Consider the following 144179-nt stretch of genomic DNA (forward strand, 5'->3'; position numbering starts at 1 on the left):
AGAAATAAATTACTCAAAAAAAAAAAAAAAAAAGAAAGAAAGAAAGAAAGGAAGGGAGAGATCACTTTAACATGCTCTATACCCAGTGTGGACAGACGTATGTTACCATTCTTAAACTGAGCAAACGTGATTCTAGTACAATTTTCCACTGAAAGCTGAACTCCCTTTCAGAATGTTGTCGACAGTTACCTATCTGGGAAATGAGCCCCAAAACAATTACCTTTAATTTCCCTTGGCTTCAGTAGCATAAACCCGATGTTTACAGGCCTGATATTTGTAAATTATATATATTTCTGCTTTCACATTAAAATAGGAACATAGAGGGGCGCCGGGGTGGCTCAGTGAGTCAAGCATCCAACTCTTGATTTTGGCTCAAGTCGGGATTTCAGGGTAAAGAGATCCAGCACCGCCTCCCGCTCTGCGCTCAACGGGGAGTCTGCTTGAGATCCTCCCTCCCTTTCCCTCTGTCCTTCCTCTCCCCTCAAAAAAATAAATCAATCTTATTTTTTTTTAAAAAGGAATATAGAAGAAAATGTCTACTTTTTCCTACAAATAGCAACAGCCTTGAAATGTGGAGACTGTTCTATTATTTGCTCACATCATTAAAGGTAAGGGTAAAGAGAAGTGTGGGCTAGCTTCTTTTGCATGAAAGAAAAAGACACTTTCAGGTGCCTGGGTGGCTCAGTGGGTTAAGCTTCTGCCTTCGGCTCAGGTCGTGATCTCGGGGTCCTGGGCTCAAGTCCCGCATCTGGCTCTCTGCTCAGCAAGGAGCCCGCTTCCCCCCTCTTCTCTATTCTCTGCCTGCCTTTCTTGTGATCTCTCTGTCAAATAAATAAGTAAAATCTTTAAAAAAAAAAAAAAAGAAAGAAAGAAAAAGACACTTTCTCTTTCATGAAAACACCGAAATTACTGAGAAAAACAGTTTTCCTACAACAGTATTCCAGTTTCTAACTGGCACTCTGGGCCAGTGTTCACGTTCTGTTAATAAGGAGGCAGTATAGACTGGAGAGCTGAATAAAGAAAAATTAGCAAAGGAGGAAAAAAGAAAAATGCAGTCGAAATATGAGTCTAGTGACATAGATTCACAGACTCCTTTCTGAAGTCAGGTCACAATGTCAATGGAATATAAAGCGGGCCGGTCTCTAGAGGCTCTTCATGCTGGAATCTGTCTCTTTCTAGGAGTCTTTGGTCCTAATCTTAGTTGTTAGTCTTCTTTTCGCCCATGCTGACTGTAATTCATCCCGCACTGCTGAAGTTCAGACGGAGAGACAGTGAGAATCTAACCTAAGAGAGAAGATAGCATATGTTTACATACTTATCCTGTTCTAGAACTTTTGTTTTGAGACTCTAAACGCCCCCTTCTATGACTTTTCTAAACACAACCACCAATTAATTGTAATCGAATCGAACAGAGTCATTTTTGTTTGTTTTTAATACTGTTTTAATACTAACAAGTGCCCTCCAGGGCTGCAGTCCGCTTGGTTGCAGGGGATCTTTGAGGCATAACACGTAGAGCTGGGACTGTGAAAGCTGCTTTCCTGGAAAAATAAAGTCTTGTCCATGTCGAAGGATACATTGTCTACATCATATGGCCTGACACACGTGAAGCAATGGGCTGCTCTTTAGCTGACCCAATTACTCTCTCTTGTATAAGAGGCCAGGGACTTCCTCTTCCAGAGTTTCTTAATAGATCCCGAGGTTTATGGAATAACTTCCTGTTTGACAGAATAGGCAGGACAAGCACTCTTCTGACATGAATGACGCTGTTGAGAACTGAGTCTTTGAAGTTTCTTACATGGGTGGCTGCTCACCTTTATAACAGATCTCAAAGGCCCTTTAAGATCAGTTGCCGGCTGTCCACGGCTCTGGAATGCAAAGCCAGCCTTCTGAGCTCATCAAGATTTGTCTCTGGCAACCGCTGTTCCGACCATTAGAGTCTGTGCTGTGTCCAGAGAGACCCTGGGTATCAACCTAGAATGGCCGGAAGGTGTCAGTCCTGACAGCACTCACTGAATGCTTGACTAACAAGGCTAGTCTCCTAATCCTCCCAGCACTGCCAAGCAGATTTTCTTCACAGGTGCAGCTGAAGAAACTGAGGCTGGGACACTCAGGGACCAACCCGGTGCAGAGCGTGCGTGCATTGATCTCAGACCTGACTCCCCTGTAGCACACGGCTGTCCTGGGGCTCCTCGCACAAGGGATGAAGGCGGCTCGTCTGGGAAACACTTGCTTCTCTGCCCCAAGAGGCAGAGTGGCAGAAGGACACAGGTCCTGCCCTGCAAGTTAGACAGTGGACTGCAGCCCCAGTCCTAGAACTACGAAGACAGAACACTTACCCTCCATGAAAATAAAATCACTGGGGATTTGGCTGTTGTTGTAGGGTAACTGGGTTTCCCTTATTTACCTTGTTATTGTGGTTTAAAAAAAAAAAAACACTAACATAAAATTTTCCATCTTCAGTGCTTGTAAGGGAAGAGTTCAGTAGTGTTATCTGTTGTACAACAGATCTCTAGAATCTTTTCTTCTTGCAGGACTGAAACTCCATACCCATTAAACAACAATTCCCCCTTTCCTTTCTGCTCTGACCCCTGGCAACCACTATTCTACTTTCTGTTTTCTAAAAGTTTGACTACTTTAGACAACTCATACAGTGGAATCATGCAGCATTTGTCTTTCTGTAGTTGGCTTACTTCACTTAGCATAATGTCCTCAGGGTCCATCTATACTATAATATGATAGGATTTCCTTCTTTTTAAAGGCTGAATAATATTCCATCGTATTATACCACATTTTAAAAAATTGGGATATAATTGACATATAACATGGTATATCATTGACATATAACAAGGTATACAACATGTTGATTTGATACATTTATACATTGTGGTATGATTTCCACCGTCATGTTAGCTAGTGCCTCTATAATGCACATTTTCTTTATCTAGTCATCTGTCCATGGACACTTAGGCTGCTTCCACCTCTTGGCTATTGTGAATAATGCTACCATGAACATAGGCGTGCAAATATCTCTTCAAGATCCCATTTTCTATTCTTTTGGATACAGACTCAGCAGCAGGATTGCTGGATGATATGGTAATTCTGCTTTTTTTTATTTTCTGAAGAAACTCCATACTGCTTTTTATAGTGGCTCCACCGTTTTGTATTTCTATCAACAGGGTACAAGTTCTCCAATTTCTCCCCATGCTCACCCAAACTTGTTATTTTCTGGTTTTGTTTTGTTTTGTTTTTATAGTAGCAACACTATTCTTTATTATGGATATCCCTGACTCTTCTCCTTCTCTAGCCCTGCCCTAAGGCTTTTTCTATTTTACTCATTTCTATGTTGCTTGAATTTTTATAAATCTATTGCTTTTATAATTTTTAAGACAGTAAATATACTTTTAAAAAAATCTGCTTCAAAAAGTTTGCCCAAAACCAACACTGAAGAGGGTTTGGTAGTTTTAAGTATACAGGATGACGTTGAATTGTGGGTTTTCTGAACAGTCTGGGACTGAGATGAAGAGATGCGACTGTGATTCAGATATCCCTCCTGCTGTCATCGATCTTACCTATGGCCAATCCAGTCAGGCTAGCACTGTCGGGAAACCTACAGTCATCTAAGGCACTCATTAGAATACCAAGTGAAAGTCAGAATGGCTTCCTCTGTTAAATAGACAAATATATTCATTAATTGAAAGTAAATAAAAATAAGTATTGTACCATAAAAAGTGAAATTGTAGAATGTGAGCTGTAACCTACTGGAAAGATAAGAGTTCTCACAGACAGAGGGCCATTCTTGGAGAAGCGAGTGTGGTCAATGTGCTAGTGCTGGTCGTGTGTTCTGGAAACATGTACCTGACCCCCACCCACACCAGCCCCTCACTGATCCCGACACCAGGGTGATTTGGCCATTGGATGAGCCCCAGGTCTGTTGTACAGATTATTTAAAAATAAGAAAGGATAAAAGTTGAGCAATTTATCTTTTAGAATTCTAAAATGGTCCCATGTCAAACCCGCTTATGTCAAATTATTATATGTCCCTCCCACCAGCAAGCTACATGACTTTGACCAAGTCACTTTAACCTCTAGATACTACTTCTTCTTCCAAAAATGGGAAGATTAGAGTAGATAACTGTGGTACCACTCTGCCCTCTCTCACTACCCACTCCTGGTTTCTCACCCTACATCCCAGCACCTCCTCTCCCCATCCTTCCCTACTCCCAGACCTCCCCCCACCCTACACTTGAATCAAATAGAAAGAATAGCTAGATGCAAACTTATCTTGACTCATGAAAATTGACTGACTACCTCGGAACTGAAAGCCATCAGCACTTAACAGTGTTTGTGAAAATTAAGAAAAGGGCTCCATACATCTGAAAATATTTTTACATCATTGTGTTACATTAAAAGTAACTAATACCTTGGAACTGTATTATACTGTGGAATTGCAGAGGCTGTTGTGTGTAGTATCTCACTAAATAGTCCTGATAAGCTTGAGAGGTAGGTTTCATTATATCTCTATTATAGATGAGGAATTCAGCACGGAGAAATAGAGTGATCTGATCAAAAACTCATAATAACTGGCAGATCCAGACCTGCTTAATCAAGACCCTCCAGAGTGGGTATGCAGATTTTTACCTCTAATTTTAATTTCTGAGACAATTCTCGTCAGGCCCATATAAATCCATTTTTTTACTTCTTTTTTTTTTCTTTTTCCTTTCTTTTCCTTCTTTCTTCCCTTCTTTCTTTCTTTTTCTTTTCTTCTTCTTCTTTTTTTTTTTTTTTTTTGGTACAACATTACCCAAAAAATCCCCTCAGAATTTTAAACAGAATGTTGATGTTTAGCTTCCTGGAAATGTCATTGATGTTTTATGGGGCTTTTTCGGTCTGTTTTTTGGTGGTTTTTTTTTTTTTCTTTCTATTCTCTCACAATGTCATCTCCAGAGAAGGTATTCAAAAAAGTCTCTCCCTTGGAGAAGACAGTGGATGGAAAAGGGCTAGATGGATGGATGGTTGGGTGCACTAACCAAACAACAAATGAGTGACTGAATTAATGAATGAACTTAGAACCATTTGTCTTTTCAATTGTTGATGAGAAAATATTATAACCTTGTTAGAACCATTTATCCATTTATTTAATGAGCACTTTTATCCACTTATTTAGTATTTTCTTACTTCAACTGAGCATTGGTAATTAGAAGTATAGAATTGAAAATTACTCTCCTACTTACACTGGCCCGTCCCCACTTGATATGTCAAGAATTTTGGTTACAAATCAATAGAGATCGATTATCTACCTCTTTAATCTACTGAAAAGTATAACATGACAAACTGTTAAGCGTTTGTATCTATCTATCCAGGACTAAAAGAACTAACCATCCCCAAAACTTTTCTTATTTTGACAATGACAGCTGTTGTTAAGTAACAAGGTTAAGTAACTGGTGCCTGTCCTGACATTTTCCCCACACATTAGACAGGTCAAAAAGTAACTTATCCTAAAATTTTTATTTTTTATCCTAGAATTTTTAAAAATAAAAATATAAAGGTAGTCCAAAGTAAGTTTTAATTGGGTAAGTAACAACTTTTGCACAAAGCTGGGTTGAGCAAATAAAAGATTGTGGGGACCTAAGAAAAACAGGCCTAACTAGCTCTTCTTGTACAAAGGAATGGGATCTAAAATGAGTCAAATCTAACACCATAAAGTGATTTCTCAAAGTCCTGATCGCAATTTTACACATGTTAAACCTGATTTTATCTACATTTGGAAATTTTTCTCTATGTGATGGTCAATATAGATGTGATATAATAATTATGCTTGAATAACAACATTCCTGTGGCAAAATTGAGGCTCAGTTTTGGAAGTTCTGAAGAAAGACACATGAAAATGTAACCATGGTTATCTGGTGAGGAAAAGAAATTAAGAAGACAGAAGACATTCTGTGCTATGTTTCTGAAATGTTTTATCTTTTCACAATAATCGCATCTTGCATTTTAAGCAGAAAAAAATCTAAAATTTTGTTTACATTTGGCTTCTGGAGTTTATGTGATAAATTATTCCCAGAAGATTTCTAGTCTATATTATAAAGATGTCTACTCATATTCATATCAATCCTTTCTCATTCATTGTGCGTAAAGACATAACCATCTCAATGAATATAAGACTGCAGAGATCAGAGCACAGACACTAGAAGCTGTGTGTTATCACCATAGTGGAAACATTATTGCCAGCCAAAGTTTTCACAAGGTCACGGTTTCCTTAAACTGGAACTGAAGAAAATAAAGGCCATTATTATCGTGAGTTGGAAAGCAATTCTGCAAACCTAGTTATCTATGTAATACAAATTTTTAAAAGATTTTATTTATTTGACAGAGATTACAGAGAGGTGGGGGGTGGACAGAGTGGACAGAGAGGTGGGGGGGTGGACAGAGGTGGCGAGGGGAAGCAGGCTCCCTGCTGAGCAGAGAGCCTGCTGTGGGGCTCCGATCCCAGGGCCCTGAGACCGTGACCTGAGTCGAAGGCAGAGGCTTAACCCACTGAGTCACTCAGGTGCCCCTATAATAAATTTACTACAGATTACTAAGTATCTGTGTGTCTCTGATCGAAGTCTACAATTACATTCTACACAACACACATACTGCAAATTCACAACCTTCTGTAAAGCAACAGAGCCTTCAAAATAATGGCTTGAATTGGAAACACTTCTGCATTTAAAGCTCTTACCTGTTTAACTAGTTTCAGAAAAGACCTTGGAACCCGTAATAATAACTTGAGTTTATTGCTTAGATAACTGCAGAGAGGAATAAGGTGCACGTTTTTGAAGAGTACAAGAACTAGATTTTATGAATCTACTAGTTATTTTAAAATAGTAACATCGGATCATAACTCATTTATCAAACACTGGAAATTAGATGTGGCACATGAGCAATTTTTCAAATAGCCGAAGTTAGCCATTTCAAATGTCTTTTATTTTTAACAACAATCTATGAAAACTGTGTCATTTTCTCACCTAGCTGAGCAGAATATATGGAGCAGAAATTACCTTTGTGCCGGGGGTCAGGGACATTAGTTATCACACTACATGAGACACTTCACAATTACTAAGGTTTTTAGAGATGGTTTGGCTCCTCTGCGGTCTGTTTTTCCCAGCATGCCTGCAGCCTCCCTTTTCATTTTTTTTCCTAATACGCCACACCCTAGGAACTTAGTAATAAATGAAAGTAACCAGTGAAACCTGATAAGCAAGCTTGCCTAATCTGTACACTTAATTTTACACTCAAGCCTGAGTTGAAAAGACTCTGATAGGAAACTCTGATAAGGACTTCATTCCACTCAAGTGGTTTACCTTTACCCCTCAACTCAGTACGCTGCTCTGTGTCAAGTCCAGGCTGTCCCTTGATCTAGGTGGGTGAGATGGTAGGAAAATCGGTCACCACATAATAAAAACAACCCAGTTTAGGTTATTCGTGTGCCTATGACAGCTGCAGTTGTCGAGAGTGGATCTCGATAAACAGGACCCCTCTCGCCCATTCAGCTATAAACAATTCGAGTAATAAAGGAAAAATGGAATCATTGCCAAGAGGCGTTTGTTGGAAGTGTGAGACCCAACCAGGTCTACTGATGAAACTACAGTATTAGGAAGATTTTCCCACTCGATCCTCAGCAGCCCTGAACCTAAGCAGGCCTGTGGGATAAGGGCTCCCTTCTAAGAAAAGAAGGAAAGAGCTGAGTTGTGCATTCTTGGTGTGTCTTAATTTACCATCCCACTGAGCAGATGTTTACAGCTTTAATTTCATGTATCACCAGGCTTCCATTGCTTCATCTTGTCCTCCTTCTCTCATTACAGGTGCCAAGGGCTAAACTAACCCTACTCCTCCTGAGGCTGAATCTCATCAGTGTCAAGAGTTCATAAAAAGACCCTTTTTGGTTATTTATTTATACACTATCCCTGTTTTCTTTCCTGCCACAGGCAACGACATGAATATAGTTTATATGTTTTCCTGAGTTTGTACGCAACCGCGTGAAAAGTATCGTTGTTGGAGTATATATTTTTAAAACTTTAGATATATGCACATACTCATACTCATGGTCCATTCTGTGACTTACTTTTCTTACTTACCATGTTTTTAAGGCCTGCCTCTGCTATTATATGTACATAAGTTCATTACTTCTAAATGTTACACATTTCTCCAAGATGTGCAATTGTGACACTTCGCTCCTTATTCCCGGAAGTAATGGGCATCCTGATTCCTCCACAACCTCATGCTTGTCCCATTATGGTCCTGACCACATCACTGAGCTGTGGGTACCTAATTTCATCGCGTACTGCCAAATCACTGCCTAGAGTGGCTGAGCCAATCTCCATTCCTTCCAGCAATGCAATAGGGTTCCTATTCCTGAAAATCCCCACCAAATTTTATTTTATCTTTCTTTTTTTTTGCCTTTCTCATGGGTGTAAGCTAGTATCTCATTGATTTAAAATTCACATTTCTGGGGCACCTGGGTGGCTCAGTGGTTTAAGCCTCTGCCTTCAGCTCAGGTCATGGTCTCAGGGTCCTGGGATCGAGCCCCGAATCAAGGTCTCTGCTCAGTGGGGAGCCTGCTTCTCCCTCTCTCTCTGCCTGCCTCTCTGCCTACTTGTGATCTCTCTCTGTCAAATAAATAAATAAAATCTTTTTAAAAAATAAATAAAATAAAATTCACATTTCTGATTACTGACAGTGTGGACAGCTCTTTATATATGTGTTAGGAACCTGGGTTCCTGTAAGTAATATGTCATATCCTTTGCCCGTTTTCTGTATGTTCCCTGGAATTTTCTGAATGATTTGTATATGCAGATGTGTGCCAAATGTTGGTCCCTTGCCTGTTGAAGAGTTGCAAATTATCTTCCTTTAGACTTTCATCTACTTCTAAATTTTGTTCAGTATGTCCTTTGCAAAATAGAAATTCTTCTTTTTTTTTTCAATTAAATTCCTAAATTATTTTGCTTTACGATACTTTTGTTCTGACATCTAAATGAGCCCATACTTCTTCTTATGACAGTTCAGGGTAAACCACTCACAGGTACTGTTTCCCACACAACCAAGTTGGGAAGATACATATAACCTATTTTATCTATATAAAAATAGCACCTTTTTGCTTCCAGTTAAAGTTGTTTTGTTTTAGTATTGGGGTGGTATGGGCAGACAGATTTATTAATGACAGAATATAAATTGAACAAAAACATTCCTCTAATCCTACAGCGACTACAAACCAAATTACTCTGGACAGTAGGTTAACAAATGGGAAGAGAGGAAGTGGGCTGTCAACACCTGTCCAAAAACTCACAAATTAAGCCCCTCCTAAATCAAGCCTAAGTCCTTGGGCACCTGGGTGGCTCAGTCAGTTAAGTGTCTGCCTGCAGCTCAGGTCATGATCCCAAGGTTCTGGGATCGAGTACAACACCAGGCCTTCTGCTCCGTAGGGAGTCTGCCTCTCCCTTTTCCCCCTGGCTCCTCCCCACTGCTCATGCTGTGTGTGTGTGTGTGTGTGTGTGTGTGTGTGTGTGTGTGTGTGAAATAAATAAGTAAAATCTTTAACAACAACAACAACAAAAATCAAGTCTAAACCCAAATCTTGAGGGTGATGGTCCAAAATGATTGTCTATAGATTGACATGGAGTCCCCATGTTCTTTTACTGTGGACCTGCCTTACTGTGGGACTTCTGACACAGAACAAGGTGTATCCTTAACAGGGGTTTTTGTTTTGTTTTGTTTTGTTTAACTTTTTATTTTGAGAGAATTGTGGATTCATACACGGTTATAAGGAATAATACCAAGAGATCTGGTATACTCTTTCCCCAGTATTCTCAATGGTAACAACTTGTACAAACAATTACAGTATACTATCATAATAAGCAAGATATTGACATTGACTCTATGTATGTATGTCAGTGTGTTCTCCACATCTCCAATTTCGTCAAGAATGTTATAGTAATGAAATCATACAGTGTGTGACCTTTTAGGCTTGCATTTTTTCCACCTAATCTGCCACGAATCTGGAGGCTCATCCAAGTTGTCCTGTGTCTATTCCCTTTTCTCACTGAGCAGTATTTCATGGTGTGGAAGTTGCACTATTTGTTAAACCGTTCACTCACTGCAAGACATCTGGGTTGTTTCTAGTTTTTGACTCTTATGAATAAAGCTAGTATCAACTTCTGCGTTTGGGTATTTATGTGGTCATAAGTCTTTCATTTCTGAGGGAAATATGATCAGTAAGTTGTATAGTGGTGGCATATTTAATACATTAAGAAACTTGCAAAAAGGGGTGCCAGGTGGCTCAGTAGGTTAAGCGTCTCCCTTGGGGTCAGATCATGATCCCAGTGTCCTGGGATGGAGCCCCGAGCTGGGCTCTCTGCTCTGTGGGGAGCCTACTTCTCCCTCTGCCTCCCTCTCCCTCTGCCTTCTCCTCTAAGAAGAGAAAAGGAAAAAAGAAAAGAAAAGAAAAGAAAAGAAAAGAAAAGAAAAGAGAAGAAAAGGAAGAAACTTGCAAATGATTTTCCAGACTGGCTGTACCATTTCAAAATCCCACCAGGAATGTATGAGTGATTCAACCTTCCATGTCTTCACCAATATTTGGTGTTGTCACCATTTTTATTTCGCTGTTCTGATAGGTGTATACTGATAATTCATAGTTTAAACTTGCATTTCCCTCATAGCTAATGATGTTGAATATCTTCTCATGTGCTTTTTTATTATCCAAATATTCTCTTTGGTGAATGTTTCTTCATGTCTTTCCCATTTTCTAACTGAAGTATTTGGGTTTTATACTGTTAAATATTACAAGTTCTTTATTCATTCTACATACTAGTCCTGTGTCAGGTATGTGGTTTACTAGAGTTGCTTCTATTCTGTAACATGGCTTTTCATTCTCTTAGCTAGTTTTGTTTTTTACCTCCAGAACAAAAGGTTTTAATTTTAAAGTAGTTCAACTTTATCAATTTTTCCTTTTAGAGATTGTGCTTTTGCTGCTACATGTAAGAACTTTCTATCTAATCCTGGATTCCAAAGGTTTTCTCTTATATTGTTACCAAAGATTTCATAGCTTTTATGTTTGACGTTTAAGACCATGATCCAGGGGCGCCTGGGTGGCTCAGTGGGTTAAGCCTCTGCTTTCGGCTCAGGTCATGATCTCAGGGTCTTGGGATCGAGCCCCGCATTGGGCTCTCTGCTTGGCATGGAGCCTGTTTCCCCCCCCCCCATCTGTCTGCTTCTCTGCTTATTTGTGATCTGTCAAAAAAAAAAAAAAAAAGACCATGATCCATTTTGAGTTACTTTTTGTATACACTGTAAAACTTGGATTGAGGCTCTTTTTATTTTTTTGGCCTGTGGATGTTCAGCTGCCCTGGCCTCTCCCCATTTTTAGATCCTCTTTGATTTCTTTCACCAGTGTTTTGTAGTTTTCAGCATACAAGTCTTATACATGTTTTAAGAGATTTACCCCATGTATTTCATTTTTGAGTGGCTGTAAATGGTAGTGTATTTTTAATTTTAACACCTATATTCACTACTAGTATATGGAAACAATCAATTTTGATGTTTATATTGTATTCTGTAATCTTACTTACGTGTTCTAGAAGTTTTGGTAGATTCCTTGGGACTTTCTTACATAGACAGTCATATCGTCTGTAAACAAGAATAGTTTTTTATCTTCCTTTCTGATCTGTATGCCCTTTATTTTCCTTTTTTTGTGGTATGAAATTGGCTGAAGTTTTCAGCATTTTGTTGAATAAAAACAGAAGAGCAGGGAGAGCAGACATTCTTATTTTGTTCCCAGTGTCAGTGGGAAAGCATCAGGATTTCACATTAACTACAATGTTAGCGGATTTTTTTTGGTAGATGTTCTTTATGAAATTGAGGAACTTTCTATTTCTATTATCCAGAGTAATTTTCATGAGTGACTGCTTAATTTTTTAAATTAATTAATTAATTAATTTTGAGAGAGAGTGAGCCAGACAGAGCAGCGTGGAGGATCAGAGGGAGGGAGAGAATATTTTTTAATTTTTTATTTCTTAGAGAGAGAGTTAGTGAGTGGGGTGGGGGGTTGAGAAGAGCAGGAGGAGAGGGAGAGAGAGAATCTTAAACGGGGCCCATGCCCAATGTGGAGCCCTCTTTGGGCCCTGACCTCCTGACCCTGGGATCATGACATGAGCCAAATCAAGAGTCAGATGCCTAACCAACCTAGCCACCAGGAGCCCCTGCATTTAAAATAAGTTATTTACTTTTTTGATAGAGACTGGGGCAGAGGGAGAGCAAGAATCATTTATTTTTATTTTTTTTAGAGAGAAAGTGAGAGCACTGTGGGGTATGGAGGGGGTCAGAGGGAGAGACTCTTAAGCAGGGTCCCTGCTGAGCGTGAAGCCTGAAGCGGGGCTCGATCTCATGATGCTGGGATCATGACCTGAGCCAAAACCAAGCATCTGACACTTAACCGACTGAGCCACCCAGACGCCCTGTAACTGCTGAATTTTGTCAAGTGTCTCCTCTGCATCATTTAATGAATGGTCTGTAATTCAAAGTCCTACTGTTAATGAGGAAGAGTTGAGTAAGTTCCAGCCTTCAGGATACGCCTCTGGAATAAAGCCAACTGGGTTTACCTTCAAGTAGGGAGAAAACACACCGGCCAGAAAAAGTTGAATTGACGTTGCTGTTTTTCAAGAACTCCCCTGCTATGGACTGAGAAATACGGACAGGGTAGAAAGGGTTGAAACTGTTTAGCTAATATTTTTACCAAAGTCTGCCAAACTTGTATCCTTCAGGATTTGCTTTGGCAAGTTTGCGGAGGCAGCAGAGTGGCTAAGGGTAGGGAGGGGGCAAGGAGGGCCAGACTGACTGGCTCTCCATGGCGGTTTGCTAACAAAGTGGCGAGTATTTTGGATTCCTTTTAACCTGACTCTCAATCTCATTCTATGTTCTCTGTTCAAATAAAAATTCCATTAACTAAGAGAATTGTTGTCTAAATAAAGACTTCAGAATCTAACCCATAAAAGGCTCTCTGTTTACTTAGAAATTTCTGTGCTCAGAAAAGATTACTCAACTTCTTAATTTCAGGATTTTTATCTCTCTTTTTTCCAACCTATGATCATCTCCCTGTGGTCTGGAATCACGATTTTTTCTTAGGTCATATGACATAAACATTCAGATTTTTATAGAAAATGGAAAACATCCTCTTTGAACAAGCAAAGCCTGTCTCTTAAGCTGAAATTCAACCCTTCACCTATTTAACTAAATGAAGACCGTCTCTTGAAACAAAGTTTGTGAAGTTAGAAGATAAAAGGCTTTAGAAAAGAAGAGTGGGTACTAGTTTTTAATAGGAGTAGTCCCATTTCCTACTCATCATCAGGACTTTTTATTTTAAACTTTGCTGAGTTTCTGCATTCAGGATGTTTTTTGGGATACAAATTGGTAAGTTTGTATGGAATTTACAAACTGCTGTGTAAAGACAGGGCTGAAGGGATCTTAGGGAAGGCCAGCTACCTTGGCAAAGGTCTTCTGCTGTAACACTTATCCTGTTGCCTAAGAGAAACACATCTGCTGAAATGGACTGGGGGCTGCAATGGTCTTTGTTTTCTTCCACCTATAAAGTCGAATCACATGGAGGGATGCAAGGGAAGGAAAGAAGATAAACATCAGGACCTAATCTCTTAGCAGAAGTTGAGATAAATGGCTCTGACTTTTGAATGGAGATCCCTCCTTTGTCCCAAGCTTCCTGATTTCCCTCCCGGTCCTCACTGTGAGGTGTTCGTGGATGCTCTACTCTCCCCCCATTCACAGCAGATGCCTGTTCTTTATAACCCTCAGCCCTCGGGTCTAAGTACATGAGAGTCATGTGGGCAGGCCGAAGCATGGGGCCAATTCTCCTTAAAAGCTGTTTTATGTTTTCAGCTTCCAAGAATACTTTCCAGAGATCCCAAGGGATCACCTCCACTTCCCCAACAGCTCACATTAGCATCAAGACAGCATCCTGGATGTCCAAGCAGGAAATATCACAGACTGTCTAGTCTAGCCTGCTCCTTGTAGACGGAGTAAACTAAAGCCAAGGCAGGCGGATGGGGAGTGACTTTTACCAGGTCACTAGACCCAGTTATCCTTGATCCCTGGGCAGGGTCTCCCTCTCATCCCAATATCACAAGGGCATAAAACTTGAGGGAGGGTTGGGCTGTGCTGAGGACTGGTCAGTTCTCTTTTCTCTTCCTCTCAGCTTTCCCAGCTCTGACCAATTGGTTTGGAGCTCTCAGTGGTCAAAGCCTAAACGTCAAAAGGTTAGTTTCAGCCTCAGTATTGGGAGATCCTGCAGCCCGGTACTCTGGGCTCCCTCCGCCTATAACGACACCCTCTGATGCCTGTTGTCCTCTCCTTGTTAATTCTTTGTTCTCCAAGCAATCTCTTCAGCTCTTTCCCCTGGGTTCTAGGCTCAGATGGATGATCCAGGGGGGAAAAGGGAAGGCACTGGAGCATGTTAGCTGAGCCTGAAACTCAGCTGCCAGGTCTGATTTCAACACTCAAGTCAATAATTGTGTCTGTTACAAGTGAGTGGAGGGCCCTCCGCCTTTACCTTGGGGGTTCTGGATAATAGCTATTACAGACATGCATAACTCCAGGAGGATATTCCCAGAGTACAAGGACTCTGGCTGGGCAGAAAGGAGCCTCCAAGTTCCCCTCCCTCCCCTCCTCACTCAGGCAAATGGCCCAAGGTTCTGGGCTGCAGGTGGGAACTGTGATGACAGCAAAGCTTGGAACTCTCCTCTAGTGCCTACACTTGACTGTTCCCTCCATCTCTGTCGCACACCAAGTTAGAGAGCGTGGAAATGAGCAACTGGTCAGCAATGGGCTCTTTTTTTTTTTTTTTTTTTTAAGATATATTTATTTGAGAGAGAGCACGCTAGAGAGATAGAGCATGCACGGGGGCAAGTGTGCACAAGCATGGGTGGGGGGGGGGGGGGGGGCGGAGGGAAGCAGAGGGAAAGGGAGAAACAGACTCCGGAAGGGCATAGAGCCCAGTGCCGGGCTCTGGCTCCATCCCAGGACTCTTCAAATGTGACCTGAGCTGAAGGCAGACAATTAATTGACTTAGTCACTCAGGCTCCCCTCAGTGATGAGTTGATGGGTTCTTTAAAGCCTGGGGGATGAAGCTGACCCACCATACCTCTTCTCTCTGCACTGAATGTGTTTGGAAAAAACAAAATAAAAACTATGCAGTTACCTACCTTGTGCCCCACACCACACACAACATAGAAAACAAAAATGGGATTTCAAGTGTGTTGGGAACCAAGGCTCAAATAAATACATTTCTTTGCTTCACAGCTTAGTGGGCTTTGTAAATCTCCCAGTGGAGTAAACATGTTTCCTGGGGACACTATTAGGAAACAGCTGTCCTAGAGCTGTCTTAAGAACTGATTCAAGGAAGTATGCAAACGTTCTTCAAGGACTACTTTTTTAAAACTATGCACATGTATTGTAGGCAACTAGAACTTGAAAATAAGGTTGCCCCTTGAAAGTTACACTATATCAATAAATAGGGAATTGGAAACAGAATTAGGGAACGTGAACCTGATTAAAACATTAGCATATCTAAAGAATAAATGGAAATTAGAGCAAGGCCAATTTAGGAGGCAAGTGTGACCATAATCACACTTTATGTGGGATTATCGACTAATAATCTCTGCCACTGGAAGAGGGTGTTGCCTGCATAGTCCAGTTGTTTGGTGCTGGTGGCAGAAATACCCACATGGAGGTGACAAAATCTCTCTCCTTGACCCAACCAAAGTCAGGTTTCTCTGAGCTCCTTTTCCAAGGAGGTCTCATCCTCGGGCTCTCTACTGCCTGCTAAGTCAGTTTAGAGAGAACCCTGTACCATATTGGAACACCATTGATATCTGATCAAGTTTCTCATCCTCCACCTTTGATGTACCAGTCTTGACCTGTATTTAGCAGGAATCCTGTTAAGTGAACTTAGCAAGAATCCCCCTATCCTTGATGTCTCCTCTTAACAATTTTCCATCTGTTTGCTGACTGGAAATCCCCAGATATCTTCAGAGTGAAGCCCGATCTCTCTCCCCAGTTGCCATAGTCTTGACCCCTGTTGCAATATAAATAAAGTCTTCCTTACTGTTCGAATAAGTGTCAGAATATTTTTTTTGTTTTGTTTTTACTTAAACAGGGGTGAGGGATGGGAAGGATCCAGTACTCCTACTTGCTGCCTTCAAACATTAGAACTACTAAAAGGATCAGCCTTGTTTTTCTTTCATGCTTGTCTAACTACCTCGGGTGGTCCCTACCTTCCAAAGTTGTTCTCAGGATGAAGAAAATTCCCATCACCATTTTATAGTTCTCGGTATTAATAAGTGGGCATTGATGCTGTTTATATATTTCTGTGATTAAGTTAAGCACTGAGCGGTATCGCCAAGTTCAAGCACATTGACAAAAGTCAAGTTTCTAGGGCTGCAAAAGAGACAACCAGAAGGTGAGATCTGGCCACAGTGAGCTACAGCAAGAATCCATGCTAGAGCTGAGATGACACAGCTACCTAACGAACACCAGCCACCAGAAGTCAACAGGGAGTTAGAGATAGGAAATAATGTGGGTGATACCAACTATTTGGGCTGCTGCACTCAGAATCGAATCCTCCTTCTCTCTCACTGCCTACATCCCAAGACTCCATTATATCTTGTGTTTCTAACCTCTATCTCTCAGATCTACCAATGGCTTTATCCTGACTTGGAAATCTTATTAAAATGCAGATTCTGTTCAGAGGTCCAAGCAGGGGTGGGGATAGGAGTCTGCATTTCTAGCAAGTTCGCAGGTGTTTTGATGCTGCTGGTCCACTGATCCCCCCCCACCACCTTTGAGCACAAGAGGCAGGTGCCATCATCTTTAGTCTTGGAGTATTGCCACAAACTCCTAATTGGTTTTTCTGTCTCTTTCCAATCCATTTCCCACCCCACAGCCAGTGTGGTCTTCCAAAAATCAAATCTGAACAAGTTCCTCCACTTTTCCTTGTTTCCCATTGCCCTGGGCGCCCTCAGATCCTGCTCTTGCCTCCCACTGCACCTTCAGGCTCCCACTCCTATCTCACGCTCACTGTTCCAGCCCTGGTGAATTAGGCTCAGTTCCTGTGAGCACCGTGTGATCTGTGTTTCTGAACTTTCTCAGAAGTTCTTCTCATTTTACAAACATTATTTTCCTTCTAACTCCCATCTTCATCCCTCCCAACACCTCCAGGCTTTTGCAATCCAGTTATATACCCTTCTGTTGTGATTCTATAATACCCTGGACTTTCATCATTGTACTTATGAACCTATATAATTGAAGTTTCTATCATTAGATTATGAATGGAGGAGAGAAAGAAGTACCTGTATTTTTCCATTGTGTCTCCATCCCATTGTTTTGCAGTATAGACATGTTTAAAATATATTTATTAATTTGAATTTATTGAATTGAACTGGAAAAAGGAGAGCATTCAGGAAATAGAAGCCTCCCTGGGTTTCAAACTTATATCCCATTTGGTCTTCTTCATAGTCACATCAAAGTTACTGCATGCTAAGGATAAAATTGATTAGGTTATCAAACTGAACCACAGTCTAAAGCTTTCTAACTACTTTAGAATAAAACCAGTCTTGCAGTTCTGTTTTAAGTTCTGTCTTACCTAAGCAATACAGAGTACATATTTTATATATAAAACAAGGCAGATCTGACCAGCTGTTCTTTACTTTTACAGAAGAGATAGCAAATGTAAACAAAAATGCAGTAAGATAGGCAAAGTAAGGAAAGACTGGATGGCAAGTGGGGAGACAGGTTAAATGTGAGGCTGCTCTGTGAGGGGCCCTTCTAGAGAGGTTTCGCATGATAGCTAAGCAGTTCTTTAATCTTAGTATGTGAGATGCTGTAAATGAGTCTTACCTCATTTAATTATAATTTTTAACAAAATCTCAAAACTTTACATCACGTTCTGAGATCTCATAATGTATCATTTAAAAAATCGTAATGGGGGGTGCCTGGGGGCTCAGTCTTTAAGTGTCTGCCTTCGGCTCAAGTCATGATCCTAGGGTCCTGGAATCGAGCCCCACATCGGGCTCCCTGCTCCACGGGAAGCTTGCTTCTCCCTCTCCCACTCCCCCTGCTTGTGTTCCCTCTCTCACTGTGTCTCTCTCTGTCAAGTAAATAAATAAAATCTTTAAAAAAATTTTTTTAACTAAAAATTCATAATAGAATCTTCTCAAGAGTAAAACAGTGGCTCAGTTGGTTAAGCATCTGCCTTCTGCTTGGGTCATGATCCCAGGGTCATGGGATCAAGCCCCCTGTTGGGCTCCCTGCTCAGCGTGAGTCTGCTTCTCCCTCTTCTCCCTGCTCCCGCTCTCTCTTGCACTATCTCTGCCTCTCTCTCCAATAAATAAATAAAATCTTAAAAAAAGGAGTAAAACAGATGCACATGCTTACCATAAAAGTCTATGTTGTTGGAGTATAGCAATGCAATAGGTTGATTTATATCATTATATACAAAATTATAACTAGCAATCTGTTGTATTTTCATATTTTTTTCACTATGCTTTGCTTTTATTTTTTAAAGGAAGGAATAGCATAATGAAAGCACTAGGATATAGCTTGCCTTCTTGTTTTCTCATTGTTACCAGATCCTAAATCTCGCCTCTGATGTGGCTCGGGACTCTGGTGTAGAATATATTACTTCATTCCCACGAAGGTATTACCTGACATGGAAAAGGTCACCTCTGGGAGCCCACCTGGCTCACTGGATGAATTCCTCACTAGTAAACAATACGCTCATTGTCTTTCCTTGGTCCTTGTTCCAGAGCCATGCCTAATGGAGGCCAGCAGCAGCTGCCCAAACTCACCTTCTTGGAAGGAATGAAAAGAAAGAAGAAACAGAGAAAGCTGGAGTTAGGGAGTAATTCAATGTATCAAAGTATCTTTCATGTTTTCTGTGTGAGAATATTGAACATTTTCACAAGTGTGAATTTACTTTTAACACAAATATGATAAACCTATTTATTGAGTACCTCGGACATGCCGAAACTTTAAATATGTATTTTATTTTGTCTCTGTGACAGGACGATTAGGTATTATACGGCCCAACTAAACTGAGGCCCAGAGAGAATCAGTCGTAGTCAGTGGCCGATCGGGGATTCAGCCTTGGATCAGCCTCATTTCTAAACCTAGCTCTTCCCTCTAAGCTCTGCTGCCTTTGAGAAAGCAAATCACCAAAGACAAACGCATAGTTAAAAAATAAAGACAGAGCTAAAAACGAATATGCAGGCATGACCAGAGTCTATCCGAGTATCCAAAGAGCACGTGAACGCCGGGCACTGGACCCCTGCGGGATTGCTGTCCTCGCGGGGAGAGCTCCTCTCCAAACCAGCTGCTGTAACTGTGGCTGCGTGTTACTTAGGAAAACTGCAGAGCGCCGAGCGGAGGGAGCGCGAGAGAACTGCAACCGGATTTAAGATGTCAGAGTCTGTAAAATATGTATTTAGTTTGTCCAGTTCATTTCCACTGCCACTTCCCCCCTTGTAACTCTCCACTCTTCCAGCTTGCCCTCCCCGCAGCCCTTCTCTACACCCCCAGGAAATCAGATCCTTCGTCCCAATCTTCTGTGGCTGCTCGCTGGTTCAAGGATCAGGTTAAGCATCCTTTACGTGGCGTCTCAGGCCCTCCACGTTCAGGCCCCTGCTCTGCGCACAGGCTTCCACTTCTTGCCATCTAACCACCTGTGTGCTGCGCGCTCCGGACGCCCTGGCCTCTTCCTCCCTCGGCGTCTTCGCACACCGAGGCTGTTCTCCTGTCCCCCGCCTTTAGCTTTCCCAAGTCCCACTCACTCTCCCAGTCTCGGCTTAGAAGCCACTTTTTAAGGAAAGCCTTTCCTGGCTGATTCCTCCCCCGTGGTCTCCTCCCCCGCCATCTAATTAGATCTTCCAGACTGCTCCACCAGTACTTTTCATGTCACCAACCGCAGTACACATTATACACTTGCCTGATTATTTTTAACGTCTGCAAGTGTTACAAGGGCTGCCACACTGCTGGACCTTAGTAACTTGAATGAATGGAGAGACTTGAACTGGGTTTTCATTGTCACCATCATCAACCTATCAGGCAATATTTCGCGTCCCTCACTGCTGCTATCACTGGTATGCCCGCCCCTGTGGGCTTGGCAAAGCCCTGGTGGAGAGCAGCCCCCCTCCCCCACCTCGCGCTCAGGAGCTCGGGGGAGGACCTGGACACAGCGGGGCTCGGGGTAGGTCTCAAGGCCAGGTGTCCTCCTGGCTCCCAGGTTCACATGCATTGGGGGAGGAGCGGCGGAAGAAAAAAGAGAGACTGAATCAGGGAACGCCCCGTACCTAGAGGGGACCGCGGGCGGCGCCTACTGCGCCTCCCGCCTCAAGGCCAGCAGCCGCCGGGGACCTCGACTTCCTCCTTTGGGGGCCGGCGCGCGGGGCTGGGCTGGGCTGGGCGGGGCGGGCGACGCCTCCGTCGGGCTGGGCTCCCGGCCGCCCCAATGGGATTCGGTGCGGGGCCGCGGCTGCGCCCAGTCCCGGCGGCGCGCTCGGCCGCGGAGGAGGCTGCCCGGCCGGGGCAGCGGAGGCGCTGCGCTGCGCTCCGCGAGGGGAGGCCGAGCGTGCCAAGCTGGCGCCCGGCGGGGCCATGGTGGCCGGCTCCCGCGGCCTCCTGGCCCTCCTGTTTGTGGTCTCCGCCCCGCTCCGGCTGCAGGCGGGCGAGCTGGGTGAGTGGAGGGCGGGCGGCGGGGCAGGGCGGGCTGGGTGGGCCTGGAGCGACCCGGCGCGGGAGGAAATGGGTCACCGCCTGATCCCCGCGGGGTCCTGCTCTTTCTGGCGGACGGCGGCTCGAGTATAAAATAAGTTACAAAATTCCAATCGTTCCCCCACCCAACTCCTTCCTTCCCCGCTCGACCAGAGAAGCAACTTGACACCTCCCGCGTCCCCTCTGCTTTCCCCGCAGCCGGGCTGACTCTGCTTCCAGACTTCCTGACTCCGCCGGCCCCGGGAGAAGTGACATGGCCCCGGGGGTCGCGCGCTGACGACCCCGGCCGCCTTAGGGGAGAGTCGTGAGCGGGGACGGTGATCGCAAGCCTCCTTGACAGGGCTCCTCAGCTGGACGCCTGGGCCCTCCCGGTCCGCTGTCCTCCCTGCGCGGCTGCGACCCGAGGGTGTGCGTTTGCCGCTCGTAGGAATGGGGGGCGGGGGGAGGGGAAAGGTTCCCCCGAAGTTGGGGAGGAGGGCCGCCTCACCTGTGTGCTGCTTGCGCCCCAAGTTGTCATGTGGCTCGGCTCTTTCCTGGGTGTTTGAGCGAGTCGATTCCCGACCAGGCTGGTCTTGGACCTGGTCCTTGGTTTCAGGTGGGACGTGATTAGCCCACGACCGACTTTACTTCTGCATAGCCACCTGATTAAAGCAATAAACCGTTTTACCACCCAAGCAAATCCTTGTTAATTAGTTCTTTACTGATAGGGCAGCTTTCTGCAATTTTTCAGCTGTTTTTTTCCTTCCCTGCTTGTGCCTCTATACAACGGAGAGTATTGAATGGCACTATCCAGAATATTTTGACAACTCCCCCCACCCCTACCTTGTGTTTTCTAATGAATCCAAATGCTGGCATTTTCTTCACTGAACCAAGTATCCATTCCCAGTCCGAAACATGAATACTCAAGATGTCAGCAGTGGTTCCCAAGTTTGCTTACATACCAATTTGTTTGTTTGGTTTTTTGTTTGTTTGTTTGTTTGTTTGTTTTAAGCTCAAGTTTAGGCACAATATGTCTTGGCACTAACAGAATGCTACGCATATCGTAAAATTTTAATAAATAATGTATGTTTTTATTAAATGTAGGATTTTGATCATAGGTGTTTTAAACATTTAAAAAATGTTTCTCACCTCACTGTTAGAAGATGGGACCTCTATGAATGTGTCCAACAATGTGCCCCTGTCCTCGTCTTGCCACAACTGTCTTCCATTTTTCCAAACGAAGTTTCAGATGTTGGACCTTCATCTAGGCTGTTGAGTGGGCCCTTTGTGTAGAGAGCAGTTCTCTGGGAGCAAGTGTGATTGCTTAGATCTTACTGAGTTTCAAATCTGAGACTTGGTAGCAGCTGACTGGCAGAAGAAAATGTTGTCATTTGAGTTTCCACAAAACATCCTATGTGTTTAGGATGTTAAAAGAGCCAATGAAGGCATAAGTATTCAATCACACAAAAAAAGCAAATCTTAGATTTGGGACATTTTACTGAAAAAAAAATTCTAGGAACTCTGGTCTGATATCTCTGGAGTGATAATCAGTGATTTTTTTTTTTTTTTTTAGTATTTCTCACATCTGTGGTTTTCTAATCAGCCCTTGGTCACTTGTTTTGCAAGTTTACATAAATTTAAACAGGCACTCCCATTTTAGGTCTTGAGATAGGCTACTGGCTACATAGTCGAAGGGTGGTCAGAAGTGATATCAGCAATCTTGATGCTTAGAAGAGGACAGCTCTAGAATAACTTTGGTGAGAAGTTGACCCCATTTATTATATTTTACCTTCATCATTCTCAGAGTCAGCTTAGTCTGTTCTTGGGTCCCAACCTGCCACATCACCACTATCTCCGGAAGCTTTGTAAAGCCCCAACCCCATGTTATGAATCAGAATTGCAAGTGGGTCAGGCCTGGGAATAGGCACTTAAAAAAAAAATTCTCCCAGGTAATTCTGATTCTACTCAGCCTTGAAATGGTGGAAACATTTTATAATTTTAGGATTATAAAATGCTACCATCAATGTCATAGACAATTTAATATTACACTTTTATTCACTGGATTATGTTTCAGGAAACAAATGTGACAATTTAAGTATTTATAAGCCTAGTCAATGAAATTATTCCATTTTTTTATGTCAGAGTCTGGGGAAGCTATACTGGTTCCTTTGTAGGGCTTCTGTTTACCTGAAGGTGCTTTTGCTCAGTTTATTTTTTAAAAAGTGGCCACCTCTTCTAGTATTTATAGCATGCCGGGCCCCAGGCCCCAGGACTAGATGAACAGAATTTGGTCTGATTTCTGCTCCTTCTTATGCCCTTCCTCTGGACCAACTTAACTAAATTTAGATATGGTTTCACATGGTTTTTGATCTTATGTAACATGTATAAATTGACCTTTAGTATTAATGCAATTAGTATAAATTCATAGGCTTGGACTTAGATCTTCATACCTTGATTCTAAGTTTTGAGAACAAAATATCCTAATTTGTGTGATGAATTTTTGCTAACTAGAAATCCCTGATTCTCTCCTCAGGAAAATATTCGTAGATGTATATTAAAGATTTCCTCCATGTGATTTAAGTTTTAGTGAAGAATAAAAATAAGCATTCAGTCTCTAAGGAAACTTTAAGCATAGACTTGGATACTTTAAAATTGCCTTAAAAATTCTGCCCAACTCTCATTTGTTATTATCAGAAGGTCTGATATATAAGATATATAAGATCTCTCCTACATATTTGGTTAGACATGGGACAGTGGATATCTGATGTTCTGGGTGAGTGACTTCTTAAAAAGTAAGCCCGAGCTTATTCTGGTACCTTCTGTATCAGTGTGTATACTTTCCCCAGCCTTTCCATCATCCCATCACTGGGATTCTGTCTACTCTGTTGGACTGCCAGTTCCTGAGGGAGTGACTGGGATTGTCCTTATCCTAGCGCCTGACAGATGTGCTTAATAAATGTTTCTTGGGTTAAACTGAACAATCTTTTCATGTTTAGGCGATATCTTCAAGTTATTTCCTAATTAGTAGAAACTAAGTAATAGGGGTGCCTGGGTGGCTCAGTCACTTAAGTGTCTGCCTTCAGTTCAGGTCATGATCCTGGGCTCCTGGCATCCAGTCCTGCATCAGGGTCCCTGCTCAGCAGAGTCTGCTTCTACCTCTTCTACCTCTGCCTCTCCACCACTTGTGCTCTCTCGGTCTCTCTCTCAAATGAAAAAATAAAATCTTAAAAAAAAAACAAAAAACAGAAACTAAGTAACAAAGAGTCTATTGAAGGTCTTTATGAAGGTTCCTCTGGTGCTTCCCTTAATTAATTGTGTTTAGCAAGCCTGCTCTGTTGGCATACTTATTTCTACATGTCTATATATATATATCAAATAAAAGGACAGCAAAAAGAAGGGAACGTGCCAGCAGACCAGAACGTACCGTATCTTTTGGCTGTAGTAGATGTAACACTCAGAAACACTGAGTTGTATCATATAGTTCAGGAAAAAAAAAGATGTTAAAATGCTAAAGGCTTCATTAAACAAACGAAAGGATGCATTAGGATTTGAACTCTGAATAGTGTCTGAACTAAAGTTATTAGCTTTTTACTTTGTAAATTGAACTCTTTAACCTTGTGGCATTAAAACAGACATGAACAATCACATAGAGAACATAACTTGGAAATAACTTAGACATCTGACATTTACAAGGAATTATGGCTTTATTTTTAAGATGCATGGAGAGGTGAAATTAATTGCAGCATATAACAAAGGTTTTCATCATGTTAAGGCAGAAAAACAAAACAAAACAAAACTTGTTCAGGGAACTATTTCATGTTGAGTTCTGGGTTACTGCTATGTGTCCTGAAGTGCAGAGTCAGCACTATACATGTTAGAGTAACCAGTTGTTTTGCATTTTTTAAGGAGATAATACACATAACCTATCTGGAATGGCACCTAGCCCGTAGGAAAGCCTCAATAAATGCCAATCATCTTCCTGTTCATTACTGTTTATTACGACTTATTTGACAAGTATGGGGGCCCCTTGGTTCTGCCTTCCCCACTTCCTCCAGGACCTTGTTTTCTACCATGCTTCCCCATACTCCCAGCCATTCTGGCTTTCTTACTCTTTCTCAAAGATATCAGACACTCTTTTCTACCTCCCAGCCTTTGCATGTGTTGTTCCCTCTGCCTGGAATAGGCTTGTCTCAAATATCTACATGACTCCCTCTCCCTTCAATCTTCTCAGGGAAAATGGCCCTAACCGCCTGTAACCCTCCTGCTATCCCCCCAGGACTCCTTATTCCCCTTTACTGCCTTCAGTTTTCTCTGGAGCACTACCATCTTCCACCAGAGTGTATCAGTTACACGTTTATTTTATATGCCTGTCTTCCCCCTACAAGAATGTAAGGTCCAGGAGGAGCTTTGTGCTTTGAACAGTGGCCAGCCCATGGTGGGTGCTCAGTCGGGAATGTGTGCTCAGTGAGGATGCGGGAGAAGGCAGTGGAGACCTAGTTCCTGCCCTGTTGAAGACTCAGAGCTGACTCGAGCTGAGAATCAGAACCAGAACAAGACAAAGTAAGAAAATAGTATGTCTAGTCCGACTGTTATTTATAGACAGAAAGTCTGCAAAGGTGGATTTAAACTAGAGCGATTCGTTCAGATATATTTAAAGTTTGGTTTTGAGGATAAATGCAAAAATATTGCCAGACTCTCAAGTTTTTATTTTTCATTAGACTATGGTGTAATTTTGCCTTTTTGCAACTGGAGAGTCATGTTGGTGTCATTTTCCAGATGTTTGTTCTCTGCTTTGTATATAGTTGTTTGCCTGGAAGGTGGGGGAGTGGGAGAGACTTAACTGATGGGAAAAAACCCACATGGTGATTTCTAGCCCAGTGTAGAAATAAGTTCTCTCTGTGAGCCCTTGCATGCTGAGTGCAGACCAGCTGTCAAACTTGACTTCCGGTGACAGCGAAGAAGAGAGGGTTTTGTTTTGTTTTCATTCTTGTTTTTGTTTTTTTGCGGCGGAAAGGGAGGAAAATGAGCGAGAGTAGAGATGAAATGAAGCCTTTTAGAGTCTCCACCAGCACTTGGTACAGTGCCTGGTAAGAAAGAACTCCAGGTAACTATTTCCTGCATCCGCACATGAATGGTGTGGCTGAGGTTTGAGAGAATGAGGTGAAGGGTAATGTTCACTAAGTTGTTTTTGTTTGTTTGTTTGTTTTTTGTTTGTTTTTTAAAGATTTTATTCATTATTTGACAGACAGAGATCACAAGTAGGCAGAGAGGCAGGCAGAGAGAGAGGAAGGGAAGCAGGCTCCCCACTGAGCAGAGAGCCTGATGCGGGGCTCGATCCTAGGACCCTGGGATCATGACCTGAGCCAAAGGCAGAGGCTTTAACTCAATGAGCCACCCAGGTGCTCCTTTGGATAGATTCTTAATTTATACATACAGGTGTCTACCTTGTCCATGATTAGACTACTTGGAGTTTATGTTTATTGATAACTGCATTTGTTTTATATGGTTTTATAGTCATCATTTTCCAACTCAAATCATTGTAGCCTTTTAATGCAATGTCCAAAATATTTACATTTTACCAGAAGGGAAAAGAACAGTCTCTCTTTCATTACAAAATTAAAATCTTTGGAAATTAGAACTAATCTGGCTCCATTTCATGATTGAGTGTGTTTAGTGGATGCGCCCAAAAGTTGTATATAAATGATTTTTCTTCTTCTTCTTCTTCTTCTTCTTTTTTTTTTTTTTTTTTTTTAGAGAGGGAGGGAGGAGGGGGAGTGGCATAAGGAGAGGGAGAGAGACTCTAGCAGGATTCCCCACCCCCCCGCCCCTCCCTCCTCGCCCAAGCACAGAGTCCAACTCAGGACTCGATCTCACAACCTTGAGATCATGACCAGAGCTGAAATCAGGAGTTGGACGCTCAACTGAATGAGCCACCCAGGTGCTCCCAAATGATTGTTTATAGAACACTGTATTCTTGAAAAAAGGGAAAAAAACTAAAACTTCATTTCACTATTATATCTGACAAAGAACAAGGCCAGTGGGTATTAAAAGTTAAGAAGTCCAGTAAGTTTGAATTACCAGTGCGTAAAACTTCCTACAGGGAATATAGGTAAACATCTCTGTGGGTCTCACTTAATTTTTTAAATGGCTAAGTGGATTTAATTCAGCCTTTTTACAGCTTTTCACAAAAGCAAGTTTACCTCATATTGAAATGTAGTTGATTAAAGTCTAAAGGAGGAAACCTTTGAGACTTGCTATTCCATAGGACCACTGAAACATGAAATCTGCTTATTGAATTGCTCCCACCCTGAAGAGTTTAGAACAGAAGCTCCTTATTCTGAGAATTACATGTACCGTGACTTGCCTTTTTTTCCCCCTCAAAAAGCCCCTGCTTTACCAACAGATTAAAATTGAAGAGAGTCCATAGATAGAGAAATGGGCCTGTACTGGCTGTTTCTGTGAGCTCCAAAGGGCCTAAAAATCTTTGAAATCCTCTTGCCTTGTGGGTAGGAAATTCTTTTTTCATTCTGTTTTTCATCTTCTTTTTTCTTTTCCCTTTTTATCCTTTTTGCTACAGTTGCTGTGCTATGTGACCAAGAACTTTTTATTTATTTATGTATTTACTTTATTATGTTATATTAGTCATCATACAGTACATCATTAGTTTTTGATGTAGTGTTCCATGATTCATTGTTTGCATGTAACACCCAGTGCTCCATGTAGTACATACCCTCCTTAATGCCCATCACCTAGCTAACCCATCCCCCCACCCCCTCCCTTCTAAAACCCTCAGATTGTTTCCCAGAGTCCATAGTCTCTCATGGTTTGTATCCCCCTCTGATTTCCTCCCCTTCATTTTTCCCTTCCTTCTCCTAATGTCCTCCATGCTATTCCTTATGTTCCATAAATAAGTGAAACCATATGATAATTGACTTTCTCTGCTTAACTTATTTCTCTAAGTGTAATCTCCTGCAGTCCCATCCATGTTGATACAAAACCTGGGTATTCATCCTTTCTGTTGGCTGAGTAATATTCCATTGTATATATGGCCCACATCTTCTTCATCCATTAGACCAAGATCTTCACAGAAACACTGTTTCCCCCCTGAGGTATTTAAAAATCTATTAAAGACTTAATGGCATTTCTCTCCTAAATATTTCATTTTTGTCTCTAAATATTCTCTTGCATTACCATGCCATGAGCATACCTGAAAATATTACTAGAACCATCTTAATATCATCTAATACTCAAGTCACATTCAAATTTCCCCAGTTGATCTAAACATATCTTTTTACTGCTGCTTTGTACAAAGAAAGATCCAAACAAGGGCCACATATTACAGTTTGTTATTCTGTCTCTTAAGTCACCTGTAATGTACCATTAAGCCCTGCCCACATGGTTTTTATTTTCCTGGGAGGACATTAGTTGTAGTGTGACACAGCTCACCCTTAAATTTGACTAACTGGCCTCTCCATTTCTTATCTTTTCCTTGGGGCACTATCCACTGTATTTCTCTATAAACTTGAACTTAGACCTAAGGACTTGATTAGATTCAGGCTGATTTTTTTTTTTTTTTTTAAGTACCACAAAGGAGTCATATGCTGCTAACCGTATCTCAAGATGCATATATTATTGTTGCTATTTTTGGCCCACTTTTCACCACACTGAAAATGCTCAGTGAATTCAAGAAGTAACAACTCTACCTCTTCATTTTGAAGTTGCCTTTTTCCCTTATGACCTGAAAATAACCTATGAAATAGTAGCCACTTACTCAGTAAAGCTACTCTTCCTCATCAAGTTTTCATTCAGTGGTTTAAGGATCCATGGAGTGTTACTTGTCCACCCAGGTTTTTTTAATGTAAATAAAAATGGAAAACCCTACCTCTCATATGTATTTTGATTTAGCAAGTGTTTTTGCATCTAATTCAATCCCAAGAGTTCTGAGCGCTCTGAAGAGAACTGAGATTCAGAAAGATTGAATCATTTACCCAGGCGCACTCACCTTGAGTGTCCAGAGTCGGATACAAGTGCATGCATGTCTTAGAATCCTAGATGCTGTCTAGGATGGTCTCCTGCCCTTCATCTTAGACAGGTGCTTGTATCCAGGGGAGATCAAGTTAAAGAAAAAGAAGCTTTGGAGAAACATAATTTCAGGAGGTTATTTATGCAGTAAATTTTTAAATTAATAGTCTTTGATTTCTCATAGAGGTCTTCTTATAAGACTTTTTCAAATCCCGATTAGTAGCTAACCATGTGCTTTTGTTGCACTGTGATAAACTCAGTGATGCCCGATGGGCCATGTGCAAAGGCAGTGTAACTTTGGGGACTATGCTGTGTGATAGGAGTTTTATAAGGTTTATTTCTTCCTCCAGCAGCTCTTCTGTTTCATCCTTCAGTAGAAGCATGTTAAGATGCCATCTCTTTCTTGAGATTTGCTTTTTTTCTGGTCAGTAAACATTGATTGCTTTTTCTTTGCATATGGGACATATAGGTATGCTCCCAGAAACTTTCTCCTCCTATTTCTTCATATATTTTCCACCATATGCTCAAATAATTCCTAAATTGATACTTTTTTCCAAAGTTCAGAAATGTCACTCTGGCTTAAATGTAGGTCCTAAAATTTATTATTGCCTGTCTTAGACTTATAAACGAACTGTAGATGAAAATCAGTGCCAAAGAATTGAGAATATAGACTTGTTCTAGTTTTAGGAATAGATATTAAAATAAAACCATATAAAAGTGGTATCCCAAAGGTTTGTCTTTTTTTTAATTTTTAAAAATTATTTATTTAAGTTCAATTTAGTTAACATGTGATATATTGTTAGTTACCAGGGTAGAACTTAGTGATTCATCAGTTGTATCTAACGCCCAGCGCTCATTACATCAATTGCCCTCCTTAATGCCCATCACCCATCTAGCTCATTGCCCTTTCCTCTCTCCTCTCTCGCAACCCTCAGTGTGTTGCCTAGAGTTCAGCATCTCTTATGGTTTATCTCCCTCTCTATTTTCATCTTATTTTATTTTCCTTTCCTTCCCCTATGTTCATCTGTTTTGTTTCTTAAATTCTACATATGAGTGAAATCATATGGTATTTGTCTTTCTCTGACTGACTTTGTTCAGCATAATGCCCTCTAGTTCCATCCACATCATTGCAAATGGCAAGATTTCATTCTTTTTGATGGCTGAGTAATATTCCATATATAGCTGTGTGTGTGTGTGTGTTTGTGCGTGTGCGCACGCACACCACACCTTCTTTACCCATTCATCTGTCAGTGGATATCTGGGCTCTTTCTATATTTTGGCTATTGTGGATGTGCTGTTATAAACATTGGGGTGCATGTACCCCCTCGAATCACTATGTTTATATCCTTTTTGATAAATACCTAGAGTGTAATTCCTGGGTCCTAGGGTAGCTCTATTTTTAACTTTTTGAAGAACTTCCATACTGTTTTCCAGAGTGGCTGCACCAGCTTGCATTCCCACCAACAGTGTAAGAGAGTTCCCCTTTCTCTACATCTTCAACATCTGTTGTTTCCTGAGTTTTTAATTTTAGCCATTCTGACTGGTGTAAGGTGGTATCTCCTTGTGGTTTGATTCAAATTTCTCTGATGGCAAGTGATGTTGAGCATTCTTCAGAATTTTAAAAAAGGATCTAATATTATCTGCTGAATATGATCATCTTAAGAAGATTAAATAAGATAATATAAAATCCCTTAGAATACACCTTTTACAATAAATGCTTAGTAAATGCTATGTATTAGCATTTTCACATTTTCATTTTTTTTTTTTAACATTTTGGTTCTTACTGAGTTTTTGAAAAATGTATCTGGGAAAGTGAAAAGGTGTGTGTATGTCAATGAGAGGGAGAGAGAGAGAGAGAGTGAGGAGAGAGAAATGTTTTAATTTCTGAAACTCAGGTTAACTTTGTGTATACTTGGTGCTACTGGATTTTTTCTTAATCCAGAGGGAAAAGTCAACATCCAGTTACACTTTATCTGAATATTGGCAATATGTTTATTTACTATGGAGCCGAGGTTAGACAGCATAGCACATTGTAAAGACAGGAAAGATTTCTTGCGTTTGTCTTCACCTCCAGCAATGGCAGCCTGGACATTACATCAACATCCTGACATTATTAGTAAAGGTCAATGGCTGCTTTTCTCTGACTTCCTTATCCTGAGCATCTATTTGACAGAGATAAAATTGTCATTTTAGACGAGTTTTGCTGCACAAACGCGTTTTCCCCCCTTTCATCTGTGAAATTAAGAAACTTCTTTGAAACAATGCATCCTATTTGTTGCCAGTTCCCCCAAAGCACTTGTAACCTAACAACAGTGGGAAGAGCCTTCCTTCTGAATATCAGATTCTCATAGTATAATTTCAGTTTTGTTCTTAGAACTCTCAAGGCCAATATCCACTTCTCTGCATCTGAGCCTTAGTCCCAGAAGCCCCATCATGGGATCTCCCTAGCCCGGGAGTTGGCTGGCCCAGAACCCTATACCCAGGAGACACCCACTGAGGAAGGGGTTCCCTAGGAATATGTGTCTCCTGTGAGAGCTTCTCTGTGCACTGCAAGGGCTTCGAGATGTCCAACAGTAAAGAAGAAGGTGAGATTCTGTGAGCTTATTTATCTTGCAAATCTTTTTTTGGAGATGAGGGCTTGACTTCCTTTTAAGTCTCCCCAACACTCAAAAGCACACAGTGCCCGCTTTGGGAGATGCTGACTCAGCTGTTAGTGGGCCCTAGATGCGTACTGGGGGCCGGGGACATGCTAGTTAGAGTTTCTGGCAGTTTAGACTTTCCAGTGCTTAACACAGCCTCATTCGTCTTTACCACGTCCAGTTGTAGTTGAGATTTTTAAAGATGAGGAAAACTGATACACACAAAATGGTAATTTCTTATGATCATAGAGCCAATGAGTGGGGGAATTTGGACAAGGTCAGCAAATCCAAAACAATATTCTTGGTGCTTTAATATATATAATAGTTTTAAGTAAAAATATGGCAGCTAAAATATTTTTAATTCTTATTAGATACTAGTCTCTATGCTTAATACTTTCCTAGCATTCTCTCAGTGCTCATGATAACACTGTGAGTTGGGCACTACCATTGTCTCTACATTACAGATGATGAATCGTAGCTCAGAGAGGTAAAGGGACTCACTCAAGGCTACACAGCCAGTTCTGGGCAGGAACTCAGTGTCATAACCAGTGTGCTCTGTCACCTCCCAAGTATGTGGAAATAATTTATGAAATTAGAAAAGCAGTAGGTGTGCAAAGCCTCTTCCCCCAGCCTCATACCCCTGTCAGTGATCTTTAACTTTTCCTTAGGAGTCACAGGACTGGAGAGTGACCAAGAACCAAGAACCATGGTTTTATCTACAGCAGATTAAAGGGTAGTATTAAATTAGGCTTCAGGATTTTTTTTTTCTCTTAGGTGTAAATGATGCTTCTTATGTGGACATTAGAATTTTTTATGTCTTTTTTAAGATTTATGTTTATTTGAGAGAGAGAGAGAATGAGAGTGAGAGAGCACAAGCAAGGGAGGAGGGGCAGAGGGAGAGGGAGAAGCAGACTCCCTATTGAGCAGGGAGCCCAACACAGGGCTCGATCCCAGGGTCTGAGCCAAAGGTAGGTGCTTGACCAACTGAGCTATTCAGGCAGCTGATTTTTGACATCTTTAAACCCTTATGGAAACAGTCTCACATTATCTAAAGAGTCTTGGATAGGACCTCTTGAAATGACTTGTTTCGTTTTCATGCATTCAAATGGATTTATTTTAAGTGAATCTTTTAGCTGATAGGAAACATTGTGTTGAGAGTTTACATGGAGAGACTTTTGACAATAAGTACCTTGTGTTTCCTTTTATTTTACTGCCAAATATCTTTCATCGGCTGTGCCAAAGGTATCATCTCCATTAGGTCGTTAGTAATGTCATTAGCATCTATTTTATGCGTAGTGACAGGGTTTAAAGAGATTCTATGACAGTTTTGCCAAAAAATTGGTCCATGTGCTTTGAGTTTATCACTGTAATTTCTCTCAGCATAATATTATCCGTTTTCCTTTTGAGAATACTAAAGATTTTGAATAATTGGAGTTTTATCATTGTAACTTCCGTTTTACTGGTTTTATTCTCACGTAACCACATAGACCCTGCTGTCCTGGTTCTTCCATTCCTTTTCAGGCAACATACAGCATAAAAAAAGTTAAGCACAATGGGAGAAAAGCAAAGTTTATGGGAGAGTATGACAGACAGTGAAATTAGTAATACCTTGAGAAATCTGTTCACATGGCCATCAGACAAAGAAGTCTGTAATAATTGCAGGCTCTTCTTTGTGGCTGAAAAGATTGTAGTCATCAAGAGCTCACTTGATCTTAGACATGGGAAGAAATCTTCCCATGATCTTAGACATGGGAAGAAATTTTCTCACACCCACACGTGGATGATTGTATATGCGTTGAGACCTGTTGTAACTTGAATATTAGAAGAGCAAGGATCCAACTGTAATGAAATCATTCTTCAAGAAATGGTTTTCACTCATGAGACATTTCAGAGCACTGTTTCTCAAATTGCAGGTTGTGACCCATCAGTAGGCAGTAAAATCAATTCAGATGACAAAGCCAGCATGCTTTCAATTAAAAAGAAAAATGCAGTAGAATAGAAAATATCATAGCACATTACATACGATAGAAAGAATTGTAACATTAGACTTTTTTTTTTTCTGTTTCTGCATGTGTATGCACATGTGCTTACTTAGACTGCAATGAAAAACCTATGTTCTAACTATGGGTAATAATTTTTAAAAAAGTTTTCCATCTGTTGTTTTATTGTATGGATTAGTTAATAACTGAAGGAATTTTTGCATTATTTATTTCATGTCATCCAAACAATTTTCCACAAGTGCAATTCAGTTGGAAGTGTTCTTTGGAAGCCTCAATCATGCTTTGTAGTGTTACAGAACCTATTTCCTCCCAGGTATATCTTAATTTCACTTTTCTATTAGTGGAACATGATTTCTTATCAAAAGGGAAATAGTCTTTTAAGGAAGTTATTGTTTTCCTTTCATAGTGGGTGGAATTAGAGTAGACTAAATAAACGGTCGATGTGTGTAAAAAGCATCTAGGATTTGTTTTAAGTTTATTTAGAAAATTCTGTGGATATCCATACTTCCGGAACAGCTGACATTAAAAGCATGAAGACATATCATTTCAGGCATTTGGAGAACAGATACTGATCCCATACTCTGTTTTGGACCTGTCACTTTAGTCTCAAGAATTCCTTGTTAACATACCCCTCTCCTCTTCCCTGTGAGCTTCTTTAAGTGGGAACTACACTGTACTAAGTTTCCAGCTGTTTGTTGAGTGAGTTTTTAATGACAGTTTGTGTTTACTGGCCCAAAGGTACTTTTTCCAGTCTATACCTTAAGGCTAATACTGAAAGTAAACTATGTTACCAAAACTATTAGGTAAATATGGTATTTTTAATTATATTGTTTTTCTGATTTATACATAATGTTTTCATATTGTAGAGAATTTAGAAAATAAATGTATAAATAAAATGAAAATTCCTTGTAATCCTGCATCATAGCACTTCAGACACTTTCCCTTTATATCTGTATGTGTACATGATACTCTGTTTTTAAATTAAATAGAACTCTAAAACATGACTTTAACTTTTCCTTAATAGCACATTGCTTAGAGATACTGTAGTTGGACCAGCCTTTTCTAATGTGGAGTGTTGGCAGATGTTCAGAGTTAAAATACTTAAATTTGAGTAGAGATCACTTCAGGTAAAGTACCAAGTACCAAGTACCTACAGCTTTTTCCAAAATGTAACCTTCATCCAGTTTTCTTTGTGCAAGTTCTTTTGAGAAGGGGTTTGATTAACCTCACAAACCAGTTGGGGTTCCAAGAAGAGACCAGGATTTACGCCCATCATGGAGTGACCACCCTTCACATACTCTGCAGAGGAGAGGAGCTTTCAGCCTAAGGAGAGAGGAAATGACGCATAGTTTAGTCATCATGTGCTTTGACGCTTTGGCAAATTACTGTTCAAAGGAAGAAAAAGATAAACATTGCACTGTGCCACTTTTGAGGAGTAGACAGGTTCCTTGTGGCAAAGCTTCCTCCTTCCCCCTTATATCCACGACCTCTGTAGGTAGGTGGCCGTTGAAACTTGCTGTCTCACGCAAACATTGCGCTGTAGCCACTTTTGAGGAGTAGACAGGTTCCTTGTGGCAAAGCTTCCTCCTTCCCCCTTATATCCACGACCTCCGTAGGTAGGTGGCCGTTGAAACTCACTATCTCACGCCACGCCACTGTATCACTGTGGCTCACTGCCCATCAGGGCTCCCAACACCATGTGGAGCTTAATCCTCCAAACCAAGGTTGTATTGTTTGCCCTAAAAAGACTGACCTTCGTTTCTTTTCATTTTGGTTTAAAAAACAAAAACAAAAACAAAAACAAAAACCTGTATGCTCTCGGGGCACTCAGGTGGCTCAATGGGTTAAGCGTCTCCCTTTGGCTCAGGTCCCCATCCCAGAGTCCTGGAATGGAGCCCCTCCTAGGACTTCCTTGTCAGCTGGGAGTCTGCTTCTTTGTCTCCCTCTACTGCTCCCTCTGCTTGTGCTCTCTCTCTCCCTCTCTTCCTCTGTCAGTAAATAAATAAAATCTTTAAAAAATATATAAATAAAATAAAAATTTAAAAATGTGTACACCCTCTTCAATCATAGTTTCAGTAACCATCAACCTCTCCCTGTCTCTTTTTTCTTGTCTTGCTTCCCTCCTCTCATATCTTAAGGCAAATCCCAGACCTCATGTCATGTCATTTCAACCCAAATATGTCATTAGGCCTCCCTAAAAAAAGACATTTCTTACATAACCTTAATACCATTATCATACCTAATAAGATGAATTAATACTTTCCTGATAGCAATAGCTCACTCACCTTCTTTAAATGGTTTTGTAAGGTTGGTTTTTCAAATCAGGATCCAAACAAAATTCACTTGGTTGCTGTTTATTTAACTTTCCTTTAATCTGACATAAATACTTTCTTTTATGCCTCTATACAGTTCATTGTTGAAGAAACTCGGTCAGTTGCACCTAGAATGTCCCAGCCTAGATGTGGCTAATGGCTTCCTTGTGGTGTCAGTAAACTTGTGCATTTCCTATAGCTTGGAAGTTAGATCTAAAGGCTTGATGAGATTTGGAGTTAATTATTGATTCACAATCTGCTCTTTGGCAAGAGCGTTCATGGATGTTGGTGCCTGGAGCACATTTTATCCTACCAGGAGACACATAGTATCTGACTACCTTACTCTTCATCATGCTAGGATCCATCAGTGAGTTTACCTGGTAACATACCTGTTTCTTCGACTTTGAAGTTCTTCCTCAACCTTCTACCCAGTGGTTTTCCATCTGTTTATGACCATTTCAGGAGTCACTTACCTTTCATCAGGGAACTGTTCATTTTAATAGGAGAATGTCATGAAGGTATCCAAAGGAATGTCTGATAGGGCAGCAGTTCTGATGTTTTTTGTTTTTTGTTTTTTTAAGATTAAATACAAATATTTGTCACAAAATCGAATAAAGAGAGACAAAAATGTTTTTAAAATCCTAGAGCCATTTCTAAATCCCCACCATCAGTAAAGTAACCTAAAGGAAAGCCGATATAAATTGTATTTTCTTATCTGTAAACTGGACCATGTATGAGAGCCCCCCCCAAGACATGATACCCCATGCTCCTCAGACACATATGAGAAATGTGGATAACAAATTTGGTACAGAGAGATTTTTAGAATAAAAGTGGCCTCCTTTATTGATTGTCATTCAATATATACCTTTTCAATGCAAATGTGGATAATGTTTTATTTAAGCATACTTTAAATAGTTTATACAGAATAACAAAATCCAGATAGTATAGAAAAGTATAAAACAGAAAATGAAAGCCTCTTCATTTTCACCCCCTGTCAGCCAAACTTAACCAGACTAACACATTTTTTTAATTAAACTTTTTTCTGAGACAACTGTAGAATATATACAGTTGCAAGAAATAATAGAGAAGAAAGTTGTGTACCCTTTACTTGGTTATCCTCAATGATAACATCTTGCCAGTCAGAACCAGGAAATTGACATTGATACTCAAGAAATGGAACAGGAAGTGATAGATTTTTAAGCAACTTCTGTTGCCTTCCTTGTCAGTGATTCTACACTAGAGCTAGGTGATGAGAGTAAGCTACCTAAGTGTTAAGATAAGGTCTTGGGAATATTGCTTCCCTACTGTTAATCATTTGCATGCATCTGCCTTATACAGTCCATGGTATGGTGGGCATTTTCTCTCCCTCCCAGTTCTCCATTTTCCCCTTTGGCATATTTCTAGTCCTTTTTTTCCTCCAGCTTTATTGAGGTATAACTGACATATGATGTGTTAGTTCGTCTACAGTGTGTTGATCTGATACACTTACATATTGTGAAATTATTACCTCCGTGATGTTAGCTAACCGCCCCATCACCTCCTGTAATCCCCGTTTCTTTTTTGTGGTGAGAACATTTGAGATCTACTCTCTTAGCAACTTTCAGGTATCTATTACAGTATTATTAGTATATCTAGTTTTTTGAATTCATCAAGACCATGGAAGGACAATAGGATGAAAATTCCTAATGTTAATACCATGAAATAAATATATTATATTAGTGCTTGCCACAGAAAACTTCCTAAATAGTCTCCTTGCACAGACAGGGGTGAAATTACAAACTTCTGATGACCGCTTGCTTTTTAATAAATTAGGACTCAGCAGTTCCTTTCAGGTTTTTTTGAAGAACAAAGACTCCTAGAGTATCATTCTGATAGTTAATGGAAAAGAGAAAATTTTCCAAGGAGGCACTGATCACCCAGGCAAAGTAATGATGGGAGAGTTGAAGCCAGACCTGCTTCCCTTCTGCTGGTATCACTGGGTGAAATTAGTTTCCTCTAGGGCTTTAGAGTAAAAGTGATTGGAAAGAAGTATAATTACAGGATTGAATAAATGTGATACCCATATTCCTTTGTCATGACATGTCACTTACGTAAAATCAAGAATATAGTGATCAAATGGAAGTTGATTCGCATATAATTATGCCTCATTTAATACTTAGCTGTGCTTTCCAGAAAGAGTTCACTTTTTCTTCTCTTATTAAAGGAGAGATTTCCCCATAAGAAGAAAGGTGTTTAAATGTTTGACCAGGTGATATCTTGGTGGGTTAGAGAGGGTAATGTGTGTATTAACACTCATGATTGTTTGTACGCTAGTTACCGTAGCGTTGCCCTGTCTGGATGCTCAAAATCATGGCCTCCCAAGGTGGGGCACGTCCTAGAAGAGAGAGGACGGGGTGGGGACCTAGGGCACTTTTCTCCTTTAAAGGTGCAGTGTCACTAGCTGGGTGAGAACACCTGCTGCCATTGTTTCCACATCTTCCAGTCTTCAAGAGAAACTATAAATTGGACTTTCTAATGAAAGACTTTATAAGCAGGCAAATAATTGAGATTTTAAATCAAAGCCTTGTGCACTATGTGCTTCTGCACCATATGCTTTCCTCTGGTATAATTTTCATTTAACTTTCAACAATTTTGTACTTACTGCCAGAGATGTCACGAAAGATAGCTGTCACCTCAGCCTTAACCAGACTTAACAACCTTTGCCCCCAAACCTGCTCTCTCTCTGGGCTTCTAATTCGTCTATATTAGCCTTAGTGTTACAGTCATTTCTGGACTCAGAATCTCAGTGGGGTTTCGATTTTTTTTTTCTTCTCTCGTCTTCCCCATTAAACCAAAACCCAAGTCTGTTTTTTTGTTTTGTTTTGTTTTGTTTTGTTTTAGATTTTCTTTAAATTCGAGTTAGTTAACATACAGTATATTATTAGTCTCAGGGGGTAGAATTTAGTGATTCTTCAGTTGCATACACCACCCAGTGTTCATTACATCAAGTATCCTCCTTAATGCCCATCACCCAGTTATCCCATCCCCCCACCTGCCTCCCCTCCAAGCAACCCTCAGTTTGTTTCCTAGAGCTGGGTCTCTTATGGTTTGCCCACCTTTCTGTTTTTACCTTACTTTATTTTTCCTTCCCTTCCCCTATGTTCATCTGTTTTGTTTCTTAAACTCCACATATGAATGAAATGATATGGTATTTGTCTTTGACTGACTTATTTTGCTTAGCATAATACCCTCTAGTTCCATCCATGTCATTGAAAATGGCAAGGTTTCATTCTTTTTGATGGCTGAGTAATATTCCATTGTATATACATCCTTATCCATTTGTTAGTCGATGGACATCTGGGCTCTTTCCCTATTTTGGCTGTGGTAGTAGTCACTTCTGCTATAAACATTGGGGTCCGTGTACCCCTTTGAATCACTGTTTGTATCCTTCAGATAAATACCTAGTAGTGCAATTGTTAGGTCATAGGATAGTTTCTGGGTGTTTTTCTTTGTTTGTTTTTTGTTTAAGGGTTATTTGTTTATTAAAGAGAGAAGGAAGTAGAGAGTGAGAGTGCAAGCTGGGAGATGGGCAGAGGGAGAGAGAGAATCCCAAGCAAGTGCCACGCCCATTGTGGAGCCCAACTTGGGGCTCAGTCCCAGGACACCATGATTATGACCCCTGCAGAAATGAAGAGAAGAGTCAGATGCTTAACTGACTGAGCCACCCAAGCACCCTAGGGTAGCTCTATTTTTAACTTTTTGAGAAACTTCCATACCGTTTTCCAGAGTGGCTGCACCAGCTTGCATTCCCACCAATAGTATAAGAGGGTTCCCCTTCTCCGCATCCTCACCAACACCTCTTGTTTCCTGAGCCTTTGATTTTTTTTTTTCTTGTGAATTTCCCTGTTTTTCTTTCCTTTCCCTTTCTAGCTGCCCCATTCCTAGCCCTTGTATGGCTCTTCTGATCCAGATTCCCCCCACATTCTAGGTCCTGCAGCATTGCCCTACCAGGTTGATCATCCTTTTTTAAACATTTCTTTCATTATCTCCCTTCTCAAAAACGTCTGTGGGTCTCTATAGTCTTCCATGTAAATTCCAAAGCTTCTCCCAGATGTGCAGGTGTCCAGTGGTTTTATCTTAATATCATCTACATTTCTGCTCGTGTTCTTGGTAAGTTAACTCTTATCCCCCATCCATCCATCTGGCCGGAAGGGTTGGGAATCTTGTGGCAGTTTCTGGGTTATGGGTAGATTCTTCTTCTTAGACTTGTCTGCTGAGATGGGGTATTTCTGGAGTTCTATGCACCCCCCTGCCCCCCCCCCCAGGTTTTTGTTGTTGTTGTTTTTTGTTTTTTAAGCCTCCATTATCATTTGGGCTATAAGCCTCAGGGCCAGATAAGAGTGGGATAAAGGAAAGCCCCAGGCCAATCCTTCTCCAGCTCAGGAAGAGGTTGGAGGAGGAAGAAGGCTGCCTTGGGCTTTAGATTCCCACTATGCCCAAATTGGGGCTTCTTTGTGGGAGACTTTGGGATGCAGAGGCCTTGTTTTATTACTCAGAGAATTCCTTCTCCAACCAATTTCTGCTTTGTCTCCCTCCAGTTAAGGACAGAAATTTTTGCTTTTATGTGAAGCCATACTGGCCACAAGAATTTTGCCATTTGAACGCAGTGCATGCTCATTTACCTTGCAGCCCACCCAGCTGTGCGTGCCATTAGCTATTTGAGTGAGTGACTCAGTCACTTTAATCTACTAGAACAATGTGTCGGTCCATTGATGAACTTCCCTATTCAGAAAAGTCTTAAGGAAATGTCTTATTTTAGTGAAGTAGTGATAATTCACTGAAATAGTTCCTTTCCTGCCTTCCTCGGTGCTTTAAGCTCCTGGTATGACACACAGCACCCAGTATTAGAGTTAGCTGAGCATATAACTGTCTCCCATTTCACTCTGAGTTCTGCGAAGCTGCCATTGCTGCTTTTTTGTGTATCCATCTGTACCAGTTCTGGTATGCACCAAGCACTCCATGCACTAGACCCTCCACATTCCCTAATGACACATCCTGGGTCTATCAGGATCCTTCCAGTCTGTGACTGTCATTAACTGCCACATGAATGTCGAACAGTTGGAAATCTCCAGCTGTAACAGGCTCTTACTCTCCTCTCAGCCTACATCTCAAATTCTACCAGCAGCACGCGGCCCACGCTGTCTTGTTTAACTATATGGTGACCCTCTGGAAGTTAGACGATTCTTTTCTCCACCACAGATTATTGCACGGCGTTGCCTTCCTAATAGATGAAACCACAAATGGCAAATCTGTGAATGCGAAGGGCCTACTCTGCAAGTTTCCATGGTAGATAAATAGATGACTAGAAAAAGTGGTATGATCAAATGAGGTCTTTGCTGAGGGCTTTCCATTCTAATATGTGAAACACTTTGGTCCAAAATAGTCAGAAGATTAAACTGGGACACAAGATGAAATAACCTGAAATAATACAAAGTTTAACCTCCTCATTCTGCTGCTCCTTCCCCTCCTCTTCCTCCTTCTTCTTCCTCTTCTTCCTTCTTTCCTTTCCTCCTTCCTCTTCCTCCCCCTGCTCCTCCTCCCCCTCCTGCTCCTTCCCCTCCTCTTCCTCCTTCTCCTCCTCCTCCTCCTCCTTCTTCTTCACTTTTCCCTCTAGGAAGAAGGAATAACATACATGACTTGGAGACTGTACTAGACTCTCTCAATCCTCAGTAAGAATTGATGTCACTCCTCTCATTCTCTTTTTCTTTACCAGGTGATGGCTGTGGGCACATAGTGACCTATCAGGACAGTGGCACCATGACGTCTAAGAATTACCCAGGGACTTACCCAAATCACACGGTTTGTGAAAAGACCATCAGAGTACCAAAAGGGAAGAAACTGATCCTGAGGCTCGGAGATTTGGATATTGAATCCCAGACCTGTGCTTCTGACTACCTTCTCTTCACCACCAATTCTGATCAGTATGGTAAGAAAAGAGGTCTAGGTTTCTCTGAGCATGAAGTAATTTGAAGCTTGGGAGGGAGGGCAAGTCGTGTGTTGATGAGTGTTATAGCCTGGGAAGATTCGAAGAGAAGCTTGCCTTTTGTCAACTCCTAGGGTAGCTCACATGGATACACTTGCTTCCTAAGCTGTGGTAAAGACATCTGAGAGGATTCAGCATTGGCCTCGTGTGTGCCCCAGGAGCACTGTTTGAGTGTGTATCTTGCTGGGAAGAGAATTGGAGATGTATGGCACTTGACTAAAACATCTACAAGTCATTCATTCGTGTGACAGATATTTATTGAACGGCAAGCGTGTATTCAGGAACTCTGTGGGATACAGCAGTGAAAAGAACTAAGTTCCTCCTTCATGGAGCTTGCATTGGTGGGGAGGGGAGATGGAAAATCAAATGTATCTATCATAGGAGAGGCGATGAAAAAGAAGGATAAGAATAAGAAAAATAGGGCATCCGAAGGTTGTATAGAGCCTGTTTTTGAGTGGGTTTCTACTGCTTCAACTGGGATGGTCAGGAAGACTTCTCCAGTATGGGAGCATTTGAGCAAAAGACCCGAATGACTCGAGGGAATGGACTGTGTACATATGTCTGACGTCGGAATTTTCTGGATAAGGGAATAGCAGATGCAGAGGACAGTTTCCAAAATAATCTTTTGAAGTCAAGCTTTTTTGTGCTTTGGGATGTGCAGTTAGCACCCTGGAGTCTGAAATCACTGCAACAGTGACCCTGTGATCCTGGGTCCAGGGAAAGAACTTAGGTTTAGACAATCCAAAAATAAAGACAAAATCTTATATACAGGTTCTTTTGAGGTTAGAGGTTTATGGAAATACTCTATACATACAGCTCCAAAAATGATACAGGTTTTATCTGCCTACTAGCTCTGCAGGCAATTTCTCAAACACACATACCTTCCAATGTTGTCTTTAGCTTTGCATGCAGACATGTTTCCTCTCTCCTGGTGCCTCCCAGCATGGAGCCCCAGACTAGCCCGCAGACCATTCAGAGGTCTGTGCTTATTCAGCCCCCATGGGAAAAAAAGAAAATCTAGAATTTTGTATCCCTGGGATTTTATGTCGTTTTAATGATGGCTGTATTACTCTGACAGACTAAAGACAGTTTATTTCATATAATTGGTTGCAACTTTTAAACTTGATTCAGATGGGAAAAATGAGCGGCGCCTGGGTGGCTCAGTTGATCAAGCGTCTCAGTTTGGTTCAGATCGTGATCTTGGGGTCCTGGGATCAGCCCTGAGTGGGGCTCTGTGCTCAGTGGGGAGCCTGCTTCTCCCCTCTCCCTCAGCCCCTCCTCCCACTCATGCTCTCTCTTTCTCAAATAAATAAAATCATTATAAAAAGAAAAACAAACGAATGAGAAACATGAGAATTCGAGGGATGCTGGAAGCCCTGGGAACGCTTACTGGTGATCACATGTGTATTAATTTGTGGAAGTACTCTTCAGGGAATCCCTCATCAGCCAGGAAATGTCATTCACATTCAGAGAGGAGGACTGTGGATCAGAGAGAGCCCTCCTGTAAGATGTGAGGCAAAACACTGAGGGGCCAGAAATAGCTTTCCCACACTGGTGTCTCCCAGGGACCGTCACCTCTCCTGGAAGGAGAGCAGTTAATTCCGTCTGCTGACAGAGAAGCTGAGTAGTCGGCTCTGTTGCCTTCAGCCTCTCTCAAATCAGAGGTGAGGTGAGAAGAACAAGAAGGGGGAGCAAATCATCCCAAAGCAGGATTGGAGAATGGATGTTGCTTTCCCACACTGTGAATTTACTTCATCGTCTCCCATGTATATTCACAAATGTACAGAAAAGAGGAAACACATAGGATTAATGACATGGTAGGAGCTAGGTTCTGAGGTGATTGTCGTTGGCTTCAGGGCACTGACCCCTGTATGTCTAGATTTCTCGAATTTTCAAGGCTTAGAACCTTCACTGGGAAATGGGTAATGAATTACAATTCTCCTGTAGAAGTAAAGCCAAGTAAATTAATTTTTCTCTTTATAATTTTTCCATATACCAAGTTAGGTTTATCTTTTAAAAACAGGATTTGTGCTCATTGTAGAAATAAACATGTTCAGTGTCTGTTTTTATGCCAGGCACATGGCTGACCCTTACATAGATTTTCTGGAATCCTTATATCCACCTTGAAGGTAAATGTTATTAATTCCTTTCTACAAGCAGGGAAACTAAAGCATAATCGTTTTTTTTTTTTTGTTTTTGAGTAACATGCCAAAGATCACACAACTAGTTAAGATATGAAAGGAGAATTTGTATCCATATCTTTGTTGCTCAGATACCTGTTTCCAGATGTCTACTCCTCTGTCCCAGTCCCACAACTCAAAGAAAACCACAACACATTCTTAGCCCAGTACTATATTATACAGCAATTTTGTCTAAAATGTAGGCAGAACTAATAATACTTTTGGCTAGGGATGTTCTTAAGATAAAATATTTAATGATGCTCAGAATTTTTCTTTTGTGGCTACTTTAAAGATTTCCATGCCTAGACAAACCCAGCAGACAAGTGTAAGAGAAATAGCAATAAAGGAAATATCTGGAAAGAAAATTAGGGTATTTTAGTCCCATAAGAATATTTTTAAAAAGTTAAATGCTTATTTTTAAAAAAATTAATTAAATAGTTTTTTAAATTAAAAATTAATTAAAATTAAAAAGATTAAATTAAATTAAATTAATTTTTAAAAATTAAATGCTTAAATATTTTTAAAAAATTAAATTTTTTTTTAATTAAATTAAAAATTAAATGCAAGATATAGAAAGCGTACACTGTATATGTTGTATGTGTTGTATATATATGTTTGTGTCTTTTGTCATTTTGAAGAGCATTCTGAGAGGACCCACTTACTCATATACATCTACTTACAGTATTTAATCCAGTGGGGTTTTTTTGTTTTTTTTTAAAGATTTTATTTATTTATCTGACAGAGAGAGAGAGATCACAAGTAGGCAGAGAGGCAGGGGGAAGCAGGCTCCCCGCTGAGCAGAGAGCCCGATGCGGGGCTCGATGCGGGGCTCGATGCGGGGCTCGATCCCAGGACCCTGAGATCACGACCTGAGCCAAAGGCAGTGGCCCAACCCACCGAGCCATCCAGGTGCCCCTGATCCAGTGTTTTGAATGTCGTAGATCTACTCAATGAATAAATGATTTTTTTAATAAAGTGAATCAACAAGTTCAGTGATGAACCAGTTAACTAAAACATGTTACAATTACTTGACATATGAAACACGTATTAGTTTAAAAGATTATTAAGATGGGAAGCTGCTTATGATACAGTGTTAGGTAAAATATGAATATACGCTAATGTTCTGACAATAGGAAAAAATCTTCCAATAAAATAAGACAATGTAACTTCAGCAGAATCTTATAGTGAGACTTTAGAAGTTTTAACTACTGGTATTGTTATGTCTTCTCTCTATTTTCTATTTTTTCCCTCACAAACATAAGTTGATATGTTGTTAATACAGGATGCCTGGGTGGCTCAGTCAGTTAAGCAATCTGCCTAAGGCTGGGGTCATGATCCCCAGGGTCCTGGGATCCAGTCCCACATCAGGCTCCCTGCTCAGCGGGGAGTCTGATTCTCCCCCTGCTCCTATGCCTGCTCATGCTCGCTCTCTCGCTCTCTCTCCCTCTCTTGCAAAAACAAAGAAATAATAATTTTTTTAAAAACTAGAAAAAAGAAATGTTAATGCAGAATAGATTTCCTTTGTTAACTTAGTTAAAATAGTCCCCTGGTCAATTTGAACTTCCCTAAGGAGCATGGCCTCCAAAGGAAGAGGGAGAGGTAGGAGTGTTTTGCCATCCTGTGCCGCAGCTCAGGGTGGGCGTTGCTGTGGGGCTGTTGCCCAGTTCCTGGGACAGTGGGAGGCCATTCTGCAGCCAGTGTAGCCACAGGACCTGGTGTGTCTGCAGAGGGGGAGGCCTAGTGTTCGTCCGGGGTCCTAGGGATCCACAACACTAGTCTGGGCTGGCGGGGGTGGCGGAAAGTGCCCACAGCGGTGGGGAAAGAATGTTGTGGAATACCTCTCTGAAATTCCCATCTATGATGGTTCTAATGATTACATGTGTGGCTGAAATAGTCAAATAGTTTTAGTTTATCCAACTCAATTTTTTTATTAACCACTTAATTATTAAAACCCATGCCAAGAGATTTTAAGACTCAATGCTATCACAATTTTGAATATGGAGTTAATGTTTTGAAAAAGAGTAATGTTTTTTGGCATTAGTGTTTGTAAGCTCTGCCAAGAATGGGAGTACTTGGAATGTGATTGCATTAACAATTGTGAATATGCTGGAGTTGTACGCTTTTAATCATCGTGCAGTTCGTGTGTAATGGTTCATCCCGCCTGCCAGTTTTCTTTTAAATGTTTGGTTCGTATACTTTTGGGCGCTATTCTGATCCACACTCAGGGTAATAAAATGCACTGTAAACAAGTGTAAGCCATACCAGCTTTCCCAGTAATCAGGTAAAATATACACTTGATCTCATTGCTTTTAAAAGGCCTGATACAGACAAGGTGGGATTATTATTCTGTTTGTCAGGTATTATAATTATAGTTGATATTTCAGATTCAACATCAGGTAGAAGGATTACATATATATTTATTACTGAGTGAAGACATTGACTCTTCCTTTCAAAATACCCTTGAAACAGCCAGGAAGCAGCAAAGTTGACAAAGTAAACAATATCAACCTTACTTTGGAAAATGTGGGTTTTTTTTTTTTTTTAAAGAACAAAATGAGTTTTGGGGGCACCTGGGTGGCTCAGTCAGTTAAGCGTCTGCCTTCAGCTGGGATCTTGATCTCAGGGTCTTGGGATCGAGCCTGGCATTGGGCTCCCTGCTCAAAAGGGAGGCTGCTTCTCTCTCTCCCCCTGTCCCCTGCCACCACTGCTTATGTTCTCTCTCACTCGTTCTCTCTCAAATAAATAAATAAATAATACCTTTAAAAAAAAAAAAAGAACAAAATAAATTTTTAAAGATATTCTTAAACACAAATTTTACTTTTAACAAAACATTTTGAATCTAAAACACAGGTACCAACATGTGTGCTTATATCCTGGCTAAAAAAAAAGTCTGTAAGAAGTATCATAGTTTGCTTAGTAGAGGTTGTTTTTACTATAACTGAGGGAATTCTGGGCTTTTGTTTGTTTAGGAGACCAAAGAAGCTGAGACTACCTTCAAAGAAACATTCATGTCTCTTTTATGTTCTAGGATTCAAGCTAGGGTCACCAGCATTTTGCTGTCATAACTCCTCATTCTGCTTTAACCTGGGAGAGTTCTTCATCTTACTTTGTTTTGAGGAGTTTCAACTGTTTATTTTGTAGGATGCCTGTTGCTTTGGATTAGTTCAGTGTTTCCTCATGATTAAATTCAGATTATGTGTTTTTGGAAAATAGAACATGATCCCTTTTTAAAGTGATCTTTGAAAGGCTTGTTTGCAAAAATGTCCGGCATTAAAAATTGTGAGGTCCCATGTCTCCTGAGGAATGCGAAGTAAGTCTGCATTGTTTTCTTTGGTTCCCTTTTCACGGCTTTCCTCAGGTGGACTTTTTTTGACTTTCGAAATTACATTCATTTAAGTTACGTCAGGTGTCTTCCCCAAACAGTTCTGCCTTGTTCAAAGAGGTCGGTGTAATATGAGACTGTGAAAAAATGTAAATTTAAGGTGCTACCTTCTTTACAGAGTTCACCTTATATTTGGACGCATGAGGCCAAAGAGACTTGACTGAGGATAGCCAACGCTATCCTAGGATTGAACAGATTCATTTTAAGCCTGAATTTGAAGATTAAAACAAAGAATCTATTTATATAATATATCTTAAGATTTAAAATTGTTGTATAATATAGTTCAGATTGCTGCTTTGGTACTGATTCTTGGTTTCTGGCCTTTTATAGTCATGATGTAAAATAATAACGGGTTAATTATATAAACATTAAAATAACATTAAAATATCTTAGGGGCGCCTGGGTGGCTCAGTGGGTTAAGCCTCTGCCTTCGGCTCAGGTCATGATCTCAGGGACCTGGGATCGAGCTCCGCATCAGGCTCTCTGCTCAGTGGAGAACCTGCTTCCCCCTCTCTCTCTGCCTTCCTCTCTGCCTCCTTGTGATCTCTGTCTGTCAAATAAATAAATAAAATCTTTTAAAAATAAATAAAATAAAATAAAATAAAATATCTTAAACTTGGGGGAAAAGCAGATGCTAATTTAGACACTGTGTCGTACCAAAATATTTACATTTCAAGTATAAAATATCTAACTTTTATTTATGACACTGAAGAGGGAGTGCTGTGAATTCATACTGAAGGTCATTATTCTCAACTCTGAAACTCTTTATGACTCATCTTACGGTTAAGTTTCATTTCCAGTCATGCTAACCAAAAAGGGCCTGCTCTCAGGGACCCCCAGAGGAATTGTCATTTCTGTTTTCCTGATATTTCAAGAAGATTGACTGGATTCCAGTTTCCCCTGAAAGTTGGCCTTCTCTTGATGTGTGGAGTTCAGGGTTGTCCCTGGACCCCCTGAAGGACTTGCTGGAAGAATGTGGGTGGAATCAAATACTGGCTTCTCAGACTCCCCAACCTGGGTCACTGAGGATCGGTGAAAACAGGCTGGCCTTCAGCATGCGTTGAGATTGGCACTGTCATTTCTGCCGGGATTCTTCACTTGTGCTGAAGAGTGCAGACCCTGGAATTAGACTGCTTGCCTTCAGATTGCTGCTGTATGCTCAATTATTAATTGCTTAACCGTGAGCAAATCATGTTATCTTTCCATATCTCCATTCCCCTATCTTTAAAATGGGCAAAATGGGGTGCTTGGTGTCTCAGTCGGCTACGCGTGTGCCTTCAGCTTCGGTCATGGTCCCAGAGTCCTGGGATCAAATCCTGCATTGGGCTCCCTGCTCAGCAGGCAGCCTGCTGCTCCCTCTCCCCTTGCTCCTCCCCCCTGCTCATGCTCTCTCTCTCTATCTCTCTGTGTGTCAAATAAATAAATAAATAATCTTTAAAAAATAATAAAATGGGCAAACTAGTACTATCTACCATCTTTGGGTGATGGAGGCACATATGTGTAACTTAAAAGAATGATGCCAGGCACAAAATAAACACTCAGCAAATGTTGGCCATCATCACCCTCCCTCCTCTCCACCTCTCCTTCCTACCGCTTTCCTCCCCCCTTCCACCCTCCCCGCCCCGCTCCTCAGTGGCCTTGCACACAGCTTATTCTTTGTCTAAGAGGTCTAAGAGTGTAGAAACACATTGGTCCCCTCAGTACCCTGAACACTTCCCTGCCACCGAGTAGAGGCTGAGCTGCAGCAGCACACCCTGCCCTCCCCATGCATTCCTGGTCACCTGAGTTTGCCTGAATCATTCCAAGCACATGGCAGGGGTTCCCTGAGCTGGAAATAACTCCCTGTACAGATCTTCTCCATCCAGCCTCGTGAGATGAGCAGAAAACACATACTCTCCAAGTCCACAGATCGTTTTGCTCAGTTTGGCTTTTTTATTTCACTGCCAGCCTATGTCTTTGTATCTCTTTCTTATGGAAAGAGCCTCCTGATGTTTCCCTCTCTCTTTTCGCCAGTCTCTGGTCCTGCCAGGCTAGCCAAGGTTATCTCGTTGAATATAATTATAATTTCTTTCTTTCCTTATTTCAAAAATTATTAATTGTACCCTCCTATCTGCAGAAACTTGTCAGCGTGGCATTCAAGGCTCCCTGACTCTTCTCCCCATCCCCATTTCCAGCCTCATTGCTGAGTCTCCCAGTATCTGTGCCTTTTCCTGGACATATCATACATACAGCTTCCTGCAATGGTATTTTTATTGACAGTGTTCCTCCCATAGGTCTCTTTTCCTTCCCCTGTATTTCCTGCCCCTTCTAACACAGACACACATACATACACACAAACCAGATCCATTGCTACTTACCCCGGAGCTCCAGAGCCTTCTTGGATGTCCGGCATGATCAGTTACTCCCTCTCTGGCACGTGTGTTGATTCTCTAAGCCTTTGCTACTGGAGACCAATCTCAGTTTGAGATATTATGTTAGCTTCTCTACCAGATATAGGGTTCCTGAGCAAGGAATTGCATTTTATTCATTTTTTCACTATCTGGAGTATGCTTAGCACACTCTTGCATTTGTACATGCTCACTGAATTAATTAATTCATTAATTCATATGATTCATTAATGAATCTGATTGCGTGTAGCTTGATTTTGGCAAACATATTTTTAAAATTCTGCATTTTGGGGGCGTGAGGGTGTCTCAGTTAAGTGTCTGACTCTTGATTTTGCTCAGGTCATGATCTCAGGGTCATGAGATGGAGCCTCATTTGGGGCTCCCTGCTGGGCATGGAGCCTGCTTAAGATTCTCTCTCCCCCTCTCCCTCTGCCCACCCTACCCCCACACCTGCATACGCATTCTCTCTCTCTCTCTCTTAAAAAAAAAATCTGGATTTTCACAAAAGATAAAGTATCTTTATTCACACTGTATTCCTTGATCTGTAAATATCTCCTCTGATTTAAAAAAAAGACGTGATTTACATAAAATTTTAGGATTCTACCTGTTCTATAGAAAAGACCTTGAAGATCTGTCGAAGGCTCTTACACTTGAGCATTCAATATATGCTCCACACTGGGCTTACTTCTTGAGACTAACTAACCCATTTGACTGTCCTGATAGCCCTGAGGTTGGGCCTGTTATTAACATCCACAGCTAAGAACACCAAAGCTCAAATAGGTCAAGTAACTTGCTTATCACTTTCCTAGACCTGGGATGTGAGTGTGGGCATTTGATTCCAGCGATTCCACTCTTAAACCCAGTAATGTCCCTGAAACCATCTGACCCAGCAGCTTGTGTATAAGAAGACCTTAGCCATAGTTTTGTCTGTCATTTGCGGGAAGAGATGGCAACTTCTCCAGGCCTCCCCACCGGGGTATCCTAAGAATAAGATGGAGTTCTGAGAAATCACTTACATGTCAAGTACTAGTGTAAATATAAGCTTTCAAAGAAATGCTTTGTAGCCAAAAGGCTTCAAGAGGCATTGTGGTCAGGGATAGGAAGAAACCGGCTTGCCACGGGAACCGAATGGTGAATTAGTTGAATTGGTTGAATGGATCTGCCGCGTGATTTGAGACGTAGAAAAACCAGGAAGTTCAAGAATTGTTCTCTTCCACTTCCTGTACTTCCACTTCCACTCCCAGTATTTTTTTAACCATTGTCAGTGATCTAGAAGTACAGCAGTGTGAAGCCAGCCATTACATGACATTATACTGGGAACAAGAGAAATGGGGAAATGAGGCTAAGTGTTTTGATTACAACAAGTTTTCTGTGATAATTTTTGGAATGATACATATCGGGCACACTGCATTAAGATCTAATCATTATGCCTTGTCTGTTGATTTTTAGAAAAATCCTAAATAGGGAAAAAAACACAAGATTGGTAGTGTCTATTTTCTAAGTGGTTTATGTCTCCCAGACATATTATGAAGAATGCAAAATGTTCACAACTTTTAAAAATAATACTAAAAAACAGCCTTTAAAGAAATTCCTAGCTTGTGCAAAGTTGTTTTGGGCCTCAGAAGTACATTCATTCTCCTCCAATTGGGTCTACTTGAGAAGGACTGCTTTTCGTTTATTTGTTTTTGTTTTGTTTTGTCTTTTATGCCATGATAGAAGTCAGAAAGCATCCTAAATTTCTATCAGCCAGACCCTTCCACACAAGGTATCTCATTGACATAACCATAAGCCTCAAGGAGAAAAAGCTATTGGCCTCCTCCTCCTTTCTGCCAGACCCTTCCCTGAAGACACTGTCATTTAGTGTCAGTTGCCATCTTTTGTTGGGAGAGGAGTAACGGTATAGGTGGGTTCTGAGCGCTAGCTTTTTTTTTTTTTTTAATATTTATTTATTTATTTGACAGAGATCACAAGTAGGCAGAGAAGCAGGCAGAGAGAGAGAGAGAGGAGAAAACAGGCTCCCCGCATAGCAGAGAGCCCGATGTGGGACTAGATCCCAGGACCCTGGGATCATGACCTGAGCCGAAGGCAGAGGCTTTAACCCACTGAGCCACCCAGGAGCCCCTCTGAGCTCTAGCTTTAAGGCGTTTCTTGACCTGAGCCCCAGAGCCTCAAGGAAAGCCACACCTTTGTCTTGGAATCTGCCTGATTCATTTATCACCTGTCACTGATTTTTGTCTGGGAACCAGAGACCAGAACTCTCCAGGGATGCCACTTACATTCTTACGTGACTATGGTTTTAATAGCACCATCCAGGAATACCCTTTTTTTATGCTAATTCCCCTCCTTTTCAAAGAAAATGGCCCTGAAAATTCTGTAATTTTGTACGATGACCCTATTTCAGTCTGCGAGCAAGGACAAACCGTGCCGTTTGACTGCAATGAAAAAAGCAAGTGGGAAACGGATACCAGTATAAAGGCGTTTGCAGCTTCAGCATTTCTAGAGATTGCCTCATCAGCACGCCTCCCAGCACAAACGTGGGCCGCGCCAGCGGCCACTTTCCTGGCTGCCAGTTATGTGCCATGTGGCTGGGACACTCGTGGGACGGGTCACTTAGGCTCATCAGCAGGCTCTTATCTCTCGTGAGAAATTACATGTGTGCTGCAGAGGGTGTTCATAAGGTTGATGAAAGTTTTTAGGACATTGTCTTGTTGTTGTTTAATTTGATTTATGACAGATCTCTCAAGAGTCATGTCTCTTGTTTCTCACCACTGAGAGTATGCATCGGGATGGGGAGACGGTCCCTGGGTTTGTGTTTATTTTTGCTTCTTAATGGCATGTACCCCAGTTTTTAAACACATCCTCGCAAACGAAACAATAACTTAGTGTCATCCGTTTCAAGATGAAAATCACACAGCCTCCTGACATGGCTTGGAGCAGTCATTAACCAAACTGTTATTGCCTTGTAATGTGGCGTCTGCGACAGTCCACAGAGAATGTCATCGTGGCATAAATCGCAGTACGGAATGGACTGTCAAGACTGCCAGAAGAACAAGAGAATTTGGGCTTGGCCAGGGCAGACAGTTCATTCTTCCTTGTAGGACAGTTTTCTTTTATTCACACATGGAAAGATGAAAGGTTTCCCCCACAGCTGCTCATGGAACAGTAGCTCCAAACAAGGGATGTGTTGAGAGGAACTGGCCTACTGTGCTCAGTGAAGGCAGCTCCTACAGTTCCTGGCCCTTTCTTCCTTTGTGCATGGAATCAGTGCATTGTCTGCTAGGTCTTGGTCTCACATGCAGTGCCAAATGCCACAGCACTGTTCCATTCAGCATCACTGAGGGCTCTTCCCACAATCCAGGGCTACCAATTTTATTGCACAAAAGGTAGAGGTATTTATTTTTCCTGATTTGTCTGCCTGCTTGATGAACTGCCTTTCCCCGGTGCCCCAGTCTGATGGGAACTGGGGATGGCAGAGTAAGATGGAACCCGCCTCCCTGACTGGGACCGAGGGGAGAGAAGGTGGAAGTTAGCAAGTCCAAGTGCTGCAGAACACACAGCACGGCCAGGTGTGAAGCACACACGTATCCAGAACTACGAGTCCTCTGTTCAGGCCTGCTACTGTTCTGAAGACCCCTTCCAGAAAGACGGGGCCCGGGACGGAGACCACAACCATGATCCAAGTTAGAAGTCACCAAGCTAATATCGGGTTTTCTTTGGAGTTGTCTTTGGGAATGTAGAAATAAAAGCTAGCCCCTTTTTAAAAGCCTCGATGGAGAATACTAACAGAGAAATACATTGTATGGCCAGGCGTGGGCGGAGGATGGCTTTGTCATAAGAAGAGCTATAATCCTCCATAGAGTTTGGCTAAAAACTGAAAACGTTGATTGGGACAGACTGGTCGGTTCCTTCAGTGCCTTCCCATTCATTATTTTTCCCTCTTACCACCAGTCAGTCACATTTTTCCATTTTCGTCTCTTTTCCCTTGTAACTCGAAGAATGCAGTTATTAACTTCCATTCTGTGAGAAGGAATCTGTCTATCTGTCAGGCCTTCAGACAGGAAATAATGGATGTTTTGCCACAGGCGATACAACAGGAAGCGTTGGACTTGGACTTCGAGCATCCCTGCTTGCCTAATGCTGCCTCTGCCCCTTGTGATGGTTGAGCAGTGAGGACCCTAACAGAGTAGCTTATAATCCTGCGTTGATACAGAGAGGGTATATCCCATCCCATCTAGGGTTTACTTAGAGTGGGAGAGAGATTGGTGCCCGAGGGGGTAAAAGTCATTGAAGGAGTGTGTGTGTTTACATTTTATCTTTGCACTTCTTCCAGGAATATTTACATTCCTATCATGACTGTGGGGGGATACAACCAAATTAGAGTTTTACTATATTTTTGTGTTTTGGGGGGGTAGGAAGTTATATGTATTATGTAACAACCCAGCATGATGACATGCGCTCTTGTCTCTTTGTGGAAGATATATGCGGTGTTGCAAGCTTTCCTTTCAAATCTTTCATGCATCTTTATAATCAGGTTTGGCTTTTCAAAACTGTTACAAACAGAAGAACATTTTACTTTCCTTTCAAGTGTTCCATAAAAGTCTAAAAAAAAAAAAAATTCCAGTTATTCAGCCATGAGAAAGAAGGACATCCTGCCATTTGCAACAATAGGAATGGACCTTGAGGGCACTATGCTAAGTGAGATAAGTCAGACAGAGAAAGATAAGTACTGTGTGGTATCAGTTATATGTGGAATCTTAAACAGCCAAGCTCATAAAAACAGAGTAAAAGGGTGTGGTTACCAGGGGACCGTGGTGCGATGCGGTGGGTAGATTGATGTTATTTAAGGGTACAGGCTTGCAATGAGTAGTAAATATGCCTCAATCTAATTCACAGTATAGTGAATATAGACCGCAGTATTGAAATTGACTGTTGAACAATGCAGGTTCAAATTATGCAGGTCACTTACACATGAATTTTTCTAATACAGTACTGTAAGTGTGTTTTCTCTACCTTATGATTTTCTTAATGCTTTCTTTTCTCTAGCTTACTTTATTATAAGAATACAGTATATAATATATATAATATACAAAATATGTGTTAATTGACTGCTTCTCTTACTGGTAAGGCTTCTGGTCAACAGTAGGCTGTTAGTGGTTAAGTTTTTGGACAATCAAGAGGGACACCTGGGTGGCTCAGTCAGTGGGGTGAACAACTCTTGATTTTCAGTCAGGTCATGACTTTGGGGTCCTGGGATTGAAACCCCCCACCCCCCACCCACCATTGGGCCCCATCCTCCCGACTCTGCCTGAGAGTTCCTCTCTTCCTCTGCCCCTCCCCCACCTTCCTAACCCCTGCCCACCCTCCCCCACTCCCAAGTGGGCCTGTGCTCTCTCTAAAATGAATAAATTTCTTAAAAAAAAAAAGTTTGGGAAAGTCAAAGTTTATCCATGGGTTTTCAGCTACACGGTCAGCTACGCGGGGGTTGGCATCCCTAACCACCACATTGTTTGAGGGTCAACTGTATAATCGCCAAACTTACTAAGAGACTAGACCTAATTATTCCAACTACAAAAAGAAAGAATTATGTAACATGATGGAGGTGCTAATTATCCTTATAATGACAATTGTATTAAAGTATACCAGTGTATCAAATGAATATACAGTACACCTTAAAATTACATATATAATTTAGTTCAAAATGTATTTGAACTAGAAAAATCCAAACAAGTTCTCACTGATCATCAGTTTAGATTTGCTTCCCTCACTGTTTTTATTAGGACTCATTGGAATGCTACAGAAACTGGAGGAGGGATTTGTATCGTTATCATGGTTTGGAGATGAGTATATACACTATTATTTCCTCCTGGGAAAGATAAGTGTGGTTAGAAAAATATTCTGATTACCAATAGCAACACGTTACTTGTTATTTCATTTTTATTCTTAGATTTGCACTGATCTGTGCAGAGAACAAAGGAATTTCAAACATATGTAAAACAAAGTTGCAAAAGTCAAGTATGGTAACCTGACTCACTTTAATTGTGAAAAAATGTTTATTCTACATAACTCTACCAAAAAATGGATTTAATATAAATTGCTTCTCTACCATGCTGCAAGCACTGTTAAAGTTTACAAACAGCCATATATTTATTACACTAGTGATTTTCTTTCCTTTCTTGTTTTTCCACATTTCTCTTCCTGACTTCTTCATGATTTTTTATAATACCAGGATTAAATCTTTCATGCATCTTTATAATCAGGTTTGGCTTTTCAAAACTGTTACAAACAGAAGAACATTTTACTTTATTCCAATTCTAACAATATTTGAAAGGCCACCACATACCAGGTCTCGTATAAGCTGCAGGCGATAAAGTGATGGATAGAAAAGTTTCTCACCCCACGGAACATAGTCTAAAAGGAAAATAGAAATTATTTATTTGTTTCTCTTAATGTATTCATTCATTCATTTATTGATTTAACTACTTATACTAATTACTAAGTACTTCTGCAGCTCTCTTTATATGCTAGGTGCTATTCTAAGCAGTTTGCTACTATTTCATGTAAACAATTGTACATGATGAGTAATCTCTAAAGAGGTAAGTCATCATTTTTAATTTGGATTGCACTATAATAATAGGGAACAACAGAGAGTTGAGGCATGAAAATAAACACACAACATTTCTCTTTTATTCAATTACATCTTCCAAATGTGAGACCTGGACAGGACAAAAGAGAAGTCCGGTCCCATATACAGGAGAGAGATGCTTAGTGGGGGGTTCCTCATCCTCTTCCAGACCTTTTTCTTTCCCTCCTCCTTCCTTAACCTGTTGTCGACACTGCTGTCACTGTGGACTGTTAACCCGATGTTGCTGTTGACTCCTTCCATACTGTTTTATTTGGGGAGAAGTTAATGAAGAACCCCTGTCTTCAAACTTCGCTTGTTAATCCCTATTTTCTTAGAATTACTATGTCTTACATACATGATTTTCAAGAGGACTGTTTACAAACTAAACTTAAACTTGAGTAGTTTGAGGAAGGTCTTTTTTTCTTTTTTAGTTCCAAATCTGATTTTGTCCTTTGAAAGTTCATGGAGCTTCCTATTGCTTTTCAACTAACTTATTCTAGAAATGATGTACTCTTAATTGCATAAGTTATACTACAGTATTTCAAAACCCTTTAGAAATTTCTTCTGGTTTTTTATAAACTTCATTTTGCAAATCAAAATAAATTATATGGGTAAACCAAAAGGTACTGTAAGAGAGAAATAAATGTGTAAACTGCATGAGAATAAGATTGTTACCATGCATTGAACAGTCTTTTAATTCTGGAAACCTCCTTGAAAAAAATATTTGTGAGTTTCTTCTAGCAAATTCAGGAGACCCCTAGAATATCACCTCTGTGAAAACATTTTCTTGACTACCTAATGTATTTGGCCTTTGTTAGTCTTCTTTTACAAAAACTGAAACCTATCTCTTGGGTCGTTTACAATTAGCTAGTTCAGCCTATTGCTTATCTAGATTTAGCCACACCCCCACCCCTTAGCTTGTCAGTATCATCAAGTCCACATTTAGACACTAATTATAAGTTCTAATAATAAGCAAAATTTCAGTTGGGTAACAACTGCAATCTTAAATATGTGTTGTCTTCTAAAATTCACCTTTAAGGAAAAAAAAATACCATATACCAATTCTTTGTGCTGGTCTAAGTTTTCAATTTGCCAAAAGTGTGCTTTGTTTTTAGGACCGTATTGTGGAAGTTTGCCTGTCCCCAAAGAACTCCTATTGAACACGAATGAAGTCACTGTTCGCTTTGAGAGTGGATCCCACATTTCGGGGCGGGGATTTTTGCTGACCTATGCCAGCAGTGACCATCCAGGTATAGCAGAAGATCTGGTGGTACAGATTTAGGTGGCCAGATCTGTCAACTTGTGTCTGTCTGAGAATTCCTCTTGCTCCTTTTATCACCATCACGGGACAGAATTGTGACCTAGTATAGAATATGTGAAGAAAGAGAAGGATGCTGTGTCTTTGTAAGCAGTTAGGTCTGAACTTGGAATACTTTTATCAAGCATGTTAGATTGATCAGCTGACCTATGTGAGAGAGGTTGATCTCATTTTCCTAGAAACCTTGGGTGATGCATCTTTGGGGCTTTTTTAAGGTCTGGTTATTCTCTGGAGCCCTCCCCAACATTTCTTAGCCTAGGGAACAAGTCTTTTAACCAGTGGCATCTCTGCCCTCCACGCCCTGCATCCAGTCACATACACCAGTGCACCAGCATGGAGGAAGCATGGGAGTGTGAGTCACATGTGAAGTCACTGTCACAGTGTGCCTTAACCTTGGAGCTGACACTTGAGCAAGAGAGAAGGGGAGTATAAAAACTGATGAGGAAGGAAAGCATGACCTCTTGTGCTCCAGGGTGATTTCTGTACCCACACTCCATGGCTGCCCAGGGTCACAGAAGTACCCAGAGTTTCTGCTCTCGGTCCCTGCTGGCAGAAATGTTCTAGAAAGGGGGTGCACCTTCATTTCCCTCTCAGCCAATCAAATCTGGCCAATCCCAACAGACCCCAGCAGGTTGAGCGTTCACCATATGTTGCTCCCTAACTGAATATGTTAAGGAAAGAAAGAATTTTTGCAGCTAGTGTGGAATATTTTGGAAACTATCCTAGGTTGATCTAAACGCATTAAAATCCATTGCATTTTAGCATGCCCATTGCTGGGTGTTCATTCAGTTCTGTTTTCCAAAGAGCATTCTCTTTTTTTAAGTCCTTGGTCCTGACTGATCAGAGTGGAAAGGTTATATTCTCAATAAACATGTGGTTCCATGGTCATTCAGATGCCTCTAGCTAAACTGCTAAGTTAAAATGTTCCCAAGCCTTCTCTATGAACTACATCAGGCTTTTGAAATTGTTTTCCTCTTGCCAAGGGAGGTTATTATACACATGATCTTTGTAGGCATGTGGTGGACAGTAATGAACCAGTGTTGGTTTTTCTGTTTGAAATAATTCCTGTTACCCTTCACTGGGCAATTGCTGAAAAACCATGGTTGGTGGTAGAAATGAGAAATGGAGGAAATAGGTTAAATCCTGAAGACAGTATTCTCAGTTTTAATTTATTTTTAAGTGGACAAATTCAGATAATAACTAGATAGTGAATAAATGCTTTTTAAAAATCCATTTTTAAGCCTGAGTGGCTCAGTCAGTTAAGCTTCTTCCTTCTGCTCAGGTCATGATCTCAGGGTGCTGGGATCAAGTCCCACATTGGATTCCCTGTTCAACAGGGAGTCTGTGTCTCCCTCTCCCTCCACTTCTCCCCCGCCACCCCCCACCTTGTGCTCTCTTACACCTCACTCTCTCTCAAATAAATAAAATCTTTAAAATTTTTTTTTAAATCCTTTTTTTATTTAAAATTACTTAAAATTCTTTTTTTTTTTTTTTGAGCATGAGTATCCTTCCATTCAGTTTCCTTATTGCAATTATCTTTTTTTATGACAGATTTGATAACGTGCTTGGAACGCGCTAACCATTACTTGAAGACAGAATACAGGTAAATACAGTGTCCAGGCTGTGCTGCAGGCGTATGTTGCTGGACATTATGTTTTCCTTCACATTAAACCAGATGAAGTACCTTATTTGTATTTAATGTTTTTAAAATCATTTATTTTGTAAGTAATGAATACTTGAAATGCTTTCCTGTACAGCAGAGATCAGCATACTTTTTGTCCAGGGCCAGATAGTAAATATTTTCAATTTTGCAGGCAATGTAGTCTCTTCTGTATCTATTCATAGTTTCTGTTGCTGCTATGACATGAAAGCAATCATGGACAGTATGTAAACAAACGTGTGTGGCAGTGTTCCAATAAAACTTTATTTATAAAAACAAACAGCAGTGTGGATTTGGCCATGAGCTACAATTTGCTGACCCCTGAGTTCTACTATGAGTACCAATGAGCCATAGTGGAGTCTAGAATGTGCTTTTTTTTTTTTTTTACCTGGCCAGCATTTGGAAGTTACTTTTGGTAATTCCTTCATGTTCAGAAGGAGTTCATTTTGTCTTTCTCGCAAAAGCAAAACTTACTGAGAATAGGAGATGAAATGTTTGATTCCAGCTTTACTTTAACTGGAAAAATTACTGAATCTCTTTGGAGTACCTTTCCTCGTCTATAAAGTAAGAGCAGTCTGGAGCAGAATTTCTCAGCCTTGCCACCATTGTTATTTTGGGTTAGATGATTCTTTGTTATGAAGAGCTGTGCTGTGCCTTGTTGGGTATTCGCCGTCACCAGTATCCCTGGCCTCTACCCTCTGTGTGCCGGTCGTGATAACCAAAAATGTCTCCAGATGTTGCCAGATGTCTTCCAGGGCAGGCAAAATTCACACCCTGTTGAGAATCACTGGTCTAGAGGGGACTGTCAGTAACACCACTAACAACAGCTAGAACTCCTTAGAGTGCTTTCTTCATGCCAGTCACAGCTCCCTAGGCTTTGCATATAAATAACTCAAGTGAATGTTCCAGTGGGCCTGCAAGGTAGGTTCTGTCAGACCCTGAAAACAAGCACAAAGCAGTTAGGTAGCTCTCCCAGGGCTACACACTTCATGAGTATGCCCAGACAGTCAGGCATGAGAGTCCATGGTAGTAAATGAGATTATTTTATATGCAGAATCAAGTCTAGTGTTAACTAATATTAAGTCTAGCAGATAAACAAAAAAGAAAGTGGCCAATAATAGAAATAATTAGACAATAATTAAAATGACCAATAATTACATTTGCCCTATAAACTTGCCTTTCATTCATCATGGACAAATGCCAGCCTTCTCTGAGATCTTTCCAGCCATACCTACAGAGTCCCAATGGCAATACGGCCTCTGGACATCAGTGGTCCTTTCCTGTCCTACGGAAAAGAATATACTCAGGTCTGTGGGCTTATGATGCCAGACCATATAGGCTACAGCCCAGCCATTTTGTAATGTTTAGGTAAGATGAGGTGTGTGACTAGTACAGGTCCACATTCCCTCATCTGTGATTGTGAAATGTAGAAAGCTTTAAAAGTCAAAAGATTTTGGGGCGCCTGGATGGTGCAGTCAGTTAAGCACCCAACTCTTGGTTTTTGCTCAGGTCATCATTGCCAGGTCATGAAATCAAGCTCTGCCCGGGTTCTGTGCTCAGCGTGAAGTCTGCTTGAGAGTCTCCCTCTCCTCTGCCCCTCCCACTCATGTTCTCTCGCTCTCTCAAGTAAATAAATAAATCTTAAAAAAAAAAATAAGTAAAGAGATTTTTGTAACTCATTTGATGGCAATACCTGATCAGTGCAAACCTAAATTCATTTGACAGCAAAATTGAACTTAATTGAGTCTATACAGTCTTTATGCATTGGCCTTGATATGACTGGTCATGTATCTGATACAGAGATATTAATATATGCAGCCATTAAGTGAATAAGGTCTGAAAATCTAATGTGTACCATGACTGTAGCAGATAACACTGATTTCTATACCTGAAATTTGCTGAGAGTAGAACTTAAATGTTCTTGCCAAAAGTATATGTTATATGTGTGTGTGTATATTTAAATATATACATTTATATATTAATATATGTGAGGTGATGGATATATTAATTTACTAGTTGGGTAACATATACCAAATCATCATGATATACATTTAAAATATCTTACAGTTTGCAATTATATCACAGTAAACCTGAAAAATATATGTATACCTTCTATTCTGATTACACAAGTAATTTATAACTAATGTAGACCATCACTAGCCATGTGTGGCTTATAAAAGACTTATAAACTGTGACTAGTCCAAATCCAGATATGTTATGGGTATAAAATAAACTACAGATTTTGAAGACTTGATACAAAATGAAAAGGCTAGAAATATCTTGTTGAAAAACTTTTGTTCATTACATGTAGAAATGGTAAAATTTGAATATATTGCATTAGCTAGGATATTTTATTAGTTCTGCCTTTCTTCTTTACCTGTTTAATGTGGCTACTAGAATATTTAAATTTACGTATGTGGTTTCCATTAAGTTATTATTGGAGAGTGAGTGCTAGTGGACTGAATCAAGATATTACAGAGTCAAAGGGCACAGAAAGTGAAAGTTTCTCAAAATACTGTTCTTGGAGACAATCCAGAGATAATCTTCCTTGTCTTCTTTATATTCATGAAAAACACAAGTTGTTATTTTATATATTTTAAGCATATCTTTTTATAAAAACAAGATCATGCTATGTATAGTGTTTAGAAATTTGTTTTTAAAAATTATCTCTTGGAGGGGTGCTTGGCTGCTCAGTCCAAAGGGCATGCAACTCTGGATCTCCAGGTCATGAGTTCAAGCCACATGTTGGGTGTGGAGATTACTAAAAAAAAATAAATAAATAAATAGATAAATGAACTTTTAAAAAGTAAATAAATAAAAATAAATAAAAAATATATCTTAGACACCTTTGAATCAATTAAGATGCATTAGGGAAGCTCGTTGTTTAATAGCATTAATAATGAATCCTTATATAAAACAAATAATTATTGTGTAAAACTTGCCTTCAGGTTTACATTTTAGATTAATCTGTGTTTTCATAAGTCAGTTTCTGATTTTTTATTAAAACAAAATATGCCTGGGGTGTCTGGGTGGCTCAGTTGGTTAAGGGGTTGACTCTTGATTTTGGCTCAGGTCATGATCTCAGGGTCCTGGAATCAAGCCCATGTCAGGCTCTGCACCCAGTGGGGAGTCTGCTTGAGGATTTTCTCTCTCTCAAATGAATGAATCCTTAAAAAAAAATTAAAAAAACCCAACATATTCCTTCCTGCATGTTCTATGGAGGAGAGAAAATACATTTAAGTATAATTTATACTTTTTAGTTTAAGTGTAATTTAATAAAATATCAATTCTTTATTTCCTTTTTCCAGCAAATTCTGCCCCGCTGGTTGTCGAGACATTGCAGGAGACATTTCTGGGAATCTGGTGGATGGATACAGAGATGTAAGTAATTGAGGGTAATTTTAGGGCAGGAAGGAAATTTTAAAAAGTGTTTATTGCTCTGCCTAAATTCATCATAAAGTCACGTCAAATAAGATCTAAAACTCTGTAGGTTAATGCACAATTCTCTTTTTTCTGAGAATAAATGAAATAAGTATAAAAACCAAGGTTTATTAATGCATGCATTCCTATTTTTAGCATTTACACTTAAGCATGGTGTAAGTGAAATGGTAAATAAAACCCTTTTCAAAACCTATGAGTATAATTCCATCTATTTTTTTAATAAGAGGTCATCTGGTATTTTTTTTGTAATTTATTTCTTTATTTTAATGCTTCCATTGGTCCTTGTAATAGCCAAGGACATGACCGTTCACATCACAGAGTAACAACATCACATCTGGGACCAGGAAAGCCAGCAGCCCTGCACTTCTGTACTAGTCCTTCCTTCTTCACACCCACAGTTTCTTCTGCAGGACAAGACTCTCCAGTTGTATATGTTGTTCCCAGAGAAAAATACATTCTTAAGAAGTCGTTTGGCTAAAGTATATATCCTGTCTCCAGATACACAGTCCTTCATTTCTTACTATTTACGGATCTTAATCCTGGAAATTTGGTATCCGATTTTTGAATATTAACATTGCTACTTAAACTAGTTGAGTTTCTAGCACAAGAGAATTAGCTTGAGTTATTAGAAATGTGAAAATCTGTGTAGTGATGGAACTTTTCTAAGAGTTATTGACATGTGTCTTCATGCATCAAAGAAAACATACATATTCCAGAAGGTGGATAATTTCATCTCCAGTAGGCGGGAAACAGACCTGGCCTTAATTTTTGCTTTTAATAGATCCTGATTCTGGAAGTAGCGTACTTTGCTATTTTGCTCTTTGTTTTCTTTTTCATGTATTGTCTTTATTTGCAAGATTGACATAGGATATTCATTTGGCCTATAAATTGTTTGAATCTTAAAATGATTTCTCATACCTCAATTTGAGATATACTTGGCACAGGCTATTTCAAAATGACTTCAGAAAATTAAGGGAAATAAACAGTTGAAGTATAGTTTTCTCCTCAGCAACAGAAAGTCTCTTTGTTATTTTTGCATCCACACAAGAAACTTCAAAATTATGTGCAATATTCTTGCTTTAGTTGTTTATCTCGCTTGCTCTTGACAGAGCTCTGTGTTTTAGTACAGCAGGTAAATAAACGATCTCCTGCATGGTAGACCTGAGTACATGATCCGTAAGTGCTAGCAAACAGGTTTCCTATTCGACTCGAGTTGGTTTTTCATATCATTTGCTTTCAGAATGACTTTACCTGGAGGGAAAATTTGTATTTTGAAAACTCGTCTTTTCCAAGAAGGCTTATTGGTGCCTTTTCGTATATGTTGATATCGTGACTGTATGAGTTACCTGTTGCTACATGACAGTATGACTCCAGACTTCAATTAAAACAACCCATGTGTTATCTCTTGTGTTCTGTGGGTCAGGAGTTTGGGTACAGCTTAGTTGTGTTCTCTGCTTCAGGATCTCACAAGGGTGCATCCAAGATGTCAGCTGGGGCTGCATTTCATCTAAGGCTCCGCTTTGCCTCTCAGCTCACGTGGTGTGGGCAGCACTGTTACTAATGGTTTGTCGAACAGAAGACCCCGGTTTCTTCCTGGATTTTGGCTGGAGGCTGTCCTCTGCTCCTTGCCATTTGGGCCTTCCTGACGTCCCTTCTTGCTTCTTCAAAGCCAGCCAGGCAGACTCTCCTAACAAGGGAGCCTTCTAGTAAGACACGTTATAGCCTTATGTAATGTGATCCTGGGAGTGGCATCCCATCACCTTTGCTATGTGCAATTAGTAGAAGAAGGCAGCAGGTCCCACCGACACGGAAAGGGATTTCACGGTGGGAGAATGCCAGGAGGCGGGCATCCTGGAGGGTATCTTAAAGTCTGTCCTCCATGGTGCCTTCATCTTCGGAAATGTGTTCAGTGGTGGCATGTCCTTCCTGGAATCATCTTTGCAAAACCAAAGCATATTCTGTAGGTCAGGATGACAGAATCTGTAAAACAAGTTACTAGAGAAGCTGTTAACGAAACAGGTGCTCCGTCTCAGGAAATACATTGTCTTAAAGAACAATGACAGAAAAGGGATTGGTTCATTCTATATTGTTCCAAAAGGTAGGACTAGGATCAGAGTATGAGAGTTATAGAGATGCCAGATTCAATTGCATACGAGGAAGAACTGAGCAGTTTAAGGTGGGATGAGATGTCTTAAGAAATGGTGAGCTCTAGTCCCTTCAAGTGTCAAGTGTGAGTGTTACAACCATTTGTCCAGTATGGCCTGTATATGTCTGGGAAGGTGCTGTGGGGCGGAGAAAGTAACTGTCAGGAATATCAGTAGAGAACTTTAACGGTCTTTTTGAATTCTTGAGGTTATGTGACTCTGCCTCCCTGACTTCTATATTAGTATGTGCTTCCCATGCCAGTTACGTAGGATGGGCTTCTCTTTGAGACCTGCCTCACCTGGAGACCAGAAATAACAAGCTCCCAGGACAGTTTCTCTCTTGGCACCTTCTCCCAAGCCTGCTGACTGTACCATCTGGTTTTAAGTGGAAGACATCCCTTAATAAGTTGTTTTAGTAAATTCTCCATTCACCCCAAATATTCAAGAAGTACTTAAAATATAGGAATACAGTGCACAGTGTGCTCCTGGCTTAGGAGGAGAAGAGGAGAAACCAGGCCTGTTGTACACCCATAGAAAGCCAGAGGGAAATACGTTATAATCGTGCATGACTGTCTCCAGGTGATGGCAATATGAGTGACTTTTTAAATATATTTTCCAACATTTCTACAGTAAATGCATGTTTTGTAAAGAAAATGTTGCCAATATGGTAATTACAAAGACTGTAGCAACATAGGAACAATTCATATGATAGAATGTGGAATTACATTTTTATAATTTAACTTTTTTTTAAAAGATTTTATTTATTTATCTGTCAGAGAGAAAAAGAGAGAAAGTACAAGCAGGGGGAGCAGCAGGCAGAGGGAGAAGCAGACTCCCCACTGAGCAAGGAGCCCAATGCAGAACTCCATCTCAGGACCCTAGAATCATGACCTGAGCCGAAGGCAGATGCTTAAACAACAGAGCCATCTAGGTGTCCTATAATTTAACATTTTACCATCATTTTAAGATATGTGCTTTATTCATGTTTTATTAAATGCAAGCTAAATTATTTAGTCCTACATTAAACTTTATTTTAATACTGTATTAATACTTTTTAGTATAAGTTGACTTTTCCTAAAGGAAGATAAGAAAATGCTCCAGTTTTGGGATGATTTGATAACTTCTTTGAAAGCTGATGCAGTCTTATTTCATGCTGATCTATTTGGCCATCTCTTATGGCTCAGTGAACTTCAGAAGTCGTTCATACCATCAACCTGCAATTTCATGAGCCAGGCAGGTGTTCTTCTCAGTGTCTGTTGCGTTTCTTTTCCTACAGAATTATATTTAAATTATTTCATTTGAGTGCAGTTCACTAATTAAAACAGACCAGTGATGTGGCTTTCCTATATTTACATATCAGCAAGGCTTGGACCTCGAAAATAGCTAGAAAATCAAAGTATAAATTCTGCTGCTCTTCAAAAGGGAATTTTTAAGGGTCAAGTCCAGTGAAAGTAAATTTTTAAGATTAATAACAAAAATCTCCAATTTAAGTGAACATCAATTTTATTTAAGTTGGTTGGCTAAGAGAGGGATTTTTTTTTTTTTAAGGAAACAATCCTGGGAAGGGCTAATAATTTTATCATAATACTGTAAAAGCCAGATCTGATGGCTTGAAGTTGTATCCTATGGCCCATGTTTGATATTACGGAAAACGTGAGCTGCAATTGAATAAATTCCATGAAAAGGTTATATACATACCATTGGGGTCCCTCAATAGTGGTCACTGTGGAGAAGGGGAATGTATGTTGGCCCGTGATGCTTGTATTAGGTCCTATTGCTTGTTGACCTGTGAACCTGGCTTTTTGTAACCAAGGAGGCCTTGGACATGCCGAGTCCAGTGAGAGCTACCCACTAGGCAGGGCTCCTGGGATAAAGACCATCCCATCCCCATAACAAATTCCAAGGAAGGTGGATGATCCCAGGGACAGTGGGATTATCTGCCCAGTAGACCACTGGACCAATTTGTTTTTCATTTTGGGGCTGAGAGAGCTGGGCAGGTGTGTGTGGACCCTATAGTAGGTACATAGGGGGCCCATTAGAATCACAAGATGACACCCACTAGAAAAGATACCAGACATCATGCAGTCCAGCCTTTTTATTATACAGAGGAATTGGGAAGCCAGGTCCAGAGTAGTGACATGACTTAGTCACACTTGGTAGAGTTAGAGGCAAAGCCAGGATGATGAGCTAAATTACCAAATTTAAATTCAGAGCTTTTCCATTACAATTGGCAGCTGCATTTTGTATCCCAAGAATCCAAAACAATGATAACAAACCTGTTTAATAAAAGAACATTCCAGAAAAAAAAAAACAAAAAACACCCACAAGCTGCCTATTTAGTTTAAAGATCATTATCTTTTTTTGCATCTTCTAATTCTTTTTTTCTCCAAAATCAAGGAGGGTAGTATCTGCATCTGTCTTTTAGCATTTTCATATTTCTTTTCTGTCAGGAACTCTTCCCCTCTTTTGTCTGTGATAGTCATTATTGCAAACCTGACTCATTTTCCAGATTTAATCTAGTTTGGGAAACACATGCTCTCTCAATTAAAGATCACAGAAATTTTCAATTTCATTGCAACCATGTTATTACAAAATACGGTTGGTCTCCTTGGTGCCCCAGATATTATAACCTTAATCCAAGAGAATTGTTCTATGGCAAATTAAGGCAACAGTGTTATCATTAACACAAAGAGAAACTCCCAAGTCCACTTACTGAGACACAATTTCATGAGCTGCTTTTGTCAGTTTGGCATTAGCCATCATGGAGAAGTGAGGCATTGCTAAAATTTATTTAGAAAATGCTGTTCCTCAGCTCCTCAGTCCTGGGCTGACTGCCTAATCACCTCCCCGCACAGGTCTGTGCCCACAGGGACCTCGGGGCCTGGGCACCTAATGAACTAGTTTCAGTCCTACCCCAGCCCCACTGCCAGTGGGCCAGTTCCAGTCCCAGGGCCACCTGCTAACTTGCCGGTCAGGTGCTCCCACTTGCTTGGTCACTCCAGGCAGCAGTGTTGGAGGACTGAGCAAATGCCAGCTGTTTGACACTTCCAGAAGAGACTCAGGAAATGAGATGGAGGCTGTGGGCTCTGGGTTGCTCATTCTCATAGCTCTAAGACCTTTGTGAAGTTTTTTGTTCCATTTAATATTGTGGTTGACATCACTGTTTTGTTTTTTGGTGCCTTGTTCAATCTCTGAATTAATTATAAAAGGAAATTGTGGTATGGAAGGTTCACATTCTCAAATAATCCTTGGTGTATCTGGAAAAGCAGATGTAAGAAACTGAGGAGTTATCTGTTCCTGCTTAACCAGCCACCCCAAAATTTCGTGGCTTAAAATTGCAGCCATGGGGGTGCCTAGATGGCTCAGTTGGTTGGATGCCTGCCCCCGGCTCAGGTCATGATCCCAGGGTCCTGGGATGGAGCCCAGCATGGGGCTCCCTGCTCTACAGGGAGCTGCTTCTCCCTCTCCCTCTGCTATTCCTTCCTCAGCCGTGTTATTTGCTGATGAGTGTGTGGGTCAGCAGGTTGGACTGGTCAGTTCTTAATCTCCCCTTGTCTACAAGAGCTCCTGCGGTCATGTGGCACGTCAGGTGGGGCCAGAGGGTCAAAGGTGGCCACAATGACATGTGTGGCAGTTGGTTGGGCTGTGTCATCTGCAGCAGAACCAAGCAAGTTACGAGGTCCATGCCATCAATTGGAGTACCTACACGGGGGCATGACGGTTGGGAGGCATTATTCCCTGGGGGGCCACCACGACTGTAAATTACCTACTTCCCTCTCTAGTGGATGGGTGCCCAAGTTAGTGTAAATGTGGGAACTCTGAAGTCATTTTGAGATGGCTATACAATAATTTTTCCCCTCCTCTTTTACTTTTTATTTAAATGAATTATAATGTAGCAATGTCGTGGGTCAAATAAGGATCCTGACCACATGTTATAAGAAGATGGAAACCTCCCACCATATTTTAAATGTGTTCTTGAGTAGCTGTGAGTGATGACATTGCTGTATTTCAGACCTCATTATTGTGCAAAGCCGCCATCCATGCAGGAATCATTGCAGACGAGTTGGGCGGTCAGATCAGTGTGCTTCAGCGCAAAGGGCTAAGTCGATATGAAGGAATCCTGGCCAACGGTGTGCTCTCAAAAGAGTAAGTACTTTGTCTTTTGTTCTGAGTAGAAGGTAACCCCAAAAGCATAATTTATCAGCTCACAATTTGGAAGGGACAGTGGGTTTATGATACCAAGGGTTCATCAGCTGCAAAGAATGTGTGTGAGTGCTTCAAGCAGCATTTACGGTGTCTTTGTGGAAGATCAGCCCAACAGTAAAGACGCTCACTGGTTATGCAGACAAGTGAGTTGAAATGGCACATCTCTGAAGGTCTGGAGCGAAGGAATGTTTCTACTCTCAGGTTCTTTGGGAGGAGAAAATAAAGGCAATCCGTTTTCAGTTTTCCCAGTTTTAATAAATTACTGGTTATCTGCAATATTGCCAAAGGTACTGAAGGAGACGGGGAACTAAAATAAGCCTCCATAGAACTGCCAAGCTACCCAGAAGATCCCCTAGAGACAAGCTCCTAGTGATGAGTAATAGTTGGGAAGTGAAAAAAAAAGAGGGCTTTTGTTAACATACACCTCTCTGCTTGCTGGTGTCCTCTGCTCTTTCAGCTTCATGAGAAAAAAGTATGTCAATTGTTCAATTGTATTAAACACTTCAACCTGAGCTTTTAATGCTTTTAGGTTTCCTCAGCTTCTGGAGTAGAAAACAAGAGCTGTTAGAACTAAATACAAGCCTGCCTTGTCGTCCAGGTTGTCTACCCATAGAAACAGGCAGCTTGGAATGGGCTAGAGGGAGGCTGTCCTCGGGTGGATGCCTTGTGAGAGAATGGTGATCTTCAAGCCACTATGTTTACCTCTCACTCCCTCCCTATCGGCCCCAGAAATGTCTTCCTGCTACCATGACCCCGTGTTTTTGGACAGGTTGTCACATAGTCTTGGTCCCAAAAATACGGCACAAGAGAGACTACAGGCATTTCAGGATCCAGAAGTAAGAAAAAGGAGGTCAGGGCCTGTATCCTCTACCACTCCCTAGACCATGTGCAGATCACCAACCATCCCTGCTCTAACCCCCTACCCTGCCATTTTGCTGTGGTCCCTGCTTGTGTGCAGAAAGAACACAATCATGTTTCTCTGTTCTGTTCTCCCAGTGGGTGTGGACCATCTCAACTGGTGAAAAGAAATTACATAAGGGGGTTGATAGCTTCCCCGGTTAGCATCAATACAGTGACTCTGATGTCATTTTGAGAAAGTTATACAGTAGGTTTTTTTTTTTCCTTCCCCTTCTGCTTTTTATTTAAATATATTACAGCTTAGTTTAGTAATATTGTAGTTCAAATGGGGATTCTGACTCTGAGTTATAATACTGTTTTTTGGGAAAATGTATCTTAAGTTCCAAAGAACCAGTTGATGAACTCGTAAGTGAACTTAGGGACCAATACCCATATCTGGATTGAGGTTTTGTCTTAAGTTCACAGGAGAGGGGATTTGGAAGCCATGGCTGAAGTTCGGGGAGAAATTGGTTAGGTCACCTTCATGAAAGAGGCAAGTCTTGGGTTTGGTGGGAGGCAGGATCCAGGCATATGGGGACACGAGAGCAGAGTCAAAGCCCAGAGAGGGACACAGAGGAGTTGTGGCAGTGAGTGCGCCATGCGGGCGTCCAGGGCCCTGGCTGGCGGGTGGCTGAGGGAAAAGGCAGAGCTCCCATGGGCATTCCTGAGTCGGGGCTGCAGGTGGGGTAACTGGACAGGGTTTTCCAGTCCATGTCTTTCAGAAGCCACACAAGTGATGCTGTATATAATCTATAGAAGGCAGCCATCCACTAAGGACTGGGTGCATGCAGTCTGCCCTCTGATGGGCAGGCTCACCACTCTGTCTTTGTGTTCCTTGCTTACAATGGGTAGGACTCCCCTCTCCTTTCCCCCTGGATAAGACTTTTAGCTTTGAGAGGCCCCAAAGTGTTCTTTTCCTATTATGTGAACATTCAAAGACAAATCAGTCCCAAATTTAAGATCTAAAAGCTTAGTACCTTTAGAAAGTAAAATCCTGACTCAAATAAATAAAATGTATATATGTGTGTATTATATTTAATTTTATGTATGCACACATGTATTTTATACATACATGTATGCATTTACACGTATGTACTATATATAAATATATGCATGCATGTAATCTATATACATATGTGCCACATATGTACGTACATATATTTTTTCACTTATGTATTTGCCTCAAGGTTTTTGGAACATAAATATTATATTCCGATTTATAATAAAAGTGATGACTTATACACACTAAGCTGTGTCAGCTTGATCTTGACTTTTGAGGATCTGTTTCTGTTTACATTTTTTATGGTCTGATATATTGACACCAGGGCACTATTTCAGGAATATGCCGTGCTGTGGCCTGGATTTGTTGGGAACCGCATCTCCGGATAGGAGCAAAGAATTGCTCTGGTTTTAAATCTGTTTTTTTGGAATCTCTTGCCTATGTTTGTATACATTTCGATGCTTCTTTTGTAGGATCATAAAAAGTTGAGCTTGTACTACTAGGATTTTATTTTACTTTTGAAAAAGCAATTATTTAAATCGTCAAAGAGAAGTAGACAAGTTCTTAATTACTTCTGGGCTTGATACAGATAAGGTCACTTTATGTAATTGGAAATTAAGTGTTGGTGCAAAGAGAAGAGTCCAGAAGTGTCCACCTTGAATGAATGAGGAAGAGTTTTACTTCACACCGCATGTGGTTATTTTGAACAAATTGTTGGACTTTTGTTTTGGTGAGAAGAGAAAGTCCAGAATTATTTCAAGGTCCCTTCTTCCTTCTAGCTCTGATTTTGCTCTGGCTCTTTGTCCTGAGCAGAGAGGAGTAAGTGACATGTGAACACATCTCTTGCACTCATCCCAACTCCCAGGTTTTGGGGGGCAGCTGTTTTGATCTGTGCTGGTTCGCTGTGGAGGAAGCAGTGCGCCTGCGGTCATTGAACTTCTGTTCCCACACATGATTGTTTGGTGTTCAGGAAAAAACACAGAAGGAAGCGCTGCCACTGAGGAAGAAGGAGTCCCTAAAGTAAATATCTAGGGTTCTTCTGGGATTCATCCGGGTCGGGTCACTTCCTTGATTTGAGGAGACCAGAATGGAATCAGGAAGAGAGCCTGACCTCAGCACGAGGGTGAAGGCTCACACCACCAGCAGCGAAGGCCTTTCTTTTGGTTTACATCAGCCTCCTCCTGATTGCTTCTGGAGAGCCCTCGGGGAAGGCTGGCAACTCCAGTAATCAGACTGAATTCATTTACCCTGATATGTGACCGCCTCAGAACCCCTTTGTTTCTAAAAGAGGAGGCTCATTTACCGATAGAATTCTCTGAGGGGTTGTACTTAGCTTACTAGAGGGCAATGGAAAAAACGTATTCCAGCTGATCACAGAGAAGAGCCAGGCAGAGAGCTGTTCCAAGCAGAGCCTTCCTTGGCAGTGTCTTCCCAGGGCTAACTCCACAGTTATCCTTCTTTCCCTAACTTCTCTTTTTCAACAACAGCCAAATAAATATTTTAGTGTCCTATGGCAGTGGGAGCAAGTTGAGGCCCTCCGAGTTACCCCGATATCAGGTGGCTTTATTTGGGTAAAATTTTAAGTATAATACTTAGTGCAGGAACATGAGAAAAAATGGAAAAAGCAGTCACATAGAGGCTCTAAATAAATTAATGAAACTTCGAATGTGAACAAGGTGAACCTTTCTTTAAAACTTAGGAGAGCTGGATCTTCTCCCCACCTTTGGTGCTATCGTGAATTGCGGCAAGTGCCGGGCCCCCCGTGGGTCCACCTTTTCCTGGGAGAAGTGATGGGTGGCTGCGCTGTAGTCAGTGCAGAGGTTATAAAAGAACCTTATTCAGAATGGTAGGGCTGTGGAGTCTCCACTGGAGAGTGGACAAGGAAGATGGACGAAAACGTCCATTCCAGGGAGTTAGATTGCCTGGTACTTTGAAACGACAGCAGCCACAAGAGCTTTGATGGGAAGGTTCTTAGACTCTTGTCCAGACGCTTTCTCGGTTCTCCGAGGATTTCAACGTTAAGGACTCTTTCTGTCCATGGTTGCCGGATATAATTCAGAGTTAAACATTTAAAGAACAAGAAGTACTCTCAGATTGTAAAGTAATTGAGCACAGCAGTGACATCTACGTCTTGGGCTTTCTCTAGTATCAATATAGTGAGTACTATGCACACAAGATTCATCTTGAGAACTCCGGATTTTCTACGTATTTTTATGCTGTTGAGTTGGTAAGGGATTTACAAAAAGGTAGATATGGTCTTGGGCCTTAGGAATCTGTTCCCCACAGAAGGAGACAGTGGCAGAACAAGGCCGATAGGATGTTTGCCTGTGAGAGTACCACACTCTGTAGAAATCTGAGTCCACAGGCCCAGGGATTAATGCCAGCTCAGCCATGGGACTGTACCCCAGCAGCGAGGCCCAGCTCAGGCCAGGTCCGTGAGATTTTCTCCCGCCGCACCTGTCATCCAGTATTGGGATGGCTCACGGCTGTGTGTCGCTTGCCACAGTAGGGAGCAGCGTGACTGGAGGGAGACGGAGCTGAGGCTGCCCCAGAGTGGCACTGCTGAAGCAGGGCCCCTCGGGGAAGGAGCAAAGTTTGTGGAGAAGGCAGCCTACAAATGACATGGTCATTCTTCAAAAAGTGGCCTGTCTTCTTCATTTCTCTCCGTGGTCCTTGACGATAGACCGCGGCCGGTGTGCGTCAGGGTGACTACTGAAGCAAACGGGAGCATTCAGGGCTGTCATTTCTTTCTGCCTCCAATGCCAGGGATTAATTAACTGGGTCTTAAGGTTGTTCCCGAGACTGTATGTGTGCACTTCCCTTCCCCACACAATGTGGCAATGATGGAAACCACGCAAGATGTTGACCCTACAGCAGTGACTCACAGTCCTGGACACTTGCCACCTGGGTGGCTTGAGGAACATTGCTTCCCTTCAATGGTGCTGAGTTTCTCTCTAGAAGGCCAGTGACGAAGAAGCTAAGAGCCTTGCCAGGGTGCGGCGAGGATCCCATGAGGTGCGGGAAGGTTCTGTGGTACCTGGGCTGTGGTGCTGTGTCCGTCATTGCGATCCAGGTGAGCAACTCACCTCCTCCTGTTTGTGTTTATTGTTGCAGTGGTTCCCTGTCCGACAAGCGATTTCTCTTTACCTCCAATGGTAAGGATCCTGTTTCTCCTAAGAATTTGATGTTTTAAAGTCTTCAGTGGTAGTGTTTCCTCCCAGGCCCCTCCGATGATATGGTTTAAAGGATTTTATTTCTTTCCCCCCCCCACAGGTCACACAGCACCAAGTATGATGTAACTTAAAAACACCGAGACAGGGCACCTGGGTGGCTCAGTGGGTTAAAGCCTCTGCCTTTGGCTCAGGTCATGATCCCAGAGTCCTGGGATCGAGCCCCGCATCGGGCTCTCTGCTCAGTGGGGAGCCTGCTTCTCCCTCTCTCTCTCTGCCTGCCTCTCTGCCTCCTTGTGATCTCTGTCAAATAAATAAAATCTTAAAAAAAAAACACACAAAACACCGAGACAGTAACTCAATTAGCATGAAGTAGAACATATTTTTCTTTATAATCTAAGCTCTGTCAAACTTTATGCCAAAAAAGTAAAAATTCAAAATGCCATTTATGTTAAGATAAATGCCTGTTAGATTTTAACAGGAAAAGCTTTTATTTATTTATTCTTTAAAAAGATTTTATTTATTTATTTGTCAGACGGAGATTACAAGTAGGCAGAGAGGCAGGCAGAGAAAGGGGGAAGCAGGCTCCCCGCTGAGCAGAGAGCCCAATGCAGGGCTCGATCCCAGGACCCTGGGATCATGACCCAAGCTGAAGGCAGAGGCTTTAACCCACTGAGCCATCCAGGCACCCCAGGAAAAGTTTTTAAATATTACAGTTTGATTTATGTTTATCTTGAATAAAGTGATTGAACGTGAGTGTGCAAAATAAAGGCTTTTTAGCCCCTCCGTCACAAAATACATTCTGTGGAAATATTCTCTCAACATAAAGTAAAATGTTTCCCGGAGAACAATATGAGTATGTCTTCTTTGTCCAGGAGAAGAGTGTAGCCTTTATTTGCTAACCGCCGCATTGTCTTGGACATGGTAAAAGTAAGGTCCTAAGGACAATGTTGAGTACAATTTACTGATCTTCAGAGCACCCGGATGTCCTTTCTCTTCAAGGACACAGACAATAAAGTCCCCTCTAATCAAATGAGAAGAAACTTCGGTATTTTAAACCTTTAAGACACATTGTACTTTGCTGAAATGAGAGTGAATTTAGAGATCTCAAAAGGAAAATCTATAGTGGGAACAAAGAGATGTCATTTATAGGGGATGTGACTTCAGTGAGATCCATTAAAAAGAAAAGTAGCAAGTGGAAGGGACCATAGTACAAATGAGTCAGATGAAAAGTACAGGTTATTAAAAACTCATAATTAAACAGTTGATTTGATACCAGAATGGAAATAAATCAACTAAATGATTCTAGATGAGTTGGAGTACTTTTGTTTGTGTGTGTGTGTGTGTGTGTGTGTTTATATCTGAAATACTTTCTTGGCTTTTTTTTTTTTTTTTTTTTAGGTTGCAGCAGATCATTGAGTTTGGAACCTGAAACACAGATCAGAGCTTCTTGGCAGTGGGTCAGTGAGATAGGAGAAGAGGTTCACTGGTCTCCTGGCCATGCCCAAGTTCAGGGCCAAGACCTGTCATGGGCTTCGAGGGACAGTGGCAAGAACCGCAAACAGCGCGAGTGGCTAGAGACTGATTTGGGAGAGAAAAAGAAAATAACAGGTACAGTTTCACAAATGCAAAATGACGGGCAGTTGAAATTATATTTCTGAGCTACATAGGTACCTCTTTAGTTACATCAAAGTATTCTGTGTCTTTTCTAAAAGTAACAGGCCTTCACATTGTCTTGATGGGAAGAGCCTGTGTGCAGATTTTAAGTGTGGATATATGGATTAGATTAAACTTTTTTTTTTTAAGATTTTATTTATTCATTTGACAGAGAGAGAGAGCACAAGCAGGGGGAGCAGCAGAGGGAGAGGGAGAAGCAAGCTCCCTAATGCAGGGCTTGATCCCAGGATCCAGGGGTCATGACCTGAGCCAAAGGCAGATGCTTAACCGACTGAGCCACCCAGGCACCCCTAGATGAAACCTTTTTATGGCATGTTGTCAGTATGGAAACACTCAGCTGTGGTCAGGTTTCAAAATGCAAATAAGAATAATTGGTCTATAAAATGATTTAAGATTTCAAGGAGGAAACAAGAAAAAAAAAAAGAAAGAAAGAGAAAAGAAACCTGGAATTGTACTACATGCTATATATATTGTAAAATCTAACCTATCAGTAATATTTTCTTACAAGGAATTATGACCACAGGATCCACACAGTCAAATTTCAACTTTTACGTTAAGAGTTTCGTGATGAAGTTCAAAAACAACAACTCCAAGTGGAGGACCTATAAAGGAATTGCGAGTAATAAAGAAAAGGTAAGAGAAACTGGAGGAAAGAACTGAGTGGGAGAGCAGGTCGCCAAATGTTTTATGTGTGTTTCCAGAAAACAGATCTGCAGCACTGCCTTAGTTAGGTAACTCAGCCTTTGTTGGCAAAGCCTTATAGCTTCACTACCAAGTGTGTCTGCAGAACTACAGCAGACCTGGGTTCCTGGCTTTGGTGTCCTACAACCAGCTAGGGGTTGGGTGGGAAAGACAGAGGAGCTAACTACCAGCATCTTCAGGTCAAAGTTATTTGATTCTACAGGTGTTTCAGGGCAACTCTAATTTTCGGGATCCAGTGAGGAATAATTTCATCCCTCCCATCGTGGCTAGATACGTGCGGGTTGTCCCCCAGACGTGGCACCAGAGGATAGCCTTGAAAGTGGAGCTCTTTGGCTGCCAAATCACACAAGGCAAGTCAGTGAGTTACTTGGCTCTGCTCGTGCCCTCTCACATATGGTTGTTACTCATGGGGTTCTTCCAACATCTCCTCTGCCTTAGGTAATGATTCATTGGTGTTGCACAAAGCAAGTCCAAACACTGTCAGTGCCACTGAAAGAGAAGATGAGATGATCACAAAATCCGTCCCCTCTCCAGAAGTACCCACAGGTAGAGCACTAACTGTTTTGTGGTTTCCTCAGGAGGATAACCAGACTCTATGTGATGATTACAGTAGCTTCAACAAAAACTTTTTTCTCTGTCGTATGAATGTCTGGAGTCAGAGGGTCCACAGGTAGCTGGGTGTGTGTAAAGTGATGTATAAACACAACTCTTCCATACAATACTGTAAGTAGAAAAAGCAGTATTTGCCCTTCAAACTCTGGGTAAAGATTTTATGGAAAAATCATTATCACCTCCATACAATGGAATACTCTGCTGCCATGAAAAATAAATATGTTTAGTAATAGGGGAAGCTCTGGGGTAGAGACAAACTTAAGGAAATTTGCAAAGGACAGGACAATCCATGTAGCACTCTACCAAGTGTGCAAAAAAGGAAATGAAGAGGGGTGCCTGGGTGGCTCCATCTATTAAGTGTCTGCCTTCGGCTCAGGTCATGATCCCAGGGTTCTGGGATCCAGCCCCACCCACATTGGGCTCCCTGCTCCACAGTGAGTCTGTTTCTCCCTCTTCCTCTGACCCTCTGCCTGCTTGTGCTCTCTCTCAAATAAATAATTTTTTTTTAAAAAAGGGAATAAAGAATGAATATATATATAGATAATCATTCCAATATCTCTGGAAGAATGTCAAGAAACATAATCTGGCTTCCTGTAGAGGAGGAACAGAAGTAGGAGGGAGACTTCCATAAACTTTTTGAAGTTTGAATATGTAAACATATAACCTATTCAAGTAGTAAACATTAAAAGTACATTTTTTTCAGAATATAAAATGATTTGTGTAATTTTATAAAATTCAGGAAGATTAGAGATCTAAATATGAGAGTAAAAATAAGCCATAAATTAGCATCCACAGATAATCACTGTATTCCACTGTATCCACTCAACCATATTTATCTATAACTTTGAGAAAAAATGGTAGCATACCACATATTTTGTCCTGTAGCATAGATTTTTTTGCTTAACATTGTATCATGAGCATCTGCCAGTGTTATTAAGTAGTTAAAAAACACAGTTGCTAATACATTTATAGTATTTTTTCCTATGGACATACCATCACTTAGTTAACCATTCCCTTATTGTTGGAAGTTTAAGTTCTTAGATTTCTCCCAAATTTCCACTCTGGTAAATAATAACCCAGTTATTTACGACTTTTGTTCCTTTTGAAGGTCCTTATATCCTCCTCCACCCCCACCTCCCCCCCATTTCATGAACTACACATTTCCACTCCTGATCATCCCTTTGTTGATGATCCCTTCTCAGGGATCACAGATAAAGGGTGAAGAACAAATATTCCTCCTTTAGTTTGCATAGTGTGTACAAGGTTGGGGCCTGCTTTAGTAGCTGTTAAAGTGACTTCCTTTTTTAAAGTAGGAAGATGTGGTGCTCCGTGAGCAGAGTGGAAATGCTCTCTGAGGTCATCGGGCTGCATTTCCTCGTAGCCCACTGCTCCAGAGCCCTGCTAATGGGAAGCCCAGGGCTCTTCTCCCCTTTCCCCCAGCTCCTGTTAGTGCACACGTGCAAAGCCTCCCACCATCTGGGGGAACTGGTTTCTTGAGCAGATTACCTCCCAACCAGCAGGGTGGGCCAGCGTGAGCCAGCGTGAAACCTTCCCCTTCAATTCTGATTGTGAAGCCTAATGTCGTCCCAACAAGTTCAGAGTAAATGCTAATCCCTGAAGACCACCAAAAATTGCCATTTTGGGAAAAAAAAATTATTTTCCTAAACTTGAGCCAGAAATTTTGTATCCTCTCTGTTTGCTTTCTGATATCAGGAAATGCCTAGCACATATTCATTTTCCCCGTATTAAACCGTTGAAGACCTTTCAAATCAATGTTGAGTTTTAGACTGTGAACTTGGGCTGTAGCTCATTTCTGTTGTAATATGGCGGCTTTCCCTCTTCCTAGGAATAAACATCACAGCTGTTACAATTCTGCCGGTACTCCTTGCCCTGCTGCTTGGAATAGGAATCTTTGCAGCCTTTAGAAAGTATGTGCCTTGGCATTTTTAAGTTTCTTCTCTAATTATGCAAATAATCACAAAACCAAACTGTTTGCTTTTCTGATGTTCATGTGTAGAGAAGCAGCCTTACTTTGGCCAAGATAAAATGTTAATACATGTTTTAAAAACAAGTTGGGTAGGGGTAGAAAGTATTCTTCTACTAAAGAATTCTTCTTCTAAAATTCTAAAATTCTACAAGAATTCTTCTACTAAATTATTCTTCTGAAGAATTCACGTATTCTTCTATAATAACATTTACCACTTAGGAAGCTTTTCAAGTAAGATTCTTTTGTCTCTATAGGAAGAAGAAGAAAGGAAATCCATATGGATCAGCTAAGGCCCAGAAAACAGGTTGGTTTACAGAAAACTCTACAGTTTTATTTTGTCTTAGGGAAGGGACAGGGTCTGCAAATTAAAAGCATGATTAGGTCTGTGGCACACACTTAACGTGGTTAAAAAAATAAGCTCTATAGCCTTTAAGTTAGCAAGCCTAAAAGGGATGGAATATTGTATCCTATCTCTTTATTTCAACTGGAAGTTTTCATGGCCAGTTACTTTTACTTTTGTTCAGCATTATCCCATCATTTATCAACATTCATTTTTTTTGGAGGGAGGGTATTGGAGTTTAGGCCACCCCATTGCCTGTCACCCAGGAGAAGTTATAAAAGCCCCATTTTCACAAAGTACGTTGTTGGACCCACATCTCCAGGCTTCCACGGTATTTCCCATCCTGGGAAAGCAAAGGAAGAACCAGGCAGGGTTCAGGTTCAGTTGCAGAGAATCCTTAGGACTACAGGATGCCCATGCAATGAGTCATCTACAGTCCAGAGAGACAGCAGCAGGGCAGGACACCTCTGAACCTTAGGAGCCCTCTGGGACACCACCTCTGCAGAGTCTCAAGAGCCAGAAGTGTTGGTTCCCGAGACACGAGTGTCGCATCTGTGCAGATGATGGGAAGCCATGCCACCATGTGTAACATAGGGATAATCTGGGACACGAGGGGTACACAAATACATCGTGAAGGCAGGTGGAAAGCATGGTTGGGATGGTGTTCACTGTTGTAACGACTGCAGTATGCTGTCTCTACTACATATATCTGAGGAGCCGTGGCCACTCTCTTTACACGTAAGGTCAGCCGGCAGGAGGTGGTCTGACCCCGACTCATCAAGAAACACATCATGGACAACATGTGTTATGCTTCTGAGATATTAGTTTGTTTTGTGTTATCTTTATTCCAGACTGTTGGAAGCAGATCAAATATCCCTTTGCCAGACATCAGTCCACTGAGTTCACTATCAGCTATGATAATGAAAAGGAAATGACGCAAAAGTTAGATCTCATCACAAGTGATATGGCAGGTAAGTGGCAACCCCCTGGGACGGTGCTCTCGGGTGGGAAGTGCTGCTTCTGGGAGAAGGGAGACCAGGAGGGAAATAAGCCCATTCAGACGAGGCTGGTACACTGACGGGCTAGAACAGACCTATAGCAGTGGCCCCAAGGTACCACAAAAATCTGGAAGCCCTGAATTAATCTGTTGCTAAGGTTTTGGTGAAGACATAAGAAAGAGGGACTGGAAAGATGAATTAAGCACAGCTCCTGCCCTTATAGAAGATGAGCTGGGAGAGAAAGAAGCTGTCCAGTGTTAGAATGGCCTCTGTGTCGTGATAAGTCATCCCTGAAAGTCAAGCTTCTCAAACTGTCTTGGGGGAAGGATCCTTTTTTTTTCTTCTTTTGCCTTTTAAAAAATTATTTCTAATTCATCGAGAACTAATACTTTTGTAAAATACAATACAGTTGGCCCTTGAACAACAAGGGGGTTAGGGATGCTGGCCCCCCTGTGCAGTAAAAAATCCATGTATAACTTCTGACTCCCCCAAAACTTAACTACTCATAGATTATTGCAGACAAGAACAACCTACTGTTGAATCCATCCTTAGAAATAACATAAACAGTTAACATATGTTTTATGCATTAGATAATATATATATATATATATTTTTTAAGATTTTATTTATTTATTTGAGAGAGAGAAAGACCATAAGCAGGGGGAGGGGCAGAAGGAGAGGGAGAAGCAGACTCCCCACTGAGCAGGAAGCCCAATGGGGGGCTCAACCCTAGGACCCTGGGATCATGACCCGAGCCAAAGGTAGCCGCTTAACTGACAGAGCCATCCAGGTGCCCGTATATATTATATTCTTAGAAGAAAGTAAGTTAGAGAAAATAAAATATTAAGAAAATCATAAAAAAGAGGAAAACACATTGCCAGTACTATGCTGTATTGAAAAAAATATCCGCCTATAAGTGCACATACATAGTTTAAACCCCTGTTGTTTGGGGTCAACTGTATAAATTAGGGCAAAACATTTTTAAAAAGACATACAAAATACAAAGCTCTAATTCTTTTATTAGAGCAGTGGATGTAAAGTTAGTCTTGAATTGCTTTGAGTTTCTAAACACTTGCTCTCAATTTGTGTACTCTTTCTGCAGACTTGTCTCGGTTCTCAGATACGTAGGCATCACTAACTGCACTCTAGGAGCACTGCTTAGCTTCTCGCTCCCCAAAGTGCATTCTGAGGGCCAGCAGCATCAGGGAGCTTGCTAGAAATGTGGGCCTTCAGGCCACGCCCGGGCCCACTGGCCCAGGAGTTCCCAGGTGGTGCATGTGTGTATCAGTCAGAAGACCACCACTGGAAAGGTTGCTTGAGCTGCTTCAGGGCAAAGAGAGCATCTCTCCACCCAAAATCCATCTTCTTATTTCTTACCCCTTGACCCCCACCAATTCTAGTACTACCTTGTAGATAAAACAAGAGGGAAGACCCCCTTGTCTGTCTTCTTCTTCCTTTCATTGTTCTTTAGCTTCTGGTGCAGCCTGTCCTCCTCCCCCACTGTGTGGTCCTTCTTGGGCACCTTGACTGTGAGAGCCCCCGGGGCTCGCTCTTCCCCCCCACTTAGCCACAGTCTCTCTCCTCAACAGCTGCACCCCCCTGCTCCAGAGCTCCCAATAGAGAGCCCTTCCTTGCATTTTTGTCTGCTCAGCTGCTAAGCCCCGACTTCCCTCCCTGTCCCCCAAAAGTCAGTAATCTTACCTGCTGGACTACCTGCGAATGTCACCAGTTCCTCAGTGGGTCCAAAATTGAACCCATTGTTCCTAACTCTCCCCATGACTGCTCCATACATTCTCTTCTGAGTGGCTTCCCGACTGTCTACCTCAGGCATCTGGGCTTAACATCTGGGAAGGGGCCTTGGCTCCCCTCTTTCCTCACTCCCCACATTGTTGGTAATACATATTGCCTGAGTCATGTCTCCAAGGGATAGCCTTCCCAAGGCTGCTGCCAGACATCTTGCGTGTGACTTACACTTTTTCTTTTTTTCTCATTTTTTTGATCTTTCCCTCTTTAGCCAGCTTCCTGGTTACCTTTAACTCTGCCAGTCTCTTCTTGAGAATCCTCAGTAGGTTTCTTTTATGGAACTAAACCAAACCTGCTAGTAAGGCACTCAGTGTTCTCTATGTGGGAGTCTACAATTAACAGTGTGCACTTGGGATCTGAGCTCGACCTCTGGCTCCATTGGGTGCTTAACTTTGTGATCTTGGAGAAGTTACTTCATCTCAGCCTGCTTCTGTTTTCCGTTTGTCAGATGGAGTAATAGTCACTACTTCATTGTAATTTTTTTTGAAGACTTCATTAACTGATACCTTAGTATCTTAGAATAGTGCCTGGCACAGAGTAAGGACTCAATAAATGGGAGCTTCATTGGTATCATCGCCATTGTCATTAGTCCCCAACCTATTCTTTTGGTCTTGGTTTTCCATTAAAGTACCCCATGTCCCTCATACTCTGACCACATCAAACTCTCTTTCCATGGTTTTTTAATAGGTTGTTTAATAACCAGTCCCGTTCCTCATAGTATTTACTGCCTCCACCTCCAAAATCTGGCATCCCGAGAGCCATTTTGAGAGCGCCATGAGGTATTTCCCTCCCGTCCCCCAGGTGTGGGGAAGCGTCCTCTCTGCCTTTTCCAGGTTCCCGCGACCCGCTGAGGCTTCCTAAAGCACGAGTTCGGTTGTGTAAGCCCGTGTGTGTGGCACCTCCGCCTTTTATACCTCAGGCTTTCTCATCCTACCTGCTATGTGGTAGGCACTCAGGCAAGCTGGTTCCCCAGGGCGCCGCCTCTGCAAACAACCGGCTAGTCCCGGCGTCCGTGCGGCGCACACACGGTGTGTCTCCTGCGCTTCTAATTGCAGATTACCAGCCGCCGCTCCTGATCGGCACAGGGACCGTGACCAGGAAGGGCTCCACCTTCCGCCCGATGGACACCGAGGCAGACAAGGCCGCGCCGGGCGCCGAGGCCGGCAGCCACTACCACTGCCCCCTGTCGGCGGGCCGCCACGAGTACGCCCTGCCCTTGACCCACCCCGAGCCCGAGTACGCCACGCCCATCGTGGAGCGGCCCGCGGCTCGGGGGCATACCTTCTCGGCGCAGGGCGGCTACCACGTGCCGGGTCCGGGGCCGGCGCTCGCGCCCTACCAGACGCCGCCGCGCCCCGCGCCCGCCACCGAGCGCCCGGGCTACGATCAGCCCACCACCGGCAGCCCGGCGGCGGAGCGCGCCCACCGGGACTACCAGGAGCCCCCGGCAAAGCCCGCCGCCTACGCGGCTCCCAGAGACTGCCTCCAACCCCAGAGCCCCACGGCCATGACCGCTCTCCTGTGAGCACACTGTGACGGCATCCTGCTGCGGTACAGAGCGGCGGGCTGGGTGCGACCCTGGCAGACGGGAGAGGGGGTCAAGAGTGCGTGTGCGCGCGGGTGTGCCTGAGATTTCATAGGATCCTGCGGTGGAGCCCTAGGGCCCACGTCCTACTGTTTACAAAGTAGTGCATCTGGTTTTGTTCTGACCCTTCGGGCAAGAGCCTGTTGGGTTTTGTTGGGCTAGGAAAATGACAATTTTCAGATGGCATTTTCATTTCTCTGTGACACTGAGCTGCTTCCGTATAAAATGTGCAATCTGTACAGAGTTGTATTTAACATGAATTAAAGTAACTTAAGTTCGCTCAATCACCTTTTCTGCACAGAGGCTAAGTGGGAGAATGAAGCTGTTGCAGAAACGTGTGTAATAGTATGTTCGCCCGAAGTCTATTTTATCTGATAGTATGTTCGCAGCAGGTCTGTTTAAACTTACTCTTGTTGTTATTGTGGCTCATTTCCTTTCCTTTGATAACCAGAACTAAAAGCATTGCTAACATTCTTTTGGAAGGAATGAAATTACTTGAAGCAGGAGAAACACACCAGGGTGGTTGTTAGCAATTATGATTGTAGATTAAAACACAATAGCACACAACCACCTCAGCAGCTGCCTGTTCCTTGGACGCCACTTGGGTTAGGTTCCTGCGGGCCGCCGGCGGCTTGCCTGCCTGAGGGGTCCTGGGTCTCCGAGGTACCGGCCTTCATCCCACTTGGCTTTCCTCCTCACCTCCGCCCGCAGAGGCGGTCAGGCTTTCACATGCAAATCCACCTTTCCAAACTGTCTGCAAAGCCAAGTGCGGAGACGCAGGGGCCACCAAAACTGCTCTCCCAACAAACTGAATGAAGGTGGCGCAGTGATGACAGCCGAATTACTGTGACAGATGCTTTTGTACCTCAGATTAAAAATATTGCTGAGGTCAGACGCCCACATTTTGCATAACTTTCTTCAGAAATAACACATTGTCACTATGAAACAAAGTTATTTGAGGTGTGTTCTTGCAAAAGGGACAGCGGCCAGATCCACATCTAGCTTTTCTACTGAGATGGTGGGGAACTGAACTGATTTTGTTTCTTACAAAATCAGCGTTCTCTCTGATTCCAGATTAGCCCAGACCTCAGCTGTACCTCGTGTTCAGTGCTTTTTATCTGTTTGCGTTGAGTTCACTGTGCAGAATTTGCCCTCTTTTGCCAAAGAGGAAAATGTGTGTTTGTTTAACAAAATGTGGACCAAAAAAAAATCCTCTACCTAAAAAATATATCATGATTCTATTTGTATAACTATGACTTTGTGTGAAACTATAAATCTTAAAATAGGATGCTGGAAGTTCACAGCAGACATTTTGGTTATTTTAGGGTATAAACTGTTTACTTTGTGGAGTTTACATGGTTTTATATGCATACTAATTGTAATAATAAACTATGCCAAATCGCAGTGCCCCTGCCTCTCACTGGTGTCTGCTAGCCAAGCTGTTGAAGGCGTCTGAGGCTCAGTCTTCCTAAAAGGGCAGGTGGTTACAGTGGAAAGAGCTGGGTTTGGAGTCAGGCAGGTCTTGGTTCCAGACCCTGATCAGCCGCACGATAGCTGAGGGATCTTGAGCCAGTTAGTCTGGAAATAAACGAAGACCTGCCAAGCAAGTGAAGTCTACTCAAGCTAATAGTACGGGAGTCCGCCACGGTTGCTTGCATTTTGGCAGAGAAGCCAAAGGGCAGCAGAGGGATGGAAAAGCTTCATGTTGGAAAAAGAAGGGAGGGCTGCAGGTGTGCCTTGCTTGGAGGCTGTTGGCATGGGGAAGCTGTGGGATGGATTGACTAGGTAATTGGTGAGGGATGTGTATTTGGCCTTCTCTGCTTGGCCCTAGGTTGGAAGTGCGTACAGAAAATGAGAGAGGCTATCAGTTAGTAATCACCGTAGCAGACATTCTTGCTTTGCTTCCTGGTCTGACTGGCAAGCCTGACTTCTAGCAGGCTCGCCTTCTGGGCTGGCTCCTGTGGGTAATGGGTGGCTTTCCTGCGCTTACTGCTGTGGGGTGTAAATCAGAGTTCTGTTTTTATGCATGGCCTGTGCGTTATCCATTTGTATATTCGGTCTGTCATATCTAACCCTTAGCTTCTGTTTCTTCTTGTGTAAAAATGATGTTAATGCGCCTTCCTTCAAGCCTTACAAGTAAGAATTAGTTGGAACAACATTTATCAAAGTTTTTGTTCTATAATTAGCTGTTTGTCTAATCCAGGCCCTCAGTGGGCTGCATGTAGCCTTCTAACATTAAAATATTAGTCCACAGGAATAGACTTGTTTACAGTGAATTAAAGTTATTTTCATCCACATTTCTTGCCCATACTCATGATCTAATCATGACAGAGAGAGAATAGGACTTGGTTTTGTAACAGCACTTCCCCAGGTGGACTTGCTGGGCAGATGGGGTGGTTGAGTGGAAAGGTCTGGTAAAACCCTACACTGCCTAGCCTAAAGTAGAGGATAAAAGTGGAAAATGCTATGTCCTTTTCAGTGTTTTGCAACATCAGCAACTGTGGTAAGGTGAGAATGAGATCATTCTGTCTGGTGTCTTCTGTTATCAAATCCCATTGGGAGGCCAAGATGGCATTCTGTCACTTGTTACAGTTGTGACTGCAACATATCTTTCCTGACAAACAAAACTACACTGACCACAGAAGCTGCTGAAATGGCACTGGGTTTTGTTCCTATTTAAAGTTTCATTAATATTTCTAATCAGCCTAGAAAACATCTAGGAAGAATGCGATCTGTTTATTACGCTGGCTTTCGAATCTTAGCAGAAAATGAAATCACAGTTATGGACACAACTAGAGTCACCATGAATAATAGCCTTCCAAAAATATTTCCTGCATGGCCTTTTAGAAATACATCAGCTCAGTGGTCCCAGTGCAAGTACCAGGTTGGTCTCACTTTTCTCAAAATGCCTCTCTCTCTCTCTCTCTCTCTCTTTTTTTAGTATTTCTTTTTCATTTTTTAAAATTTTTTATTTTTTATTAACATATAATGTATTATTAGCCCCAGGGGTACAGGTCTGTGAATCGTCAGGCTTACACACTTCACAGCACTCACCATAGCACATACCCTCCCCAGTGTCCATAACCCAACCACCTTTTCCCTACCCACCCCCCCCAACCCTGTTTGTTTTGTGAGATTAAGAGCCTCTTACGGTTTGTCTCCCTCCAACCCCATCTTCTTTCATTTTTCAAAATGCCTCTCTTTCATTCGTACACCAAATAGTTGCTCAAGTTCTGAGAGCAACGTGCACGCTGTACTTACTTGAGAGAGCATGCCTGAGCTCGTTGGGATCTTGGAAGAGCTGAGTCTTCGAATATAGGCTAGGGCTGAGTACAGTCATGCTAGTGGTCCTCACCCCAAACAGTGCAGCCCAGCCCTGCCCAGCCTCTCCCCTGTGCTCCCCCTGCAGCCAGTCCCACCACTGTATGCACCGCCCAGATCTCTCCTCTCCCACCACGGGTCTTTCTCCCAGCTCTCCCTCTTCTAGGAATAAATTCACCTAGAGGCTTTGAAAGATGTCTGCTCTGCCTTTGGTGTGCTGCTGTTTCACTACTGTGTTGGACTATGAATTCTGTGAATTTATTTGTATTCATGTTACTTGGGACTCCTGCATCTTGAATCCTAGGATTCCCCTCTCTCCACCATTAACAATTCTCAGCCATCCTATTTTGCACTAACTACTTGCCTCTGCTGTTTTTGTTACTTTCTCCTGGAATTCCTATTGGATGTTCTTTGGACCTCATTCCATTTCCATCCCCGTCTCTTGGTCCCTCTTCCTTATCGTCTCTTTATCTTCCTGTGCTGAGTTCTCTCCTGAGTGCCTCTCCCGAGAGACAATATGGCACCGTGGTTGGGTACACAGACTTGAGATTGCCTGGGGGAGAAGGCGCCACCTCTCTGCACCTGTTTCCTGGCTTGTTCTGTGGGGAGAAACAATACCATCCACCTGCCTACGCCTGGTGTGAAGATGAGTGAAGCTTCTTGAGCATTGCCTGGCCCACACGAAATACCCCAGTTTACTAATTCTGTCTTCTATCTCATCTGCTTAGTTGAGCCACTAAGGTTCTAATTTGTTTTTAAAAAAATGTCTGCGTCTGTGGTTTCTTTTTCAGATCTGCCCTTTTTTACACTGTCTTGGTATCCTCTCGGGCTTTGATGCCTTCTTTTAATCATTCAAAACATATTCATTTTTTTTTTAATTTTCTTAAGGATTTTATTCATTCATTTGACAGAGAGCACAAGCAGGGGGAGCAGCAGACAGAGGGAGAAGGAGAAGCAGGCTCCCCACTGAGCAGGGAGCCCAATGCAGGGCTTAATCCCAGGACCCCAGCATCATAACCTGAGCCAAGGGCAGATGCTTAACGACTGAGCCACGCAGGCGCCCAAAACATATTCATTTTATATTCTCTTTCTGATTGTTCTGTTCATCTCACTTAGAGTAGAAGCCGCGATGCAGTGATTTATAAGGCTTTGGCTGCGCTGTTCAGTCGAACTTTTGCAACAAGAGAGACATTCTCTGAGTGGCTCAGCGTGGTACTCATTAATTACATGTGGCTGTCGAGCACTGGACTGAGGAATTCTTTTTTATTTTACTGAAGGTCACTTATTTAAAAGTAACCAGCCACCTGTGGCTGCTGGCTCCTGTACCGGACTGGGCAAATCCGAGATTTGTGCCCTCCATCACTATGTCACGCCTCAGACCTTTGTTCACCCGAATCCAGCCACACGAGCCTCCGCGCTGTCCCTTGAACCTTCTGGGGATACACCCATCCTGAAACCTCTGGGCTCACTGATCTCTCTTCCTGGAAAGTTCTTGCCCCAGATATCTGTACAGCTCGTGCTCTCACTTCCTTCGAGACTACACTCAGAATCTCCAGGAGGTCTTCCTTCCTTTCCCTGTCTGAAAACCAGCATTCTTCTCCACACATTTTCTCTCTCCTTTCCTGCTTTGCCTTTCTTCATAATGCTGATCACCATCTGACACGGCACCTGTACTGATGTTTCTGGCTCTCCGGCTAGACCCCATCCCGTGAGGGAAAAGAGCTTTGTGTGTTTTGTTCCCTGCAGATCCCCAGCACCTTGAGCACTGCTCCATAAATATTTGCTCAGTGAATGAATGGCCAGAGTTCTCGAGGCTCTGTCCTGTGTGTTGTTTCTCCTGACTCTTGTTCAAGATGGTTTGTGTCTTTAGATGGTTTCCTATGTTTAATCATGAGCCCTTCTACTTAGCAGGGCTTTTCCCTCCTTGTGAAAAACCTCACAATAATGGCCTTCCTGAGTGGTTTTGGCGTTTGTATCTGTCACGTACACCAGGTAGGGTTGCCAGACAAAATACCGGATATCCAGTTAAATTTGAATTTCAGAGAAACAACAAATAATTTTTTTAGTTTAAGTGTGTTCTATACAGTATTTGGGACATATACATTCATGTCCTGTATTTTTATTTGCTGGATCTGGCAACACGAACACTAAGAATCAGTCAGTCCTGTATAGGTTTTTGGTGTAACTCAGTGGTTCCTAGACCCAGAGCTGTGTGAGGCAGAGCCCCTGGTTTTCACTTGTCAGGGGAGCCTTGGCTGATCATTTGGGGCCATTCATCCTTTGTTGTCTGTTTTATTGGGCAGATTTTTTTCTAGGGTCACCCTTTCACTGTTCTAACTTCCCCTCGTGCTAAACCCCAAATCTCGTCTCCTGTCCTTTCCAGGAGGTTACATACCCAGCATCTGAGTAACCCCACCCCCCAGGATGCTCAAGCTTCTGCTCCAGTGCTTGTCACTCTGCTTTAAAATGCCGTCTTTAATTCTGATACCTGGGTATTTCCCTGTATTTGAGATTAGTGGGGCCTTTTAAAGAATTCTGATTTTATTTTACCTAACATCCCTAGGAACTTACAGATAGGTCTGCATCTCATCTTGCTGGAATGATGCCATCCCAGCAGGCAGGAGACAGCATATTTATTACAAGTAGCATAGGATTTAGAACCGTATAGAACTCGCATTTAACCTGGAATTTAATCTAACTACATGATTTCAAACGTATTATTGGCCTTCAGTCAATTATTATTCTTTTTTAAGATTCTGTTTATTTATTTGACAGAGATCAAAAGTAGGCAGAGAGGCAGGCAGAGAGAGAGAGAGAGAATCAGGCTCCCCCGCCAAGCAGTGAGCCAGATGCGGGGCTTGATCCCAGGATCCTAGGATCATGACCTGAGTCGAAGGCAGAGGCTTTAACCCACTGAGCCACCCAGGTGCCCTGGTGTTCAGTCAATTTAACAAGAACCACTAGCCTGAGGGGGCTCTAATGCCCAGATGGCCTGTGTAAGCAAACTAGAGTCTACCCCTCGAAATGCCTCAAGGTTTCAAAACCGAGTGCTAAGGCCAGCCAGTGACAACAGCCAATTAGGATTTAAGGTATAGCCAGTCAGATAATTTCCTTTCTTTGTTCCCACATGTTCTCGAAGTCCTTCCCCTGGCCTCCTTTGGTGGAGTGCTCCTAACCACTCCTGGTTTGGCACTACTGGATTAGAATCTATAGACACTCAAATAAATTTAACATTTTTTAAATGCCTCAGTTTATCTTTCAACATTGGTGATTTCTAAACCCACTTCTTAATCCCTAACATTAAGGATTATACAAGGGCTGCTTATAATTCTGTCTTTTGCATACAGCAGGTGGTCAATAAATGGTAACTCTTCCCTTTCAGGCCAATCTGAAGTCGAAAACTGTCCTCCAGCACCATCTGCCTTCCTTTTAGAGAGGAGGTAGCCTTTTCTCTTTAACAGTTGCACTGGCTGTGGCCACCGGGCAAGGCACACCTTCCTCCCAACACCCACTTCCCACCCATTCTTTCTCTCCCTCTTGCAAAATCCTCTCCCACTCTGATATTCCTGCCCCCCAACTCTGCCCCCTTTTCTTCTCGCTGTGCACCTGATGTCCCCCAAGCCATGTTCCCCATTCACTGAGGACTTCTTTTTCTCCATTCTTTCCCTGTGATCACACTGGAGAATTTGGTGTCCAGCATGGTTTTTTGACGCCTCCTCCAGGAACCTCCACTCCACTGAAACTACCTCCACAGATGTCCACAAGAACTATGTCCACAAGAACTCCAGCTCAGAGATATTAATTCTCTCTGCTCCAAACCTCCTGTTCTTCGGATTCCTCACCTTTCATCCTCCTTATACATTGACCTCATGAAGATATTTGATGCCCAGATTTCATCATTTTCCTCTGGTTGGTGAACTTCTTAAGTTGTATTTCCTTTGCACCCAGCACGTGAACTGTTTTGCCTCAGCATTTCATGCTGCTGTCTTTCCAGGAAACCCAAACCTGGAGGGAAGGCCGCCCTCGGCATACCACCTGCACCTGTCCACCATGGCAGCAGAACATGGTGTAACCATGTTCTCGCACTGGGGTTCTTACCAACTCCCAGTTTCCCCACTTACCTGGGGCCCATTATTCCTACTTTATCAAGCTGATCTTTGCCAGCTGCCCCTCAGCAATGTTCCAAAGCACCCTTTCTGTACTTGGAGGCCTTGCCTGTACCTGCCTGTCCAACCCTCTTCCCACAGAAAACCGCACCCACGCCAGTACTTTCCTTCTCCCCTCCTGTGTCAACGGGAAAGGGGCTCAAAGCCTTCACCGGTGACCTAATCCCCGTGGGCTTCTCCATCATCTCAGATTCTGCTCCAGAGATTCCCTTTTCCCTTGTCTTCACCTCCTCTCCCTCTCAAGGGGTATCTATCTCCCTCTTGGCTTATAACCTTGTTTAAATCTCTCTCAAGTGCAAAGAATTCTCCGTTAATACCACAAGTCCATCTCCTTATGTGTCCCCTTTCTTCCCAGAGTGATCTAACCTGGCATGTTCATTTGCTTCGGCTCCCACTCATCCTTGTCTTATGTAATCTTTGGTTACACGTGGTTATACACTGGCTATACCCACAATGTCGTAGCCTTTCCATTTGTTTGAGCCTTCTTTTGCATCCCTTTACAGCATTTTATACAGTTTTCGTGCAAGTATTGCTCATTTTTTGTTTAATTTATGCTTAGGTGTTTTCTTGTTGTTGTTGCCATTGGAAATGGTACCACCCCCCTCCTCTTATAGATCAAGAACTGGTATGGCCTTCGTGGAGAAAAATATACATCCTGCAACTATACTGTCTCTGTTCAAATTCTATCCCTGTGTAAACAAGAAAGTATTAGTTTACCTCTCTCTGACTCCATTTCCTTATTTTTAAGTGGAAATGTGGTAGACTATACTTCATGGGGTTGCAGTGAAGATTACAAGGGTTAATACATCTAAAACCCTCACAGCAGACCCATGGTGGGCACCATGTTGGTATTAGCTATTATAGACCTTTTTAATTTAAAAAAGTTTTAAATACTAAAACATATTTTTTCTTCCTCTTTGACTTCGGTTTATATTTTATTCCTTTACTAACTTTCCTAGTTTCTAGTAGTTTCTAGTTGATTCTTCTAGTTTTTCAGGGAATGTGATCATGTCTGCCAATAGTGCTGTTGCAAACTCCTTTACAATATTTGTACGTACATTTAATTCCATTGGCAATACCTCCCCTACCAGATTAAATGCTTCTAGTATCTCCCTACCCAACATGATGTTAGCTTAGAGGTAGCAACAGATTATGTTGAGGTGTGTATTAAGAAAACATCCATTCGGGAGGAGTCAAGATGGCGGAGAAGTAGCAGGCTGAGACTACTTCAGGTTGCGGGAGATCAGCTAGAGAGCTTATCTAAAGACTGCAAACACCTACAAATCCAACGGGAGATTGAAGAGAAGAAGAACAGCAATTCTAGAAACAGAAAATCAACCACTTTCTGAAAGGTAGGACTGGCGGAGAAGTGAATCCAAAGCGACGGGAAGATAGACCGCGGGGGGAGGGGCCAGCTCTCGGCAAGCGGCGGAACAACGGAGCACAAAATCAGGACTTTTAAAAGTCTGTTCCGCTTAGGGACATCGCTCCAGAGGCTTAACCGGGGTGAAGCCCACGCGGGGCCAGTGTGGCCTCAGGTCCCGCAGGGTCACAGAAGGATCGGGGGTGTCTGAGTGTCGCAGAGCTTGCAGGTATTAGAACGGGGAAGCTGGCTACAGAGACAGAGCCGAGGAGTGAGCTCTCAGCTCGGGGTTACCTTGAACTGGTGGCAGGTTCGGTCAGCTCAGAGCGCGGCCGGAGGCCAGGGTGACGAGAGTAATTGGGCGCTGTTCTCTGAGGGCGCACTGAGGAGTGGGGCCCCGGGCTCTCGGCTCCTCTGGGCCAGAGACTGGGCGGCCGCCATCTTCATTCCCGTCCTCCGGAATACATGCACTGCTGGGTATTTACCCTAAAGATACAAACGTAGTGATCCGAAGGGGCACGTGCACCCGAATGTTTATAGCAGCAATGTCTACAATAGCCAAACTATGGAAAGAACCTAGATGTCCATCAACAGACGAATGGATAAAGAAGATGTGGTATATATACACAATGGAATACTATGCAGCCATCAAAAGAAATGAAATCTTGCCATTTGCGACAACGTGGATGGAACTAGAGGGTATCATGCTTAGCGAAATAAGTCAGTCGGAGAAAGAGAACTATCATATGATCTCCCTGATATGAGGGAGAGGAGATGCAACATGGGGGGTTGAGGGGGTAGGAGAAGAGTAAATGAAGCAAGATGGGATTGGGAGGGAGATAAACCATAAGTGACTCTTAATCTCACAAAACAAACTGAGGGTTGCTGGGGGGAGGGGGGTTGGGAGAGGGGGGTGGGGTTATGGACATTGGGGAGGGTATGTGCTATGGTGAGTGCTGTGAAGTGTGTAAACCTGGCGATTCACAGACCTGTATCCCTGGGGGGAAAAATATATGTTTATAAAAAATAAAATTTAAAAAAAAAAAAAAGAAAACATCCATTCATTCCTTTTTTCCCTCACCAAGAATTAGTGTTGGATTTTCACCAATGACTTTTCAGCATCTATGGAACTAGAAGGAAATGGTTTTGGGGGTCCCTGGGTGGCACAGTCAATTAAGCGTCCAACTCTTGGTTTCAGCTCAGGTTGTAATCTCAGGGTCACAAGATCGAGCCCTGAACTGGGCTCCAGGCTCAGTGTAGAGTCTCTTAAGTTTCCCTCTCCCACCATCCCCCTTTCTGCCACTCCATGTGCTCCTGCATGTGCTCATGCACTCTCTCTCTCAAATTAGTAAGTCTTTAAAAAAAAGAAAAGCAAATGGTTCTCTTGCCTAGGACCCCTTTCTAGACCCAGCCATATGATAAATTTTATCACTGGATGTCCTAATATTAAACATTTAGTTATGGTGTGTGAGTCTGTTAAACTGCTGAGTTCACATCGGTAACATTTTATTTAGGGTTTTTGCAATAATGTTTTTTCATGAGACAGGTCTTTTCATTTTTTTCTGTCAGTCTTCATCAGGTTTATTAGCTTGACAAAAACAATTTCATATTCTCCTTCTTTTAGGTACTTCTCTTGCTAGGCATTGAAATGATCTGCTCTTTAAACATTTGGTAGCACTGCCTGTGAAAGCATGTATTTGTGGTAATTTTAGAAGGAGATAGCACTGACGGTTTTTTCCATGGAAATATGTTTAGATTTTAAAACTTCATTCAGTTTTTTATTTTATTTTATTTTATTTATTTGGGAGTGAGCACACAAGCAGGAGTGGCAGAGGGAGAGGGAGAAGCAGACTACTCGCTGAGCAGGGAACCAAGTGCTGGACTTGATCCCAGGACCATGGGACCATGACCTGAGCCACCTTAGACACTTAACCGACCGAGCCACCTAGGCACCCCAGCTTCATCCAGTTTGGGTAAATTACATTATCGTAGAAAAGTTTTCAAATTTATTCATATAGAATTGAACAATAGTTTTGTTTTTTTTTAAATCACCCATCGAGTTCCCTGATTTTATGGTTATTTCTCCCTTCTTTTGTACATTTGTCCTTGCTTTTTTTTTTTTTTTTATTAGTTTAGCCAGTAGTTCATCTACTGTCTTTTTTCCCTGCAGCCCTCAGCAGAGGTAAAAATGCCCTTACCAATAGTAAGACTGAAACCTTCCCAAATATCACAAATATCCTGCTGCAAGCCGGCTCCCTGAAGACTGTGGGAACTCTGTGCATGCAAAGAGCAAGGGAGGGAATGCTTCCATCTCAAGGGTCTGCGTCTCTGCCATAGAATGTGAGGAGTTCCCACAATGCAACAGTCACCCAATTGCAGAAAATTTCTAGTGAAATTCAAATCCAGCTCAACTATCATTTTTAAAAATAAAAACTGAATCTATCCTAGGCTCCACAAAACCTTGCACCATTAAAAAAATAGAAATAATTATTGGGGGAGAAAGACTGAAAAGCTGACAGTTTTCATCTGTATTTCCCTTTCCCCCTTTGTGGCCCATTAAAGTAGAATTAAGAGAGGGTTTGAGTCCTGTCTGACACCTACTAACTGTGTGACCCTGGACAAGGAATATACTTTCTATTTCTCAGTTTACTCAACCTCCCAATAAAAAGTATTTTATTCGACAATCTTCATAAAACCAAGCTCTAGTAAGCCGAAGTAGAATACCATAGTTGGGATCTGCTGCCCCCTGCTGTCATTTTGACAAATTGCTAATTTTACCATTCCCAAGCATAGACTCTTAAGTATTTTACATTTTGTGGATCTAGTTTTCCTGCAAATAGTTCCATTCATCTATCTTCCTATTTATAAGCCAGACGTCTTTTACAATCAAATACCATCTTAACTTGAACTTTAAAACAATCTTGTTACTTTTGCTGTTCAAAGCTTCCTTCCTTCTCAAATTCTTTGAAAGTTTTGTTGGCAACTTCCCAAACCTGTGATGGTTTTTTATACTTATCTGTGGTTCTGTTAATTTTTGCTTTATATAATTTGAGACTATTTCAAATTAGTAAATAAAAGGTTAGAATTATTTTAATTTTGTAGTGAGCTGACTCTTTAAGGACTGAAGTAGCTTTATCCCTGGTAATGTTTTTGGTTTTTGTTTTTTTTTGAAGCTTAGTTTCTCTGATATGAATAATTATCTCAGCTGGCCTTTAATATATGCCCAGTGTATCTTCTTTATCATTTCACTTTCCAATTTTCTTTGTCCTTATATTTTAGGTGTGGATTATTTTTTCCAATCTGAATTCTGTTTTAATGAGAGTTTAGTTCTTGATCAGGCCCTCTCAAAATCCAATCCTAGTAGCACATTCTTGGCACCTGCCAGTATATGCTAGCTAATTCTTACACTTTTGAGGTCTCATCTCTTTTCTCCCTTGCCAGGCCTAACACATCCATACCCAGGCTGTGCTAGGATTTGAGCCTAGTTATTGGCCTGACAACCAAGAGAGGACCAAGGGGACAGTTACTGTCTGAGGCGGCGGGGGTGCTAGCGGGACCCACAGAACTAAGCACAGAGCTGCACTCACAACTATGATATTACAGAGAAAGAACACCAAGCAAAATCAGCAAAGGGAAAAGGCATGTGAACGAAGTCCAGAGGAAACCATGCACAAGCTCCAAGAGTCTTCTTATTAAGTCACAGAAGATGAGCTGCATTCCTTCAGCAATGATGTGTAACATAAAAATACTGTCCACCAGGGAAGCCTGCCCGACCCTGGGCAAGCCTGGAGTCCAGGGTTTTTACTGGGTGCAGTCATGGAGGCACTCTCTGCCTAGCATGTATCAAAATTCCAGATTCCCAGAAGGAAGGCAGGTGTTCCAACATAAATCTTCCTGTTTGTACAAAGGCTTCAGGAGGCACAATAAACCACCCTTCTCAGTAAGGGAATGGGAGGGGCGGGATATTCCTAAACTCCAAACTGCTGCATTACTAGCCACAGGTGAACTTTGCAGGTAGGCCTAAGGACAAGAGTTCAGGCACACCATCTATGAAATATTTAGAAAATTGAGCCATGACGTCATGTCACTCACTTACCGATCAGATCATCCCCTTCAGCCTCTGGGTGGGAGATAAGCCGGTTCCTCATGTATTAACCTATCTCCTCACATCTCCTGGTCCACTTGTGTTAGCCTGGGTCTTCCAAGAAGCAGACACCAAGACCAAGAAGGGATCTGCTTGGGATTTATTGGGGGCAATGCTGGTGAGGAAATGGAGAGGAAGCTGGGTTTAGCGGGAAGCCAGAAGCACCCAGACCCCGATGCAGGTATGAGTTCAGCTAAAGGAGGGAAGGTGGGGAGGAAGCCACTCGGATCAGAACATAATCCTGTGGGAGTCTGGCCAGACCGTCAGGAAGTCCTCAAGCTCAAGGCAAGGGGTCATAATACTCCTGTCATGATCAGTCACTGCGGGCAGAGGCTGGAGAAGCTGGGATAGATTTCAGAGTGCAGCAGCTGGGCGAGCCCGGAGTCAGTGTGCTCCTCCTGCTGGAGATGTGGGAGAGCATTCTCCTGGCCACCACCACAGGGGCTCCAGTGCTCAAGATACATCCGAAAAAGATTCAGTATCAAACAAATATTTAGCACCAACAGCACAAGGTAACTTGCAATATATTTAGTTTAAAAAGATACAAAACCACCTAAACTAGAACACTGTTTAAAAACGAAAATGTAAAAAAACACACACAAAAAAACAAAAAACAAAAACAAAAACCCAAAATATAAATAATCTTTTACATTTCATAGACTGAACAACATCCTATGCAGATGAATTCTGGGGAAAAGATTTTTCCAAACTGCTTGGTGGGCTGGGAGCTTAAGCTGCCATACATACAGACAGCATATTGTATGAGGTCTAAATCAAGGTTAATCAATGACAAAAAGTATTTCTGAATGTTGGTAACTCAAGTAATTTTCTGAAATACAATTTGTATTCATCAATACTAAAATACCATTTGTAAGTTTATCTTGATTGACCTCAAATACCCTAACAAAGCAAAGGCATTCCTACTCATGTTACACCTAGTCCTTTGACGTAAGTGACCATATGTAAAACTTCTGAAGCAAAGAAACAGAATAATGTTTACATATGTTTCTAAAAATTATTTTACACCTATTTTGGAAACTTCTCAACTATGTGGGCTCAGATTAAAAAATGGAAGAATGTCCTCTTACATGGTATCTAATAGGATGTTTTTTAATTTGCTTCAGTTATCCTCTTAGAGAACACGGATATCAAAATCTGTAACACAAAACTAACCCAAGGAGACTAGTCTGCTAAGTTCTAACAAAACACTGGCCCCACAGTTGCTCTGACAGCTCCTTCCAACCACCATGTTTTTAACTGACCCAGAGTAAACAGTTCCTATGATCACAGTTAATTCCTACCAAAAAAAAAAAAAAAATTTGTTCAACTATAGTAACTAGGTTTCAGCCTTTTCGTGGACGTGATGGCCTGTTAGTACAACTGATAGGGGCTACCAGAAATAAAAATATTTAATGGGAAACTTAAAATGTTTATTTTTTTAAAAAATGAGATCAATACAGGGGCGCCCGGGTGGCTCAGTTGTTAAATATCTATCTGCATTTGGCTCAGGTCATGATCCCAGGGTCCTGGGATCGAGTTCCACATTGGGTTCCCTGCTCAGTGGGAGTCTGCTTCTCCCTCTCCCACTCCCCTCCCCCCCGCTTTTGTTCCCTCTCTCTCGCTGTCTCTTTCAAATAAATATAATCTTAAAAAAAAAAAAAAGAAAGAAAATGAGCTCAATACCATTTTAATGTAGAAGATGCCATCTTTATTTACAGGCTAATAAAAAAATATTAAACTCAACTTAACTAGATATAATACATTTGTCATAAATCCTATAGATTTGAGGCCAACCCTACGTGGAAGACTGAGTAAGTAGAACGGTGGAATACATAATAAAGATATCAGATAATGTGTGACTTACACATGAATCAATGCATTTTGTTTCTTAACATGAAAACAAAGTCAAGTCCACTGTGTGGGGAGTAAAACCAGCACCAAGCACAAGCCGTGTTACCTTTTGACAGCTGCTGAGTTATAATTACCAAGGCTCACAACCTTTCATTTCTCTTAAACCTGTTTTAACAAGCCTCATACACCCAAATATTGTTGCTCCATCAGATTCCTAACAGATACTGTAGAAGAGAATGTTAGAGGCTAAAATGTAAATATACACCCATACACACAACCCTCACATTGTTGAACATTTTCCCTCAGCTCTTCCGTTGTGTATTTGCAGATTTTTCTTTTTCCTTTTTAACTGTAATGGCTTTGCAACAGTTCTCTCCCCTTTGCTATTTGGCTTTGGCCAAGAAACTTGAGTGTTAGGAATTTCTTCCCTATAAATGTGAAAATATAAAAACTGCTTCTCATTCCATCTGTAATCCTTAGCTCATCCCCTAGAAACCGTTCTAAAATGAACTTTTAACTGGGTACTTTCTAAACACCTGCCAGGAAGCTCACAGTAGCGTCTGAGCAATGGAGTTCTCGTACAGACTTTGCAAACCAGGGTGAAGCAGGAATGAAAACAGAACTGACTTAGGCAATCTTAAACTACCTGGGAAATTTTGCCTTCTGCTCTTCAGCCCTTGAAAGGAGTTTATGTCATAACTATCCCATATGATCCATATTACACAGCGTCTCCAGAGAAATGCTAATTCAAGGCTCTTAAAATACTCTTCATGGACTTTTAGATTGTTCTCGAAAATCAGAAAGTTCTAGCTAGTATCTCCTAAGGATTCTGTCTAGTAGATTAAGGATATTCTCTGAAAAAACAAAAACAAAAACTGCCATGGTCATCCCATCCCAGGCTGCGTTTTAAAAAAACAAGAACATGGTTTCAAGTCACAACAAAAATGTTTTCAGATACACTGCAATGGAACTTTTTTTGGCTAAATGAATAAACTGGCTCAACTCCAGCTTGCAGTTCTCATGTCATGCCTGGGGTATGTGTTTGGTGTAGGGGGAATGCATAAAAAGTTCTTTTTTCTTATAAGAGGCCTAGCCTGTCAGGAGCAAACAATAACATGGAGCTTGCTTATTTGGTTGTACAATTAAATACTAGCTTTTGCTGGGAGGCAAGGTTACTCTAACAATGTATTTAATATCAGTAACAATATACACTATGAAGTGCATTTCTATTAAAAACTAACATGGTGATATACAGATGAACAGAACCACCCAAAACAAACCATAAATGAGCAACAATTAAAACATAAAATTTATAAATAGCAAAACCACCAAAGAAAGTATATACATTGTACAGATTTACCTATGAACAAATATATAGTGCAATCTAGGATAAACAACAACAAAAAAGTGTTCTATATCACATAACATCTGAATATTAGACATGAAGATACTGGTAATACTCTAAAAGCCTTTGTAGGCTTGTCCGCCATTTAATATCCCCTTAAATGTATATCCTTTCAAAAAATCAGTGATATTGGCAAAACTATCACCTCTTTAAATGCAATGTTTTCACTTTACCCAGCAGGGTACAGTGGCCTGCAAAGCAGTAAGAGCAGGCTCCCTCCGGGGCCTAATCTCAGGATAAGATAATTAACAGATCTGTAGTTTGCGAATGAGAGCACTTTCATCAAGCAAACACTGAGATGAAAAGCCAACCCGAACAATTACTGTATCAAAACGTCCTCGGCTTTTTAAATGATTGGCAAATAAGTTACTTTGAGAGAAAACTGCTGTGTAGACACAATGTAATTTCACTGACAAATCTAAGTTTTTACTGCCAGGAGAATGTATTGGTAAGTACCAAGACTATCACAAGACAAACTTTATGAACAACTCAAAATGTATAAAACTGTTTTTTGTGGATCCCAGAAAAAAAAAAAAAAAAACCATTGGAGTCCAAACATTAATAATGTAATGCTCCAATACTATGCACACAGATAACATAATTGAGGACAGATATTTTACACTCATCTGCATTTCTTTCAAAAACCAGGAAAGTACAACGCACAATAACTTTTGAGAAAGTATTTCTAGTGCAGCATTGATTGACAAAGGATTGCTTAAAGAAAACTATTTTGTACTGCATTGAATAAAGCTGAAAGGCAAACTCATTACAATAAATGATCATTAAGAACTGATTTAGGTATCAGGATGCACAATAAATTAAATTTAAAAACTAAAACCATTCTTTTAATTAAAAAAAATAATAAGTCAAGCCTACATTTCTGCAATTCATTGAGTTAAGTTCTGTCTCTGAAATACCACACTTAACATTCTGGAATATATAATATGAATTCATTTATTCTCTTGTATTTAAAGGCTATTTCTTATAAAATTCTGGTTATCACGGTCCTTCTACTAAATGGAAAAGGAGCCAAATAAAACAGTAGTGCTTCATTTGGTACTTAAGAGCCTAGTAATATCCCTTTGGGAAACACATGCTTTGGTGCTTTACAATTTTAAGAAAATCAAAGTCGCTTTACATGCAATAGCTAATTATGGTATACCACAGAAAACCGGGAGTTTTATGCATTTAGAATTGTTCACATGAAGCCCTGAGGTACCCGACTGTCATTTAGGCTACAAGCCTCCCTTGATCTTGTATAGTCTTTGTCACCGTTTCCCTAGTGCCCCAAACTCAGAAGAGTCTGATCAACAATCTTGTCAGGAGATACAGTCAATTTAGTATGATTTTTTGTGATACAGACTGTGCAGATCGTCTAGTTTAGAAGCACTGTCTTCTACGGGAGTTTCACTTGAAGTTCCTAGGTCTCCATTTTCATGTCCATCAGCTACTGCCTTCTTATTAAACCCTGAAGGAAGGAGAAAAAAAAGCAGATACTTTCTAGTCCAAAAAAAAATCTTAAAACTTTATTGAGCAAAGACAAAGGAATGCCCACTATAATTATTAATAGTAATGAGGCAAATAACAGGGACCTAAATTAATCAAGTTAGTAATTTCTGACAAAGGGATTCTTCCTTCTTCTGACAGATAGCAAACACTGTACAGATTTTTTCATATTCTCTATTGGACCTATCAAAAAATTTTATGTAATTTCCTACCAGGCTTTCCATGAAACTTCGAATACACACAATCATAAAATTCAGTTAAGTTCTACTTACATAAATATATAATAACCAACTATATGTTTCTTTTACATTTTGCTTTCAGATTACTTAACTGCAGTGCACTGAGGCAAAGACTAGCTTATTGCTAAAAATCAGAGTTGCTGGCAAAACAATGTCCAGATACAATCTAAAACAAATTTTGGTTAATCTTAAAAATAGACACTGGACTTGCAAATAAATTAGAGTTGATTATGTCATCTATTTAGTGAGCTATGAAGTATGGACACGTGCTCAACAGTAACCAATGGATACATTTTTTGTGATTTGAGTCCATTAATAGTAACAAATCATAAAAGCATACACTGTGGTTATATGAGTCATATTTTAAGTGGTCTGTAATTTACACAGGTGACAGAGAAGTCTTTTAGCCTCAGCTGCAAAAAAAAAAAAAAAAAAAGAAAGGAAGAAGCCTTCTAATCCAGACAGAAAATAGCAGAAAGGGTGAAGGACAATGAAATCATAAGGAAAGCAGCCCAAGAGTGTAAAGTTTTGACATATTGCCACAATAGTTGTGTTCAAGATGTATGGGGAGAACACAATTGCTACTGCTGTCTACGTGCAGATAATTAATAAAATCCAGATTTACCACAAAAACATTAGTTCATCAGTTCACTATATAACTCTATGCCAGAAATTCTCATTTTTGGTTTTCAGGATGCCTTCACATTCTTCGTTAGTACTGTAGATTCCAAAGAGTTTTGTTCATGTGGTTTATTAATGTTGTGTGAGTTACTGATGTTTACCATATTAGTAATTAAAATTTCTGAGATAGCTAAAAAAAATTATGACTTATTTTCAATTTTGCAAATATCCTTAAAGTCTGGCTTTAGGGGCACCTGGGTGGCTCAGCTGGTTAGAGAGCCTTTGGCTCGGGTCATGGTCCCAGGGTCCTGGGATTGAACCCTGCATCAGGCACCCTGCTTGGCAGGGAGCCTGCTTCTCCCTTTCCTGCTCCCCCTGCTTGTGCTCTCCCTCCCTCTGTGTCAAGTAAATAAACAAAATCTTTTAAAAAAATAAAGTCTGGTTTTATCAAAGATAGCTTTTTTTTTTTTTTTGCCTCTGCTCAATCTATTGAGTATACAAGTATACAAAAAGCTCACCCTCATAAAGATACACAGTTGGAAGAGGGAAGAGTAGTTTTAATCATTGCAGCTGTCAATTTTCTTCTTTGATATTATACCAAAATTGCTCGCCACAGAATTGAGCAGTTGGTTCACACTGTTACATTAAAATCCACTTGTCTATATTGCCATTTGAATGACTCTTTTAGCCATGTAGGATTTTGTAACATCTTACACTGGTCATTTGAATAATATTAGATCACTGAGTTACATAACAATTCCTAAAGTTGAGATGTTTCATTTTTACTGTATCAAAAAAAAAATCACATTTATTAACATCACCACCAATCTTATTATATAAGTTTAGTGTTGGAAAGCTATCAAGCTCATGGTGACTGATAAATTTCTTACAAAATTCTCATTGTCACTTGAAAGCTGAAATTCAGTCACTGGCAATAAACACTATCAGTTGTTTCCCTGAAGTGATGGACTCATCTTGTTCCATTTATTTTTATTTTTTACTTATTTATTTTTTAAATATTTTTATTTATTTGACAGAGATCACAAGTAGGCAGAGAGACAGGCAGAGAGAAAGAGGGGGAAGCAGGCTCCTGCTGTGCACAGAGCCCAATGTAGGGCTCGATCCCAGGACCTGAAATCATGACCTGAGCCGAAGGCAGAGGCCCAACCCACTGAACCACCCAGGTGCCCCATCTTGTTCCTTTTAAAGAGAATGGCTGCCAAAGAGTCTGAACAACCTAATTTGTTAGTCATTCCTCAAGTCAGAATTGTCTTCCATGAAAAAAAATGACCAGTTTAGCTAGCTACTTAACCACTTGAGTGCTTTTGAGACCAGCATCTTGGTTCAGCATGTAGACTCAGTGCTTTACGTATACTTCTCATCTCATAACACACAATACAAAAAAGACATGCATTCAAGGGTCAAGATTTAATAAAATGAACCTTTTTTACTATTTCATGAAACTGGCATTTTATTCTTCTTCTTTCTTTTACTCTGAGTAGATGGCAAGAAAGAAACAATGATTACTTTAAGAGTAGCACCACTGCCTTGATTCATACTAAGGCAAACAGAAATTTACCTCCACAGCTTTTGCACCATCAGTGCAAATATCAACTCAGAAAAAAAACAAAAACAAAAACAGAAATAAGATTTTAGCATTATTATGAACGGTTTTGCAGAGGGAGTTATTTATCTATTTGAGAGAGAACATGAGCACATGAGTCAGGGGGCGGGGGGAAGGGCAGAGGGAGAGGGAGAAGCAGACTCCTTGCTGAGCAGGGAGCCAGAATGAAGGGCTCAGTCCCAGGACACCGAGATCATGACCTGAGCTGAAGGCAGAGGCTTATCAGAATGAGCCACCCAGATGCCCCTATTATAAAGTTTTTATCTCATGAATTCCCTCGAAGGGTCTTCAGGGACCTCCAGAGATTCGCAGATCACAATTTAAGAACCACTGCTCTATGTAAAAGAAAGGGCTAGAATTTCTCTGAACAATATGTGTAAATAATAGCAAAGACTAAACCAAAAATCCTCAAGATCACATATCCTGATTCTCATAATAATCATAAGACAATGGTCTAATAACATATTCATATTAGTCTACAAATCATTGTATTATGAAAGAAGAATTTGCATTAACACAGCAAGATGACAGTAAGATGTGTATCTACTCTAAAAGGCATATATATCAGTCTTTATTTCAGAATCTAGAACACTGGAATTTTTATTTTTTTATTTTTCAAGGATCATTTGTCGTTCAGTAACTGGTAATACACTTATCTTAAAGTCCAAGAGGAACCTAAGAAACTTCTATGTAAGTAACATTTTGGCACAGTGACCAGTATGCAATAAAACTATAAGCAAAGGAGAGCTTCAATTTGTTAATGATGATTTCCCATCATTAGAAGATCATTACTGAAGAAATCTAAAATTTTGTATTTTAAAAGTTTACTAATGATAAATACATTAATAACTTTTAGAGTAATTTTTACCTTGCAACACTTTGATTTCCCCGCTTGTGTCTTTGCAACTAGCACCAGGATTACTCCCTCCCTCTAACTCATCAAGGTATAAACGGTAGCGATGTCCACTCTCATCTTCATACTCTACATTTTCATCATCAGAATCCACTTCAGGAGCCACATAAACTACTTCAAATTCAATCTCTCCTCTCTAAAGTTAAGAAAGAAAATGAGGGAATCAAGTTACTATAATTATACTCAGAAAATGGTTTCCAAATTCTTTGGGATGTGTAATAGGCATGAGAAGTAGTAAGTAAGACTTCAAATGTAGCTCCTTTCAAGATAACAAATAATGAAATTCTAGAATCTCAAAAGATAGAAAAACACACAAAGGCCATCTCTTCCAGACCAACGCCATGAATCCTAATTTCCTTTTAATAACACAGTAGCTCTTTGTACCAGTCACAGTATTTTTGCTAACAGACCACTAAAAATGAATGCTTAACTACTCAACTTATAAAATTTTAGAACAAAGGTTCAGTTTAGAAGTGATTCTGCCATTTTGGACTTGACATAGCAACTCCACCTAGTTAGTCATATTTAAGTTGCACTTAAGGGATCACACTAACTTTTCCTTGACTAATTCAAGAAACCTCTACACAATGATTTCTTGTTTCTTACTGAATAGGTCTTGAGCCTCTACTTAACTTTCACTGAGTAACATAATGTTAATAGTAATTATTATAATAGTTATTTTATTTATTGTGCGAAACTATATCCTTAAATCCTCAGAATAACCCTACTACAATACAGTCTCTTTTACATGAATGAGAAACCTGAATGAGCTTTGGAAAGAGCAGATAATTTTTCCAACATAATGAGCAAGTAAATCAGAAAAACAGAAATTTGACTCCAAAATCCTTGCTCTTTCTACTGGACTACATGTATCATATTTGGGGGCACCTGGCTGGCTCAGTCAGAAAAGCACATGAAGCTTGATCTCAGGGTTGCAAGTACATGATGAAGACAGAGATTACTTAAATAAATAAATGTAGTATTTGTACTGCTATTCTTTTTTTTTTTTTTTTAAGATTTATTTATTTTAGAGACAGAGAAAGTGCAGGCAAGGGGAAGTACAGAGGGAGAGGGAGAGAGAGAATCTCAAGCAGACTCCCCGCTGAGTGCAGAGCCTGATGTGGGGTGGGATCTCACGACTCTGAGGATCATGACCTGAGCCAAAGCCAAGAGTCAGACTTTTAACTGACTGAGCCACCCAGGCGCCCCTGAACTGCTATTCTTTAAAAAAAAACTTATATTCAAGTAAAAAGTTACAGATTATTTTATGTTTAAAAAACATTCCAGGGTAGCCTGGGTGGTTCAGTGGGTTAAGCCTCTGGCTCAGCTCAGGTCATGATCTCAGGGTGCTGGGATCCAATTCCACCTCGGGCTCTCTGCTCGGCAGGGAGCCTGCTTCCTCCTCTCTCTCTCTCTGCCAATTTGTGATCTCTCTCTGTCAAATAAATAAATAAAATCTTTTAAAAAAATAAAAATAAAAAACATTCCAAGTCATTTAATAAGAGACTACAGTCACTACACACAAGTCTGGTATTTGCAACTCTGAAAATTATGGCCTGCCTTTGCTCCAAAGAAAGCATGCCATTTTTCACTGTCACTCGCTAAGTCAGTATCTTTGGTGCGCTGCTTTCCCGGATGTTTATGTTTCAAAATTTTAATACACGCTGAGCATTTCCTTAAAAGTTTGTGACTGCCTGTTTGTATTTCCTTTACCACAGCTGCCATTCATCTCACTCTTAATGCCACCGGATATGGCCAAGTTGGGTTGAGAAAACACCAACTGAAAGAGGTTACGGTTACATTCTGAGATCTCTCTTAGCAGATAATGCTTACAAATACCACTTGGGGGAGAGAGATGGATTAATGCTGTAGTCTTACATAAAGTGAATTAGGTCGTGGGTGGCAGTCACGCAGATAGATTTTAGGCTTAATATGAGGAAGAACTTCCTAAAAATCAGCAATGTACAATAACAGAATGAACTACTTTATCAACAAGTCCCCCCTTTAATATAAATATTTAATTAGTGATATTGTAGAGATTTATACAATGTGTAGTTGAACCACATGAGCTATAAATTCACTTTCAACTTTGAGATTCAATTCTACATTGATGATCGAACAAACATCTCAATGTACTATCGAAACCTAATTTCTTCAACCTTCTTCTTGAAGGAAAAAAGGAAAACAAAACAAAAAAACTTGGTAACAAATAAGACTTGTGGGTATGAATCCCAACTCTAATTTATTTTCTCTGCAACCTTGACCAAATCATTTAATCCCTAAGAACATCAGTTTACTCATTTTAAATTTAAGAGTGTTGGGCTAAATGATTTCTAAGGACCCTTTCAGTTCTAACATTTATGTCTGTAAAACCAGTTGGCTTCTAGCATTACGTTTTCTATAGTACCTTCTATTTGTAGTGTTTTAGTCATTAATGATGTTTTGCTTTCTAAGTACCAGGTCCTGTCCTGAGCACTTTATATGAATCAACATACTTAACCCTTACAGTTCTCTGATAAGGACACCGTAGCTGAGCAGAGGACTTAATAACTTGCTTAAAGATATACAGCTGTAGAAAAAGGCAAAATCTTCTTCAGTAAATCTGGCTGAATGTCTTCTATAAAAGGCCCAAATCAAAGGGAACTAGTGTCTATATAAAAACACTTTACTACTTGAAAAGCCTCAAGTACAGGAAGTATAAAATATTCAGTAAATTCGAGAAGAACCAACTGATAGATCCAATTTTAACTGCATAACAGGAACTTACCTGCTGGGAAAGAATGGTAACAGCTTCTTTATGCTTTGTGTCCCTTAGGTTAACTCCGTTAACAGCCAGAATAGCATCTCCCACGTGCAGTCCTCCACATCTATCAGCAGGTTGCCCTGGGTGGATCTCAGAAATGAGGATTGGAACACCATGTTCTTTCCCACCCTAACAAAAAAAAAAAGAAAAAGAAAAAAGAAAAAAAGGTAGTCAATTAGTTTACTCTTTGTACAATCACAGACTATTCTACTATTCTAACAATAAAACATCTTAAAAATACATTTCAGTAAGCATCTATCCTGTATAAATACTGACTAAAATATTATTTGCCACTTAGGTAATGGTAAATATATTATTACTAGTATCAAAGTTATCTCTGAATAAAACGATAACATACATGTTTTCTAAACACATTCCAAATGTGTTTTCTAAAACACATTCCAAAGCCAAAAAAAAACCAAACACCAAATGAAAAAACAACAGTCAGCTAAACTCTTTTAAACATAAATAAAAATATTTTACATATTAATAGTCCATAGCACTATTAGATTTTACCAAATCTAAATCACTATATGACTTAGCATTATTTTATGTACTATAAAAATCACTGAAAGAGTATAAGAAGAATCTGAATTTCAGAGATATTAAAATATGAAAAATATGCAACAAAGAATTGATGAAATGCAGTTATTTGGTACCTTTCACTTTTTAGCTTGTGTTATAATTATCTGTGTATTATTTGTGTATGCATATATATGCGTATTATTTGTGTGTATGTATATGAATATTGTTTATGTACGTATATATACATATTACTTGTGCGTGTATATATATATATATATATATAAAACATATATATCTGTTATTATTTCTTCTAAAATTTATGCTCTTTAACGGCAGTGCATTCAAAAAGACAGGGAGGTATTCAATAAATACCTATTTATTAGTATAAACTTGACAGGTTTATACCTGTCAAGGTATAAACTTGTACATACCTTGTATATAAACTTGACAGGTAAACTTCTTATGATAAAAAATATTTCTGTATTAAGCAATACGAAAAAGCAAAAGAACTTAGGCAGTATCTAAGTATTACCAAATGAAAAACAGGGTAACCCATCTTATTCTTCCGGAAAAAAGCACTCTAAGGACAGCAAAAGGACTCTAAATATATGTACTTTATAATAGCTGATCTCAGAAATGCTGCCCAAGACAACTGTTTATAAAGGCACCAAATTTAGAAAGGAAGAATATTTGGACTCAACAGTCACTGAAATCTGACAATAAAGAAATGAGTCAAGAGAAAGATAACACATACTCTAGAGAAAAGAACAATATAATCTGGAGTCATTTAACATAGAAGAAAACAATCATGCCCATTCTCAAAGGGTATGAGGTAGAGGCAATCACAGTATATTGTATAAAACTATAACCCCAGTCATAATGAAAATGCTAAATTATGCTTAATAAAGTAATAATTTTATTGATGTAATACTTAATAGTCATTAGGAAAATTTACCAAAAAAAGTTTACACAAAAGTGGTGTTGCCCAGGGGAATAAATTTAGTTATTTAGAGAATATATCCAGAATACTTTGCTTCCCAAGGATGTCCAACACAGGAGCACAATTATCCTAGTTAACTACAGAAGAGGAGACTGGAAGCACTACTTCTTACTGTAATTGAAATGCCAAGGCCTTCATGATCTTCCTTAAGGAGAAGAACTTTTCTAATCGGACCAACACCTTGGCTTTTCTTTAAAGAGTCTTGATCCTTAATGGGAGAAAAAAAGAAGGAAAATTAGTACTACTTAAATGATATATCAAATAGAGTAAACCCAAGCTATATAACTCGCTTTTAGAAATCTTCATTAATTTCCTGGAATGGATACACAGTAAAGTGTTAAGAAAAAAATTAACAGATAAAATGGTAAAATGAAAATAGTAGTTTTGTTAATTTAGTGAAACAGATGGATGATTTTCTCACGCTTTTGTTAGTTTCTTTGATATTGATTCATCTCCTTTTAAATTGTAGGACATTACAAAGGAAACTATTGCCAGGAATTAACTGATAAGCAAAATCTTCAAAAAATAAAAGTAGTAAGATGTTTATTTTTACTAGAAAATATCATAAAGATCTACATCATTTTAACTAATTTGCAGAATTAAAAAAACAAACTGCCAATTGAATCATTAATTACTTTTCATTCTATTGAGCTCTGGAGTCTACCTCTAAAATAAAGGACTTTGCTCCATAAATTAACCTTTCTCTGGTACCTTTACTTTTTCCTTCTCTGCTAAGTTCCACCCCTGTCCAGCACATAAACAAATTCTAAGCCTCTTCCAGCTCTGAATACCAACCATGTGAAAACATAAAACAAAATAAAAACCTTTAATTATCTACTATCTTCTTTAGCTACCACCCTCCATCTTTCCTTAACCTTCACACAGTTAATCCCTATGATATCTACTTCCTTGCCTCCCACATTCATTATTTCAGACACTGTAATTAGGGTTTTGTGCCCACCTGTTCTATTAAAACTGTCTTCTCTACAGTCACTGGCAACCAACCTGACTATATCCAATGTATAAATTTTAGTCACTATCCTACTTAAACATTGTGGAAAGTTGATACTGTTCACTAACCCCTTTGTGAAACCCTCTTTTCCTTGGTTTCTATTACATTACTTTACTAGATGGATTATATCTGACAGCTCCATTTCAGACTCCCTTCTTCGGTGATCCATGTCTTTCCCTCACTCCCTAGAAGTTTCTTTCCATCCCTGGCCTCCTATTCTTTTTATTTTCTATATACTTCCCTCAGTTATTTAATCAATTTCATAGTTTGGTTATAACAGATAGATGATTTACCTAATATTTCTTCAACTCAGACTTCTCCTAAATTCCAGAGTCATATAGCCAACAGGATATATTTTGTTTGTCCCAATGGCACCTCAAATATTACATGTCGAAAACAAATCTCCTATTTCTCCCCCAAATCTTCCTTTTCCTCTATTTGCTTTATCAGTGAATGCCATCATCTCACTCAACTGCCTGCACCAAAAACCTATACTCTTCCTTCTCATTTACCCACATAACCAAAAGCAGTTAATCACCAAGTCTTCTTGATTCTTTTTTTTTTTTTTTTTTTAAGTAGGCTCCACACCCAGTGTGGGGCTTGAATTCATGACCCTGAGATTGAGAGTCACATGCTCTACTGACTGAGCCAGCCAGGTGCCCCCAACTCTTCTTGATTCTAATTCTCTCAAAGCTACCCTTCCTCTTAAATATACTCCCCCTACATTCATCACTTTCTCCTCAGGTTACTACTGTGTCTTTCTCATGTAGGCCCTCTCCCAATATATTCTCTTCACTATGCCAAAGTAATGTGTCAAAATAATGTTAAATCTTGAGTCCACCATTTTATTAAAAATCCCATGATTATCAGGTAAAAGTTCATAATCCTTTAGGTAGCATGAAATACCTTTTGCCATCTAGCCACTGCTTGGAATTTAATGGTCCCCAATGTCCCAGAGAAGACAATAGCATAAGTGCTTATTGTAATCCCCACTCTTCTCTCACCAACTTCATGTACATGTCAATTCTTCTCACAATAATCTTTACAGAGGCAACAAATACTTGAACTTGTTTAAAGCCATGGTTTATCTGGTACTAAGACATGTAAGCCACTGGGAAGGAGTCAGACATACTTTTATTATGGAAGGGCTTATATTTTCAGACAGCTGTAGTAATGAAATTTAATCAAGATTTATTCAGATAGAAAAGTCCTTGTACACTGGTGGCTACAGACGCAGACAGTTGGACACAGATCTCAAATTCCATCTTAATTCAAGACCAAACAGGTGGAAAAAACTACAGTAGAATCTAGTTACCAAAAATTTCCTTTAAGAACTACCCCCCCAAATACTTGCCAATCTATTAATCAATTTATTTAAAAATATTTATTAAAATTAATAATTTTAAATTAATTATTAGTGACAAATTACTAGTGTTCTCTGCTAAGCTTTAAAAAACAATTTAAATATGCATAATCATGATCCAGGAAAATTCTGAAATATGAGCCAAAGCATGAGCAATATGTCTTTGCTAGCAACAGTTCAGTTTTCAGAAATATCACTTTCAGGGCATTTCAGGGTAAATCAACCAAGAACTTTACGTATCTATTCTAAATACATTTAATTCTACTTTCCCTTTTTAATAATAGCTTTAAATACTACTAGAATAAAAAACATGGTAAGGACTTCTGACTAAAGGAAAAAGGAAGAGGCTGAGTAAGAAAGAGTAATGAAGCAAACATACATGGCCTGGAGGGGCTTGCATTGGTCGCTTCAGGTCATTACGTCCTCTACAGGCTCTGATCACAGTTTTGTGACGATGCAAATGTATTTCAGCTTCCAGCTGATTCCACAGCTTATCATGAGCTGGTCCCTTCATATCTCGTCCTAGTAACTGTATTTGTTGGACCCTTTATATTGAGAAAAGAGTTAATTCAGTTAGTTTTTCATTATTATGATTTTTATTACAGAGAGAATTCAGAAAAACTACTGAACACAAATAGCTTTTGCATAAACGTGTTAGTAATAAAACTAATCCCTTTAGGAACCTCCTGAGGTCTCTCAGATTTGTAAAATACCAAAAGTCTGAAAAGAACAGATGTCTTTGAGAGAGAACTAATTTCTTTAAAAAAGAATGAATGAGACCTTTTCTAATCATATACTTAATTCAAATACATCTCAAAACAATTTTTGAGACTAATGTCAATGACCATGTTTCACGTCTTGCACACAATCAGGGTAGGTCAATAAACTCAGATACTATTGAATACTAGGTCTTTACAAGAGTCTAACTGTACAAAAACATTTCTTTTAATGACAGTTTTTTTTTACAAAATCATTATTTTAAATATGGCAAAAGTCAGAAAATGTTCACTTCAACATGATATAAATTACTTTTATTTGCTCCACATTAGTTCTTAATGTGGTATCAAAACAATGAGTAAAAAAGTATTTACAAAAATAGTAAATCACCAAAGTGTGTGAATCATTAACTTTAAAAAATTAATGCAAGCAGAACTCTGTATTATTATGATAAAGTCACTGTCATTCCAATGTGTTTGGAGGTTCAAAAAAGATTACATTTCAATGATCATAGAAAGAATTCCTTATGGAAGTCATGCTATACATGGGAACATCATCTTCTATGGTTTCGAGGCAGGAAATGGCTGAAAAGTGCAGATCTAGAGTTATTAGCGTTTCAAAATAAGTTCCTATCAGTGTGTATGTGTAAGCCAGAAATACTTATGTAGTATGGCTAAATAAATCTGCAATATATAATGCTATCAGTATTAACAACAATAAGCTATACCCAACTGTAAAATAACTCTTTAAAGATTAATGTTTCATTTACTACAAGAGGTAAGAATCAACCTCATTAAATATCCAATTTGTTACCTCAGAGTACATGGTACTCATTTTTACACACCTTCCTGCCAGTTCCTTATCCAAGTACTTAGCAGCCAGTCTTGCCCCATAAACTTCAGCCTGGAGAACAGCTATGTGTCTTCGAAGAGCTTCATTCTCTCTTCTCAACAACTTCACCTCAGCTTCAAGTTGAGCTTCTTTCATTTTTTCTTTTTTGTTTGCTTCAAGCTCTCTCTCCTATTTTCATTAAAACAAAAACAAAAACAAAAAAGCCACAATGCAATGAAAATACTCTTAAGGCTTTTCGGCAACAGGCCATGTCCCTCAAAATACATAAAAGCGCACACAGTCTACAATACAACAATGAAAGCATGTAATAAAAGTTACTTCATTTCTATAAAATGGAACACAAAAACAAAGATTTGGATCCAATTCTTTTTAACTAGTACCAGAAGGTGTTGGGACCACTTCCACACAAGATAATTCTGTGCTTTAGGGTACTTTGACACTGAGGATACTAAGAGAATTAGTCTTCTCTAAGCTCACGTCATCATATACTAATAGGAGTGGCTTCAATGAATAATTACATCTGCTCTCTATTTCCTTTCTAAAAATGTCTCAAGAAACTAAACTAAAATAAAAATAATCATTCTGGTGGTTGCATCCAAACATTTAATTAACTTTAACACAACAATTTTTTTTTGTTGCTGTTTGTTTTTGTTGATGTGGTTTTTAAACTTTTTTTATTTTTTAAAGATTTTATTTATTTATTTATTAGGGAGATAGCACAAGCAGGGAGAGTGGTAGGCAGAGGGAGAAGCACGCTTCCTGCTGAGCAAGGAGCCTGATGGTGACACGATCCCAGGATCCTGGGATCATGACATGAGTCAAAGGCAGATACTTAACAGACTGAGCCACCCAGGCATCCCTAATGCAATAATTCTATAAACAAGTCAAAATCCTTCAGTTACACAAATAGATTTTAGAGCTAATTTACCTTAGAGGACTATAAGAAACTTACACTTAAATTAGAACACTCTAATTTTTTAAAAAATGTTTGATGGTCATGGAAAAATGCTGGTAACAAATGCACTGAAACATTTACACATTAAAAAAATTTTTCTACTTAAGTATATCTATGGTATAGATTATCACTGAATTTGGGGATCTGATTCATCTATCTGTCCATATGCCAAAGTAAATGAGGTTAAAATATGAAAATGTTTGCAGAGGAAAACAGGGCCTCACCTGCCTTCTATGAGGTAGGATGGACATTCAATTTTAGCTCTCATAAAAGGATGCCATCCCTGCTCCACTTGGTGGATAGTCCAAAAATGTGAATTGAAGGTGTTAGCCAGAGTATAAAACCTCAATATCTTTGCCATCCAATTTTTATCATGAGCTTACACATGAGAAATAATGCTTCCTATGTCTGTTCCTATAAATCAGGGGTGACTAACGTAAATGACTTCAGGGCCCAAGCACAAAACAGAGAAGCCAATACAAGACAAAGTAGAGTGGAAAATGGAAGGTACAAAATCCTGCCTAAAGGCAGTCAAATTCAAACACACACACAAACTGTGGCTAAATAAAACTCTTCTGAAAGTTGAGTAAGGGCCCTGCTAGATATTTTAAGTGTTATTTTTGGATCAAGAAAACTATCCAAACATTGTAAATTTCTATTTATCCTTTCGCTGCCTTACAGAACTGCTTTTACCGACTCGCGGATACAGAGCATCTATAAATCTTGTGAAAATGTGGCTGTATTTGTTGACGAGATGTGGAAGACACTGTTCACTATGTCCCCTTTGTGAGACAAATAAAGATCTAGCTCAGCACCAGAAAAAATGTTTCTCTTGAGCAAATGGCAAGTGATACTGTTTCTATTGTATGGGAACTGATGATTATAATGATTCCCCTTTTTATTACAGATATTAAGAAGCTGAGAAACAAATTTAAACAAACTTCTAATGATTCTGGAATATATTTTGGCACTAATGTAACTGCTTTGGTCTCCTGTTTTGACAACAGTGTGTCAATAAATGATGCAGCTAAGCCTCAATGTATCATACACTCAAATACAAGGCAGGGAGTATCAGTCTTAAACACACATAAAAATATACAAGCTAAAATGAGTGATTACCAAATAGCAGATATATTTATCACCTCTTCGATTAAAAATAATTTGTTGTTATTATAAATAGAGGAAAACTAATTATCAGGCTTTTTCAACTTCTGTAAAAAAATATAACCATTATACCATTATTTCTAGATACTGTTTTTCAAGATTTTGAATAATTTAGAATCCTCCTTTTACAACAACCTTGGAATTATTAAAATCACAATTTATTTCAGAACCTATTTCCTAAAAGGCAAGTATCAGTTCCAAAAAAAAATCCCACAGTTTGGATGACATGAACAAAAATCTTTTTTATGAAATTTACTGATGTTAATGCTATTTGTTTCAGAAAAAGAATTCCAGAAGAGCAAGTATTCTTTGGTTTATGGACTAAATAAACTTTATGTTGAGAAGTATCTACGTACAATTACTTCGATGAGCTATTTATACAATATTAATGAAATCTAAGAAACGCATAAGTCGCCATTTTGCTTTCATGATTCAAATCCCTAACGAATCTGACAAACTCTCAGGCCTGAAAATAACATTTGCAAGAACAAATAGGACTAAGAAAACTGAAGTTAATCACTTTTAGTTTTAAAGAAAAAATATGTATCTTTCGTTAACCTGTTTAATAGGTAATAAGCAAGAAGCTCATTTTCTACTCAGAGAACCACAAGAAATAAAGCCATAAGACAAACTGGAACTTGATTAGGTTAGGATAGTGAGAAAAATATTAAGAATTTATATAATGATATTTTCTAAAATAAGTTCTGGTAAAGAGTCTCAAAAATCAGTTTTTTCAAAAGCCACACCATTATTCCAAGACTGCTAAAAAGTTATAATACATGCAGTGGGTGAATAAGAAACCAACATGCACATTCTTTCTCCGGGGATAAACTCAAATAGAAAAAGAGGAAAAACCTAGACCTGCTTAATGTTAACTTCCAAACACTCAAGTGGGAAAACCAACTGCTCTTTTGAAGCAGAGGTCTGAGCAAGTTACAAGGCTCAGAAGTTGTCAATTATTAATGGGTTCTGCAAATAACGGTTACAAATCCCAAACAAAAGAAAAATCTTTAACAACGTGTAGTGGGAAAAGAGCAAACTTTTCAGGTACTGGCAGATTAAGAAACTATCATCACGAATATCATTTCCAAATACAAAGTGACAACATGTAATATGCAAGTAAGACACTAAGAACACTTCAGCATGACATACTAACGCAAAACAGAAACAACATACTTACCAGCTCCTCCACAGAGGGGACAGACTTAAGATATAAGAAAAAAGTTTGATAATTAGAAAAATATCAAACAAATGAATGTATCTAGTGGTATAATCATTATAACGAAAATTCCTGTATGCTGAACATCATTGGGGTAAAAGTTCATTAGAACAAATATACTTGCAAATCCATAAACAATAGTAACTCTATAGTGTTAGATTAAAACTGCTTGTTTCACCACTATAGCACCCTATTTCAGATCTAATGTTAAAACTTCAAGTAAATTCTTTTCTAGTGAAAAAGTACATTGTTTCTCAACGTTACCATCAAACATCCCAAAGAAGAGGCGAGAAATCTGACTCATTTCAGTTAAACAGAACAAGGTTACTAACAAGATTCATAGAATTTCTAAATTTAAAATGTTTAAATAAATACTCAGTTAAATAAATTCTAACATCAGTATTAGAAACCCAATCAAATGAAATTAATGGAAATCAAACTTAAAAATGTATGACTATCATCATCATCATTTCATCTCCTGGCTCTCCCAAACTGTACCTGTCTTATTGCTGTGTCCTCTATGGTCAAACAAGTGTCTGGCACATAGTACACACTTAATACATAGGAGATTAAGCTGAAATGAAACGTAAACAAAGTTTCTACTTAAACAACCTGTATTAAGAGGGCAAAGGTTAATTATGGAAAATGTCTATAATGAGTATTATACAAACATTAAAGAATGTTCAGTGGCAGGAAAAATGCTTATAAGAGCAACAGAAAAAAATGTGCCACTGGTTGGCACCTAATTCCGTTCTCCCCTTCTTCCTTATTAACAGGGCTCCAGATTGACTGGAGATGGCCATGTGACCAGCTGAGAGGCTGAAATGCAAGCTGGGGTTGCCAATGAGATGGCTAACTGGACGGGCAAAAATCGCTGAGGAGGATTTCATGAAAAGTTCTTTTAAGAAGGTTAATGCAGCCTGGAAGCATCCTTTTGCCCTTAGATTCTTCCTTCTTCCTGCCTGGAATGAAGAAATCCTAAGGATGGAAACCATGAGCAAAAAATAGCAGACCACAAAACTACAAAAAGCACCTGGATATACCTAGTTATCTATGGAGGTATTATACCAGCTCTAGACTACCTATATCAGACTCGGGAGGAAATAATTTGTACTACTTGAGAATAATCCCAATGTTATTTGGCTTTCTGTTACATGCAGCAGAACTTAATCCTAACCGATCCAATAGGGCAAAAATTACGTTTACAGATTATAATCACAAATACCTTTAAAATATATTTACACAGATACTTTCAAATAGGAAAACAATCCCATTCTAAGTATCAACTGCTTATTGGTATTATCCCTTCTCACCCTCGCTAATAAGACTGTGGATGCTCGTAAAAATCTTGACATCTACTGCGTTTTCTAAATTTCCCACAATGAGCATATATTACCCTCTATATTCAAAAGCCTCATTAAAAACTGTCCTCTTCACCCTCTAACATACATGTTAGTATATGTCACCTTCTAAACTACTTACCAGTTTTGCCTTAATGGTACCAGAGTCAACACTCTGACCAGTCTTAGCACGGAGCTGAAGCTGGGTAGAGTGCAGCTGTAAAAGCTGATCATGGACTTCTTTCTCCAACACAACTTTCTCTGCCTGGGTCTCTGTCAGCTCAGATTTCAGATCCACCAACTGTGCCTTATAAAAGAATAACAATAAAAACCATCAAGTAAGCTAATTTTCTTTATTTTGACTCTAATAATTATTTAAAGATGACACAGAGAAACTACCTTTAAAATGAACAGATGAACTGAGTTGTAAGACATCCAACTAAACAGTCATAAATTCAATAGCACAGGTAAGATATCTGAGTGGCAAGAGAACCAACTCTACCATAAACAGTACCTTCTTTTTTTAAAATAAAGTCTGTTTGCTTGTTTATAATCTCTATACCCAATGTGGGGCTCACATTCAAAACCCCAAGATCAAGAGTCCCATGCTCTTCCAACTGAGCCAGCCAGGGACCCCCACCTCCTAATACCTCCTAATAGCACAGAATGCTACTTCCATTTTACTTTGCTTATTTGAAGAGGGCTTTTCACTGTCTCACCTTTACCTACAAAGCTTACGAAAATATAGAGATATGGGATGGTTCATCATCTTCAGGGATAACGTGTGCTACAGGAGTCCACTAACATTAATGGTATAGTAAAGGAGAGGCAAGTGGCCACCCCAGATAATACTAGCCCACATCAACCAACCCACTATCTAGTAATTACTTCAGGTGCTAAGGTGGGAGCCACTGAGGTCATAATGGGCCTAAATATCAGAGTTAAGGGTAAGCTACAGTTCTGCTATAGCAGAACAACTCCTCAGAACCACTTATACATTCAAGTTGAAGTTTTTACTTTTCACAACTGGTATGTTTTACAATTGCACACAAGATATGTTTCTTGTGGGTCTGGTCTTCCCAACTGGCCAACAGATTAAAGCTCAAGGAAAGGTCTGAGTTTTCTATTTAAATGCAACATAATTGGCCTAAGCATCAAGGGGCTCAATGAGAAAAGAATTGTGGGAAATATCTTTAAAATTATAGATAATTATTTATGTCTTGGAGAAGCTTTCTTATCAACTTAGGTGATCTAAATGCAAGTCCACTGAAGAAAAATGTGGCAAGTTACAAATATATTTAGAATTGGTCATCCCAAGAAATTCAAAGCAAAGGAAGGTTTAAAGAGTGTTAATGAGGGAAAGAGAGTTCAGAAGTGCTTGGAAGTTAAATGACAAGGACAAAACAGAAGTAGTAAAGCAGTCTAAAGATGGAAAGAAGACTAGCAGAGGCAGAGAGAAACCAGAAGCAACTTGGGTAAATTCTCTGGGTTCAGAGACCACAGGACTAAAATACATCTCTGCATCCCAACTGCATCAATCAGTACCTAGTACACAAAAGATGTTCAGGAAATATCTTTAAGTTGAAATGAATGCTAAGACTAGCCCTGTGCTTCCAAATAAATCACTCTGTCCTCACTGGTTTCCCTAATTTTAAAACAGGGATAATATCCATGGCTTTGACTATTCTCATGAGATTATTAATCTTATACATGAAAGCACTTACTACAATACGAAGATGTTATTATCAAGGAGATTAGATTACTCAGAGAAGTTTTCTTCTCTCAGTAATGCTCAGAATGCCCAAGACTGGTTAGGAACATGAAGCTGGATGACTAGTTCTGGATGAAAGACCAAAACTAAGATTTATTCCCAATGGAAATCACTACATGCTCTCAATGACATTTTTGGTTTTGTTTCAATCACAGCTTTCTTGAGATATAATTGCTGTACCATAAAATGTACTTTAAAGGTATACGATTGAGGGGCACCTGGGTGGCTCAGTGGGTTAAAGCCTCTGCCTTCCGCTCAGGTCATGATCCCAGGGTCCTGGGATTGAGCCCCACATCGGGCTCTCTGCTAGGCAGGGAGCCTGCTTCCCTTCCTCTCTCTCTGCCTCTCTCTGCCTACTTGTGATCTCTCTCTCTGTCAAATAAATAAATAGATTCTTAAAAAAAAATGGGGTATACGATTGAGCAGTTTTTAGTATATTTTGTAGAGTTATGCAACCATCATCACTGTATAACTTTGAAACATTTTTTTCCAATGCCATTTTAGCAACATGCTATTTGCAGGAAAAGTGAAGACAGGGACTTCACCCTTTAGCAACACCCTGTTGTAGCTATTCAAATGATGTTATCATGGGAACACTGGAAATGGAAATAAAGCATTTCAGGATGCTGAAAGGAAATTGTTGGCAACACAGACTGGATTCCAGTGGAGAATTAGATCAACAATGACAAATACTTGAAGCTTAGAGAATACTGAAGCCATTGAAAGAAATAGCAAAATCAAGATGGTAGCTTATTTAGACTTGAGGGAGTTAGATAAGTTTTAGACATGTTTGATTTTTGTGTTAGCCATGATATAATCAATAGGAACTATCCCACAGAATGTTGGAAATTAAAAAAAAAAAAAGTGATAAATTGGGACTAGGGTTGGCACAAGAAGCACAGAGATAAGAATTTATATCCTAAGACTGAATTAGAGGGAAAACAGATGGCCAAGGACTGGGGCTTGGGAACAACCAGAGGTAGAAGAAAAGAGGTGGCATGCTATAAATAGAAATCAGAATGTTTCATAATGTAAACACTGCTGCATCTTGCCCGTGTTACTTCTTGGAGATCGCTCCCTGTCAGAAGAACTTCCTCATTGCTTCTTATAATATTTTTATTCATGTATAACTTACATCAGAGAAGTACACACACAATGAATTCCAGGAAAAAAAAAAGTCTACTGAACTACCATCCAGATAAAGAAACAGGGCAGTATTAGCACTTGGGGACTCTCCTTGTGGCTCCTTCCTAATCACTACCTCCACTTTCATCCACAGAATTATTAGAGTAATACCCTGAATTCTAACACCACAACTAGTTTTGCCTGTTTTTGAATGTTATATAGAGAATCATATAGTATGCATTCATTCATGCCTGGCTTTTGCCTTAAGCTTATGTTTATGAGATTCATCTTTTGTATAGCTGCAGCTCATTCATTTTCACTACTATATAGTATTCACTAAATGAAAACACCAAAATTTACCATTCTTTTTTATTATTTATGCTGTTTTCCAGTTTTTGACTATTAAATTGATATTTATATAAACCTGTCTTTTGGTACATATGGAATACAGTTCTGTTCAGTATGTATCTAGGAGACAAAATGCTGGTTTACAATGTATGAGGACATTAAACCTTGGCAAATAAGGCCAGTTTTCCAAGTTATCGCGCAACTGACATGCCCATCATGTATGAGAACTCTGATGGCTTTACATCCTTGCCTTCACTTGGTATTGTCAATCTTTTTACTTTTAGCCATTCTGGTAGGAAAGCAGTAGAATTCCATCATGATTTTAACTAAACCTTCTTGATTACTAATAAGGTTAATCACCTTTTTCATATGTTTACTGGCCATCTGAATAGTCTGTTTTGTTAAGTGCCTATCAAGTCTCTTGCCTATTTTTCTACACGATAATCTATTTTTTTCTTCTTCTTGCAAGCACACACTCTCTTTCCCCCTCCCTCCAAACACACACACACACACACACACACACACACCCCACTATGAGTAGGGGAATGGGCAAAAAGGGGTGAAGAGGAATGAAAGGTACAGGCCTTCAGTTATAGAATGAGTAAGTCACAGGATGAAAGGTATGGCATAGGAAACATAGTCAACGGTATCATAATAGCGCTGCACGACAGATGGTTAGCTACATCTATGCTGAGCAGAGCAGAGCATATTTGTACATCTGAAACTAATGTCACATTGTGTATCAACTACCCTTCAGTTTTTAAAAAAAGATTTAAATGCTAAAAGAAATAATTATGCTAGTAGTTGACTCTGTTCTTTGAATATAATAAACATACACAAGAGATTAAAGTAGAACATCATTTCCATTGTCTTCTAAAAGTGTATGTAACAGTTTTCACACAGTATCTTTCACAAATACTCCTAACTGAAAAACTTAGAAAAGAAAAAAAAAAAAAGTACATGTATGATAAATATCTTATAGATCTTCTTCCATTTAACAAAAATATGCCTACCAAAATAATTATAAACCTTTAAAATCACCTGTTACTAGACAATGTTCAGTATATCTTGAAGATTGCTCCTTTAAAATACAAGTAAGTCTTGTGGTGCCTGGGTGGCTCAGTCAGTTAAGCATCTGCCTTCGGCTCAGGTCATGAGCTCAGGGTCATGGGATCGAGCCCCGCATCAGGCTCCCTGCTCATCAGGGAGTCTGCTTCTCCTTCTCCCTCTGCCCCTAATCTTGTGCTCTCTCTCATACACTCTATCTCAAATAAATAAATAAATATCTTTTAAAATGTCTATCTAAAAAGTCCTTCTTAGTAAAAAAAAAAAAACAAAAAACTCAAAAACCTATAGGTTTTTTTATAGTCTTTGAAACAAAGTGATCACAAAAGGAAAACAAATATTTGAAAAATATGCACTCTTTTTGAGCAATATGAAGATTATAATAAAGTGAACCTACACTCAGAAATAGTTTAAAATAAGCCATTTAATCTATCACAACCCTTACCTCTTTTTTTCATCACAGTGACTTTCATTCTGCATGTCGTATTTCTTTATACTATTGTCTAATATATTCCTCTATGCAGATTGGGAATATATTCCTCTACGTAGATCTGTTAACTGGAAGTTAGATCTAAAGGTTTAATTAGGGTGCCTGGCTTGCTCAGTCAGTAGAGCATATGACTCCTGATTTTGTGGTTGTGTGAGTTTGAGCCCCATGCTAGGTGTAGCAATAACTTACAAATTAAAAAACAACAAAAACAAAAACAAAAAACCAACTTCAAAGGTTTAATTAGATTTACTTAATTAAATCTTTGTGATAAGGGGTATATTTTGTGTTTCAAAAGGCATATACTGCCTGGTAGTCCCAATATGATTTATCTTTCAACCAAAAACCTCATGAGTTATTAATAACTGAGTAAAACTCCTAGAGTTAAGAAAGAAGTTAAAGGAGCGCCTGAGTGGCTCAGCCGTTAAGCGTCTGCCTTTGGCTCAGGTCAAGATCTCGGGGTCCTGGGATCAAGCTCCACATCGGGCTCCCTGCTCAGCAGGAAAACAGAGTAGCATGTGGGCCTTTTGAATGTGGACTATTACAAACATGGACCTAAGTCAAATAATTTCTCAAGAGTTGCCCTACTTAAAAAATAAATAAAAATTCTTTACAGAGAGAAGATGCAGATATTAAAATTTGAAGCCCAGGCTCTCTGTCCTTGTTCAACAGATAGATGCATCTTCTTGTGCAGTGCCAGCCGGGATTTGGATTTGGCCATCCTGGGCACCTGGGCACCAACACTGCTTTTAACTCTGGCAAAGTTGAAACTGTTACCATCAATGACCCTTTTACAACCTCAACTACATGGTCTGTGTGTTCCAGTATGACTTCATCCATGGCAAATTCAATGGAACAGTCAAGGCTGAGAACAAAAAACCTGTCATCAATGGAAAGCCCATCTCCATCTCCCGGGAGAGAAATCCCTCCAGCATCAAATAGGATGATGCTGACACTGAGTATGTTGTAGAATCCACTGGTGTCTTTACTACCACTTTACTACGACGACTGGTGTCTTTACTACCAAGGCTCAGGCTCATTTGAGGGGTGTGGCCAAGATGGTCATCACTTCTGCCCCTTCTGATGATGGCCCATGTTTGTGATGGACATGAACCATGAGAAATATTACAACTCCCTCGAAACTGTCAGCAATGCCACCTGTACCAAAAACTGCCTGGGCCCTCTGTCCAAGTTCATTCATGACAACTTGGGCAACATGAAAAGACTAATGACACAGTCCACGCCATCAATGCCACAAGAAGACCGTGGATGGCACCCCTGAGAAGCTGTGGCATGATGGCTGAGGGGATGTCCAGAACATCATCCTTGCTTCTACAGCCAAGGATAGAGGCAAGGTTATCCAGAAGCTGAATGGGAAGCTCCCCGGTTAGGCTTTCCATGTCCTCACCCCCAACGCATCAGTCATGGATCTCACCTGCTGCCTAAAGAAAGCTGCCAATTATGATAATATAAAGAAGATGGTGAAGCAGGCATTGGAGGACCCCCTCAAGGCATCCTGGGTTCCAGTGAGGACCAGGCTGTCCACTGCAACTATAATAATAGCACCCACTCTTCCACCTTCAGTGCTGGGAGTGACACTGCCCTCAATGACCACTGTGTCAACCCCATTTCCTGGTATGACAATGAATTTGGCTACAGCAACCAGGTGGTAGATCTGGTCCACATGGACTCTAAGGAGTAAGAGCCCCCTGGACCACCAGCCCCAGTGAGAGCACAAGAGGAAGACAGAAGCCCTCAGCTGCTGGAGAATCTTTGTCCCAAATCATCCCCCAATACAATGAGAATCTCTTGATCTTTAACAAGTTTCCATCCTAGACCCTTTGAAGAAAGAGGAGAGCTTAGGGAGCCCTACTTTGTCATGTACACCAATGAACTACACTGTATCTACCCAGAAAAATAAAATAAAAGTCAAAGCCCAATTTTATTTTTCAAACTTTCAAAAGTATTTCAGATTTACTCTAAATTTAGTAATATTTAAGTAACTTACTTCTTATCCATGATAAAAGCATTTTAGCTGCAAAGAAAACAGTCACTGATAAATTTTATGTCAAGATTAGAAATTTCCATATTTTATTTAATGGTTAACTTCCTAATATCACCAAATTTTAGAATTTAAAGAGATATCAGAGAATATAAAGACTATGATTAAGACAGTTACTATTTACATAATAAAACCAAGGCCAATCAAAATTGATTTTATATCCAGGGCTACCCAACTGGTCAGCAACAGAACAGCACTTTGAACCCAATTACCCACGGGGCAAGGCAGTTGGAAGTGTTAGCAAGCAGCTGGCCACAGGAAAAAAAAAATGTGTTTCTATAGCTACAATACATGTGTTTAACTTACTAACAATATTCAGTTACCACAAAGCAAGCATCTATATACCATATGGCAGGCATATACACACCATACATTATCTGTAATTCTTACTCTCCAACATTTTTCTTAGTAGTTAAGGAAACTGGAAGTCAGAGTTTAAATGATTTGCCCCAAATCACATAGCTAATAAGTAACAGACAAAATCAGTCTGACCATAAAAAAACCTGAGTATTTTTCACCTGTCTTACTTTGGCCACATTAGAACAAGAATGAAAGTTTAAAGGAAACAGCTGATTTCAACCTTCAACTCTTAATTAAATTTTCAAGCGATAGCCCAAAAATGCCTTAATAAGCAAAGCCAGAAACAGTAAAAACTATGTTAAATACAGTCTTAATCTGGGAAACAAACTTTTCACTTTTCTTACATTTGATCTTGAAGATTAATGTACAGAAAAATAAAATAAAACTGACCATCAAGACATTCTTTCCGTAGACAGTAAGGATAAAATGATCTTCTTCTAGGAGGGTCTCCGCACCTTACTTAGGACCATGACCTTCACTATACCCAAGCAATTAAATCAACCACTGGTGGGATTTCCTAAAGCAGTGATTCTCAGCATGTGGTCCAGGTGGAATGGAGTGTGGAAACAGATGAAAATCAAGTAATTCACCAAGTAGGAATGAAATATTCCCCAAAAAGAAAAGGAGAAGCAGTCTATCTAAACGGCATTAGTGCATTATCATCACCACGTACTTGTATTTAATGGAGCTGTTACTCTTCTATTTCTCATCTCACATTCTTTCAAACACCCAAACTTTTCCAAAGAGATAATTCCTTTCTAAAATAATCCATCACTACTGGATTCCACCATGTGGCACCAAAATCAAAGGAATTTTTTATTTTGAGTTTCCTATTTCTCCACTTTGTCTAGACCCTAATACTCTGTCCATGTTATCTTCTGAAAATACACAACAGTTGTACTTTTTTCTTTCTAAACATAACCTAGTTTTTATTTTACAGGCTTATGGATAAAACTGTCAATTAGTTTCCCTTAAGCACCCCCTCAAAAACCTCTAGTCCAGGAGAGGATCAAACTAAGAAAAGAAACTAGCAAACATCATACTGTATGGCAGGGAACCTGGATCTAGATCTGTCATTAGTTTCCGCATGTCATTCAGCTCTTTCAGTAACACATTTTAGAGGGCCCAACCTAAGAACCGAAACAAATCAGGTAAAGCATCTTTATTTTGCATATGCTAAGACCCAAAGATATTAGGTGATTTGTCCCAAATTACAAATGGCATTAAAACACAGACTTCCTGACATCCTGTGTAATCCTGGCAGTAATAGAGAATTGGTGGTGAAGCGGCCCATGAGCTCCAAATGAGATCACATCCCCAAATCTCAGACAGAAAGGGCTTTAAGCAAGAGACTCAGAACATTCCTCATCTGGCCCACCACTGCCCCCACCCCCACCGCACACACAGGGACTTATATGTATGCACAGAAAGACACATAAGCAAGCACAGACATGCATGCACGCAAAAGCACACATTCCCCAAGTTGTTTAAGAATTACGAAGAGTTGACTCTCAATACAATAGCAGTTTAATTATAATGAACAATAGCACAGAAAGCTGCTGATAAAGAAGCAAATATATTTATTTCACATTTACCTATGAATGTTTCTACACCTTCTGTTTTAAAGTATGTGTACAAAAGGTAATCACTAAAAGGAAACAAGTATGCTTTTAAACATGTATTTTTTAATGTTTGAAAATGCAGTTTACAATGGAAATAGATTAAAATTTACATCTCTAGCAATTATACCATTTAATACCAATATCTAAAATTGATCATCTACTCCCACCTACTTCCCAAAAGGCTTTAAAGCTCATAAGATAAATAAATGTAAAAAATAAACATACAGAGATGGCAAGATATCACTATAAAAATATCATCCTAATAGTGTTTATTGTGTATCAAATTTAATACAAGTTTCCTATAAATAACTCTTTGTCTCATTAAAAGAAGCAATGTCGTTTTATCTGGTGAGACTCTCTTTCCTGGAACTAAACTTTTAAAAAATTGCTGTATAAAGGATCCTGACTGACAGCAGAAACAGATCGAACCATATTCTTCACATGGCCTTTTCTCCTGTGACAAAAGGCAAGGGGATAATGTAACTAACAAAGTATTTCAGTCCATTCCCTGGCTTTTCTTCTACTCCTTCCACATGGCAGAACAAAGTCTTACAGTGAATCTGAGTTAACACACACCTTTTATAAAGAATCTCCCTCTATTTTCTCTTTCCCCATATGCCCCAAGTGGTCAGCTTTGCTCCTACTACCCAAGATTACGGAAAGCCAAAAAGTCCTATTCTAAAACAAAGAATGACCAAACAGAAAGTATATTCACAGGTCAAATATAAAAAACTCTGCTGTACCTTGAGATAGAAAATAATAGTCCTCTTTATTTTAAGTCGGCTGCTGAAAGTCTGCTCATTTGGCTTACCAAAGTTCTGTGAGAAAACTCCACCTGTAAGCTCCAATTTCCTCTTGATCCAAGCATAAGGACTACTATTGTCATCTGTCATCATTTCTCCCCAAACTGCTCTGCAGCTTAAGAAAAGCAAACTTTTTTTATTTTTAAAATACATTCATTCAAAAAGTATTTGTCAACCCCCAACCACAGGCCAAGCACTTGGCTGGGTTTTGGGGATACACTGGTAGATGAAATATACGTGGATCCTGCCCTGCAAAGCTTACGGTGGCCTTCTGCGGGAGGTGGCACATAAAGAAAATGAATGGCGTATGTAACAACAGCATTAACTAGCGCTGTTGTGAATATATGCATATTTTAATTGCTAGTCCTCATGCTATGCCTCGAGAGATACAATTTTCTGTATAGAGAAGGAAACTGGAAGGCAGAGAGGTTAGGTAATTTGTCCAAGGTCATTACAAGCAAGTATTATAATATATAATTACAAAGCATACGCTGTCCAAAAGAAACAAAAAGAAGGGAATTAGTGGAATGGGAGAGTATGGTTCTTCTGGGAAGTGTCCTGTTACTATCAAAGCAGCAGTTCTCACGGGTCTGTGGGAACTTTTCAGAGCATCCACAAGGTCAAAACTCTTTTAATAATAATAAAATATTATTTGGCTTTTTCACCATGCTGATATTTGTACTACAGGTGCAAAAGCAATGATGAGTAAATGATAGCATTTTAGTACAAATCAGTGCAGTGTACTCTTCACCACTGCGTGCTCATGGTTAAAAAAAAAAAAAAAAAAGTCCATTTAAGAATGCCCATGACACAGCAGTAAAAATTACTAATTTTTAAAATCTCAACCCTTGAGTACGTATTTTTAATATTCTGTGTGATGAAATGGGAAGTGTGCATAAAGTGTATATGCTGCATATCAAACCATGTTGTCCAAAGAAAAAGCACAACATTTTTTTCATGGAACATCATTTTTACTTGGAAAAAGAGCAAATACAGTTATTAAGGTTAATTTATTTTTGGTAGACATAATCTTGAGAATAATTAAGCGAATCTGTTACTTCAAGGCAAACAACTGGCAGCATTTATTGCCAATGATAAAAATTTGTGTTTTCAAATGAAAATTAGAATTTTGGAAAAACTGAATCCATCATGATGATCTTAACAGCTTCCATACACTTCAAGATTATTCTGAGACTGGTAATAGGACAAATGTGATTTTTTTTTTTTAAGATTTTATTTGACAGAGAGACAGAATACAAGCAGGGGGAGCAGCTGGGAGAGGGAGAAGCAGGCGCCCCGTTAAGCAGAAAGCCCAACATGGGGTTCAATCCTAGGATCGTGGGATCGTGACCGGAGCCCAAGGCAGATGCCTAACTGACTGAGCCACCCAAGAGCCCCCACATGTGATTTTAAAAAGACTGTATAATGAGATGTGCCCAGATTTAGAAAATCTGCATAACTCAGCAAACCAGTATTTTCAAAATGACCAATCCATAAGGTCAACATCATGACTCAGTAAAAGATTCACTCAATGACTATATATTATTGTATTCTAACAGTGGATGAAAACTTCACTGATAAGAATTTTAGACTCTACACTGTAACTAACCTTTAAAAGATTTTATTTATTTATTTGTGAGAGAGAATGCGTGAGCAGGGGTGCAGAGGGAGAGAGAGAATCTTAAGCAGACTCCCCACGAAGTGCAGAGCCTAACTCAGGGCCAGATCTCACGACCCTGAGCCAAAATCAAGAGCTGGACGCTTAACCAACTGAGCCACCCAGACACCCCCACGAAATTACCTTTTTATATTATAGAAAAATATCCACGACTATCTGAAAAGGTTATTAAATACTTCTCCCTTATCCAACTATTTATTTCTGTGAGATCAAACTTTCTTCCTAGGCTATAACCCAACCCTTAAATCACAACTATTTGAATGCAGAAGCAGATGAAAGAATCCAGCTATCTTCTAGTAAGCCAGATATTTAACTATCATTTTTAAATGTAAAACAATGCTCTTTATTTTGAAAAGTTATTTTCTCATTCAAAATGATATTTATATTAACATGTAATAGGCTTACTGTTGCAATAAATATTTAAAGTTTTCTCAGTGTTAATTTCTAATACTGTAAACACCAACAGATATATCTCACATTAGGAAAAAAAACCTCTTTAGGGACCTCATAATTTGTAAAGCGTAAGTGGGTCCTGAGACCAAAATGTTTGAGAACTCTTGTCTTAGAGTCTGAAGAAAGGCCCATGTGGCTGGACCATACAGAATAAGAGAAAAGAGTAGTAAGATAGGTCATCGAAGACATATGCACAGGTCAAATCATACAGAGCTTGCCAGCCATAATAAGAAGTTTGAATTTTATTCATAGTATAATTGAGGACTTTTAAGCAGAAAGATATGATCACATTTATGTTTTAAAAAAGGCAGCTGTGTGTAATACAGGAGACAAACTGAATGAACTAGGATGGGTGGGGTGAGATTTGAAATAGAAGCAAGAAGATAAATCCGTGATGTACTTTTGACAGTTAAATTACTTTGATGTTAACCCACAAAATGAAGTCCCAAAAAACATAAAATGTTTGTAGAGTGAGGAGAGAACCAACTCACCCAATATTTTAGAAATGTCACAAGCACACAATCCATACATAATACTCTCATTTAACGAGGTTTAATGTTATTTTAGTCATAGTTCCAAATTTTTCTTAAAGTGGAATACCATGAAATATTAACTCACATATCATATCCTTGTGAATTACATACCAGGGAAATAAATGAACCTGCAGATTTAGTCATTCAACAGTGTAGTTGACACTGTGTTAGACACTATGGATGTTATTAGAAAGACACCAGCCCAGCTCTCATGAAACCTGTATTACAGAATGATTACTGGTAATCTTGGAAGGATTCATGGCAGAACACTAAAAGTGTTTCAAATAATTTATTCATTCAAATAAACATGTATTGAGTACATGCTGTGTGCCAGGATCTGGAGACAAAAAGATGAGTAAGACATGGATTCTGCCCTTCAGAATTTCACTGTCTGGTAAAGAGATAAAATGACATTTCCAATTATGATGGAGAGTATCATAAACACTATTATAATAGAGGCGTGTGTGATGTACTAATTCAGAAAAAAAAAAAAAAGGGAAGTGAAAGTCTGGGTGATGTATACAAGTGTTGAATCACTACATTGTACTCCTGAAATGAATATTATATTGTATGTCAGCTAACTGGAATTTCAATAAAAACTTTTAAAAAAGAAGATAAAAGAAGAAGTGAAAGGGTCAGAGAGGAGAAATTTACCCAAGTACTGAACGGAGATCAGCTAATATATGGATGGTGCAGGGAAAGGTCTGAGAAATGAAAACCCCTCACAAGTGAGATAGGGATGTAAATAGGTCAGAAAGGTTAGTATTTAATGTGTGAGTTTCAAATTTTAAAAAGGGGCCAGCAAAACACCAATTCTGTAATCCACATGTAAGTCAACCAGATACCACACTCAGAGGAATTACTACTCAATAAGGCTTGAAAGCACTACAGGGGGAAAAAAAAACACCAACCAACTCTTAGAAACCAAAAGGGGTTCACAAAGAGAAAATGTTCACACCTAAAGTCAGCTTTCATAAAGCATATGATATTGAGATTATTTCACCTAAGCCATCGTCCTGACCCTCAAAGAGCTTACCTTCTAGAGGTAAAGAGCCGTGGCAACCACTAATGATAGGACAAGGTAACCAACTTAACAGTCCAAGTGAGTTAAAGGTGTTGATAGCCTCTGCCTGCAGAGAGCAGAGATAAATGGAGTGAGGACAGCCTTCAGAAATGGTGATGTAAGTGGTACCTTGAAAGATGAGTGGGTGTGCGATACTGTAGACAAAGGGGACAGAGAAGGCATACACAAAAGCCTATGTCAAAGTGGCAAAGTCATGCAAGAGCAAGGCCTATTTAGAGAACTGCCCACAGACAAGTTTTATTGAGAGGCAACAGCAGCCACGAAGGGGTGACAAGCAATAAGGACAGACACATTGGTTGGGCACTGATCACCAAGCTAGAGTATGAATTTTAGCCAATGAATAAAAGGGAAGTATAAAAAGAAGAGCGACCAGAATCAGAGTTGCCTTTTTTTCATATGAACCATTAAAATGAAACATTTTAGAATTATGTTGACAATGAAAGGATGGTTTGGAGTGGGTAAGAAGCAACTAGGAGACTATGTTAGGAATATGCAAGAAAGGATAAGAACCTTAACTATGCACAATCTCCTAAACTCAACTCATTATTTTTCCTGCCAGACCTATTCCTTACCCTGGATTCCTTATCTGGTCTAAGTCTCCTAGGGCTCTCACAACAAATCACCACAAAGTTGGTGGCTTAAAAGAACAAAAATTTATTCTTTCACAGTTCAGGATGCCAGGAGCTCAAAATCAAGAACTGGTTCCTTCTGGATACGCTGAAGGAGAAACTGTTCCATGCCTGTCTCGCAGTGTTTGGTGGTTGACAGTAATCCTTGGCATTTCTCGGCTTGGAGAAAGGTCATCCCAATCTCTGATTATTTCTTCAGATAGCCTTCTTCTCAGTGTCTTTCTGTGTCTTGAGTGTCTCTTATCAGGACAATCTCACTGTATTTAGGGTCCAGTCTAATCGGCTATGATCTTATCTCTTACACTTATACTAATTACATCTGCAAAGACTCTATTTCCAAATAAGGTCACATTCTGAGGTTCTGGGTAGACATGAATTTTGGGGGGAGACTATGAAACAGCTATCAACTAATTCATTTGTCAGACAGAACTGTGGTGGCATCCTCCTCCTTACCCTCCACATATACATAATTATCAAATCCTGTTTCTACTTTAGTTGATTATCTCCTTTTCTTCATCCCCATTACCATTTTCATTTCAGTGACACTCTTGTCTACATAGCAAACTCTGCGCTACGGTACCGGATTATTACTATCATCACTGAGCCTGTTAGTAACCATGTAAGCATTGCTGGAGAAAGTCACGCAACAGGGCAGACTGGTTGTACCATGAATTTATGATAACTAGCTCCAAATAAGTCCCTAACGTTGCCTGACAGTCCTTCTATTGCTTTCGCTAGTTGGCTCTCCCACTCTTCCCTAACTATTTCAAAGCTCTTATTACTCTCACCCACTTTCAGCAGTTGTCCCAGGCTCCAAGTTTACAAAAAAGAAACCATCAGACAGAATACTCTCAAACTCCCACCTTCTGTTCTCACTGCTTCCCTCTCCCTCAAAACTGTCTCCCTCTGCCTCAAAGTACAACAGCTGTCCTTTCAATGTAAGGCCATTCTCTCTACATGTATCTTTGATCTTCTCTTCATTCAGAAGCCTTATCAATACTAATTATCCCTCTCTTTCGCTAGAATATTGAGCTTTCCACTCAAGTAGATGCATCTCATTGGCTCATAAATGTGTTTAATTTTTCTAACAATACCTCCGGGGAACCCCACACTCCTTCTTACAATCTAACCAGCCACATTCATTCTTTCTACCGGCTTTCCTCTCCACCTCCTCCTTCCCTGCACCAGGTATAAATGCATGTGTTTTTGGAGAAACTGGCTTCTCTAATTTTAGAGCCTTGGGCCACTTACTTAATCCTGAGCAAGATGGGAATAGTAAGAATACTAAACCTATCATACTAAATAATAAGAATACTAAACCTATCATGAGAATTAGATGAATCAATATATGCAAAACTAAGTGGGTCTGGCCATTAGTAATTGATCAGTAAGGTTATCAATACAGTTATTGTTAATAATAACTCACATCCATCTATCTATCCAATCAACTGACATCTTGGAGTCATCCTGAATTTCCTCATCCCTCCATTCCAATCCATTTCTAAACTGTTTATTTTTACCTCTCCAGTCTCTCCTGTTCTGAACACTTACCTCCATCTCACTATCCTACCCTGCACTATTCTACCCTCACTATGCTCTCATATGGATCAGAATAAGAACCTCCTAAATGATTTCCTGCATTCATTCTGTGCACTGTCCCAAAGTCTCTCCTTACCCTAGCTTGAGTGAGCTATTCTAATCTCATACCTAAGGCTACTATCTAGTTTAAAACATTTCCCACTGCTATGATACTGGCCCCTAAATCTACCGCATGGCCAGTAAAATCAAGTGGACATGCCCCTACCCACTTGTTCAAACTTATCTTACATCTCATTTCTTTGGCCCTTTGCTCTTACAACACATACCAACTTTCCTTCAGTTCTTCAAGTGCATTACACACTTTCCTGTCACAGTTGCGTTCCACTTTCTATTCTCTCTACTGTAAGATTGACTGATATTCCTATTTATTATGGCCTAATTAATTCCTACTTATACTTTATGTCTTAACTCAATAGTCACTTCCAAAAGGAAGCTTTCCTGATCCCCCGAACAGGCTCTCACTATTCTACATAACTTTCATAACATTCAACAAAGTTGGAATTTCACACTTATGGGATAATTATCCCAATTAACTATCCAACAGAATCCAAGCTTTGAAAGAGAAACAACTGTCCATTTTTGCTCTCCATTATATCCCAAATACCCAATAGAGCAACTGGCACATAATTAGTGCTCAGTAAATACATACCGAACCAATAGTAAACTTCAAGTTCAACGCTACAACATTGCTTCACTGCTTGTTTTAAAACAGGACAGCTTTAAAGCAGTAAAGAATAGTACCTCATTAGTTCATTATAAACATGTCTCTAGAGCAAAGTTAAGCTTCTCCACTGATGGTTGCGAAAGTAAATTACTTAAAAAGATATACTTATTCAGCAACTGTTGACAGAAAGGAGGATGTGACAGATGGATTGTTCTGCTATTATTTTAAGGAAGGGGTAAAGAGGCAGAAAACTGCATTTCCAGGTAGAGAGATGGGTTTTTCTAAAGTACCGGCTCTTCAATCTTTGTTCTACTCTAACACACTAATATTACTAATACTACTACTACTTTTACTACTGTCCCAATCAGTACTATGAATCCAGCACCAACGGTCACCAAGTAGCTTACCATAGCAGGAATTCTCAAACAGGTGGGTAGGGTAAATAAGAGAGATGTGAGTAATTTGAAATGGCACTATCTCAATATATTCTGATACTCTTTGCGTTCCCCTTCCCCTTATAAATAGCCCTATCCCCAAATATAACTTATAGCAAGCAACAGTCACATAGACGTCATTTACATTTTATTTTAAAATGTAACCTATGATTTTTTTGCAGCTAATATTATTTTCCTAAACTACTATGTTAATGTTAAACATGGTGTTACCTAAAGACACAATAAATGGGCAGAAGGAACAATCTCCAAAGATACTCAAGGCCAATTTAAATATAAGTTACCCATACTGGAGGTATCTGTGTTTTGACTATAAAAATATACAATTCTGGTAATATGGCTTAAGGTATCAACCTCTAAAACCACTGAAATTCAGTACCCACCTGCTATATCAAGCCACAAATGGCCTCAAAGGTTGTATTTTAATGTCCTTACCCTTAAAACAATAGAACTAATTCAGCCTACTTATTAAGAAAATAAAACAGGGCTAGGACATATGGAAATCTTTTCTAAGATTTCAAGATCTCAGGTGATTGGTAACAGTATATGAAGCAACCTCTGAAAATCTGCAGATAATCTAACAGCAGATCTACCTTGAAAAACACTACTGACAATGAGGCTCTCTCCTCACCAGTATATACCGATTCCACGAAGAATGTAAAACCTGCTAAATGGAGAAAGATTAACCCCACAAACAAGTAAAATGTAAGTGAAAAAACACAAGAAAAAAATGTCCCCTCCCCTTTTTCTAAGATCTTTTAAGTCAAGGGTTTCAAACATGTTGAAAAAACATGCTCACATCATGACAGACTAGCATTTCTTATTTTGAGAAATAAGGCCACCTCCTAAGCCAGGATGTGGAGTCAGAATATGTAATTACAATTTCTGAGAAAAAGAATATACATAATTTATTATAGCTCTGAATACTCATTTAAAATATTTAAAGATGAAAAAAAAAAAATGAGCACCATCTCCTACTCACGGAATAAACCTTTCTCCGAAATTAGATTTTATATCTGACATCAAAATACCACTGTTGAAAGTGTCCTTCGGTCATTTAAAAAAAATCAGGTAGATATTGTTGCATTTTTAAAAAGCTATTTATCCTCAGTAGATACTTGCAGTTGTAAATGATAGGAAAGTTCTCACGTGGCATTTAAGTAATTCCTGCTCTGTTATTTAAAGCTTTTACTATTTCCAAAAAGTACCACTAAATGCATTTTCGCCACCTGAAAAATAAACTATCTTCCAGAAATAATCACTAATCAAGAAATCAAGAAACATTTTCATATAGCTAGAACAAGAAGTGATTAGCTTCCTATTAGCACTTCCATTCCAACCTTTCCAAAAAGTATGGAAGAAATGAACAGTTCTTTCAACAAAATCTCTGTTTTGCATCTATGCTAATCACAGATGAATTATACCACCTTTTTCATGGCTAACTGACAGGGAAGAAAAAGAACGCTAACCATTAATTATAGAGAGGATCTATCTGATAACCACTGATTTGAATCCAATGGGTATTCTCAATCATTGTAACTGATAGTAATGATGATTTCTTAGGAAACCTAATGTTCAAAGAGCTTTGCACATTACTAATTTTCCAATTTTTATCTACTTTAAAATCAAAGATTCATTCTCTTAAATTATCTACTAGAAAATGGTCTTTATGTAATAACGTTAATCTCCCATGTTCCTAAATACTGTAATAATGCATTAATTTAACTTTCTGCACAATGTGGTAGGTTGTTTTTTTGGTTTTTGCTTTTTTTGTTTTTTTGGAACTACCACCACTCCACCCACACAACCAAAATCAGAGACTAAAGCAAATGACAATTCTTCACACACTCTCCCAAATGAATCCAGACTTTGGAAAAACCTCAATGTTATAAGTCATTTGAAAAACTGAAGAGTACTCTGGTGGTTATCTGCCTGTAATTTAAAGACCAACTATAAACTGAGAAGAACACTGATACTATGCTGTTTATCCCACTAAATTTTCCTAAGAGCTCTGATAGAATTCCCCTAAATTGTTCATGCATGCAAGGAATAGTATGTCTGTGTGCAACAACAGACGTTGATCTGAAATGGTTAAAAACAATCAACACTGTTGTTATGTCTGATGATACATACACCTAGTTTATCAATGTGAAATCCATATAAGAACTCAAATGTTGCAAGGTGGGCTAAGATACTCTTCGGACAGAGAATCTCTGGTTTGCTAATGTTATATGTACAGGAGGCTGGTGTAATCAGTTCCTGCTTCCTCCTGATAGAGATACTAGGAAGGTGGATGACAGGACGCCGGGACACCCACAGGTCCATCTACATCCCTTTTTCTACAACCTCATCTCACTCCTTTCCTTTACACATATATACACACGCACTCCCCTGTCACACTAAAGCTCAGGTGCCCAGTGGGTAAATTTTCTAGGGTGGTTTCACCGGTGCGTTAAATGGGATCTGACAACTGGGTTTGAACACCACCTCCTCTAGGGCCCACAGCTCACCTCTAGCTTGTGGTTGATCTGGGACACGGTCTGGGCTTTATGGCAAAGCTGCGCAAAGCAGGAACTCAGGCTGGTCATCTTCTGTCTCCCCTCGTAAGTGATGTCCGCCTGGTCCGGATCGATCTCACCCAGGAGCAGATCCACATCCACGAAGGCCTTGTCGAACTCCTTCTCTAGCACCTCCAGCCATCGGAACATGGATACCCCGCCGGGGGAGACCCCCACGGCGCAGGAGGCGCCCCCTGGGCCCCCTCCGGCTCCTGCCGGGCACGGGCCGCCCGCCGACATGGCGCCGTCTAGGGCCTCCCCCGACTGCTACTGACCCCCGCCACCCACCCCGCACGAGAGGAACTGCTGGGACTACGGGGACCCCCGCGCACGCACGCTCCGTCGATCCCGTTCCTTCCCCTCGCGCGGCTAACGCCGGCAATGCAGCCCCAGAGTGGCAAGAGAAGCGAAGCTAAGGCGGCGGCGGCGGCGGCACACGGAAGAATCGAGCCGTCCCACCTCCCGGTCCGCCCCCGCTGCGCATGCGTAGCGAAGATTTAGGCGGCCGCAGCTTGGGGGGCTGAAATGGGCGGGGCTAGGATGCGACCTTGGCCTATGAAAAGCCTCTGCTAGGGACGGGCCTGTCAGCGGCCATATTGACAACTGGCAAACTCCCGCTTGAATCCCCGAGAAACCGGAACGCATCGTATTTGCTTCCAAGCTGTAAAGGCCCGAGGGAGAGAAGGGTGTCCACGTCGCAGACATGAACGGCTTCCGTCCATTTGACTTCACAGTGGGCGGGAGCCATTCTAAAGTCCTCCAGCAGAGTTGCTGCGGCGACTTCCAGGGGCAGGGAAAGGAATGCGAGGAAAGGCGATGTGAGCATGCGCAATAGCCACGTTTTACCTTTCCATTACAGTGCCTGTGGAGGGTGAGGTGGGTGGACATACGGGCTCTTTTTGCTAAACCAGGCCCTAAATCCCGGGTGGAAACTGCCTGGGGCTGCGCGTTGAAGGACAGCGGCCGACCAGGTTTTGCAGAATTCATGCGAGACCTCTTGTCTTGTGATTAAGAGTCAGGCAGACCTGGGTTCAAATTTTATACCCCGTCACATATTAGCGGTCCCATTTAGTTGTATTCTTTAACCTCAAAGCTTTAGTTTCTAAAATCTACTTCCCTCAGTAGTAAGGTAAAATGCTTAACTTCAGTACTTGGTACTCCTTAATATTACACCACAGGTCATAGGTTTCCCAAGGAACTGTTTTTTGTTGTTGTTGTTTTGTTTTGTTTTAAGATTTTATTTATTTATTTGACAGATCACAAGTAGACAGAGAGGCAGGCGGAGAGAGAGGAGGGAGCAGGCTCCCTGCTGAGCAGAGAGCCCGACGGGGGACTCGATCCCAGGACCCTGAGATCATGACCCGAGCCGAAGGCAGCGGCTTAACCCACTGAGCCACCCATGCGCCCGGAACTGTTTTTTAAAAGTGACTTTTCATAAAAGTGACTTTTCATAAAAGCAAAACTATGAAGATTCATGATTGATAAATATATTGCATGCAGAGCCCCATTGAGGCACTGGAGACACACAAGTGAGATATGAACCTCGCTCAAGCAGAGCTCGTAGGCTAGTGGGTCTAACACTCAGCTACAACTTTATTTGAATTTTGCAGTACTTTGGAATGTTTACAAACTGCTCATTAGCCCTATTCACTGTCAAACCCCTTCCACTTCTAGAGTAGTCCATTCTTAGGGAAGGAGAAATCAGACTTTAGAGTAGGCTGGCGAGAACTGTCCCTCTTGCATTGCCTAAAAAAATATTGTACTAGCCCACTATAGACTCCTGTGATCTATGATCCAGTTGCTCACCACCAAAACCTGCACTGTGTATCTCTCGCCAACGCAATGACATTGAGGAATAAGAAATCGTAGCTCTAGTTTGCTCTCTGGGTATTGCAGGGCACACTAGTTAGAGTGCTAACTAGTCAATAAAGTCCTTTGGCTTCAGCAAACTTAGCAAAGCGAAACTAACTGTGAGATCTTTGCCTCGAGCTTAAACAGGCGCCTTCACATAGGTTTTAATACACGATAAATAATATAAAACTAAAAAATGCATCTTTTCTCTTTCCATCCCAAATTAATTTTCTTTTCATCTGCAATATTTGCAAGAACATCATTACTACAGCTACCAAGGTTCCAGCCACTTTGTCTGTGCATATGGTTAGCCATGCATTTTCAGGAATTTGAGGCAAATAATTTAAAATTGGAGGGGAGAACATACATGGAATCACATTAAGAACAGCTTTCAGTTATTGAAAACATACTATGTATAGGCCATTATGTTATTTGCTTTAATTCTTTGACACAAAATCACATGAGGTGGCTATTATTCACTTTTTTTATTAGATGATTTAACAGATGAAAGCTTAAGTATCTTGGTAAAGTCATATAGCTAATAATCAAGTGAGGTGAGATTTCAGTCTAGTTGTCTTTTTCTCCAAAGTCGTAGCCACTAACCATGGAATATAGAGGGATAAGGAAATCCAATTCTTTTTGTATAAGTTACCAGCACAATAAATTGGCAAATCAGTCCAAAAGTTTTTCTTTTCTCTCTCTCTCTCTCTTTTTTTTTTTTTTTTTTGAGAAGGGGGGGAGCAGAAGGGGAGAGAATCTTAAGCAGACTCCACCCCAGCACAGAGCCCTAGTGGGGCTTGATCCCAGGACCCCGAGATCATGACCTGAGCCAAAATCAAGAGTCGGTGCTTAACTGAGTCACCCAAGTACCCCTGTCCAAAAGTTTTCCTTAAAAAAATGAAAAATAAAAATAAATAAAAATTATTCCCACTTACAAACCATATACAAATCTACTAATATGTAAGAAATATTACCAAAAAAGTAATTCTAATACTCATTTTCTATTATCACTCTCTTTAATTTGCATGGCCTATACTTGTAAATAAATCTAATTTCTTTAGAAAGAAATACCATTCAATTTCCTATCATACCGTGTGGGTATGGCCGAAATGCGTTTTAAATGTTTATGCTTCCAGTGCTCTGATGGGCAGTGAAAACCCCACTTTCAGGATTGTAGAACCAAGTTCTGGTTCTGTTTACAACCTTTACATTTTCAACAAATCACGCTCTCTGTGTCTCAGAATACTTTATCTCGCGCTATCCCTTCTCACGATCCCACTCTGTAGCAGCTACCACATCTCTGTGTGCTTGCTATCTTGGTACTATGTGACTAGTTCAAATGTTCCTGAGATGCCCTCTGTGTAGACATTATCCTTGGCCCCACCTTAGCAGGGATTTGCATTTCTGCAAGTCACAACCTAATATGGAAGTTTTGGAAGAGCAGGGTTTGATACTCCAGTGCTGCCATCTGTTGTCAGAGTGCTTTGCCTACATTTATTGCCATCCCCTCCCCCGCACTGGTAAATTTATTTATTTATCTATCTATTTTATTTTTGATTGCCTTATCTTGACCTACTCTAGAATTTGGAATTGTATGTAATCTCAATCCCCGTGAGATTTGCTTTCCTAGAGATAATAAAATGTTGATACTTCTATTTGCAGTTGCATTGGCAGAAACTTTCAATAACTATTCCACTAATCAGGCTTATGTGATTAAAAATTTCTAATAGAACTTAAATGCGACAGTTTTGTTTTAGGAACTTATCCCTCTGGGGTTTTGCCACGAGGTATTTCTAAGAATACATAGGGTGGGAACTGAGGAAACTGGGCAAAAGAGAAGGTGCTGAGGATTTCTTAGGTGAGTGCTGGTGCTTAAGCTGTGAGGTTAGTGTAGAGTTCAAACATGTATCGGAGCCTCCACGATCACAAAGGCACTGTATTGAATGACCATAGAAGATCCACTCTGGACCAGAGAGGGAGACTACCATTTATTAAACTCTACTGTGTGCCAGGCCTTGTACTAAGCTTCACAGATTTCATTTAGTCTCTAGTAACCCCACCAGGAAAAAAGAAAAGGTAAAGTAAATGATGTTGGTCACTATAAACAGTTGTATGATGAATCAAGCCAAGGAAAATCCACTACCGTTTTACTTGAGCAATGTGGATAAAGTCTTGGAATATCATGTTCATACATATTATTTAAATTATATTTATTCACATTTACTAACCATATGAAATTTTGAGATGGGCATAGTGAAGGAGAAATCTGGGCATCCCAAAGTGATTTCTGAGCCTCATTCTCCTTCTGATAATTTCTTTTATATAGACATATAGAAAAATTGTTTGCCCAATTCTTAAAACTTGAGAATTTTGGTGCAGTGGCCTAGGATTAGCTCAGACACCTCTTTCAGGAAACCTTCCTTTTTTCTTCTCATGTGGAGCTATAGATAACATCACCATTTAGTTTCCTGCAAACACCTGCTACAACACTCATCATACTTTTTTGGAGCTCCTTAGACTGTGAGCTCCTTGCAGCAGTAACTATATGTTACTTAATCTTTGAATTCCAGGTTCTAAAACAGAACATAAAATATGGTCAGAATGATGTAAGTATTTGTGGAATCAGCTTAATAATTGAAACAGTACAACAGTCTACTTAGGAATCTAAAAGCTGTCACTTTTCAAGACATACCTTTGATACCTGCCAGAAAGCATAGTTCAACATTTTTATATTGGCACAGGAGTTAGGAATATCTACAAAATATATGTTTTCCTCTAAAATTCAAGGAGTGTTTTTTCTTAACCAAAAGAGAAAGGTTTAACAATGACCTGGTTGATTTGACTAAAAATGCACCCTGTATAATGCAAGCTTTGGGAATTATTTTACCTATTCCATAGTTAAAATTTATTAACTACTACATTTTTGTGTGGTATACCCAAACTTAAAGACAAAACATAACAAAAACAGTTTTCAAAATCTCTATTACTATGTTTTTTCCTTACTCAAGTCCAACCTCAACTGCTTTTCCAACTGTTACTTGATTTACATTCTTTATTTACCATTTCCCACAGATCCAGGTTTGATTCAGCATTATCTAAAACCACCATTTATCAACAATGGTATCAGAGTTTACTCGTCATTGATTCTTCCTCTTTCATCCACTGTCAAGTCACTGGTTTTTTCTTGGATTGCCAGACTTTACAGATCAATCATAAACTCCCCCTCATCAACCCCTGTCATTTATGTTTCTTATAGATTAATTCTACAAGGGTCCCCAAACAATTGCATTCTGAACACCGTTTAACATTAGTTATCTTTTTTTTTTTTGCACTTAGATTTAAAAGTACAAGAATATCTTAAATTATCTCCTTAGAATTTTTATAGTCTTCCAAATGAACTGTCAGGAAACTGGAGGGAAACAATTATACAAAAGCCATGTCACAAGAGCTGTTGGAACTGGAATTTGATTGGTCTTAGTTGGCTATAACTCAATCAAAAACTCATTTGGTTTTTGTGGCCATGGTAATCAGAGGGGGTAAAGTTGAAAAGAATTTTATAGTGGATATTCATCACTATAAGTAGGGGACCACCCATGTTTGAGATCCCTTCCTCTGTTTAGGAAATTCCTTACCTTTTGTAACTTAAATATGGTAAACAGAGTCTTCTTCCCATAATGAACTGAAATCGTCAGACAAGCACAGTCTCTCGGCTCTGTGACAGCTGAAGCAAAGGTATATGATTTGGAGTCAGCAAACCCAAATAATCAACCTGGGATTTTTACCCTGGAGACAAGTGAGGCAAGGATTGGGACAGTTCTTGGAAGGGAGGAGAGATGGGACTGGAAATAGTAACATCCTTTTTCAGTAGCCTCGGGGGCCAGCGTGGCACACAATTTTTTGTTCAGTGGTGGAGGCCAGGGCATCCATAATCTTTGGTGAAACTAGACTGAAGTGTGATTTTTGCCTATGATTCTGGCTATATAGGCTTCCTTTTATTCTTGCCATTTCCAAATCTGGTTCCCTAGGTTTTCACAACTCTGTGTGTCACCCAATCTTCAATAATTCCCTCTTCTGCTTAAATTAGCCAGAACTGTTTTTCATTGCTTATAACTAATAACCTGAACCAATACAAGTATCCTATACTGAGATTTCCTCTTCACGCATGGACTTGACATGCCTTTGCTCATTTCATCTATTCCTTTCTGTAGAATGGAATTACTTCCCTTCATTTTATCTTCACTTACATAAGAAAAATTGAGATTTAAAGAGATTAAGTAGTAGAAAAAATATTTTTTTTAATTTTTTTTTATTTTTTTAAAAGATTTTATTTATTTATTTTGACAGACAGAGATCACAAGTAGGCAGAGAAGCAGAGAGAGAGAGAGGAGGAAGCAGGCTCCCTGCCGAGCAGAGAGCCCGATGCGGGGCTCGATCCCAGGACCCTGGAATCACGACCCGAGCCGAAGGCAGAGGCTTTAACCCACTGAGCCACCCAGGCGCCCCAGAAAAAATATTTTTTATCTTACCTTAAACGGACTTTTTCTGCAACATTCTCAAGAAGGAAACAAACTTGCTTATTTATGTATTTTAAGATTTATTTATTTATTTGAAAGAGACAGAGCAAGGGTGGGAGACAGAGGGAGAGGGAGAGAGAATCCCAAACAGTCTCCCCGCTGAACACAGAACCAACACAGATGGACTTGATCTCAGGAACCTGAGATCATCACCTGAAATGAAATCAAGAGTTGAACACTCAACTGACCGAGACAGCCAGGCACCCCAAGAAGGAAACAAGTTTAAAAACAATCATGCTCATAATTTTTGATTCTTTAAAATTTCTTTTCTTTTTCATAAATTAAAGCCTTCTGTTTAGCTCTTGGTTGATCAGTTTTATAACAGGAATCACAAGCCAGTGCTTACAGACCCATGTCAGGGAAAATTTGGCTTAGTCAGTTTCTTCTCTGGAATTCAGTTTCCTGTCTATAATGGGAACTAGCCCTTTGCTTTTAATAAACCAAGGAAGGCCAATATCCATTGCATTG

General features: G+C 40.2%; 2 protein-coding genes across 4 annotated transcripts; one reads left to right on the plus strand and one right to left on the minus strand.

Moving 5' to 3' along the window:
* The first annotated feature begins 18846 nt into the window (after positions 1-18846).
* Positions 18847-83867, plus strand: DCBLD1 (discoidin, CUB and LCCL domain containing 1). The gene is given in 20 exon segments (XM_032861962.1): positions 18847-18937; positions 19316-19496; positions 19580-19759; positions 20045-20223; positions 20226-20629; positions 20632-20767; positions 41510-41722; positions 57466-57600; positions 59220-59271; positions 62637-62709; positions 68926-69059; positions 74131-74171; positions 75588-75797; positions 76372-76496; positions 76768-76915; positions 77004-77111; positions 79024-79105; positions 79419-79468; positions 80356-80475; positions 83361-83867. Coding segments are annotated over 20 exon segments (3132 nt in total). The 3' UTR covers positions 83831-83867.
* A 13120-nt stretch (positions 83868-96987) lies between these two features.
* GOPC (golgi associated PDZ and coiled-coil motif containing) lies at positions 96988-137731 on the minus strand. 3 transcript variants are annotated; one of them, XM_032862391.1, is made up of 9 exons: positions 137239-137731; positions 118136-118300; positions 116615-116638; positions 113308-113483; positions 112126-112291; positions 109484-109579; positions 107811-107975; positions 104999-105179; positions 96988-97348 (listed from the first exon to the last, which is right to left on the minus strand). In XM_032862391.1, the coding sequence occupies exons 1-9, from the start codon at positions 137524-137526 to the stop codon at positions 97338-97340; spliced, it is 1272 nt and encodes a 423-aa protein (XP_032718282.1). In that variant the 5' UTR covers positions 137527-137731; the 3' UTR covers positions 96988-97337. The 3 variants fall into 3 exon arrangements, with proteins under 3 accessions (XP_032718282.1, XP_032718280.1, XP_032718281.1); XM_032862389.1 differs by lacking the exon at positions 96988-97348 and adding an exon at positions 98570-101608 and having other exon boundaries at positions 137239-137730; XM_032862390.1 differs by lacking the exons at positions 96988-97348; positions 116615-116638 and adding an exon at positions 98570-101608 and having other exon boundaries at positions 137239-137730.
* Positions 137732-144179: the final 6448 nt, after the last annotated feature.

This window comes from Lontra canadensis, unplaced genomic scaffold, assembly GCF_010015895.1.
Source record: "Lontra canadensis isolate GAN:19392208 unplaced genomic scaffold, GSC_riverotter_1.0 scaffold23, whole genome shotgun sequence".
In the NCBI taxonomy this organism is placed as follows: Eukaryota; Metazoa; Chordata; class Mammalia; order Carnivora; family Mustelidae; genus Lontra; species Lontra canadensis.

What these genes read in the sequence shown, in the direction of transcription:
- GOPC (XM_032862389.1), bottom strand. Translation starts at nt 137,526, where the DNA reads ATGTCGGCGGGCGGCCCGTGCCCGGCAGGAGCCGGAGGGGGCCCAGGG. An exon ending in TCCCCTCTGTGGAGGAGCTG is followed by an intron (nt 113,484 to 116,614) that starts GTAAGTATGTTG and finishes TAATGAAAATAG; the next exon opens with GAGAGAGAGCTTGAAGCAAA. An exon ending in TTACCATTCTTTCCCAGCAG is followed by an intron (nt 105,180 to 107,810) that starts GTAAGTTCCTGT and finishes TCTTAACTTTAG; the next exon opens with AGAGGAGAGATTGAATTTGA.